The 144,179-nt window shown below is 37.5% G+C and overlaps 2 protein-coding genes and 1 pseudogene across 2 annotated transcripts; 2 read left to right on the forward strand and 1 right to left on the reverse strand.

The window, feature by feature from the left end:
* Window positions 1–12,142: 12,142 nt before the first annotated feature.
* On the reverse strand, window positions 12,143–117,329 carry SEPTIN7 (septin 7). The gene is made up of 13 exons (XM_045389008.2): window positions 117,278–117,329; window positions 85,760–85,862; window positions 54,365–54,471; window positions 45,213–45,313; window positions 44,215–44,349; window positions 37,958–38,075; window positions 35,383–35,475; window positions 33,970–34,066; window positions 31,735–31,786; window positions 26,830–26,955; window positions 19,075–19,210; window positions 14,221–14,360; window positions 12,143–13,200 (listed from the first exon to the last, which is right to left on the reverse strand). Exons 2-13 carry the CDS (start codon window positions 85,767–85,769, stop codon window positions 13,161–13,163), a joined length of 1,155 nt encoding a protein of 384 aa, XP_045244943.1. The 5' UTR covers window positions 85,770–85,862; window positions 117,278–117,329; the 3' UTR covers window positions 12,143–13,160.
* Window positions 40,002–42,374, forward strand: LOC141409973 (putative uncharacterized protein PRO1854). Its single transcript, XM_074036506.1, has 3 exons — window positions 40,002–40,083; window positions 42,113–42,185; window positions 42,233–42,374. The coding sequence occupies exons 1-3, from the start codon at window positions 40,002–40,004 to the stop codon at window positions 42,372–42,374; spliced, it is 297 nt and encodes a 98-aa protein (XP_073892607.1).
* On the forward strand, window positions 70,844–71,369 carry LOC107129132 (gem-associated protein 7-like; annotated as a pseudogene).
* Window positions 117,330–144,179: the final 26,850 nt, after the last annotated feature.

A 144,179-nucleotide genomic window follows, 5' to 3' on the forward strand; every position in this document is an offset into this window, starting at 1 on the left:
GGGCATGTGACACCTCTTCTGGCTTTTTTTTTTTTTTTTTTTTTTTTTTTTTGCTTATGATTCCTTTAGCTCCCATACCCATCTCCTCACCAGTATGTTTGAGATGTATCCCTAGATGTGGGTGTCCTCACAGCTGCCTGGTGTCACTGTGTGTATATTTGCATTTTACTCGGCTTTAGTCCTGGCTCATTCTACTTCTTACTTGTTGCTGCTGCTTCTGCTTCTGCTGCTGCTGCTGGTGTGTGTGTGTGTGTGTGTGTGTGTGTGTGTGTGTGTGTGTGTAGTTTGTGACTCCTCAGGCCTCTGCCCATTTGATATCAAGAACATCAAAACCACAATATGAAAATCACTTGAGCAGTTATGTCTGGTGCTGACTTGCTGAGATCCCAAGACCTAGGCCAGTGTTATCCATGTTCTCCCCAAGGGGCCAGTCATGTCAAATGTGGTGTCCTCTGGTTTATTTTGAACTGATTCCTTCTCCTACCCACTAAGACTGGCATGTATTTAAAATCAGGCACGTGAGGACTCCTCCTATGGATTCCACAAGAACCTTGGGTGGGGGCTGGGGTTACATGGCCCTGAAAAGTTTCTCCAGGGGTCCAGATCTGGGGTCCCAGGTCAGGGCCGCTCCCCACATCTGGCAGGAAAGTTGCACACCACCTGGGCAGTGCTGCAGCCTCACCCACAGCACACACTCCTGGGCCTCCCCTCTGCATCTGGTAGGGCAGTGCCAAGGAGGAGGGCTCCAGGCCACCCCCGCCCTCCCCACTGGGCCTGCGCAGGCCCTACAGTACGCAACAGCCGTCCTCTCTTCAGAGGTCCTGCCGACGGGAAGGCTAGTTCTCTCCAGTCCTCAAGAGACACATGACAGCCTCAGGCCGCCGCCTCTTTTCAAGTCTCCACAACACAACACGTCCATTCTGCCTCTTTTTGCCATGACAGGGTCAGACTTAAAACCCCAAGGCCATCTTCATTCCTACTTTGGGCTATAAGTGGGGCTGGAACAGGGGTCAAGACCTTGAACAGGAAAGTCTGGCTCTTTTCCTGGAAGGAAAATACCTTTCATTTTTCCCTAATAAACCACAAACCCACTCGTCTGCCCCCACCCAACAAGGATGACCAGAAGCACTTAAACAAAAACCCCTGAACTAAACAACCAAAATTTCACAGTCGCTCACCTAGCAACCTGCCACACTAACATTTATTGAGCTTATACTGCATCCTACATGCTCTGCTAGGCACTTGGTAGATATAATCTCATTTTATCTTCACCAAAATGCCATGAGGTAGAGACAATCGTCTGCGTTCTCCAAATAAGAAATTTGACTCTTAAAAACACAAGTTAGGGAACTTTCTCAGGATCGAGTGAGAACTGGCACCTACCTGATGCACATGGTTGAGATTCATATAAATTATCTGGGCAGAAGAGACTTTTAGAATCTGATGCTCTATTAGAAAGTCACGTCTACCTGCAAAGTCTTCCTCTCAGTAAGCGAGCGTGGCCTCACTGGATTATTCCAGCACGCACTGCCTGCCCCTCCCAGGGGATGTGCTCAAAACCTGGTTCTGGGAATTCACCCTGTGGTTGTCTTGTCCTGTGCTGGCCTCACTGCCTTCCTCAGGTTGGGCAGACCCAAGCTCTTTCAGAAAATGTTGTCAGGTTTTAGAAAAAGACAGAAATTCATATCCTTCTTCTCCCTCCTTTCACTTTGAGGGGATAGTTGCTTTTTAGCCATAGAACCTTCTAGTAAAGGGAAGGCCTTAGCAGTGGACATCCAGCAGTGGATAGCCATAGACTGTCTCCCACCCCCGTACCCGAGAGGCTCCCAGGCGCTGCTGAGGCCCCCTGCAGGCCAGGTTTGATGACTTTGACTCTCTGCAGGTTTCACTTCTTTTGAGGCCAAACTAGCTAGTGACTGTTCCGGGCCATCTGTGGCCATGGAAGCCAGAGCATCACGCATCTGCTGCATGTTTCCATCTATGGAAAATTAATTCTAAAAAACAGACTTTTTTTTTTTTTTTTTTTTTTTTTTATTAAGACCAAGTCTCGCTCTATTGCCCAGGCTGGAATGCAGTGGTGCAGTCCTGGGTCACTGCAACCTCTGCCTCCTGGGTTCAAGCGATTCTCGTGCCTCAGCCTCCTAAGTAGCTGGGATTACAGGTGCGTGCCACCACACCAGGCTAATTTTTGTATTTTTAGTAGAGACAGGGTTTCACCATGTTGGCAAGGTTGGTCTCAAACTCCTGACCTCAAGTGATCCTCCCGCCTTGGCCTCCCAAAGTGCTGGGATTACGGGCCTGAGCCACCCCGCCTGGCCTGAAAAAAAAAAAAAAAAACGGACTCTTTATGAATCCATTTGTAAAGGCATAACAGCGGTACATTTCTTTGCCACAGGGATGCCAATGACTGGGCCAGCCACCTTGAACATGGGAAAAGTGTTTCACATCAATGGCACGAGAGATCTTTGAGCAGTAGGTGGGGAAGACACCGTTTCAGTCTGACGAGTAAAGAAACTGTGGCAAAGAGAGGAGGGAGAACTTGCTTCTCATCAGAGCTGGAGAGCAGAACCTGGTCTCATGATTTTTTTCCCCTGATTAGGTTTTTCCACCTGGTACTGCAAAGACCTGCACCAAGTTCATGACGCTCAAAACGTCTTTTACTTCTTAAAATCCAAAAACGTTGATCTAGCCCCAGGAGTTTACTGCCTCTGAAGCTGCTGAAGCCAGGGTTCCCCTGTGGGAAGGGCCTGATGCTGGGGCTGCACTGCCCCCTGGTGCCCACTGGAAGTTATGTCTCCAGCTCTCCCACCGGATAGGGGAGTCAGGGCCCATACTTGCTTCTTCCGCCTCATCTTCCTCACATACACACTCCTCTAAATGGACAGAAGGGGACAGGGCACAGGGAGGGGCCTCACAGGCCTCCACTCACACCCCCATTCCCATAACCAGAAAGTTTTGACATATTTTTATTAATTTATATTTTTGGAGAGATAGGGTCTTGCCCAGGCTGGACTTGAATTGCTGGGCTCGAGCCATCCGCCTGCCCCAGCCTCCGGAATAGCTGGGATCAACAGGCTCTCCACGTGGTCAAAATAAGCATGGTGAACCTAGTGTGTGCAGTCACAACCCATGGAGGTCCTTCCATGAGTGTCTGTCAAACCCAAGGTGACACTGCCTTTCTCCAGCGAGGTCCCACATCCACCAAGGACATGATGAGGTCGCTGGACTCTTAATCCAGCGCTTAATCCAGTGCTGGACTCTTAATCCAGTGCTCCATTTCCACTGGCCAGGCTGATGCTCTGAGGACAGGCCTGTATCTTCCCCCCTCTGCAGCCATCAGGGCGTTGATGCTGTCTGTTGTCCTTGACCACTACCCAAAATGGGAACCTCTAGGGTGACCTGTCATCCCCTGTGCTGACGACAGCCCTAGCTTCTCCCTGGCCCAGGCCCACCCCTCCCCAGCATTCCCATCCGTGCCCTGCACTCTGCCCCACACCCCATCCCACAGTCAGCAAACTCGAGACTGAAGCGCTCTCCCACCTTCTCCTCTCTCTGGCTCTTCTCAGGCCCTGGCCTCCCTGTGATGTTCAGGCCCTGGTAAGAGTAAGTGAGAAGCTGGAGAAGGGACTGACCCCCATGCAGGCTGGCCAGGGCCAGAACAACATGCACAGCAGCTGTCAGCCCTGCAAGAAGAGCGCAGCCACCACCCACCTATCCAATTCAAAAGAAAAATCAGCTTAAACTCTACACAGATGCAATGAAGGTCAACAAATCCTGGTTTCCCATAAGTGATTTGATGTCTTTTTCTAAAACAGTATCAAACTTCAAGCTTTTTGCCTCCCAAAGCTTTGGCAACCTAAGCGGCATTTGATGTGCCTGTTGGGCAATGCACACAGCTGGTGAGCGCAGAGGTGAGGCCAAGCGTGGGGATCCGGGGCCTGGTGCCCTGAGTTGAGGACAGGAGTGGGTGAGGGCCAGTGGTGGGAGAGGAGAGTGAGCTTGTGATTTCAGAGGGAAGGGGCACAGGGAGGGGCTGCAGTGAAGCAGAGGAAGTCCCTGGAGATGAGAGAACCGTGTTGGCCTGACTCCTGCCCCCCACCTGCTAAGGAGGAGAGAGGGGTCTCTGGGAAGCTACCAGAGTTTCCCTCTTGTTGTGCTGACCTGGGCGGGGAACAGGCAGGATGGGGTTCTAGAACAGTCCTTGTCACTCCCTGGCTTTGGGAAGCTTGGGACCAGCACCCCAAGGCCCAGACCAGGCCCAGGCCAAAGAAAGCACAGGGAGAAGAATGAGGAAGTTGATGAGTAACCTGCAGTGTTCCCAGGGATGTGAGGGGGTGTGAGGGTGCAGCCCCTCCAGGCCCAGGTGCCTGCTGGCTGCTCAGAGGGACGCTGTGCCTCACTGGTCCTGGTGGGTTTGCAATGGGCTCAAATCCTGTGCCTTCCATTTGCACGACTCCAGTTAAGTCATTCAACTGCCCCTGGCCTAAGAGAGGTGAATGGGAGGTAGAGGAGTAAACGTAATGGGTTTTCACTATTTTTTAAATTATGGAAAACTATATATCATATAAAATTTGCCATGTAACCAATGTTTAACTTACAATTCAGTAGCAAGCATGACATCTCCCTAAACAGAAACTCTGTACCTATTAAGCAATAACTTTCTATTTTCCTCTCCCTCCAGCCCCGGGTAAGCCGTAACCTATTTTCTGTGCCTGTGAATGTGCCTATTCTAGATATTTCATTGTGAACTCATGCAGTATTTGTCCTTTCGTGTCTGGCTTCTTTCACTTTTAGCGTAAGTTTTTCCCAGTGCACCCACCTGGGAGCACGCATCAGACTCTCACATTTTTTAAGGCTAAAGAGCATTGCATGGCAGGGAATACCCACATTTTGCTTACCGTTCAGCCTGTTAACGGGAGTTTGCTTGCGGCCCCGGGAAACAGTGCGGCACTGCCCCCACTATCCACGGGGTCCCTGCCTTCCTCTCCCGGGACTGCGGGCCACAGGGAGAGATTCTACGTTTAACCCCCGGGGAAGCACACTCTGTGGACGCTTTCTTCATGCTGAGCTGTAACGTTCTGTTTCAGGAGTCTGTTTCTTTTGTAACATTCTTAAAACTCTTCCCTAAATAGAGAAAAAGACTAGACGGCCCTGAAGTATTTCTGAAACAAAATAAAATCTGACTGCTGAATGGCATGAGTCGCAGGGTCGCGCTCCAGAAGCCCCTGAGGGAGCACACACCCCGCGACCCGCGAGGAGGTGCTGCCACCTTCTGTGGCAACAGCCTCGGCCGCCGCTGACCCTCAGAGGGTGACTCCGTGGGTTCCAGCCTCCGGCGACCCTAAGACACCGGAGGTTCTTCGGAGAAGGGACCCACAGGCGCGGGGCGAGGGAGCGGCTACGCACACGGGGAGCCCCGGGCCCTGCAGAGCGCGGCCGCCAGGGGGTGAGAAGGAGCCCGCGCCGATAGCAGCCGGGCCTGGGCGCGCCTCCTCCGCCTCCGGAATCCTGGGGTCCACCCGGAGGTGGCCAGTGCAAGTCTCAGCGGGGACGGGTAACACTTAGAGCCCAGCGCCGCTTTGGACGTGGGGACAGAAGACTGAAGGTTTGGGTCTTTAATGGGCCCTCAGAAGGGAACACTGATTTTGAACACACCGGATTTTCTGCAGATGTGACCCTGTGCCAAGAAGGGTCCCTCTCAGAATGCTTCGTGCCTGTTTCTCTGAGGTCGCGCGGTCCTGGAGGGCAGGAACATCGTGCCCGCGCGTGTCTGGTGCAGGGTGGGCACCTGCACCCATGCCCTCAATGACCTGGAGCTCAGGGAAGGAGGGAGGGATGGAAAAGAATAAGGCTGTCCCACAGAATGGAGGGAGAAGTGAACTGGGAGCCTGAACCCTAAACAAGTGTCAATTCTGCTGCTGATTTCATCCAATCAACCCACAGGATCCACTGGCACCAAAGGGGCCCAGACCCAGGGACACCGAGGTGACCCCCCTTTGAATTCATTTGAAGGAACATGCAAGCACAACAGCCTGAATTGGGGGCTTTGAACTTAATGCAAAATGCAAAGTATATAAATATGAATTACATACTTAAAGATAAGGTAGTTAAGAGCTCTATACATGTTTTTAAGTCTTATTAAAAGTTCACTAAATTTCATCACATTTTGATCATTGTTTACTGTTATTACAGGAGAGTTTCTAGGAAATACACACAAATATTTAGTATAAGGGGCATCAAGGCTGCAAATGACTCAAAAATAGTTCAGACCAAAAAGTGTTTTAGCAACCTTTTTTGTAAATTGTCTGAAAGTATGCCAAAATATGAAGTCAAAAGTCCGGGGAAGGGGCATTGGCAATCTGTTGGGGGTACCAGCAGGAAGCCAGCACTGGGATGACGGGGAGCACGTGCTGGGATGTAGGGTTTGTATGCATGACCCATGGAGTAGGGGCCAGTGTAAACCTACATCTAGGTTGGGCAGCAAGGAGGGGTGGAAAGAGCTGGAGTCTCATGATGGCCTGCCTGCGTGTGGGGAAGAGGAGTATGGGATGACAGCAACATACCCAAAGCCCCAGGATGGCCCACCTGTTATGCCTGGAGCTGGTGCACGAGTTATGGGTGAGTCTGATTCAAAGGTCTAGATGTGCTGCAGAACTGGCACCTCATTTATCTAGTCCCTAGGAGGAAGGCAGATTTGCAGGCTATCAGAGGTGCTGTGTGGCTCACAGTGGTTCTCAGTGACCACATCTGTACCACTCTCCCTACTGGGACTGTCAAAGTTCTTTCCTGAGACTTTCCAAACTCTAAGGCAGAGGGAGAGATCCCATCTCCTTCTCTGGTAAAGTGACTATAAGGGATGTAAGGTGGCTTTTAGAGAGATCTGGTCTGAGTGGGGAAGAGGCAGGGGAATAAAACATCCTGCATGATGCATCCTGGAAATCTATACAGAGGCTTATGAACCTAAAAATGATGTATTTGCTGGCTTTGTTCATGTTGGTACAGAAGCCTACAGAAACACTTGCATATTTAGGCAAGATGTATATAGAAATATTAACGGTAGCATTATTTGTAAAAATGAACAGATGCCTATTACCCAGAAAATGCATAAAATACTGTGGCAGCTGCCTTCTAGTACACCCGCTCTTGTACAGCCCCTTCACGTATTGAACAGGACGAAGCTGCAATAGCAATAGCATATTGGGAAATTATGTGTGTGACTCTCAGAGCTGGGTCATAAAAGCCATGTGGCTTATGCCTTGTTCTCTCTTGGACTACTTGCTCTGGGAGGAAGCCAGCCACCATGTCACAAGGTCACTCAAGCAGCCCCGTGGAGAGGTCCATGTGGCAAGGGGCTTAACATCAACTTGCCAGTGATTTCAGTGAGTCATCGTGGAAGCAGATCCTCCACTCCCACTGAAGCCCACAGTTGACTGTAGCCTCAGCCAACATCTTTACTGCAAGGCACCCTGCCAGACCACCCAGCTAAACCACTTAATTCCTAACCTGCAGAAACTAAGATAACGAATGGTTACTATTACAGATTGTTGTGGTTTAAATTTTGTTGCCAGGATTGAGGGGCATTTATTGTGGAACAATGGATAACAAACACAAATGTTACAGAATCACACAGTGAAATTTTAGCTTGCTTGTTTTTATAAAGAGGTGGAAATGGCCATGTCATAGCATTCTCATGAGTTCTAGTTCAGAGTCTATGTGAACGCTCTGTATTTGCACATAGCAAGGACTCCAAGACACTTGTTGCTGCGCTTTTCCAATTTTGTTTCCTTCCCTTAGACTTCCAAGTGAGTTCTCTCTCCCTTTTCAGGCAGGTATTTTTCCCAGTTTCAATACTGTCTAAAACATTCATATTTGGTGGGATGAATTCATCAGTCCTTACAAGTTGGGAGAAAAAAAATCTATCTCCTTTTCAGGACATGAGCTATAATCAGGCCAATCATACCTGAATGGCGACTACAGAAAGTGAATTTTTATCAGTGGTCTCCATTCCATCTTTCAAGCACCTGACTCTTAGGGATGGGGTCTAATTAGGCACTAATGAGGTGGAGATTTGAGAGAGAAAATGCCAATTTGAGTTCCTGGCACCTCTGTCCAGCAATACAAAGGTCTAAGGAAGATTTCATTTGTGTCTGAGTGAGAGAACTGTGTTCCCGAAATATTGTATACAACATTTAGTTTTGTTTTTTAACTTTATCAGGGTAAGCCAGAGATTTGTATAAACACATTGAGATTTATCCCTATGAAAAAAAAAAATTGGACAGCTCCCAGTATATCCCACCGATACATACCCTAAATTCTGAAACGCGGGAAAAAAGTTCACATTAACACCACGGTCCATACCAGAGTGCTCATTGTTTCACTCACCATTTGCCAAGTTGCTTAAAACTACTGGCTTATCCAAGACACAGGGAATTTTTCTGTGCTACACTAGAGTAGAGCATATATTTAAATATGAAAGAGATCATTAAAAATTCAAAGACAACAGAATTAAATGAGGGCTAAAAATGTTGTATGCCTTTGCCAGAACAAGTTAGTTTGGTATCCCCAAACTTGGGTGAGAGCCAGCCCCTCACCCAGGGGAATCTGTGCTCTACTTACATGCAAATCTCCCAGTGAAATGCTGCTCCCTTGCAACATACTTGTACAAAAGGGCCCACCTCAAAGACAGAACGAAGAGAATAAAAAGGAAGTTTGTTGGTAGTGTCTGATTATCCCCCCTCTGCTAGCCTCATCTATGCCACATCTTCACAAACCTCTTCTCAGAGGTGTCAGCTACTGCCTCTTCCCCCCCCCCCCATAGGGTTTCAGAAAGCCCTGAGTGGCATTAGATTTCGGCAGGTCCACAAACAGCATCTAAAACAGAGGTTCTGTGTGGCCAATAGGGTTTCAGGCTACCCTTTGAGAGCCTGGCACAGAACAAGGTCTCCTTTCACTTGACCCTCCTTTGCCAATACAAGGCTGTTTGGCTGGGTCCAGCACCCCATGGGACAAATGTTCTGGCCAAGAATAGTCTTCATTCTTCCCATGAAGCTTTCAAAGTCTTCTAAAGAACACAGGAAATTGTCAGCCCCTATTTTCTGCTGAAAATGGCTGACACTAAATTTTGAACATTCTATGGATTAATCCCAAATTATGGGAACCAAGTTTGCTTGAAAAGCAGCAAAAGTTTTCATTAAACATGAGACTCTGATAAACCATCTCAGCATTACTTACAAGAATGATGTATTTTATAACTCCAATTACTAACACCTTTCCTCTTTTGACCAAAATTACCTTATTGCCATGGAATTAACTCCAGAAGACTATCTCTGTGCACAAAGCAGCAGATCCAGAGACTTATCATGGCACTATGCACATTTCCTAAAAATAAACCATCACTAAAACTGAGTACTTTTTGGTCTGTCATGACCCCAGCAGATTGTCACATTCTTGAGGTCTGGACACCTTAACGTGTGCAGTCACAATGTAATCCTCACTCCAAACCAGCAAGGAAGGCATGGGGCCCATTTATAGCTGAGGAAACATTCAGAGAAGTTACATGCCCAATTCAGAGTTGGGGTCTAAACTGAGACAATGAGCGTGTTGGTGCTTTCTGCTTCTCCAGGCTGCCTGGTGGCCAGCTGACCCTTTAATCAGGGAGCTTCTGCTCTGTGCTAACAACTCTGTAGAAGATCATGCTTCAGAAATGTGGCAGTGTAGCAGACCAGGTACTTGTAAGGCTTAAGATTTAAGCACAGGTCCTGATGTAACCAAGACCAGTTCAAACTCTGGTTCTGCCAGTTACCACCTATTGAATAAGCTACTAAACATCTTAAACCCTCAGTTTCCTCATCCTTTTGCAGATGAGGAAGCAGGGTTTAAAATGTTTAGCAACTTATTCATTTATTAATGTATTAATAAGTTATCCTAATAGATAACTTATCCAATTGTTATCATTAAGGATTAAATAACACATGTAACTACTTAGGTTACCATCTGGAACAGGACAGCTACGGGAAGTTATTACAAAAGGGGCAGGTAAAATTCTGAATGAAGTACAAGGACTTACATTTGCAAGCTTATCATCAGAAAGGACTGCGATTTACTGATGTGGCAAATTTTCCTTTCAAATCAAGTAGGACATTACAGCGGTCTTCACTAGGACCTTCCCTGGTGATTCAACAATAACTATTAACTATCCACATACTACCTAGATCGATGGCCTCCAAGGTAGAAAGTAATAATTCACTGGGGCTTGGCAAAAGAGTGCAAACCTTTTTATTTCACTCTTTCAAATTTTGTTTCATAATTTTCACATTAGTGTAGCAGTACATTTGTTGACACATATTTTCGTCGATCAATACATATAATTATGGACACATGCTCAACAAATATTTCTGTAAGGAAACAGCATCAGGTTTGGAGACCGTGATCTAGATAATTTTCTGAGTCAACATTTTGCTGCTGATGCATTCGTAGCTATCAAGCCATCTTTCCTTTTTTCCCCTTACCTACCATATTCTGACTTCTACTCCTAGATTAGTTCCTCCAAGAGGATAAAACATATTAAGATGCGGTGGGTCAGAATGTGCAGGTGGTAATGTGACACCCAGCTAATGAGTACAAGAGGCATGGGTATCTCCTCAGCTTTCAAGATTACAGCCTGAGCTACACAGAAACAAGCTGTGTCCACTTAACTTGCTTGTGAACCTGCTATGGAAGCAATGATATCCCATTCCACTAGGTGGCAGCAAAACTCTATCCACAAGGTGCCCAAGTGGTTCACCGGTATTAGTGCTTACTTGTTCAGCCCCACTTAATTGGCGAAAAGACAGTGGCTAACAGGATACTTCAATTACATAATGCCTCTGACAGTGGAGAACAGACATTGCCATTTTGCTTCCTAAGAGCTGGCCTTTCCTTAGGCCTACCTGAATTTTACATGTATTGTGAATGATCCTCTCAGAAATCCACAGGCCAAATAGCAAAAAGAGCCTTCTGACATACTTAAGCCTGGAGTCAAAAATCAAAAGTCCTAGTAAAAGTAAAGTTATATAGATGCTATATCAGATTCAGGTGAAACCCTGGGCATGCCATGGATAAATACTTCTGAAAGTTTTCATTAGCATGGTAGAATGATGAATGTCTTACAAATTTATTATAATAATACATAGAATTTTGAAATAATATTTCCCAGAAGCAGTAGTGCTTAACCAGTTAGGCAGGCAGTCTATATACATTTTTTACCTTTGCATTCTCCAAATTCAGTAGGTTGTTCTTAGCCTCCCTAAAACCAAACATTTTTGGCTAGAGGTGTTAACCCAATCTCTCAACACAAAAACGGAAAAAAATAAACACCCAAACAACAATCTCTCTGCTATTGACTTATAATTATTCCCTCTGCTTAGGTCTTTAATTTAAAAAAGTAAACAGGGTAAAACATTTCAAAATAATAAACTGGGCTACATTACTTACTTAATTTCTTACTTAAATTATGCATTATGTTAAAATCTATGTCACTTGACCTTGAGAAAAGAAATTACACTACCCTCTTTCCAGTTAAAAAAATTTCAGTTTCCAGGAACTTGAGAGTATACCTAATCTGAATGAGTTAGAAATTGTTCTCAGAGGCCGGGCATGATGGCTCATGCCTGTAATCCCAGAACTTTGGGAGGTTGAGGTGGGTGGATCACTTGAGCTTAAGAGTTCGAGATCAGCCTGGGCAACATAATGAAACCCCATCTCTACAAAAAATAGAAAAATTAGCCAGGCGTCGTGGTGCACGCCTCCAATCCAGCTACTCAGGGGGCTGAGGCAGGAGGACTGCTTGAGTCCAGAGGGTTAAGGCTGCAGTGAGTCATGTTTGTGCCACTGCACTCCAGCCTGGGCAATGAAGCAAGACCCTGTCTGGGGAAAAAAAAAAAAAAAAAATTGATCTCAGAAAAATAAGCATACAAATGAGAGATAGAAATGAACAGAGATATGGTATCTCTTAAATTAGAAAACCAGCACATATGCATTCTAAATGAGACAAACATATAAAAGATGTCATCATAGAGGAGGCAAACTCAAGTTGAAAAGTTTCTTCCCAAACATACTCTAGTCTAGTACATAGACTCTAGGATATTTAAGACCCCACACACTATTACATCACAACATCGTTTATTATGTGAATTTTTTACAATACAAACAAAAAATACAGAAATGCAATATATGAATACAGCTAAATGCAGAATGGTGACTTTTTTCTCTTCAAGAGGCCATGATTCCCATTTCTAGTAAAATAAAGAGACTGCATATAGGTAGAAACAGGTTGGTCATTAGCTTCACAATTTTGCCTAGAAATGATCTATAAATGCATTTTCCCCCCTGCTACTTACCATAAAGTGTAAAAAGGGAGTTAAAGGAAAGTTTCCTTGTTGGTTCCTACCATATGAAAGATGCTATATTCTATTTTAGCTGGGCCAATATATGGAAAATATCTAAATTAAATGTTATTACAAAAATGAAGCAGTAATGAGATTCTGGCTAAAGAGGGCACTAAATGAGAATAATATATATTTAAAGAATCCAAAACAAACAAACAAAAAGAGGTTGTTATAAAAAAGCTCTAGGTGCACTGTAAGCATATAGGGTTTTTTTTTCCATGTGTATTTTTAAACAATGGAAGTGTCAAAAATAGGGTCAACTGTGTTAGACTAAATTACATTATTGTATATGCTGCACTGAATGGAACCTTTGTATTATAATTATCATAGAGAAGCATAGTTTGCATCATATTATGGCAATTTATCCTCAATGAAAACCTTCCAGAGTCCTTTTATTTTGGAATATCCTGTAAACAATCAAACCACCAGAACATGATTGTACAACAGTAAAATGTTCTCTTGCATTAAACTGAAGATATCTGTTTAATAAAAAAAGAAAAAGAAAATGTAGGAAAGGTACTTAGAGCTGTTACTTTCTAAGTACACAACACCCTAGACAATTCAAGGCATCTTAATCTCCATCAAGAACAACAACAAAAATAATAATTTTTGTCATGCTGTTAAATCCATCATTATGGATAAAACTGGTGCAAATTGGTCAAACGGATCCAACAAACACTGATGTCCAAGCTGGCATATTGGCAACTAATACGTAACTGGTGGTCAATAGAGAGTTTAAAAGATCTTCCCTTTCTTCTTGTTCTTTTCCAAGGTTCTAAATGATGAAAGGGAAATAATCAAGATGAGTAACCATTTGATAAACATGATAACAACAGCTAACCCAATTACAACAATGTTGGGATTTTCAGATACTTTTTCATTGAAAAAAATTAAAAGACTTAGAAGTAAACAGCTAAGACAATGTTAATCTATAATAGTATTTTCTTAGACAAATATTTGACAAAACTCCAGGATAAATAGTAAAAAATATGGCAAAACCCAATTTTAATATACAAGAACAATTATTTCCAAATGAAACAGCACAAACTAAAAAATATCAACTAGCATTAAACAGGGTGTTCTTTTCCCCCACTGTCATTTGCATTCTGCAGTGCAACTGCTTTTACAAATCTATTTTCCTCTTCTTTGGGGAAAATGTTAACAGTAGTATAGTATAGTAGAACAAATGTCAAATCTGAAAATGTTTAGTAATGAGGATAAACTATATAATCCTTATAGGAATGCCACTTTTCAGTTTTAAATGAAACTATTAAGGAAAAGAAAACCAAAAATTCAAATATCATTGAATTTTGTATAAATTAAGAGAAAGTAATTGATTAGCTGTAATGGAAATTAAATATCTAACATTTTGTCTTAAGAATTTTATCGTAACAACATAATCCAGTACAGTTAAAAAGTATTCCTAAATATGTAACAGATTTTGAAGAATGTTCCCTTTGTGTGCCAAAAATTGACAACAACCCTTATGTCCAACAATTGGGGGGAGGAGGTAAGAAATCCAATTAAGGTAAGTTAACTGGGGAGAATGTTATGAAGCTGCTAAATCATAATTACGAAGATTAAGTCATGAAAGATGTACTGAAAAAATACTGCTAATGGACACAGACTGTATCCATCCATATAAAAATATTTATCCATGAAAACCATTGTGTTTGGAATGCATGATAATGGGTGATGACTTTTTAAGTGTTATTCTAATGTTTTTTAAATAAGTAGGAAAACAATTCTTTAAAACATTAATACACACATTTCTTAGTAATCTGCTATTAGTTACCTCGAAGAGTTCTGTTGTTCTAAAATACGTTGTTGAGCTTCCCAGTTTGCTTTCTCATCCTCAAACTGACGACGTTTTTCCTCTAATTCTTTGTGCTGTGCTTCCAAATTCTTTTTCATTTGTTCATGGCGCCGCTGGAGCTAAATCATAGCACAGTATATAAAACAAAACTAAGAAATCAGAAGCAGAAGTACGTTTCATCCAGACACCCTAAGGATAAGAATATGAGCATTGAATAGCCCTATTGTAAATTCAGAGTACTACCTGGAAAGCACTGTTAAGGACTCCTCCTACTTTAGGACCCAAAAGGCCAGTGACCCAAGACAATAATCTTGGGAAACAGTAAACAAACAAACAAACAAAAAACAACAAACTTAACAGTATGGAGTACTTTATAATGGAAAATTACTATCTTATCTCATTTTTCTTTAATCACAAATATGTTGGAGGCTGGGCAGTGAAGACATCATTGTTCTCATTGTACAGATGAGGAAACAGTTGCAGAATTTAAATGACTTGCCCAAGATTGCTAGCCAGAAAGTGGAAGAACCAGGACTTGAATAAGCCTCCTAATTCCAAGTTTAGAAAGCTAAGACAAGTGAAAAGAAAGCAGGTAGTTTAGGATCCTAAGAGTTCAAAGATGCCAGTAAAGTACTCTGATTCCTGTAAGCAGTGGTTCTCAGACACTGGTCTTCATGAAAATCACCTGGGATGTTTGTTAAACACACAGAATCCTGAACCTCACTCAGATGTACTGAATTAGAATATCTGGGTGTTCAGTTTGGAAATGTGGATTTTCAACAAGTTACAGTGATTCTAATGCAGGTGGTCCTTCCTCCTGTGTGTATTAATGCTGTAAAGAATGCTGACTGAGAGGTAGTAAACACTCATGCAAAGTAACTGCAGAAACAAAGGGCCTTAAAGTCCAAGAGATCATTAGATAAATAATTTCATTTAGATGCAAGTCAATCCATTTCTGAAAAAAAAAAGAAAAGTCAACAAATTTTAAAAAGCAGATTAAATCCTCCTATGCCAAATACCCAAGGACTATTCAAAACCTTCGGTTATCCAGGAATTATGTTCTGTTATAGATTTTTACTACATTGGTGAGTTAACATTAACATAATGTTAATATACAACATTATATGTATTATACATATTATATATTATATATTATACTTTTGCATACAATTTTTCTTTTTTGCAAGCCCGAAGTGACTTCAGATTTATTCCTATTTCAATTATTTCATGCAATTCTTACAAGACAGAATCACCTAAGACACACTTAAGCAAACATGAGTAAATCTGAGGTGAAATCTTCCCAATGACAGCAAACAAGTTACTAACAAATGTCAGAAAGTAGGAACGTAAGAAAATGTCTCTAGTTATTTTTTTTTTTAATGCAAGGGAATCACATATACACAATTCAGAATAGTAGTTACCTCTGGGAATGAGAGAGAGGGATACAATAGGGGACAGGCACACAGGGTCTTCAAATGAGTTGATAACATTCTATTTTTTTAAGCCAGGTGGTAGGCTTACAGTGTTCATCATTCTTTAACTTACATTTATGTTACATGTAAGTAATTATCTTTTGTGTTAACTGCATGTAGATAAAGGTATAGGTCACAATCTCACTCTTAAGAAACCCATGGGGTCAGACGCCTTTCGAAGTTCAACATTTTTCAGTTATTAAAACCACAACACTGTTTAGAAATGAGTTCATACTATATTTATAAAATACCTTCTGGGCTATCTGGGGCAGCAAGTATAATCAAACACATTACTTTTTATTTGTTTCAGTAAAATATATAAATATTCACAATATGTAGGATTAAAACTTAGTTCATGTTAGGTTTTGCAGTTTTCAGAGCTTTTTCCATTCTGAAGTTGTGAAAAACAGGACTGTGAACCTATCTAGCAATTAACAGCAAACTTAAAAATTAACTGGGTTCAAATGCTGGCATATTGTTAATTTATCCTTCTTCTTATCTATAAAGGAGAGATGAGCAATAATATCTACCTTGTAGGGCTGTGGTGTGCACTAGACAACACAATAAATGAAAGATGCTTGGTGCTGTGACTGATGTACTGTGCTGCTAGTTGTGCCCCAAACAAGTATTTCCAGCGTAATGGATTTAAGGAGAAACTGTATTAAACAAGGCTAAAAGGGTTTCTTTACCTATTTATGTATTCACATGTATCATATTTACATAATATATATCATGTATCATATACATGATGATTTGCAAACTCATTACCACAGGGATGTTGGTAAATACACTCTAGATGTGGTTTCATAAAAGACAAAGAATCTAGAATGAGCATGCCTAATTCTCTAATGGCTTAGAGTATCAGGTGGGAACCTTGGCCCAGAGCTCTTCACAGGTCCTTTAAATGTTAACATTCCATCCTTCAAAGAATAGTTCTTCAAAACAATCTTCACCATTCATAGTAATCATGAAAATTCCCAAAGGGTTCCTTGGCTACAGATTCACAATTACTTATTTGTAATATTTACTCTTAGCAACATGTCCTAAAATACATTTGCCTCAAATATAAGTTAAACTACTTTTAGATTCTCAATGGAATCTAAGTGTGGAGATAATGTAGTAGACTCTTGATTATTCCTGTTTTTCAACCCCTCTTTGGATATAGATTTTCCAAATTATATGTGAATTACTGAAGAGGTAGAGATTCAATGCATATATTTAACAGGCTGATAAATTAACCTCCAAAATGTCATGTTAAGAACTTTAATTATTCATTTATAATACAATAAGAATCAGCTAAGACAGTGATTCTTGATTGGGAGTGTGTGTGCATGCACATTTTGGTTTGCCCAATGATAGGAGGGCACTGCTATTAGCATTTAGTGGCAGTGCCAGGGATGCTAGTCCTGTAGTGCTCAGCAGTCTCAAACCAGGAGTAATTATTCCATATCCCGGCTAAATTAAACTCAAAACAAATATAACAACAGTGAAAGATTTTAGTAAGAAATAACAAGAAAAGCCCAATAATGCAAGAGAAATTAATGTGGAATAAAAACATTTCCTTGAAATTATTTAATACTTTCTCATGCCATGCATTCTATTTACTCAATGGATTACAGTACTTTTGTTAAGCCTTTAGTCAAAAAAGGTTTCCATATTTTACGCAGTAATTACAAAAACAATGCGATCAACTCTAAGAATATAACAGAAGAGATCTGAATCTCTTCTTAATATACTTAGATACAAATATCAGTGAAGCCACATAAAACACAGGGATCTTACTAAATTTTATCATTAAAGATTGTTTTAAAAATATTTTATATTACTGTCATCCATATATATATATATAAATCCATCCATAAATTATGTATATATATAATTTTGAAACAAGGTCTAGCTCTGTCACCCCGGCTGGGGTACAGTAGCACAATCATGGTTCACTACAGCCTCGATCTCCCAGGCTCAAGTAATTCTCCTGTCTCAGCCTCCTGAATAGCTGGGACCATAGGCGCATGCCACCATGCCCAGCTATTTTTTAAAATTTTTTGTAGAGATTGGGTCTTGTCATATTGCCTAGGCTGGTCTCAAACTCCTGGACTCAAGCAATCCTTCTTTGGTCTCCCAAACTGCTGGGATTACAGATGTGAGCCACCACACCTGGCCTTCATCTCACATATTTTAAAATAATTTATTATTTTATAGGATTTTTTTCCTTTTTTTTTTTTTTTTTTGAGGCAAAGTCTCGATCTGTCACCCAGGTTGGAGTGCAGTGACGTGATCTCGGCTAAGTACAACCTCTGCCCCCCAGGTTCAAGCCATTTTCCAGCCTCAGCCTCCTAAGTAGCTGGGATTACAGGTACTCACCACCACACCCAGCTAATTTTTGTATTTTTAATAGAGATAGGGTTTCACCATGTTGGTCAGGCTAGTCTCAAACTCCTGAACTCAAGTGATCTGCCTGCCTCAGCCTCTCAAAGCGCAGGCGTTACAGGCATAAGCCACCATGCCCAGCCTATTTTATAATTTTTAATTATATCAAATTTATGTGGAGAAAATTTCATACTGAAATCACTTATTTATTTTGGGATTACCCATAGTTTTTTTCTACTATTCTCAGACATCTATCAAACTAACTGTTCTATGGATTCTTATGTTCAGTTTATCTTTTTCTCCATCCTTTCTTTCTTGCCACCTATTGAAGGAAATGTCTCCAAGGTCTTTTTGATTAATAGAAACTAAATGTATAACTCAACATCTAGAAGGGTTTCAAAATAGTAGATACGTCTTCTGGGATGTTTTGTCATTACCCTGCCCAATGTTGTACATGTACATTATAAATAAGAAAAGCCCAACCTTAACAAAAATTATCACATTCCCTAATTTTCTCTCCTTTAATTGTGTGTAATTTATCCAGGCATATCTTTAGTTCAATAAAGGTTATTTCCCTCTTTTTCATTCATACACAAATAAGTATGGTCAATTATTATTATCCTAACACTAGTTTTTGTGCATACATCCACCCCCAAACTCTCATCTTTAGTGTTCTTATGCCACCTGTATGGAATGGTTTGTAATTTTATTTTTTCACAACTCAAACTTGTTCATCATAACTTTAATAATTCATTGTAAGTATTCTATTACACTGTCCTACCTAATATACTATGTCTAAGCACTTACATATTGAAGCATATATTATTATAAACACAGTGCTTGCTTCTAGAAATTTCTCCATTTTGTTACACTGGGGTATTAATTTTGAAAAAACATGCATAAAAGGTTACTTTATCTATAAATTTTACTGAAGACACTACTTAAAAAGGAACACAATGTCTGCTAAGAGATAGAATATTAGACTGATTACCTCAGCTTCAGAGTCCTTCAGTTTTTGAACTTTTTCTTTGACCTTCATCTCAAACACCTGCTCCATCTCCATCTCCATCTTCTTCATTTTAGCTACATGCTCCCTTCTTTCTTCTTCCATTTGTGCCAGAGGGCTCCTGTCATGAATATTAAGGGTAATCATTAAATGTCTGTGAATAAAAATTATAATACAGAACTATGAAACAGCTGATGAAAACAAATGAGATGCTATATATGTATGTCATTATTAATATATTTATAACCTAGAACTTATTTCCGTGATATTTCATATATAAAACTTATTATGGAAAAAAATCTAAAAATCAAAGATGTTTTCTAAACCTACTGCATATCAAATTTAAGGATGACATACCAAATAAACTGTAGAAGGAAAATGGGAAAAAAATTCCCAAAATACATTCACAGAATAAAACATTAGATGAAAATCATCTAATTTTGTTCTTTAAACAACATTTTAACATGAAAAACAGAAAATAAGTAATGAAGTTAACATATGTAGAATATTTTTACCAAAATTTTTTTACCAAAATTTCAAGTGTTACCATCTCTTCTAAGACAGCTACTAAGAACACAAAAATTATTATTTGTTTTGGTAACTGAACTGATGCTGGAAACAACTACTAGTCAATACTTAGAGCACTATTTAGGCATACAGAATATTTCTAGGTCCCTTATAACTTCAATGCTCTTGAAAATTCATTCCACTTAACTCAAATATTTCAGTCTTAAGTTTTAAAGACTTTCAGTGATTTAAAACACACACACATACTTTAGAGATAATCAGGAGCAAATATTTTGTTAATAATTATTTTTAAATGCCAAAAAATAGACATAAGCATAGTTAAATTAAAAAAAAAAATGTTCACTCTGTTGACGTTAAAGTCCCATGGATTCAAATCTCCTTGAAGAGTTGTGTTCAAAATTTTCACACTGATATATATTTACAGGTGGGCTTTGTTAAGGCTAATATACTTTCTCACAGAGACACAAGAGAATGCCAAAGTACCTAGTGCTTTTAGCAAAGGAGCAGAAAATGGGCTCTTTGCTTTGAGAATCTCTGAAAATTATTCAATACCCTAGGACAAATTAAAGAGATAAGTACTTCTTTGACTTTGTTAATAAAGCATGCTTGTTTTGCCTCCATAAAAACAGGCTTTGACCATTGAGGTTTACATGTTAAATGGGTAAATTTTATTGCAATACACTACTTTTTTTAAAAAAGAATTAACTCACGGCTTAAAAACAAAAACCAGACCTTGGATTTCACTCGTAACTTTAAGGCTAGTCATTTTAACCCTGATTTTACACACTCTTATTATGGTGACTTTTCTCCTTATTAGGCTAAATATTTCTGACCATCACAGCAACTGTCTTTTCTATCAAGGAAGCAGGCAAGAGAGCTAGACAGAAAATGTTAGAAACAAAACAAAAAGGACCGAATATTGGCTACTAGTTTTTCTTAACAAAAACGAAGAACAAAGATGTGATGTAATGCTATGATTAAGATGATCTGTTTTCGCAATTGCATAAATTAGAATAAAATGTTAACTCAAGGATATTTCTTCACCAAAAGAAAACTTACTTCTACATGCAAACCTGCCACATATTTTTCCAATTAAACAATGAATCAAAAGTTCTGAAAATGAAACTAACCAGACATACTAACTTAGAACAAGAACCTGCATTTTAAAAGTGGAGTCAGCTGAAATACATTTCCAAGTGTAAATACCATTTTTTTTTGTAAAAGTTGAGATGCTTAATAATATATTCCTCATATTAATGGCAAGTGTTTTTAATATAGTTGCCTCTGATCTCTTGAGCACACCCAGTGTCAGTGACCGCCCTGAAACAGCATACCAAATGTGTGTTTGTGTTTGCCAGCATTCTTCCGGTGAAAGGGTCCAAAGCTTCTGTTAGATTTTCAGAGTCTCTAATTCCCACTGTCCCCTAACACCCCAAAAATATTTTTTAGTTTCTAGAAAATAAAATTCCCACTGTCCCCTAACACCCCAAAAATATTTTTTAGTTTCTAGAAAACAATCTAAAAACAATTCTTTAATTGCTAACCTTAAGTAAATGAATATGTATATTTAAGTAATTTAAGATTATCCAATAATATAATTATGATTGTAAATATATTAAATTAGAAATCAGACAGAAATATCTATTCCTACCTACACAACTCATCTATAAAATGTTTATCTTTATCCTTGGGAAGGAGCAGGTAATTTTGCCACCTAAATTATTATTTAAATAATTCTAAGGGGAAAATGAGAGACTGCCAAGAAAACATGCAATGATATTTCAAATCTTCTTTTAGGCCAGGCACAGTGACTCACACCTGCAATCCTAGCAGTTTGGGAGGCCAAGGCGGGCAGATCACAAAGTCAGGAGTTCCAGAACAGCCTGGCCAACATGGTGAAACCCCATCTCTACTAAAAATACAAAAATTAGCTGGGCGTGGTGGCACATGCCTGTAATTCCAGCTACTTGGGAGGCTGAGGCAGGAGAATTGCTTGAACCCAGGAGGCAGAGGTTGCAGTGAGCCAAGATCGTGCCACTGTACTCCAGCCTGGGTGACAGAGCAGGACTCCATCTCGAAGAAAAAAAAAAAATCTTCTTTTAAATTCAAAATTTAAGTATTAAAAATCCCTGTATAGTAAAATCCCCTGCCATACATGCCTTCAACTATATCATATCCACAGGAACAAAAATTAGTGATTTAGCACATTTAAAATAAAGCATGCTAAAAGCTGCAATTAAAGTCAAATGCATAGCTTTCACAATTAAATTATTAAGGTATGTGCCCTAAATAAAAAATTTACAGTAAAATTCACTAAAGCTGATTTATTTCCCAAATTATGTTCATAATCATTACATTAAATCACTACAAAAATATGCTGTGCACTTATCTTCTGAAAGTCTGTTCAAAGTTGTAAATATGCTAAATGTGTTTCTAAAAGAAATTTGCAATTATTTGACAGTTAAGATACTGTAAGTTTTTAGCCTTGTAAAAATAATCTGACCAAATATACTCAAATACTGTGAAAAAATGTTCATGCATATTTAAAATGAATTTTTTGAAGTCTCTCACCAATAAAAATGATCTTTCAAATTTTTAATTTTTAAATTAACACCTCACTTCTAGTCGTCTTTATTAATTTTTAGAAAATCGAAACAAAAAATTGTGCTTACAATGTAGAAAATGTAGGGAGATCACTTTTTATCTTCACATTTACTATTTTTTTTCCAAGTAAAACCTTTTATTAAATGACTGGAAAAACCATTTAATTTATATCATTGCCCGCCTGCTTTTTAACAGGAAACTCTTATCCACCCACATATAGTAGTAAAGCTTATAAACCTATCAGTGAAATTAAAAACCCAAAGAAATGAAAAAAACTTAGTAAAACAAGAAAAAGAAAATGGTTCCAACATAACCCGAATATGAAACTAAATCCCCAAAGACTTAGCTCCTTCTAGAGTTGTCTTTATAAGGTTAAAATTCCTGCAAGCCACACCCCTTCATGTGACCAATAAGAGAATTACAGCCACCACATAAGGATGACTTAGTCAAGTTCTACTTTGCTGCATTACACATGACCCACACTGGGAGTGTAACAAAAGACAACCATGTTTCATTTAAATTATGTGTGTGGTCTTTCCTAAAGAACAATTAAGCAAGTAGATTTACATACTTTTGCTCCAGTGGTCAGTAGGTCACTATGCAAAATTTTCCAAAGGAATTTCACTTCAGTAATTTCAAAGATCAATATAAAAATTTCCAAAAATTTTGAGTAATAAGGGTTGCTAACATTTTGTTTTGCCACGTGAGAGTATTAAAACCAAACATAAACAAAACTTCCAACTACTATCATTATAATTTCATGAAAGGACACTTGAATAAAGAGTAAAAGATATAACTAAGTTTAATTTTTTGGAAACCTGAAATTTTCAGCAAATTGTCTTTATTTCTATTTAGATCAATGAAAACTCTGTCATGTATCAAGAATTCTGAGAATCTGCCTTTGAAACCTGTATTTTCAGTCATTTACTTATAAAGTTTTCCCAAAATGACTGATGGAGAAGGCTATAGAGAACAGAAAAATAAACATAAGGCAGAGAGAGACTAGGGTGTGCCCCAACTTGGAGCAAGGTATCTATTGTCACAATTGGTACCAATGATAGACATCAGTTCTGAAAAAGAGTTACCAATAAAATGTGATTTTAAGTAAAGGGGTACAAAGAAGATCAAGGAAAAAGGAGGCAGATAAAACTTCAAGAAGGAAGTTTAGCAAAAAAAAAAAAAAAAAAAGATGGCCCTCCTCTTACTGGGGATCACCTCCTTTAAGAGATCAGCAATCTGGATATGACCAATTCTTCTTCCCTTTCCTTTATAAACCCTTGCTGAATTTTCTTTGATTTGAGAGGTTACCCTTTCTGTGGCTTTCAACCACCCATCACCCTCCATATAGGGATGCAAGATGCATTCTCTAAGGATATAAGTACTTGGATGGCTCCATACTTTCTTTGTCAGAAACAGTTGTAATTACTGGATAGCTGCTAAGAACGGCATCCACTTCTCCAGATCTAAACTTGAGACAAATTACAGCTGACTGGACAAGTTCAGCTATTCTTCAGATTGAAACCACACAATCTAATTCTTGTTTTAAGTCCCTCTAAAACAGAATTGTTCTAGGGCTACTGACATAACAGAAAGGCACATTTTCAGACAGCTACACATATATTTTTAATTTTTATTTCATGTTTCAACAGACTCTACAGTTTGTCCAAAACTATCTCAGAAAATTAAATATAAGATAAACTGATCTACAGTTACACACTGCTTAATAATGGGGATACATTCTGAGAAATTCATTTGTCATTGTGTCAACAACACAGAGTGTACTTACACAACCCTAGACAGTATAACCTACTACACACTTAGGCTCTATGATACAGACACAGTATTATGGGATCTTGTCATACATGCAGTCAGTCATTGACTGAAACATCATTATGTGGCACATGAATGTATTTTACTATTCACTGTCTAACATCTTTAAAAAGTTTAGCTTATATTCTAAAACCAAAGTGTGATTAGCACTTTGTGAAACATACATTGCCAAAGATCAGTTTAACTATAAATTTTCAATAGGTTCACCTTCCATTCCAAAATTCTTGTAACTCTCAACCCCTCCCCACAACCACTGTCAAAGAATATACTGCTATGGAGAGTCGCATGAGAGCAATACAAAAGAACATTAAAATAAGCCTAAACTCACACCTGCTTACTTCACTTATTTAAACATTAGTCTTTCTTTTCAGTTATTCATGGATATGTACTGACCTATGAGGAAAAGCAGCTTACATCAGCTAAAGCACCATAAGTTGTTAATGATTTTTAAAGAAAAATTTAACAAAAATACTTTTTGAAATTGCTAACATTTTCAAGACAATGCAAGATACAACCAATAGATAAAACTTCTAAGTGATTTCTTTCAGGTTCAGTATGTGTTATTCAATGAAGTAGTAACAATCTAATTTATCAAATCATATCAAATATCTATTCCAATTACAGCCATTCCCCATTTGGCTTGATCTTGTAAAATGTTTATTTTCCTATTTATTATTAGCATAAAATATTATGCTAGCTCCTGGGGCAATTTGCTTTTTAGCAATGCAAACATTTCTTTTTTTTATATGCACAGGTAAAGTATGGTCATGATTCCTCTCTTTAAGAGATATTATTTCCAGTAGAATTCCACTATTTATGCTTTCACCTGGGATATAGTTTAACTCACGTATTCACACAGTAGAATTTTGTATATGCAGAAAAATACTTAATGATATTGTAATGATCTTAATGATACTGCACTACTTTAAAAAGCCTTATATTTGAGACATGGGAACAAATAAATAATTCCTTATATCTACAACATAACAAATGTTTAAAAAACATATTGAATAAGTACATATATTTAACAAAAAATATGTACTAGTAGTATATTTTAACATACAAAATTATCAGTAGCTTTATGTATATGTTTCTTTTAATGAGTTAAAAAGTTCATCGTTAATGATAATGAGTTTAAAGTGAATTAGGATTTTATGAATATTCACTATGATGGATCCTTACATTTTTATGCCAAAGTTCATAAACATTTTGCTAAAAAGAGATAAAAAGCCTTCCTTTTGTTCACATATTGAGGCTTACCTCAAACAGAATCTTTTATTTTAAATATTTAAGGGACATTTTTCTATTCTACTATAAGGCATATTAACCACTACGGAAAACACTATAGCTACTTTGAGAACTTGTCTTTCTTATTTATATAGTTGATCCTTCAGGATTATCTTCTAATGGTAGATAACACCTAGCTAAAAATGCACATTATTTAAAACGGTTTTGCAATACAGCTATGCACTGCATAATGACATTTCAGTAAACAAGGGATGGCATATATGATGGTGGCCCATAGGAACTAAAAAATTCCTACTGCCCAGTGGCATCTTGATGATCTTGACCCTGAGTAGGCCTAGGCTAATGTGTAAGTTTATGTCTTTGTTTTTAACAACAACAACAAAAAGTTTTAAGTGAAAAAAGAAAGAACTTCTAAAATAGAAAAAAGCTTATAGAATAAAGATTACAAAGATAATACTTTTATACATCTGTTCAATGTGTTTGTGTTTTAAGCTAAGTGTTACTATAAAAGAATCAAAAAGTTTTCTAAAATTTAAGTTATTATAAAATAAAAAGTTACAGCAAAAAATATTATTGAAGACAAATTTAAGAAATAAATGTAGTATAGCCTAAGTGTACAGTGTTCATAAAGTCCACTGTAGTGTACAGTAATGTCCTAGGCCTGCACATTCACTCACCACTCACTCACTGACTCATCCAGAGCAACTTCCAGTCCTGCAAACTCCATTCAAACCAAGTGCCCTATACAGATATACCATTTTTAATCTTTTATATTGTATTTTTACTGCACCTTTTCTATGTTTACATACACGAATACTTAACATTATGTTACAACTGTCTATAACATTCAGTACAGTAACATGCTATATGAGTTTACAGCCTACAAGCAATAGCTGTACCACATAACCTAGGTGTGTAGAAGGCTCTACCATCTAGGTTTGTGCAGGTACTCTATGTTGTTTACAGAATGACAAAATAGCCCAATGACACATTTCTCAGAAAGGTATCCCCATTGTTAAGTGACATATGACGTAATTATGATCTTCAATAATGACAGATTTTTAAAAAGCAGGACACAGACATGGTTACCAGCTTCCTCACACATCTCTTTTTTCGACCCCAACATGAAACCACCACAGCTTGAGATATAAGCTCAACAGGGCAAAGCTACACACTTTGTAGTCACTTATACCACTCTAACAACCAAAAGAAGAAAACGCAACTCCAGCTAATTCACTCCCTGGAATAGGAACAGAGAAGGTAACCAAGAATAAATTCATCTAAATATTCCTTTTGTTAAAGCCTGTCCTTTTTTTCCACATAATCTGTAAGTGAAAACGCTATCAAAATGGTTCATTCAAAAAAAGCTTCTACTATTAAAGCAAAACAATATAAATTTATGCTGCTGTGCATAGAGAACACTATCCTCATTTTCAACTGAGTAGCCAGGAGAAATTTAATGAAAATGAAACAATATGATTATTGACTACAGAAATAATACCTTTTTTGGCGAAAAAAATACATACTTACTTAGTCAGCTGCCCTTTATTCTTGTTGTTATCAACTCCATTATAAGTCACAGCTGCAAGTTTTCTGCTTCTGTAGTTCTCATAGTGGACATTATTAGTAACATCTTTCAAGTCCTGCATGTGTGTTCTGTCATAAATAAACAGCAAGAGTTTGCTTCTATTAATAGCTAGGGGGAAAAAAGCTTAAAAAGCTTTAATATAAATTCAAAATTTTACCAAAACAAACATTTCAGATTTAAAATGAAAAAGACTATTGTTAAGGAAGGTGGCATTCATCTGTTTTCATTTACACTCAAAGTAGACCAACAAAAAATAAGCTAACTTGACACCAAATTTAGATTCCAATGAGATTTTAAGACCCATAAATCCCCCAAAGCAGTTACTGAAGGATGACCTTTCTATGAAAAGAGTATTCATCTTTGTATTACCTATTTAAAAACTAGACAAGATTAGCTACTACTGAAGCTTATAAAATCTAAAAGAAACTGCCTTTTAGCAATATTACTAAGGTAATATATGAGTTTTTATTAATACATAATAATAAATTTCAGATCACATATCAAGTTGCTTTCAAACAAGGAAATTTTAGAGTAATTTTCTGTTTCTTCAAACTGTCTAGTAAACGTATTTTGGTTAAACAAATTTTTGCTTACAACATTTCTATCATATATAAAATCAATACATGTAAGTCTACAATACATATGAGATGATGTAATCATTATTTAATAATTCAAGACACTGAAGATACCCTTAGCTGCTCTATGGATATCCTTTACCAATGCAGTGTTCTTGGATATACATGATGTGGCAATACTCTATTGTCAGTCCTCCCTCTTGTCATCATCCATTTTATCTCAAACTACCTATATCTGCCATCATTCATTTTCACCACTTTACTAAAACTCCTTTCTGGGAGACAAACAAAAAAGTGTATTGTTGGCTGAGCACACTGGCTCACGCCTGTAATCCCAACACTTTGAGAGGCTGGGGCAGGCGGATTGCCTGAGCTCAGGGGTTCGAGACCAGCCTGGCCAACATGGTGGAACCCCATCTCTACTAAAAATACAAAAATCAGCCAGGTGTGGTGGCGGGTGCCTGTAATCCCAGCTACTTGGGAGGCTGAGGCAGGAGAATAGCTTGAACCCAGGTGGTGGAGGTTGCAGTGAGCCAAGATCACGCATTGCACTCCATCCTGAGTACACGAGCGAGACACCGTCTTAAAAGAAAAAAAAAAAGAAAAAAGTATATCGTTGTACTGTTTTTATCATTCCTTACATCCAGAAAACCTTTACTGTTACTTCACAATCCAGCTTCTTGAATCTCCCCCTTTGTGAATAAAATGTGATATCCAATCACTCTGATTCATTTCGTACTGACATTTCCATGCAGCTCTCTGATAGTTCACTCTCCTTAGTCCTAAGTCTGGTTTTTCCAAAAATCTCATCTCCCAGACTCTGTCCCTTAATAAATTCACGTTCTCTTATAGCCACAACAGTTACTTCTAAAGCTCTACCACTCCACTTCAGGAAAGTCAGGCAGCTCCCTACTCCTGGCATATCTGGTGGTTGACACTGAACAGTTCATGCTAATTTGTCAATCTCTCGTCAAAGACTTCAACTACTTTGGAAACCTTTTTCCCAGCCTTGACATCAAAGCATTCCAACGATGACCATTTTCTCCTTGGTTGTCATTCATTTTTGGTACAAGTATATGTCATAGGTGACATCATACCTCTTCAACTGTAAGCTCCCCTTTACAAGGAACATGCCATTACCTTTTATGCCCCAATGCAGATAGCAGATAGGAATTTTAACAAAATTCGTAACTCAAGATTGAAGCTGAGATATGATAAACACTTTTTGGAATAAATTTTTGTTACCAGTTTCTCTAAGTTGAGAATAATAACAAACACCTATGCCAATATAAAACAATGTTTATTTAATTTTTCTTTTCTTTTGATACAGGGTCTCGCTCTGTCGCCCAGGCTGGATGGAATGCAGTGGTACGATCTCGGCTCACTACAATCTCTGCCTTTCAGGATCAAACCATCCTCCCACCTCAGCCTCATGAGTAGCTGGGACTATAGGTGTGTACCACCATGCCCAACTATTTTTTGTATTTTTAGTAGAGACGAGGTTTCACCATGTTGCCCAGGCCAGTCTTGAACTCCTGAGCTCAAGCAATTCTCTTACCTTGGCCTCCCAAAGTGCTGGGATTACAGGTGTGAACCACTGCACATGGCCTGATTTTAGTTATTATGTATCACATATCATCACTGCATCACTGAAAAATCATTAAAGGTCCTAAGGAAGAATACTTATATGAAATGTTTGTGTGAATGTGTAAAATAAAAGTAAGGTGAATTTACTAATTGTTAAGTTATTTTTGTTAGCGTCATCTAACATTTTAGATAATAATTTTCCCTTTCACTAAAATCACTATAGTCTTCTGTACGACTACATAATTCTGATTTTTTCAGGTTATACAAGTCTTTATTTCCATTTAATTAAATATGCTTTTTCATTTTACGATTCAACCCACTCCTCCATTCTCAAAATAATTTGGTAATTTGCAATACAGTTTTCCCCAGTTTCAGGAATTTGTCTCTTCCATTTCCCATTGCTGATACCATAACTCTTTCTGTTCTCCTTTTGTTTTCTTTCCCCATTTGATTTCTGAAACACCCATCTCTACACCCTGAAAATATCTGTATAATTTTCTTCCTTTCCATCGTCTTCCTTGGTTTGCCTGGAGTAAGTCAGTTCTCTCAATTAGCAAGAGAACTTCTTTGAACTTGCCTCTTTCTTAGAAGCAATCACTATTCCTTTGACCTGCAAGATTTCAATTATTTGGGATTTATAGACATCTGCAATATTGGTATTGGTACTATATTTCCTTCCTTCAAGTAATTATTAAATATCCACTAGATGGCTTTGTCGTAAAGACATGAGCTAAATTAAATATACATCTTTTTAATAACTTAAGAATTTTTAGGCATAAAAGTCTTGCTGCTCTGCTCTATTAAATCTTCCTGCAGGCATGGTCAATTTGCTCTGTAATGCTTATACTAGGGAGGCCCCTTACTAGCTGCCAGGCTGTGAACCTTCGAGTATTCCAAGTAGCCTCTGAGCCGCGCAGGTGTGGTGGCTCACGTCTGTAATCCCAGCACTGTGGGAGGCCGAGGCAGGAGGCTCACTTGAGGTCAGGAATTTGAGACCAGCCTGGCCAACATGGTGAAACCCTGTCTCTACCAAAAATACAAAAATTAGCCAGGTGTGGTGGCGCATGCCTGTAATCCCAGCTACTCGGGAGGTTGAGGCAGGAGAATTGCTTGAACCTGGGTGGAGGTTGCAGTGAGCAAAGATCGCGCCACTGCATTCCTACTTGGGCAACACACTGAGAGTCCATCTCAACAAAGTAGTCTCTGACTCAGTACCTAGCTTTCCTCTCTACAGTGTTTTAGCTTTGTAGGCAATTATTGATTGTATACTTTTAAAATACGTAAGAAAAAGTTATAGAATGCCACCATGTCAAGCACTGGGCAAGTACCATAGAGGATTTAAACAAGAGGAATGCAATGGTAATTTGTATTTATTAAACATTCTCTACTTATATACTGTCAGAGCAGATTATATTATTAATATATATTCTTTTGAAGTAACACTATAAGAATGGGAGAGGAAGGGAATATTCATAATAGAGCCTGAAGTTTTGTATTCTCAAAACCCAGAGGATGACCTTCTCGTGCATTTGGTCTTCTTCACTAAGTGAGGCCTGGCAACCCCAACTGCTGAATCAACTCTATCATGTACTTCCTACCAAGAACACTGGCTCCTTTGAAAATAAAGATCAATTACATGCCAATTTATTCAATTTCAAAATTCACTCTCATTTCTACTGTATTTCTTGAGGTAGCAGTTTGACTCTCTTAAATTTTCCCCCTCACTTCTCACTTTGAGAATGACCTTCTTGTTATTCCATGATTTCCAACTATTATCCATATTTATGTTACTACCTTTCTTTACACAGCTAAAGAGATTCTTCTGTTTTGGGAAAGTAGGGGTATGAAAATGAATGGATATCAACTTCAGACAGACATCTAAAACCGAAGGTTAAAGAGAGTACGTTGTAAAGGCGTAGAGAAGCAAGAGACAGAAGTGGGAAATGCGGAGTGAGGTAGGGAGAGGAAGGAGTGTGTCTCAACATGAAAACACTGAGGATCATTTTGATGCCCCTTCTGTTCCTTGTCTACTAACATCTCTAGTCCTATTACACTTTTTCTTCACGATTTCCTCTCTGCTGCTGCTTTTCTAATTCATTAGTAAGAGATCCTCTTTACTAGTCCTGGTCCTCTCTAATCAGGATGGCCTCAATGTCTTGCTCCCATAGGCTTTCCTTCTCTTTCAGCAGGTGTGCAAGACACAATTTAGGGATTTCTTTTTCTCACCTGGTGGGAAGATGGGTTTTGTTCACTGTGTTCCAGTACATAAAATGTGGCCTACTCACCAGCTATCAGGATGTGCACCTTTTAAACATTCAAATTCTAGCTTTTGACTCAAAAACTAGCCTTCCCTTATATAGTTTTCACAAGTTCTTCACATTAAGAAAAAAGAGCCTCTTCTATTTCACTTTCCATAGTTATTTCAGTAATAAACCTCAACACAAAGTATAATGATAAAGTAAAGAGACTAATTTTCCTATGTATCCCTAAACAAATTATTTCGTAACTTGCTCATGACTTCAAAACCTTGGAGAAAGAATCATCTACATGTAGTGCTTACTTCATTGCTAGACTGAATATAGAAATTTAAATTAGCTATATTTATAGAAGGCAAAAAGCAAATCTGTCCAATTCTTACTTACGGAAAGAAAATATTAAGCTATTTCCATCATTGCTTGCACTTACCTTATCAACATATTTCTTAGGATTGTAAAATCACAATGTTCACCATTTTCAACTGTAAGAAAAAAATAGACCACATTTATTATATTTCCACTAAACCTAGTCTCTTCAAAAAATATTTCACAGGAACTTGGGGAGTAAAACAAGGAGAGGAAATGCAAAACAGACCAATTTTTTTGAGATTTAACACTAACACAGTACTAATGTAAGGGCATGACAGAGAAGTGTACTTTATTATTGTCTTATCGTAGTTTAATCCTCAGAAATAGATATGTAAATCTAACAAATGAGCTCTCCAGAAACAACTTTGAAATTTTGAAAGGGGAAATCATGTATTTTCTTATTATTGGTAAAAAATATATTTATTCTATAATACATTTAAAAAATTCAGTGGGGTGAGTGAAGGGAGAATCACTTTAGAAAAAATCTTAAGGTAAGCAAAATGAAAAAGGGAGCCAAGAACTTTAAGGTTCTTTACTTTTATTTTTAAAGAATGTATCAGAAATAGGAATATTACTTGGGAGTAGACGGGTAAACTACAAGAGAGACGCAAATCAGTTTCTCCAGTGCGTATGTTTAAGGGATATGTAAGTTCTAAAGCCTCAGCTCAGCAATTGAAAGTTGCCTGGGCATGATGGAGCCAGCTGGGAACAAGGTACAGGGGTCACTAATAGGAAAATTGCCAATAAGGACAGTAACTTGAAACAATATCCTAAAAATTAAAGAACTGTTCAAAATAAACCAGGGGCAGTGGTGTGTGCTTATGGTGACGTGATGTGGGAGGAGCATAACGTGGGAGGATCACTTTGAGCTCAGGAGTTTGAGGCCAGTTGGGCAACATAGCAAGCCCTCGTCTCTTAAAAAAAAAAAAAAAAAAAACAAAGTTCAAAAATAATAGCAACAAACAGATAAAACAATCATGTCTCAAATTTTGGTTTCAGCTTACTGTAATACAGAAGATTAAATATCAGATTAAACCAATACAATAAACCTATTGCCAAGAGGAAGGACTTCTGAGGTTTGGTGTTAAAGATTTTATTGGTATTTAAAACTCCTTACTTAACAACCTCAATAATTTAAGATAGCAAGTTAAAAAACAAAACAAAAAACTCCTTACAAAACTAGTAAAGAGGATCTCTTATTAATGAAAACTTTTTTACTCTAAATATGCAGTATCAAAAAGGGCAACTTTTATACTGAGGAAAGACTGTGAAAGTTTTAACTGGGCTTACAAATTTCTTCAATCATTCTTGAGGGTCCATGACCATCTGACATTCTGATAAAAGTGACTGGCCTTCTCTCCAAAATGTTGGATTCCAGGAGGTTCATTAGATTCCCTGGGAGCAAACTTTGGGCCCCAGGTAAAGAACCCCTGAATTTTAGGTATGTTTTCAAATAAGAAAACAGAAATAATCTTAATGATGAGACAGGAAAGCCAGTCAGGGACAGCCAAGGAGGGGCAAGTTGAGTACCTCTTATTTTAAATGCTTGGGACCAGAAGTGTTTTGCATTTTTTTGGAATTTTGGAATATCTGTGTCATACTTACTGGTCGAGCATCCTTAATCCAAAAATCCAAAATTCAGAATGCTCCAGTGAGTGCTTCCTTTGAGCAGCATGTCAGTGCTCAAAACGTTTTAGATTTCTTTCTTTCTTTTTTTTTTTCCTTTGAGACGGAGTTTCACTCTTGTTGCCCAGGCTGGAGTACAATGGCATGCCTCTCAGTTTACTGCAACCTCCGTCTCCTGGGTTCAAGTGATTCTCCTGCCTCAGCCTCCTGAGTAGCTGGGATTACAGGCACACGCCACCATGTCCGGCTAATTTTTGTATTTTTAGTAGAGACGGGGTATCTCTGTGTTGGTCAGGCTGGCCTCGAACTCCCGACCTCAGGTGATCCACCCGCCTCAGCATCCCAAAGTGCTGGGATTATAGGCGTGAGCCACCACACCTGGCCAACGTTTTAGATTTCCAAGCAATTCACATTTTGAATATTCTAGAATGTTCAACCTATACTACAACTTTAGGACTGAACACATACTTGCCTGACTCAGTAGGATACAGGTTTGAAAAATATCAGCGTATTTAAGGGAAAATGAGACTGCAAGAACCTGAAATCAGCACTATCCTTGAAAATCTAGACTATATCAATACAATATGCATATTGTACTACTTACTATAAATACAAATTTTTAATCAGTTTTGAGATCTTACAGAAAGTCATTCACTGAAGAAAATCTTACCTTCAGCAACACCCCAAGGATACTGCCTTCCTCTGACCCTTTTGCCATTAACTTCAATGATAGTATTACTACCTACCACAGCAAGAGGTAAACGGTCCTAGAAAACAAAGTATTCTTGTTCAAATACATCTCTGTAGTCCTCACAAATTCAAGAATAAAGAAAGTTACATTACTCAACAGATTAGCCAAAAAAAAAAAAAAATTACTTTTGATAGTTTCTGTATTAGTTTTTAAGGCCATTTAACAAATATTTGGTAAACTGCCATCACATGGTATTACCACCAAGGTAAACAATAAATAAAATTAAATTTTCTCTTTAATGTTAAGAATATTCAAGCATATACTTGGTCAAATTATTTACTAAAAATCACTAAAGAAAGTTGTCTCATACTTGGGGGGGATAAAAGGTAAAAAATACATTGGCATTTGGGGAAAAAAAAGTGGGCTAATGACTAGCCTGCATACTTGATCACAAACCAACTACAACAGTACCTAAAGCAGGTAATAGTCTATTTGCTAAGCTCTAACTTCTGAACTTCAAATCCTGGCGACTGGATTTGTATTCATCTATGTATAGCCCTTCACAATTTTGTGGCTCCCGGAAATATCTAAGCAGCTATTTTATACAACTGCAGAAATTCTTCACTGGCGATGTATAACAATTTCATTATTCCAAGATATTTGCCTACATAATGCCATTATTCAGTACACCATTTTTAGGGCCAAACTATGTAGAAAATCATGAGATAAAATACAGAAAATATGTTGTTACTTTTTGGTTGGTTTTTATTATTTTTAATTGAAACATAATTGTACATATTTGTGGGGTACAGTATGGTATTCTGATACCTGTATACAAATATGTAATGATCGAATCAGGGTAATTAGCATATTTGTCAACACAAACTTATTTTTCTGTATTGGGAACACTCATAATCCTCTCTTCTAGCTATCTGAAAATATAGACTAAATTACTGTTAACTACAGTCACCCTACAATGCTACAGAACGCTAGAACTTATTCCTCCTATCTAGCTGTAATTTTGGTTGGCTTTTATACAGACAAAATAAATACATTTTTGTCTGGCAATTAAAACATAACAGAATGAATTCTCTCCTTTCTCATCACTTGTTTTTTAAGAGGGAAAAAAATTACATAATATGAAAGCCACTTAATTAAAAACAATTTGAAATAAGAATTGTGTTATTCGCCTTGGTAGTTTATACAATTCCTTATTAGATACACTAGCTAATCTTCAAAGTTAACTATAAAGTTGAATTCAACATTAAATCTCCCTAGGCATTTTGTAAGCCAACTACTTAAAACACTAATACTTTTGATCTTTCCTGCAGATGCTGTAGTATGTTTTTAAGGCCTCAGATTACTTTAGTGTATGTACAGGGATGAACCTACCTTTATCTTTTTAACAAGTTTATTTTCTTCTTCATCATCTGTTTCTGGAAATTCATATATTTTAATTTTATGTTCTTGGATTTCTTTCATTATCTAAAATGGAAGAAGTAGTCAGCAAAAGAGCACCATACATAATTAGTATGTTAGTCTTATGTTTATTACATGCTTCTTAGATTCCTATAAGGGTCCTTGGTTTCAGATCCTTTACTGTTTTTAATGATGCAAAGTTGTAATCTAAAAGTACTATGCTAGTCTTTTTTTTTTTAACTGTAAAGTTGATATATAAATACCAAATCCAATTACTTCAGAAGTGTTAAAGTCATATAGCTATCATATCAAAAGAATTCCAAAAAAGATGTAAAACTCCAGAAAGGGATTTCTCTGATTGATTTCCACAGTAATGACCTTAGGTCATTTACTTACAATGACTGAGATTCTTCCTTTAGACACAAACTCCCAAGTATCTTATTTAGTTGAATAAACAGGGCTAAACTCACCTAAAATTTTTAGTAGAATCTGGCAAAAGTAAGGTAAAACTAAGTACAGCACTGCTCCCTGCACATTCATCAGAAAAATTCTTGCATGTACATGTATATACACACAAACTGAGGAGCAACAGGTATAAGATTAGGGAAGGACACAAGGAGAAAACACACCTTAGAAATTAAGAAGCTCAAGAATTAATAAGGAAAATGAAGAAAACTAAAGAAGACAACTTATTAATAACATCAGTCAAATTAAATTATCATGTCCAAAATCACGCCAAATTCTAAACAGAATACAGACATCCAAATAATTTTCAACTACCTATCCTTATTTGAACCCATAACAAACCAATGGCTAATATACTAAACCTATCTTCCCTACCTATACTTATATTTTGGTGCAATTTTCATGGCAAAGGTTCCCAGCAGTTATAAAAGGACCCTGAACAAACTATGTTACATGGTTACTCTACTAGACAGAAGTAAACAGAAGTAAAATTGTCACTGAAAGAAAATAAGACCACGTATCTTTTACAATTAGGGTATGTACCTAAATTAAAAAAAAAAGAATAAACGAGGAATTGCAAATACATGATGAAGAGAAAAACGAATAATAGTAGCTAGCACTAAAAGCAATGGTTTTAGTCAGAGGTTGTATATTAAAATGACCTCAGTACAACCACCAGAATGTGACCAATTTGAAAGAAGAGGTCACTTCATATTCATCTTTTTTATCAGTAAAAATCCAAATAGAAATACATAATAAACGAAGAGAAATGCATTATATACTAGTATTTGAAACTTAGAAACAGCACATTACAAAATAAAAATGGGAATGGGTAAGTGTAAAACAGAAAAATACTAGATACAGTAAAAACAATGTACTAAAACTTTCTGAAAATTAGTATGAATTTAGCACAACTTCAAAGTAAATTTTAACAGGCTTTTTATAACAGGTTTCAAGGTATTCTGAAATTCATATTGAAAAAGGTGAAAAACAAAATATTCTGTTACAGTAGGACTATATGGACAACAGAGATAATTACAATCTATTTTTAAATGTTATACAAAGTGCTGTGGTTTAAACAATATACTACTGGCCAAAAATAAAGACTACTGCAATAGAGAAAGGTTCCAGAATTGACCCTATATTTCATAAAATGTAATATATAATGAACAAGACACAAATTAGAAATATGTGTGACTGTGTAACTCAGTATTATTGAGACAACTAGACATGAGTCTAGAAAAACAGTTTAGTGGTCTTCCAGCTAGCTTATACAGCATGAGACTCTTAATCTTAGGGTCATAGGTTTGAACAATAACAAACTATAAATATCCCATAAAGTGCACTGAAAACAAAATTAGGATATAAGCAGCAAAAGAGAAAACAGAAAAAATATTGTGAAAATGAGAGAGAACTAAATACTCAGAATAAAAAGAACCCATATCAATAAATACGGGTAATACCAGGTACTACTGGTCAAAAAGACAAAGGATTTGAACAGATGTTTACAAAAAGGGGGAAAAAACAGCTTTGTTTTTAAAATGTTCAGCCTTTCTGGAAAGTAAAAGGAAAAGACAAAGAAATGATTAGGTACCACTTCATTCCAAAAAAGTTTTCAAAGTAAAAATAACAATGCTGGCAAAGTCACAGTGAACCAGATGTAGACTTTAGAAAACAAATTTGTTTTATTGGGAAAGCACCATGACAAAATGGGGAGTGGGGAGATAAAGACCCATAAAAAACAATCATAGCCTTTGAAAGAATAATCCTCTTCCTGGGAATTCATTCTAAAAAAATAATTCGAGGGGAGGGGAGGAGAGGGGAGGGGAAGGGAGAGGAAAGAATAATTCTAAAGAGTATGGGGAGAAATTGTCTGTGTGGGGGTATTATTAAAGAACACTTAAAACAGTCATATTTAAAAACTGACAAAGGCAGAAGATTCAAGAGTTATTTTTAATACAGTATAAATGACAATACAGTAAAGCAGTAAGAGGAATGGATTGCAATACATTATACTAAAAATAGTAAAAACTGCAAATTATGAGAATGGTATAAGAAACCTGGGTTAACCCATCCTGCTCACCTGTTTTTTAAACTGTTGGCATTCCTCTGGTGTGAGTGTGTCTGCTTTGGCAATAAGTGGGATGATATTCACTTTTTCATGCAAACGCTTCATAAACTCAATATCCAATGGTTTAAGTCTGAAATACACAGTATTTAATATGACTGAATTCATCAGTTTGGGAGAACAAGATTCTTCACATCCCCAGTGCTAGTTAAATACAATGTAACTACTTTACTTACTTATCAGAAACACTCTGAAGATGTATTAGGCCAGCAAAAGTTAGGTAGAACAGGACTTCAAGAAGCATTGGAGTGGCTAAGGCTTTGACTCCTGCCCTTGAACCCTGGTCACAGGGTTTTGGCCCTAAAGAGGAATTGGAAAAACCAGAAAGGCTCCTAATAGAATGTCCTAGAATTATCTCTATATTTATTACTCAAAATTTACAAGGTTTTAAAATTTTATTTTTTTATTTAATTTTTTAAGACGGGGTCTCACGCTGTTGCTCTGGGTGGAGTGCAGTGTGGTATAATCTCAGCTCACTGTAACCCACCTCCCAGGCTCAGGAGATCCTCCCACCTCAGCCTCCTGAGTAGCTGGGACTACAGGTGCACACCACCATGCCTGACTAATTTTTGTATTTTTTGTAGACGCAAGGTCTCACCAGGTTGCCCAAGCTGGAGGATTTTTTAAAAATGAAAAATGGTAGCCCTCTTTCAACTCCACATTCAGTTCTTGCTACCAGCTATCTTTCTCTGACAAGATGCTCACAAGATAATCTTCAACATCCCTTTTATTCATTACAATCTGGCTGCTACCTCCAGTTTGCCTCCATACTTTCAAGAAGATGACTAAATACTTCTATCATGGTGCTTACCATTACTTATTCTCTCACAAGCTCCTCTTCTTCCTTACGATACTTTTCAGGATCCTCTTAGTAAGCTAGTCCCTTAAGAGGTACATTCTTTAGAATTTCATACCAGGCTTTCTCTTCTTACTCTACATTCAGTACAATTATTATGACTACAATAGATTTCAATTATCTTCAATTGGTCAACTGACTTCCAAATCTTCATATACAGCTCATATCTCACTGTTAAGTTCCAGATTTGTGTTTACCCAGTGGATATGATACCTGGGTGTTCCATGGGCTCCTTAAAATCAAAAGCTCATCTGAAACCCCATTTTCCCTCTTCTATGCTTCCTATCTCAGTGAATGGCACTACAATCTTCCCAATTACTCAAGTGTGAAACCTAGGATTCCTCCCCTCCTCTAATCCTATTCCCATATATATAGTATGTGTATAGACATGTGTATGTGTGTGCGTGTATATGTATGTATATATGTATGTACGTATGTATATCTCCATTTCCATTACTTTAGGCCACCAAGACCTTTGGAATGAATAACTATACTACAAACCATCCATACTGAAGTCAGAGTGGTCTTTCTAAATCCAAATCTTATTGAGTTATGACCTGACCAAAAATCTTATTAAAGGCCAGATTCCTTAACTAGAACGGCCTACAAAGCTTATGAAGACATAGACTCTCAAGCTAACCTCAACTCTTAGCATGCCTGGCCTTTCTTTTGCCTCCTACTTCCAATGAGCCAGCCTTTTTGAATTTCTTACAATTCCTTGAAAGCACCATACTTTGACATCTGGCCGCAGGCTACTACCTTGGCTGGAACACCCTCCATTCTCATCCTTCTTCTCCTTGGCCTCGCTAATTCCTATTCATCCTTTAGGACACTGGCTTACAATCCAATTTCCACTGGGAATCCTTCTCTAACCTAAGACTAGGCATATTTCTATGTGGTCACAACACTTAATATGCTGTACAGTAACTGCCTGCCTACATACAGATGGTTCCTCACTACGGTTCCACTTAACAATTTTTCAACTTTCTGATCGTGTGCAAGCAATACACATAGAATAGAAACCATACAACCATTGTTTTTTTCACTGTCAGTACAGTATTCAATAAATTACATGAGATATTCAACACATTATTACAAAATAGGTTTTATGTTAGATTTTGCCCAAATGTAGGCTACTCTATAATGTTTAGTAGGCAAGGTGTATTAAACGTATCTTCAACTTATGATGGGTTTATGTTACCCTGTCCCAAGTCGAGGAGCATCGGTATTTGTTTCTCCTGTCTTCTCACTGAAATACCCTCTACAGTAAGGGCCTTACCTCAATTCATCTGTATCCTCAGCACCCAGCAGGGTATCTAACACTCGAGAAGGTGCCCAAATATTTGTTGACAAAAAAAGTAAGCTGCTGTGATTTTCCTTATGTCCTTTAGTAATTCTAAATGCAAACCAAAGTCCTCAAATCTAGAATATACCGTGGACTAAAATTCAATGTTTCACAAGAATAAATGAAGATACTAGAAATATTTTGCAAAGGACTACCATTCTAAAGTACTATTCCTTAACTTTTATAAAAACATGAGAAAAAAATGAAATAAAGGTCTCATTCTGTTAATAATTTTATAAACTAATATTGACTAATAATTGAATTGACTGACATTTTAAAATGAAGAAAGAGAAACATATATATTAAAATTGGGGGGATTAGGGCCCTAAGACTAATAAGATAGTCCAGTCCTTTTACTAACAAAGATTACTGTATATACTTTCCTGTGGTAGTAAGGGCTGAGAGGCAGAAAAACAGAGACAGTGAGGGGGAGAAAGCAAACATGGAGAATTAAGATAGCTGCCTCCTATTCTAATTCTCCTTGTCTTAAATCCCCTGAAAATTGACACTGGCATTCAGAGAATAGGGAGCACAATGAAAAAAGTGTGTAGATGGAATAACACTGTTTATATGATCTGTAAACTGTGTTCTTGCCTCACTAGTGTTAACTAAAAGAACCTATCCATTTTTATTTATGTTTTTGACAGGGTCTTGCTCTGTCACCCAGGCTGGAGTGCAGTGGTGCAGTCATAGCTCACCAGAGCCTCACTTCCACTTTGACTCCTGAGTAGCTAGGACTAAAGGAGTGCACCCCCATGCCCAACTAATTTTTTGTTTGTTTGTTTGCTTTTTAGTTTCATTCTTATTGCCCAGTCTGGAGTACAGTGGCACAATCTTGGCTCACTGCAACCTCTGCGTCCCAGGTTCAAGCAATTCTCCTGCCTCAGCCTCCTAAGTAGCTGGGATTACAGGCATCCACCACCAAGCCCGGCTAATTTTTGCATTTTTAGTAGAGACGAGGTTTCGCCATGTTGGCCAGGCTGGTCTTGAACTCCTGACCTCAGGTGATCCACCTGCCTCAGCCTCTCAAAGTGCTAGGATTACAGGCGTGAGTCACTGTGCCCAGCCCCAACAGATTTTTTAATTTTTTGTAGAGATGGGATCTCACCATGTTGCCTAGTCTGTGGCCTCAAGCAATCCTACTGCCTTGGTCCCCAAAGTGCTGGGATTACAGGCATAAGCCACTGTATCTGGCCTGAACCTATCCATTTTTTTAAAAAATTTAAGTTTTGCTTATTTTCATTAATCATTACATAAAACACTAAATATAAATGCCATGAAATATTCAATCTCAGATTTCTAAATTGTTATGGTTTTTCAATTTATACTCATGACAAATTTAAATTGCCACAACCTTACTAAGCTATTATGTCAGATACAAGCCTGCTTATTAATCCAGTGACAAAAAAGCAGAGTTCAGTTAATCTAAAATTGTAATAAATCTTAAGGGCATTTAATATAAAGTATTAAAATCCACATAAAAAGATTTTGTATTTAAACACAAAACAATGCTTGCTGAATATTTATTATAATATCCCAACTTTCAGAGAGAAAGATATTTAAAAATAAACATGACGAGGAAATTAGGGAAGTCAACTTCTTAAATATAACCAAAGGGTCAAAGAACATTTAAGTCAGTTTAAAAATTAAACTTTAGGAAAAAAGGTAAACCTTGTAAAAGTCCCATTAAATTTCAGAAGCCTACAAAATGTCAGCAACAGAAAACATTTAGTTCACATGTATATTACATTCTGGTTGAATTTTTTCCTCTGTCCATTTAGTTTTATATTGGCTGGTGTCTTCACCAACAAATTTAGTTTTCAAATCTTGTTTTTAAGCAATAGAAAATCCTTTATCATTTCTAGAATATAAGCCCATACTAAAGAGAAAAGACTATTTAATCTCAAAGTCTACAGCATAATAAACAAGTACAGGGCAAATGACAAATTTTTTTGTATGTATGTATGTATGTATGTATGTATGTATTTATGTATGTATGTATGTATGTATTTATGTATGTATGTGTAAGAGAAAAAATCCTTCTGTATAAAACTCACTGGATGACACCAATTTTTCTAAAAGTGGTAATCAAAGCTAGAAGGATAAAACACCATTTTAAAATTCATGTTCCAAGTCAGTTTTTTATTTTAATAACAATTACAAAATACTGAACAATGCACATGAGGCAATAATAGCTGAAATCACAAATTAGCCATGCATGCAGTTCATACTTGGTAGAGGGAGGTAGGAGGCACTGAAAGTACACTGTTGGACCCATTTATAATTACTGTAAAAACAAATCCCTCTAAAAAGGGAACCTAGGGACTACCCAGACAAGATGGAAAGGCTCTGATTCATCTATTAGAGTGCATGGAATTTCAGTCTGTAGTGAGCAGGATATCTGGAACTCTATACATAAAATTCCGTGCCATATTCCTTCACTTAATCCACAATATCATGTACCAATGGGCAAAACTTTGCTCCATTTCTAAAAATAAACTGAGAAATTGTTCAAAGGTATATTTTTATATATAGGAAACAGCAATTTTAAACATCTTACTCCTTGTGACAAGAAACGGCACAAAGCTACTACATATCACTTGAATATAAAAATGTATTCTTTTTAAAAAACTCTCATTTCCCATGCAATTTTAAGAAATAAAATTTTCCCCAAGGGGATGGGAGGAATGTAATTTCATGAGAATTACTCAACTTGGACAGAGTCCAGAAGATCTAAAATAATAAAATTGGTTATAAGCTGACAAATTTTATTGACTTAACTGCAAGTTAAGATTTCACTCTGCTGGCTTACATGAAGAGGCCCTGACAAGTTAAACGAGAATGATTTAAAAATATAAATTCAAGTAGCTACACAAATACTCATAAAAGGTTATACAGTGTATTGTACTTTTGAGATTACTTTTTTTGAGCCTAAGTCAAAGAGTCAGTTTAGTGATTTAAATATGTAAACTGAGAACACTGTAAAAGAATATTAGACATAAAAGAAGAAACATTTTTACCCCACTGCAATCTGACAGTGCAAAAATATAAGTATGTAATTAAGGCTCCCTTATCCATTGAGAGTGATAATGGGCACTGACCTATCTTTAAAAAAATAAAAGAGAACAAGAAGTCAAAAATAGAAGAGAAAGGTATACTTGAAGGAATTGGTTTACACTACTGTAACGTGACTGTTAGACAACTTAATGCTATTTAGCCTGATGCTACTACAGTTCTTTTGGTGGAGAGATGGTGGAGTTACAATCATCAGATGGCCAAATTATACATGCTGAGTTACTTATCCAAAGGAAAAGACTGAGGAAGAATAACTGGAAAAATGTGCAGTTGTCAACGACACATATATGTACTGAAAACGACAGGGGAATTACAAAGAACAAAAAAAGGGAGTACAGGCTAACTATAACAAACAGAACAATCAGATCAGGTTAAAGTCTAGATTCTTAGGTCTTAAATCCTAATAAAAGCTTAGTAATAACAATATGATACCTAAACAACATGTCTATGACAGTTAAAGTGAAACAGAAGCCAAATAGATTTATTGTAGAAAGAAATGGCACAAGGAAACACTGGCATGCAAGTGTTTTTGATAACCATCTCTTATGAGACATATAATAAATAGCATCTTTGGATTTATTCTGAATATATCTAACCGGTATGGCTGCTTCTCTTTATTGGTAGTTCAATGAGTAGCAGAGTGGTTAACATGAAAGCTAAATTTGCCACATTGAGACCTCAAACCATGATGGCAATACTTTATTTCCATGAAGAAGGGAAAATCCTTATGAATGAAAAACTAAGGAGTAAAATCACTGTTAGCTTATATAGGATTTAAAAAGGCTTTCAACTAAGACATTTCTACATGAAATTTAGTACTTCATAATGGGTATAGTTGTATGTACTTCACAAACTTAAAGATTACTAAAATATGCACATAAAGGTAACAGTAAGCAACAACAACAAAAAAGGAATTAGAAGTATCAAGGTACTGACCCATGTCCTGAAGGAGCGATGAAGTATAAACAACATTGCACCCTGTTATCAGGCATCTGACGTCTGTTCACTCGTGATTCTGCATTTAAGTAGTCCTCAAATTTACTATCAATGTAGTCGATAACAGGCTGCCAGCTATAGAATGCAAATAAACAAACAAGTTGCAATTCTACATATGAATTAACGGATGACTGTTAAAGGACAATAATCAGTATTTTCAAATGGGCAAAATGAATTTACCAGTAGAAGGTATGTCAAGTTATTCCATATAAAGATTCAAAAATATAAATTATGTTGAATAAATCTTTATTATTTTAAAACTTTCCAAGTGAAAGAAAATAAACTATTTATTGTCAAAACACAGCTAAATTATTAGCATATTTTTGCACTAATAAGTGTATTAATAACACACTTCATAATATGAAAACAATTATATTCAGTTTTAAATTTCAAATGAGATTACTTTAAATAATAAAAAAACTTCATGATGAACTTATGAGTTTTAAGAGTTGACAGAAAATTACCTCAAAAACAATGTGAATTCAAACAAAAATAAAAGTATTATTTATAAAATACTAAGATAAGCACTTCAGACTAAAATTTCATAGTTGTTTTCTTCACTTAGGACTTACAGAAAAACTGAAGGTCTAAATATCAGGTTTAAATTAGGATTGAGATAGAATTTATACAAATGGATAAAATTAAAGCAAACAGTTTTAAATTTCTTACAATAATGAGAATTCTTCTATTTAGCTATGTTATTTTATAATATGTCTTAAAAACAATTTTATGATAGGTATTATTTCCATTTTATAGAAAAGTAAATGGGTTCAAAGAAGTTCAACAACTTTGTCAGATAAGTGGCAAAGTTGGTATACAAACCCAAGTCATGTCACTTGAAGTTTGGTGACCTTTGCTAAGATGAGAAGTTTTAAAATGTTAAGAAGAAAAAGTTTAACCAAATGTACTGCAAAGTTGTGAGGACAAACCCTTCTTACCAATTACTATTATCCACTGCATCTCCAAATCCTGGGGTATCAACTATTGTGAGCAGCAACTGAACACCACCTTCTTTGATTAAAACTTTAGATTGTTCCACCTATAAGAGTAATTGGTGAAGATGTTAATATCATACATTACACCAGTGATTTCCTACAAGGGGTGACGGTAGGGACGTTCAAGTTTATCAAAACCAACTGGGAAACTGTTAGAAAGACCGAATCTACGTACTCCCACATTTTATTCAGAATCAATGATGGTGGGCATTGGAAATCCACATTATTCGAAAGAAAAGCATATATACAAATAGTATGCCAATCTCTTGGCAAATTCACACTGGGTTTACGACTCATACTTGGTAGAAAGAAAGACAGAGGAACTGATAAAATAGTGATCACCACTAAAGATATGTAATGCTTATATAAACTTAAATGTGCATCTAATAATACAAATAAGCAGTTTGAGTGATTTAGTAATTCACAGAGTTCAAACATAATTAATCAGAGAACATCATCTAATCTACCATTTACAGTAAATGTGTTCCTGGACTATTCTCTATCATGTTTGGCCCCAACCACTCACTCAAATGAACTTACTATCATTCCTTAATCTTTCTCAGCATGAATGTAGTTACCCTTGTATCTATGTTATGGCTAGGAGCCAATCCTCTTCTCAAATGTGATACTCCACATTCTGGACAATGTAATCAGCAAAAGTCCAGACAGTTTAAAAAAAAAAAAAGTGTATTCTGGTAGGGTGAAACCTTACTATTGGACTTAAATGATAACAACAGTTCCTGGAACAATTTAAGATACTCTGTAACCTCAAGCTCTGTATCAGAAGATGTATTATCATTCATCCTGAGCATATGCTGCTGTTAAATGCAAAGTATCAGTTTTCAGGAGCCCAAGATAAAGCAAACACGGATTCAAATGAAAAAGGAGTAATTCCTCCAGAAAAAGATAGGCTTTCTCCTGATACACATTTATATCAAGTCCTTATTAAGGCTAGAGGCTCCAAGTATGCTGATAAGCTAATTTACAAGACAAAAAGTTTGGGACACTTTTAGAGATAGCCTATTTCCTTTTGGCATGTTTTATAGATGCTACCTGATGCATGAAGAGACTAACATGTGGAGACTAAGATTGCTGAGCAAGAAAAGTCTGCGGCCTCACAATCCAGTAACACTTTCTGAGATGATGGAATTGTGTATCCACACTGCATCTCCAAATTCTGGGGTATCAACTATTGTGAACAGCAACTGAACACCACCTTCCACTTGTCCATGTGGCTACTTAGTCCTTGAAATCTGACTAGTGCAAATGAGGATCTGATATTTAATTTTATTTACTTTGAATTAAATAGCCACATGTGGCTAGTGACTACCGAATACACAGCAGAGGTCTACAGCAATCAAGAGTTTTCTGTTATTATCAGGGATAAAACTTACTAAAACTGAAAAAAATTGCCTGAAATGTGGACATGCATGACTTATCTTTTAGAGAAATGAGATGCCAAAGTCTGATCTTTTAGATTAATGTTCTTTAAACTGCTTTGATCCTGATATAAACTATCAGTGAAAATTTTGCAGATCCAAAAGATATTTACCCACCAAATATATACTATTGGCAATCTGAATATTAAGTATTAATATGTATTATCATTTTTCTGTAGATTACAAAAGTAAACATCAATAAGAGTTGTAGTATTTTCTGATCATCCTCAGTATCAATGACTGATGCACATCATTTAGGAGATCACTGTTACATACCACATAACTAAGATAACATGTCTATTATCAGGTTACCCTAATAACATGAGGGAGGCAAACTAACTCAGAGAAAACAATCAGATTCATCAGTGTGAGATCATGGGAACCAAAGGAAAAAAATTTTTCTTTTTTAGTCAGGGTCTCATTCTGTTGCTCAGGCTGGAGGGCATGGCAGATCACAGCTTACTGCAGCCTCACTCCTGGGTTCAAGCGATCTTCCCATTTCAGCCTCCCAAAGTGCTGGGCCAAAAAACATTTTTAATGGTATCATCTCATCTGGTTTAAGAGGTTTACATTTTATCTGGTGATCTTCTAGTCAAAGGACAACCCAGTCAAATATAACATCTCAATATCTTGAATTCACCTCCATCTCCTTTATAAAGACAGATCATTTATTCATGATAACTGTGGCTGAAGCAGAAATATCCAAAGTAATCATACCAGTCCTTTACCTACTTACTCCTTTAAATAACATAGTACTATATACTAGAAAGTGATACAGCAATATAGTTAATCTACATGAATCATCTCCAATTTTACTTCAAACTATTTCTGGTTCCTTTATTACCAAACGAAGCCCATTCTACCTTCAGTAATATGCTGTATACCAACTACACATTTTAACTTAACAGCTTAAATTTTAAGATATTTCCCTGTTTAAAAAAAAATCAGTTCAACAACTTACTGACTTGCTAAGACAAATGAAGATTTGTATTTTATACACTTTAAGGAATGTTTATAAAGCTTCTTTTCTTCTCTGGCCTACGAAATTCTGTGTATCCATACATGGTCAAATACAAAGAAGTCAGTGACATATGGAAAAGATCCAGAAAACATCACTGTAAACTAGTGCCATTCACAGGATCCAACTGTATCCTATCATCTGGTATTACAAGTATTCTCATGGGATCCATGGAAAACGAATTAGTTCAAGTCCAAGAATTTCAAACTTTTCTTAACAAATCTACTCCAAATGGTCACTTTCCCATGCACTTTCCTTAAGCAGGTCACATCAACATATTTTATGGCATCACTCAGGGTTCTCTAAGATTAGCTGCATAATTTAGTACCAAAAGAATGAATCGAGGGCATTTTCAACTGTTTTTCCCTGAAAAATAAATAAAACTAAAGCTATCGTCTACGTATCATCTATGTACAATTAATCTACTGAGACCTCTTTTGGCATTCGAGATTCCAGAAATCCAAGGTACTCATTTTCTAATACTGAGTGTATACAGTATACAAGAGTTCCAGTATACTGAGTTTTCAGTTTTACAATCTGAGGAAAAAAAGTCAAACAATGTTTACTATACAGCTTCATATAAACTAATCTTTTCTAACTTAATGTTTACATGCCACTTATTAAGGTAAATAAAAAATGTTACTTAATTAAGAACATAACATTTTGAAGAGAGAGTTAAAATTCTCTGTCAAGAGCTTACCTCTACCTACACTTGCTCAAGAGGTAGCATTATAGCCAAAACTCTGAAGAGATTTGAATGGCCTGAGATACTCCACTTAGCTCAAACACAAAAGCTATTTTGCTTATTTATTGACTCAAAAGACAAATATCATCTTAATCGTGTTCCACAAGAAAGTGAAAGAGGAAGTGACCAATAGTAGAACAGTTATCCCTAAAGAATACTTCCATCTCATCAAGACCCAGAACTACTTTATTGAGAAGAAAGTTGATCCCAAAATTCTAATTTGGCCTTCTATTCTGAACCTCTTCATCTCTTATATCCCTGTCTCCTTACAGTGAGACCTCAAATCCCTTGACCCTCTCATTTTCTATTATCAACCTCCTTCCCAAAACCTTTCTTTCTTTCCCTTTCCAACTCAAATCCCATTCTGGATTAACCCATCTTTCTATTCCTACACCATAAAATTCATGACCTTCAACCTCAACAAGAATTTCCCTGCTAATATTCCTCTTATATGCTCCTTAGTCTTATGCCTCTCCCATTTCCCAGTAAAGCTCTTCCCAAGCCCACGTCTGTCACAATGCTCAGTGCAGTACCTCACATCTCCACTTAAAAATGAGACCATTCCCAGTCTGTATGAATCAGCAGTGTACCTTATGGTACAGTGTGTGTGAAATATATCTTTTTCCTAAAGCGATTTCTCAATCTATTATAGGGAACTGATTAATTTCCATTTCAGATTCATCTTGACAACTGTTTACACTATTTCCCCTCTATCTTCAATCTCTCATTTCTTAGAGAACGACTTGCCACAGGATATAAGCATTCTCAGGTCTCTTTTGGAAATCATCAAACCACTGAGTCCTCTATACTCACACTCCTAGGCACTCCTTTTCATCCCTTCCTTAATAGCCATCACCCATCCTCACTGACTCACTTACTACTCACTTCTCAACCCACTGCCATCTTGCTACCACTTCATTTAAATTTACCTTGCCAAGGTCACCTCTACAGCACCTTACAAAAGCATCTTTCTCACTAAGTCATAATTGTTTGTCCATATTTTTCCCACAATTGTGAGATCTTTGAGAACTTTTTGTTTTATCATCATTGTAGCCCCAAAACTTAGTATAAGACAAGCATTCAAATATGTTATGTGAATGGCTCAAAATCTATCAAAACTGGACCAAATGTCAACAGGAAAGTTTCCTGATTGGGCTCTGTGAAAATTTTTCAAGGAGTCTATCAAGTATGTTATCCTAGAGATGTACGTACTGCTTTCATCTTTTCTCACTTTCAAAACTTTTGCAACCACTTCATCTAAAATAGTGATTTACAAAACTTCAGGGGCCAGCTGGGCGCGGTGGCTCACACGTGTAATCCCAGTGCTTTGGGAGGCTGAGGTGGAAGGATCAGTTGAGGTCCAGAGTTCGAGACCAGCCTGGCCAACATGGTGAAACCCCATCTCTACTAAAAATACAAAAATTAGCTGGGTGTAGCGCGCGCCTGTAAATCCAGACACCCAGGAGGCTAAGACAGGAAAACTGCTTGAGCTCAGAAGTGGAGGTTGCAGTAAGCTGAGATCACACCACAGCACTCCAGCCTGGGCGACAGGGCAAGACTCCATCTCGAAAGAAAAATAAAAACAACAACACTTCATGGACCAATAAAAAGTTTCAAAGGGGAACAGCATAAAGTTTCCAACTAAGAACTTCAAAAAATCTAAACAGTGTCATTGCACAAAAGAATTATCTTAATAGAATGCATTAAGAAAAAATTAAAATGGACTTTCATCTCAGAAAAAAGGATAATTTCTTCCCAAGAAAGGACAGATGATACCCTTTCACTGACATAAAGTATGATTTTAAAATTTTCAAATGCAGGCCAGGCATAGTGGCTCACGTCTATAATCCCAGCACTTTGGAAAGTCGAGGCGGGCAGATCACTTGAGGTCAGGAGTTCGAGACCAGCCTGGTCAACATGGTAAAACCCCATCTCTACTAAAAATACAAAAATTAGCCAGGCATGGTGGCACACGCCTGTAATCCCAGGTACTCAGGAGGCTGAGACAGGAGAAACACTTGAACTTCAGAGGTGGAGGTTGTAGTGAACCAAGACTGCACCACTGCACTCCAGCTGGACGAAAGAGCAGGACTCCATCTCAAAAATAAATAAATATAAAAATTTTCAAATGCAACAAAATTATAAAATAAAGCTTAATTGTTAGTATACATACAACATTGTAAGCAATATATTTCCAAAAAATTTTGTTAATCTGGGTATCTATATTTGAGACTGAAACATGAAGTAGAACTTATCACATGTTCAATTTTTTTATTTTACTTCATTTTCATTAATCTTTCAGAAAAATATATATGTAAGTAAAAAATGGAGGTAATATGGTACCATTCCATTCCATTTGAAACATTCTGAAAGAACTAAGGCAAAGCACTTCCCTTTCCTCCTTTCACCCTGACAGGCACAGGATAAAACCAGTTTGCAGTAGAGCAGTGGTTCTCAAAATGCAGTACCTAGACTGGCAGTAATACATTCTGAGAACTAAACAAATACAAATTACTTGTGCCCTGCCTCAAACCTGCTATACAGCAAACCATGAAGAAAGGGACTCAGCAATCTGTGTTTGAACAAGCCTTCCACGTGACTGTGATGTGCGCTCAAGTTTGAGAAGCACTGGTATAAAGAATTCCAGGACTGGTGTCAGCTTGCATCTGGAAATGCACAGATATAACTCAGGGTTCTGACGTCCAAGATAAGAGGTTAAGAATTAATCTTAATGAGCTTCTATTAATACTGAAAACTTCACTTGAATCAGAACCACTATTTTACACACAGGAGGCTAAAAATCAGCTCTCTGCTCAGTGTACACAGCTTCCCATTCCTTCCAAGACTGTGAATGTGAATAAATATCTCCTTTAAGATACAAGTCTCTTATAAACAGATAACGCCCAGGGATGAGAATATGAGATCGTGGTCTTTATTAAAATCTTGCTCCTTATTCAGCTACATAACAGGAGAGTGTTTTTCTCCCCATTTTTATAAACATTTGTATTTTGAAAATCAGGACTGTATGTTTACCAGACTAATATGTCTGGACTGAGATAAAATACTGGTGATCACTCCCCTCTACTGTGAGTGTTTACGAGCTTCCAACGGCAGATCATCTGCTAGACTACTCGGCTTGGTAAGGAGCCAGCCAACTATTAAAAAGATTACATTCTAATTTTCTAACTACATTCAGGCTTCTTGAACGACTCTGACCCTGTAATAATGGCATGTTCTTTCCTGAGTAATGGGCAAAAGAGCTTAGATGATCTTCAACTGGTTCCCAGTACACAAAGGAATACACCTCCATGGTTCAGTCAGGAAAGAGGACTTCTACAGGATTCTAGTAAGGATCAATCTGGTTCTCAAATGTTACAGGTCTTCTTTTTGGTAAAGAAAAGATATTTAACAGTGGTACACATGCCTCTGTCTTAAAAATCCTCCTAGAGATATTCTCACCTCCATTACCCCTTTGTTTTCAAGATAAAGAGAGTTTGTGGGAAGATATTCACAACAGAAGAGGATATTTTTGAAGTGTTATTTTAAAGGAAGGTAAAATAAGTTTAGACAATTTATTCTGAAGCTAGGCCAATGTAAGAATTCTAATAAATTGAGGGCATGTCACATCTTTAACAGATGCTTGCCTGGCGAGAAAATGTCTGCAATATCTAAAATGTAGGGGATTATTAGATTTTTAAAACTCCTATAAATCAGTAAGAAAATGACAGAAAATATTAAGATTATCAAAACACTTTAATGAAATGTGAACAGTTAATGAGTACAAAAGACATGTTCAACCTCACTAGAAATCAAAGAAAATAAACTCAAATACCTTTATATCTTTATGCACACACAACAGCAATGAGCGCCTAAGTCTACCAAAACATACACAAGAATGTTCCTATTAGTAAAAAACTGAAAACCCAAAGGCTTATCTAAAATAAACAATAAAGGATATACTGATAAATTCACACAATGGAGTATCATACTATGATGAAAAAGAACTACACCCAACATGAGTAAATAATACAGACATAATCTTCACTGAAAGAAAACAGATACAAAAAAGTATATGTATATAACGTTCAAGAACAGGCAAATTTATCTACGGAGAAAGCAGTCAGTTAAGGTGTTTATCTTTGTGGGGTGTAATACTGAATGAGAGTGAGCACACGGAAGAAACTAGGGTTCTGGAAATGAACTGCATATTAATTTGGGTAGTGGTTAGTTTTACCTTGCATCTCTAAATTCATAAATACCTAAATTAAGGTATTCATAATAGATACCCAAATTAAGAAAGTTCAAAGTTCGTTTTCTTGCTTAGGATTAAAATTTCCAATATTTATGACAAACAAGCATGCAGGATCAAGTTTTTAGAGCATAATTTTGCAGGTAATTTTAAATCTCAAGCCCTATGAAGGTTACCAAAACAAAACAAAACACAACAAAATCCTAAAATAGAAACATCGAAAAGGAGAAATAAGAAATTCACTTCACAAAATTATTCCTTTGGGATCTAGTTACTAAACTGCATCTTGTAGTTTGATACATATGAGTTACTGCCCAGAATATATAGACTGTCCTTCCATCCTGTGCACTGGGATCATCACTACCACTTCTTTGAATTCAGCTAAAAGCATCACTGCCTCAATGAAGCTGACTCCAGCCAGAAATGTTCACTTGCCTCCTCTCTGCTCGTGTCCTATATATCACATAAGCAGAGCTCAACAACAATATTTTTAATCAACAGTTTAGAGCAGTACTGCCAAACAAAAACACCATGTCAATCACATAATTTATAATTTTCTTAAGTAGCCACTTTTAAAATAGGAAAAAGGTTAAATAAAAAAAAAAAATACCATGTCAATCATAATTTATAATTTTCTTAGTAGCCACTTTTAAAATATGAAAAAGGTTAAATAAAATTGATTATTTTATTTATACATCCAAAATATTATCACTGTAGTATACAATCAATATAAAAAATTATTGAGATTTTTTTTCCATGCTCAGTGTTAGACATCTGTGGTATATTTTATATTTGCAGAACATCACAATTTAGACTACCCACATTTCAAAGATTAATAGCCACACATGGCTACAGGTTGCTGTAATATTTAATAAAAAGTGCATATCTAGAATCCAGCCCCTTGCTCTATAAAGTGTGATCTACCATCCAGCAGGATCAGCATCACCTGTGATCTTGTTAGAAATGCAGAAATTGCAGCCCATCTCAGACCTACTAGAAGAACTAAATTTAACAGGATATCCAGGATTGGAATGCATAGCAAATACTGAGAAGCAGTAAATTAGATCACATATACCTTGGGAGTCTTACAGAATTGCTATTGCCATTCAACTATGATATGGTATTATGCCATTGACTAATATAGAACACTGTATTTAAATAACAAAAGCTTTTCTATAAATCATGTTTTCTCTACACTATCCAATGCAATTTTCTGCAATGATGAAAATCTTCATATATGTGCCGCAAAAAAATGGCAGCCACTTGCCACATGAGCTGTTAAGCACCTGAAATGTATCTGGAGCAAATGAAAAACTGCATTTTTAATTTAACTAATTTTAATTGATTTAAACATGTGGCAAATGACTACCATACTAGATAGCACAACTCCAGGGGAATTGGTTACTATGTCACAATGTCATCTCTAGGAGAGTCCTCGGGACAAATTTGGAAAGTTCTAGTCAAGATAATTCTTCTGATTAACTGTACTTTTTAAAAAATTTTATGAAGTCATATATACTATCTTACACTGAATAAGGGCAAATTTGTATCTTACTTCTAAGGAAGCATCATAAAAGTTACGATATGTGCTTTGTATTAATATTATTCCAGCTTATCATCAATTAACAATACTAATATCCATACCTGTACAGTCTTTTTAATTCTATGAGAAGGACCTGGATACTCTGGAGAATACAAATCTGTGAGGAATAATGAGTTGATTAACGTCGACTTTCCCAATCCAGATTCACCTAAAAGAAATAAGGGAAAATATCTGTTAAATTCACCCACTTTACCCAACCTTAAATATTCAACAGATGCTATAATTGAACTTGCTTTATGCAAGTACTTCTTGGTGAAACAATGAAATGACATTAGAAAATATGCTACAAAGAATAAGTATCTTGTCCTCAGTTTCTTAACTATCAAATTAGACTCATGCTTCCAGGGATTCTTTTCAGTCTTCTAATTATACAACTTATATTCATTAAAAGTAATGTATCTAATAATCTACATTTTTAACAGTAATGTATTCCCAAAGAAAAAAGTCATTATTAAAAAATCCAAGTTGGATTATACATTGCTGCTTGAGTGAAATAAAGTTTTTCTTTACTAATAGACAATAATGAATGACCAAAACAAGAAATCATGCAGCCATAAAAAGCAAAAATCTGCTAATACAAAGAATAATTAATCACAATGAGCATCTCCACATAAAATTCTAAATCACAAAAAATACTTTCTAATTTAGCCACCCATCAGTCTAAATATAAGGGTACTACTTCTCCCAAACCAGAATCCAAAAAAATCCTAGGTAATTATTTTTTATACTGCTTCTACTCAAGGTAGGAGGTAGACATGAAGGAAGCTAGGGCATGATTTGTACTCTGATCACGTACTCTTTTTTGACTCTCCATCTCTAGTCTAATATACATAGTCTAGTGTATAGTAACTATTACAAGTATACCAAAATATAAATGGCTTCAAGGTATATATAACCTAAGGTTAAAATAAATTATAAACCATATTGCGATAATTAACATGGCATAGAGTTAAAGTATGTATTGTTAATAATTCACTTAGAATAATAGGCATGTTTAGCCTAAGTAACTGATGTCACAATATATGTCTAGGAGGAATTCTTTTTATATCAGCTCTCAAAAGAGATAAGATCCTTTCCACATGGTCTGGGCTTACCCTTTGACTGAAAGCATGCCACTTTTTACTAGATGTAAAAATGCCAAAAATGTCTAAGTCACAGGAAAGTAACATGGGTTGGCCACACCCAATTCTTTCTTAACTCTTATACTTGAAAGCAGAAAGACTAGAATAAAACCCAAGCATTTGGATGGTATCAGAAATATCTACAATATTTCCTTTTGGAAATACAAATGAAAATTTTAGTATATACAATAATGTTTTGGGAAATTAAAAAGTATGCTCATTAAAAGATTAACACTGTACTCAATAAATTATGTTTAGAGATTTTTTTAGTTTTTTTACCCTTTTTATTTGTGGTGAGGAGTCGGGGAACAAGACGACACAGGACAAAGGGAAAAGAGAGAGGAAGAAAAATAAGTCTGAAGGTAACGCACCAAAATGTAAATAGTGGCTACTCTGGGGATAGTACAATGTAGATGATTTTTCTTAGTTTGTTATACTTCGGGGTGCTGTAAACTTCCTTCAATATGATTCTATTATATTCATAATTTAAAAAGCATTACTGAGTGGCATCAGCAAAACGGCAAATTAAAAAGCTCAAAGCCTCATTTCCTCACAGAAACACCAAAAACAACCAAAACCTCGTAGAATTAACCTTACAGGACCTGTGAAAAACAGTCAAAAGTCTATAGCGACGAAGCAAATGCCCAATTAAGGAAAAAAAATATGCAAAACTTTTGTGACATTTTTCTGTGATCTTGTCCCACCCCTTCTGCAGTTTATCTGGGTCTCAAGAAGGCAGCAAACCAATTCCCAATTCATTCCCTTCAAATGGGCGGGAAGAGTGCAGACCTAACTTGTAACATTTTAACCTCTCTGGTCTGCCAGAAGAACTGATTCCTGTTTTGCCTAACCGGAACCTCATTTGGAGAGAGAAGCAATGCACACCACTCATGAAAGCTGCAAGAGGACACAACAGATATTTGGGGCATAAGATTACAGTGGGTAGATATAATAGACCATCTGAGCATGCAGGTGAGACTCTTCAGGAAATTAAGACATTCAAAAGCAGCCATGTATACAGGAGGAAATGAGAAAGCGACCCACAGGCCTAGGCAATACAAATGCTCAGAAAAGAAGATCTTAAGCTTTCATCTTGGGGTGATCACTAGGTTAAGGGCATGCTCAACTCATCAGCAGAGAAATGCCCCAGTAGTACATAGCCAGTGTGCAACTGAGAGAGGTGACTCTTTCAAATACTCAGTTTTCAAAAAACATCACAAGGCATGCAACAAGGTATAGGAAAATATGGCCCAAAGGAACAAAAATTTCCAGAAACTATTCCTGAAGAAATACAGATATTAGACTTATTATACAGACTTGAAAGTAGCTGTCTTAACTATGCCCAAAGAGCTAAAGAAAAAAATGAACCAAAATGAATGGAAATCAGGAAAATAATAAGCAAAATGAGAATATCAATAAAGAGGAATTATAAAAACAAATTGTGGAGCTGAAAAATACAATAATTGAATTGAAAATGTCACTATATGGGTTCAATAGCAGAACTGAGTAGGCAAAAGAAAAAACTCAGTAAACCTGAAGACAATTGAAATTATCAAATCTGAGCAGAAAGAAAAAAGATGAAAAGTAAACAGAGCCCAAGAAATTATGAAACAAAACAACTGGACCAATATATACCCAATGGATGTTTCAGAGGAAGAGAAATGAACACAGAGATTACATGAAGGAAAAAACTCCCCAAAGGTGATGAAACCGATGAATCTACAAATCCAAGGATCTCAACAAACTCCAAATAAGAAAAACTCACAACCAATATCAACACAATTACAATCAAACTGTCAAAAGCCAAGACAGAATCTTGAAAGTGGCAAAAGAGAAGCGACTCACTGCATAGTTAGAATCCTCAAATAAGACTATAAGCCAACCTTCTGGCAGAAACCTTGGAGGCCTGAAGGGAGTGCAACGATACATTTAAAGTGCTACAAGAAAATAACTGTCAAATGCAAATTCTGTATCTGGCAAAAGTGACCATTATAAATGAGGGAGAAATAAAGACATTCCCCAATAAACAAAACCTGAGGGAGGTTCATTATCACTACACATATATTACAAGAAATACTGAAGGTAGTCCTTCAGGTTGAAATAAAAAGACTCTAGACAGTAACTCAAAGCAATATAAAGATATAAAGATCCCGTAAAGGTAAATGCAAGAGCAAATATAAAGACCAGTATTATTAGAATTTTGGTTTGCAAGTTCACCTTATATTTTCTATGAGTTTTTAAAGGCAAATGCATTAAAAAATCATGAATCTGTGTTAATAGGTACATCAAGTATAATACTGTAACTTCCAACATCAATAACATGAGAGGGACAGAGCAATGGAAGTGTAGTTGTTCAACGTGATTTAAGTTAAACTGGTACAAAAAATTAGATTGTAAAAACTTTAGGATATTATATATTATCCCTATAATAACCAAAGAAAATTTCTATAAAATATACCAAAAAGAAAAAAAAGAGAGAAGGGAATCAAATTGTGTCACTACAAAAAATCAAGTAAACACAAACAAAGGCAGTAATGGAAGAAATGAAGGACAAAACAGCTAAAAGACATACAGAAAACAAAATGGCAAAAGTTAGTTCTTCCTTATTAGTATTTATAGGTAAATTGATTAAACTCCCCCAATTAAAGGCACAGAGTGTCATAATAAATAAAATGACATGACTCAACTGCGTATCTATAAAAGACACATTGTAGATCTAAGAAAACACATAGGTTCAAAGAAAAGGTTAGAAAAAGATAATTCATGCAAATAGTAACCAGAAAGGTAGAGAAGCCATACTAATATTAGACAAAATAGTCTCAAGTCAAAAACTATTATCAAAGACAAAGAAGGACTTTAAATGTTGATAAATGGGTCACTTTGCCAAGATGATGTAACAATTAAAAACATATATATACAGCAAACATCCGAACTTTAAATTATGTGAAGCAAACACTGGCAGAATTAAAGGGAGAAACAGACAGTTCTATAATAATAGTTGGAGACTTCAATACTCCAGTTTCAATAATGGACAGGACAACTAGACAGAAAATAAACAAGGAAATAGAGGATACAAACAAAACTGTAAAGCAATTGAAGCTAACACAGACAAAACACTGCATCCAACAACAGTGGTCTACACATTTCTCTCAAGGGCATGTAAAACATTTTTCAGCAATGACTAAAAGAAACAAGTCTTAACAAATTTTAAAGAATTGAAATCAAGCAAAGTATTTTTTTCCCATCATAATCAAATGAAACTAAAAATCAGTAATGGAAGGAAACTAGGAAAACTAACAAATATTTGGAAATCAAACAACACATTCTTATCAATCAATGGATCAAAGAAGATTTCACGAGGGAAATTAAAATATACCCTGAGACAAAATAAAAATAAAAACCCAACATGCCAAAACTTATGGAATGCAGAAAAAGCAGTGCTAAGAAGGAAATTTATAGTTGTAAACATTTACATAAAAATGAAGATTTTAAACAACAACCTATGTTTACACCATAACGAATTAGAAAAAGAAGAGCAAACTAAACTAAAAGCAAGCAAAAACAAGAAAAAAATAAAAATGAGAGCAGAGATAAATAAAACAGATTTTAAGAATAGAAATTGGGCCGGGCATGGTGGCTCACGCCTGTAATCCCAGCATTTTGGGAGGCCGAGGCGGGTGGATCACCTGAGGTCAAGAGTTCAAGACCAGCCTGACCAACATGGTGAAACCCCATCTCTACTAAAAATACAAAACTGGGCCGGATTTAGTGGCGCATGCCTGTAGTCCCAGCTACTCGGGAGGCTGAGACAGAAGAATCGCTTGAACCCAGGAGGCAGAGGGTGCAGTGAGCCGAGATAGTGCCATGGCACTCCAGCCTGGGCAAGAAGAGCGAAACTCTGTTTCAAATAAATAAATAAACAAAAGAATAGAAATCGGCCAGGCGTGGTGGCTCATGCCTGTAATCCCAGTACTTTGGGAGGCTGAGGCGGGCAGATCATGAGGTCAGGAGACTGAGACCATCCTGGCCAACATGGTGAAACCACGTCTCTACTAAAAATACAAAAATTAGCTGGGCGTGGCAGGGCGTACCTGTAATCCCAGCTACTCAGGAGGCTTGGGTAGGACAACTGCTTGAACTCGGGAGGCGGAGGTTGCAGTGAGCCGAGATCGCGCTACTGCACTCCAGCCTGGCAACAGAGCTAGACTCCGTCCCAAAAAAAGAATAGAAATCAGCAAAACCAATTGTTAGTTCTTCAAAAGAATAAACACAATTGACAACCCATAAACTAGATTGAGAATAAAAGAGAGAGACTCAAATTACTAAAATCAGAAATAAAAGTGGGGGCTGGGTGTGGTGTCTAAGGCCTATAACCTCAGAATTTTGAGAGGCCGAGGCGGAGGGATCACTTTGGCTTAGGAGTTCAAGACAGGCCTGGGCAACATGGCAAAACCCTGTCTCTACTAAAAATACAAAAAAATTACCCTGTCGTGGTGGCACATGCCTGTAATCCCAGCTATTCAGGAGGCTGAAGCAAGAGAATTGCGTAAACCAGGAGGCGGAGGCTGCAGTGAGCCGAGATGGCACCACTGCACTCCAGCCTGGGTGACAGAGCAAGACTCTGTCTCAAAAAAAAGAAATAAAAGTGGCTCATGGCTTTCCTAATTAAGGACTGGACTATTTGCCACCCCCCCCCACCTTTTTTGAGTAACTTTGCTTTTTGGAAACAGTGATGAAGGTTTCTCCCTTTATTCTCAACAGTATGTACACCTCATACTACTCTCTACTGTCAAATTTCTAAATACTTTCTGCTTTTTTAATACTCTTTAAAAATTAGCAAATACCTAGTTATACTTTCAGTTAAGATAATACTTTTTCCCATTGGATTTTTTTCTTTATCTTTTAAATTCTTAACATTGACTATGTGAAGTAATACACTGTATACCCTGAACTCAGCTATGAGATATTTAACATATCAGGGGAGATATAAATAAATTAACTTCCATCAATTCCTAGACTACTTACACTGAAATTATGGACCAAAGCTTTCTAATTCAATTCCCAAGTGGCATTAAAACCAAGATGTTTTGTATTTCAAGAAACTTTATCCACGGTTATGAAAGTTTAAAAACTTATCAAATGTGTGGGAAAACTGCAATTTAAAGATAAATGATTAGGTTTCCTGTTATAATGTGAACCATAACTACACTAACTGGGTGATCTCTATCAAAGTAAACACTGTAAACAATAAAGGGTATCATTTGGCCAAGAGAAAGATAATTTCTGATTCCAATTCAACATTGCTCCTGTGTAACGTGTTTCTCTAGTTCTCAACTACACATTTATTCTTGAGTTATTTCTATGTTAGTTGTAGTTTTCTTTTTAAGTTGGCTCTGGGCAAAGTAAACCTTTCATAACAGATTGAGAACTGTTCAATTTCCTCAATTCTAAGATACAATTTTGCCCCCCCAATATTTCTAAAAACAAATGTCTCATAAACAAAATGTAATTGACTGTACTATTTACCTCCCTCAAATCAAATTTGATTATGTTTCAGAGTAGATCTTATCTTAGAATCAAGGAAGCAGGAAAATCAAAACACTTCTTCCCCTAGAATCGAATTCAATTAGAAAAGCCAAATCAAAGAGGCCTTAATTATTTTTTCCTATAACTGAGAACTTTATATTTAATTTTTAGAACAATTTATTCTGAACTCAAGTGATTTCTATTTCCTTATAAATTGGAAGATTCCAAAGAAACAGAGGTTTTAACACAAACCTGGATGAGAAATAAGTAACCAAGACCATCTCCCACCTTGAGGCTCATAAGGTGAAACAAAAGCTCCTCCTTGAGTTATATGCAATAGGGGTAAATTATCCTCAAAGAGCCAAGTTTCATTCAGGGTAAGGAGGCAGAAAAAATGGGTACCAAAAAGTAGTTGAGAACTCAGTCTGCTTTTTCTGGTTCTGTACATAAGGAGCTTGGAAGTTGCCACTCCATTCTAAGAAGTAAAAAGCTGAAAAGATCTGGTATTTAAGAACAGAATCCGATCTTTAAGAGCAGTAAGGACACAAGGCAGTGATCCAATTGTCCTTCTTGATGTTTACCCAGCTAAGTTAAAAACTTAGATCCACACAAAGTCTTGCACACAGGTATTTGCAGCAGCTTTATTTATAATTGCCAAGACGTGGAAGCAACCACAATGTCCTTCGGTAGTTGAATAGATAAATACACTATGGTACATCCAGAAAATGGAGTATCACTCAGCACCAAAAAGAAATTAGCTACCAAGCCATGAAAAGACACAGACCAATGTACACTGGTGAGCAAAAGAAGCTAATCTAAAAAGAATACATACTGTGTAATTCCATTATTATAATTCCATTAATTCCACAATTATATAATGGAATTATGTAATTGTGAGCAAGATACTTGCATTTTCTGTTTTCTTACATATCAAATAGTATAAGAGTATGAACTATGAGGAATAAATTAGGTAATATATGTGACATCTAAGCACAGTGCCTGGTATACATTAAGTGCTCAATAAGTAGTTGTACTATTTCTGTGATTCATTTAAGGAAATTAGAAACACATGAAAGTCTGGTATGACAGAGGTAAGAATATAAATAACAACAAAATGTTAAAAAATGCTTCAGGCAAAAACTTGGAAACAATAGGAAGTTAGCAAATTCCACATTAAAAGACTATAGGTCTTTTGGATATGGATAAATCAAGTGCTTAAAAAATAAAAATGATTTAAATAATATGCTTAATTTTCAAATATACATACAGAAATTTCTTTTTTTTGAAACCTATGGAATACTTATTTTTGAAACCTATGGAATACTAAATAAGCTGATTCTATGTAAGGCTACACAGAAAAATAAATACTGGAACCTACAGATCATATTCTCTGAATGTAGTGAAATTAAAAATTAACAAAAAATAACACAATCCATCCATCTACTTAGGTATCTCTCCTTAACTCTTCCTATGTGAAAATTACTCAAATACAAACAAAATGAGTATTACACATAAACATCTAGGAGATTTGACTAAAGTATTTGGAAGAAAAACTCATGCTTAAAATAAGCCTTAAGAAAATAAGTCAACCATCAGGATGGTTCTTGGTGAAACTGTAAACTGGTACAGATTTTCTGAAGAATAATTTGGTAATCTACCAAAATTTAAATCTACATGCCTTTTGACCCAGGATTTCACTTTCAGAAATGTACATTACAGAGGCATTTATATGTGTGCCTAGAAATCCAAGGAACCTAAGCAGTGTAACTATGAACATCTATCTTCATTAATGGCTGACTGTATAAATCATGATAAAGGTATTATAGAATACCACATAATTGCTAAGAATATACTGACAGGAATATTCATTATATATATACATATATACACACAGTATATTCACTGATAGGGAAAAAACATTCACAGAACAGTACTTACAGCATGGTACTGTTTACACACAAAAAAAAATTGACATAGGAATGCCTGGTGTATATAAAAGTATAAAAAAATGCCAAAACACTTGCACCAATTTAATGCTTATCTCTAGAGACAGGACTGGAAATGAAGGTGGGAGAAAAAAGGAAACTTGCTTTTTACTAAATATCTTTAGAATTTAGTTTTTTAAAAATAAAATGTATATTTTATAAACTTTTCTTTCTTTGGGAAGCTGAGGGGAAGGTAATAACAACAGGGAATATACCAACTTTCTAATAGTGTTTATTTCTAGATGGGAAAGGTTATGAAACATTTAAATTTTTCTTCTTTGTGTATCAGTTTTTCTACAAGAACCATAAATTATATTAATATTTAATTTTAACTTTTAATTCTTTAAAGGGGTTGATATGTTATCTACATGTTATGCTACAAAGAATTCAAGAAGAATGCCTGAGAACAGCCTACCTGCAAATATAATGATTGGGAGTACTGGGATAAAAGTTAAGAGAAAAATGAGTATTAAGTCCAGTAAAGAGACTACAGAGTAAATGAGAGGGAGGCATCAGGCACAGGTTACTGCAGATGCTGGCAACTACAGCTCCAGACAGCTGTACTACAGGAATTCTCAATCTTGACACTACCGACATTTTGGATTGGATAATTCTTTATTGTGAGAAGTGTCTTGTTAATTCAAGGATGCTTGGCAGCATCCCTGGCCTTTACCCATTAGAAGTCAGTTAGCATCCCTCCTCCCCAGCTGTGGCAACCAAAAATGCTTCCAGACATTGACAAATGTCCCCTGGGGGGGCATTTTTCAAATTTTGAATCCCCAAATCCTCTAGCACTGATACTACTATGCATAAAAAATAATGACAGTGACAGCCAGTAAGTTATAAATTCTTCTGTGTGCCAGTATTTTACAAGCATTGACTTAGTTAACCTTTATAACGCCATTAGATAGATGCTACAGGTTGTGTATCACTTATCCAAAATGCTTGGGACCAGAAGCGTGTTGGATTTGGGGCTTTTTCAAATTTTAGAATATTTGCATTGCTCATCAGTTCAGCATCCCTATTCTGAAAAGCCAAAATCCAAAAACTGGTTCAGTGAGCATTTCCTTTGAGCATCATGTCAGCACTCAAAGTTTCAAACTTTGGAGTATTTGAGATTTCAGATTTTTGGATTAGGGATACCCAATCTGTATCATTATCATTACCATTTTAAGGTGAAAAAAACAGAAACAAAAGTGAAATAACTTGCTAGTGCCAAACAGTTAATAAGTGGTAATGTCAGTATTTGACACTAGGCAGTATGTTCTACTGCCTTTCTAAATACCCACTCTCATTTATCCATTAAAGACTCTGTCCCAGAATTCCCAAGTACCTTCCTAATCTGGTTAACCAGGTTATTTGACATGTGATATTTTACCAGTATCTTCATTAACAATAATACTTAATATTTTTATTCAGTAACTATAAGAAAGACACTGAGCTAGGCACTTTACATGCATTCAATGACTTCAATAATTACAAAACTCTACATAAGATTCTTTACACAATTTTACAGCTAAGTAAACAAAATCTCTGAAAGTAACTTGCCAATGACAAATATCTCTACCAAGTAGCAGAGCTACAGCTCAATCTGAATGGCAAATCTCATGTCCTTTATCATACTGCACTTCCCAGACTCTGAGCAGGCGAAAGGAATATGCTTCTTGACCTCTATGTCCTGGTCCACTTAGTGTTTTTTTTTTTTTCCCCAAGAAGAGTCTCACTCTGTCGCGCAGGTTGAAGTGAGAGGCACAATCATGGCTTACTGCAACTTCTGCCTGCTGGGCTCAAGTGATTCTCCCACCTCAGCCTCCCGACTAGCTGAGACTACATGTGCATGCCACCATGTCCAGCTAATATTTTTTTAAGAGATGAGGTCTCACTATGTTGCCCAGGCTGGTTTCAAACACCGGGATTCAAGCAATCCTCCCGCCTCGGCCTCTCAAAGGGCCGGGATTACATGCTTGAGCACCAGGGCCACTGCTTTTATTGCACTAACCACAATGAGTTTCACATGGAAAAGTAAAGGATAAAGCAATTCAAAATTTAGAAGAGAAAGAAGAGAGAAACTAAGTTCAATAGCCTTTAATCTTGTCAGACTGAGTACTTCTACCTACCCCTAGTATCAAATCCCACATCTGCCTCAGTATCAAATCGCACATCTGTCCTGAAACTAAATTATAACCTCTTTAGTAGGTTATAGAAGAGGGAAAAAAGACCCTTTTACAAGATACAATAATAGATCTATGTCCTTTCAAGAATAACACTGATTCAGTGAATATTCTTCTAAAGTACTCAGTCAAGTACCTCATACAAATGAGGTATTTGTAGGTTATTGTATTGACTCAAGTACCTCATACAAATGAGGTATTTGTAGATTATCGTATTGTCTTAATGATTCTATTATCGTAACACAGAGGTTACCAAAATGTCATTCAAATAAGCCTGATAAAATACAGTTTATTTCCCATAAGCAAAGTCACCTTACTCAAATCATTGTGGCTGTATGACATTGCTATGGGAGCTCTAAAAACAAGCTATTTTGTAACGAGTAAGCAGTCCTTTTACTTGGTAGCAGAGTAAAATATAGCATCTGACAAATACGAAAATAGTTTGGTAATACTATTATTCTTCCCTGGAAATTTTTCCTAAGAAGTACCCTGAAGGTGTAAATTAAATGTATTCCAAATTTTTCTGTGCTTCCTTAAGTATCACATACCCTTAATCCAAGTTATCTCATTTTTTTTTTTCAGAAGTTCCAATAATTGTAAGAAAGTAGTTGTGTAACTTTGGAAAAGTCTAGGGGCAAAGGTTATAGTAGTCCATTAGAGCTTAAAATTTCCTTGAAATCTCTTATCTCGGTTCCATCAATAAATTCGCCTTGTGACCTTGGGCAAACCTATACTTTGTGTGTCAGTACCCTCCTCTCTGAAATGCAGATAAAAGCAGTACCTACAACACAGAGTTGGTGTGAGAAATAAGTGATCTCATTAGAATCATACCTTGGCACAGTGGACACGTGAATATCAATAATTGGTAGTTGCAAAGAAATGTATTTTATTACTATTCATGTTTTCTCACAGAAAAAGAAAGGACCCTAGTGCAACTACTAAGAATAAGGGTCAAAGGTGAAGTAGACAGCCTTAAGAAGGGAATAAACATTTGAAACAGGGATGCAGGAGAGTAAAGTAGAAGAGTAAGGTTGGCAATTTATTGACACTAAAGGGTACTGGCCTCAAAATAAATAAAAAGGAATGTTGAAAGCAGTGAGGCTATGCCTGAGTTTGGACATTAATTTCTACTCACATTTAGTAGAGTAATATTTACTTCCACACCAAAATGTCAAATGGCCTATAATTATAAGACAAAATATAGCAGCCTTGTCTAATAATCTCAAAGTGACTTATAACTACAATTGATCCTTGTTCATTGGCTTTACTGAAGGGAAGGAAATAGTGTCATTAATGCAAAACAGTAGAGAACTATAATCAGTCCTACCAAATCAAACTCTACTTAAACACAAAATCTGTGGAAACAACCCAAATCAAGTGTACTTCTGCATTATTTAGAAAACATTTAATAATAGAGTTCAGAATATATATACTGGCTTAAGAAAAAAATTACTCAAGAGAAAAAGACTATCCGTAATATTTCATATTTCTTCAAACTAGTATTTTAATAAATCCAAACAAACTTTTTTGAATGTTCCAAATTAATGTCTATTTTACATTTATTTTGACTTTGAAATGCATTATACATGTTTTGCAACAATGTCATTATCATTCCCTCATTTTATTGCAGTTTAAGGGGAAATAACTGGATTTTAAATTTTTTGTCCTTGTTAAAACAAAATATAATATTTACAGTTTAAGATGTTACTCTATGAAAATTATGAAACAAGAGTAACTACAGTTAGTAATACAATACCTGTACTTTAACCTAATAAGCAGGTTAAAATAACCCATATCCTTCTTATCTTTGAGGTCTTGCCCATGAAAGCCATATATTCTATCACTATTCAAGAATGTTAAATTTCAAGCCTAAAAATAAAACATTCATCAAATATTTGTTTATAAGGTTTTGAAGAAAGTCACAATAATATTTGTTTATAATAGCTAACATCAGGTTTCTTCAGGTCTTTGGGATTGGGATCCCCCAGTATTCATAATAAAGGAATCTGAGCAGTCCTGCTTTAAAGATACTTGCTTATCTTTGTCTTACTCAGCACCTCAACTTTGTATCCATTTCTTATTAATCTCTAGATTTTCTGAGACTAAAGTAGTACCTGACACTTTATAAGTGATTATTAAATTTTTATCAAATAAATGAATGAGGAATGCAAAGATAAGATGTAGTCCTTGATCTTAAAAATATCAGTATGGTAGAAGAGGTAAGATATGCAAACAATGAACAAATAAGGCAGAATTTTATCAAAACCATGAATGAGATACCCCAAAGCAACAGAATTTCAGGAAACTGAGAATCACACCAGTATGGAAAGGAGGTCACATTTTAATGAGGCTTTGAAAGATGGAGTATCATTTCAAAAAGCATTTCAACTTTCTGGGATATCTGTGATACCAGGAGCCACTTCTACCATTTTGTAGCAATTGTATGGAAAAGAAAGCAAAGGATTTTTAGAAACAGAATCTTTAAGTCCTTTCAGAATGTTTTACCATGTTAGAGTTGAGGCAAGAGAAAAGTCTGAGAGGAGCTGGTGATCACACTGTGGAGCTTTTCTACCTTGTTCTTCTAACTCCTTCCTTTCTTTTTCTACTGGGTTTTGAAATCAATTTTGTACAAATTCAAATCCTAGTTCATTAACATACAAGTATATGACCTTGATCAAGATACTTACTTTATTAATTAAATGCACAGGGCTTGACATTTTAAAAAGCACCTCAAATGAAAACTAGAGGTGAGACAGCGACAAACTATAGTTCTTAACCAAAATACATATTAGTGTCATCTCAGGAGCTATTTCGAAATGGATGATCATATTCCATCCTAGACCCAAAGCCCAGAATATCTAGGCAAGTGTTTCCAGGAATACTTTGAAGAAGTTTCCCAAAATGATTTGAAAGGTAGATGAAATTAAGAAATTCTTATGTTCGTGTCGTCCTGTCCATAAAAAGAAAATTAAGAAATTCTAGTAAATAAAGGATGACATACAGCAATATGCCAGATTAAATCAACATTTAAAGATGGCCCATAGGAAAGGATCCTAATAAAGCAGGCTTCAACACAACCAGGTAAACCAGGAGGCAATATCACAAAAAGTGAGGAAGAAAGTTTCAAGGAAAAAATGGTCAATAATGCCAAATAAGTTAAAGAAAAAGACAACCAGAAGGCCTTTTACTGACCTTTAATAAAAGTAGTTTTGTGTTAAGGAGAGAAGCCAAATGGTGAGAAATTAAGTACTGGATGGGAAATTTAATTTTTTCTTTACACCTGGCTGTAAAATGAAGAAAAGATACCACACCAAGATGTTTTGCCAAGGGAGGGTGCTATTCTTTGTTTTACTTTTTAATAAACTTAATCTGGTGAAGATTTAATCAGTGAAGAACAATCTAGACCAGGTATCCCCAACCCCCAGTCCGTGGCCTGTTAGGAACCAGGCCACACAGTAGGAGGTGAGTGGTGGTGAGCATTACTGCCAGAGCTCTGCCTCCTGTCAGCGGCAGGAGATCAGCGGCAACATCAGATTCTCAAAGGAATGCAAGCCCTATTGTACACTGCTCATGTGAGGGATCTAGGTTGTGTCCTCCTTATAAGAATATAATGCCTGATGATCAGTTTCATCCTGAAACCATCCTGCCCCCCTCCCACACACACACACACCCTGGCAGAAAAATTGTCTTCCACAAAACCAGTCCCTGATGCCAAAAAAACTGGGAGCCACTGGTCTAGACGACATTAGATACATTCCATACATATGTTGATCTGGAATTTGCTATAAGACAATTTCATCTCCGCAAAATCTATTAGGATATCTTTTAACATACACACTGATGTCCATGCTAATACTAAAAGGCAAGTTAAACAGGCTCTATATAACGTGGCCCTGCAATTATCTTAAAAGAAGTTTACTTATTCTAATTACTATAATTGCACCAGTACTAAGAACTAACAATTCTGCTGTGTAGTTAGTAGCAAACATTCCAACCAGCTACTCAATAATTACCTCATTTGCCAATTCAAACAGCTTTCACTTGCTACATGTCTGAGGCTGGGAGGTGCAACGAGGTATGTTATGATCTTTCTTGCTATACTTAGAAACAGAAGCATTCTTTATACAACCCAGTTCAAGTGGACAACTACATTTTTAAATCATCATATTACCAGAGAAATCCTTACTGCCTACTCAGAACATTTTCTTCATGATTATTTAGAAAATGATTATCCCATTTTTGTAGTAAAAGATATTGCCTGACCTTTCATAAGATATATACCAAGTTTCTGTAAGTTCTTTTGCTAAACTGAAAAGAGTTGAAATTGACAGTTTAAATACTGTCTATGAGCTGTCCCTCAATGTTCCTCTAAATTCTTCCCATTACCTGAAATTCTAATTGATCATTCAATACACATTCCTCCTTAAAAATGGGTGGAACGGGCGGGCGCAGTGGCTCAAGCCTGTAATCCCAGCACTTTGGGAGGCCCAGACGGGCAGATCACGAGGTCAGGAGATCGAGACCATCCTGGCTAACACGGTGAAACCCCGTCTCTACTAAAAAATACAAAAATCTAGCTGGGCGAGGTGGCAGGCGCCTGTAGTCCCAGCTACTTGGGAGGCTGAGGCAGGAGAATGAAGTAAACCCGGGAGGCGGAGCTTGCAGTAAGCTGAGATCCGGCCACTGCACTCCAACCTGGGTGACAGAGCGAGACTCTGTCTCAAAAAAAAAAATGAGATCACGAGGTCAGGAGATTGACACCATCCTGGCTAACACGGTGAAACTCCATCTCTACTGAAAATAAAAAATAAGCCAGGCATGGTGGCAGGTGCCTGTGGTCCCAGCTACTGAGGCAGGAGAACGGCGTGAACCCAGAAGACGGAACTAGCAGTAAGCTGAGATCGCGCCACTGCACTCCAGCCTGGGCAACAGAGCGAGACTCTGTCTCAAAAAAAAAAAAAAAAAAAAAAAAAAAAAAATTCAAGTATTCTTGTGAATACTATTAGTCTTTCACATCCTGGAATCAGACTTTCCCTCTAATTTCTATTTTGGGCCAGCCTTAATTAAGAAAGAGTTTTAATTTGGAAGAAAATAGAGCTAGTTTTGAATTACATGAATCAGAAAAAGTAGATTCTGCAGAAACATAGCAAAGGGCTCTACAAAAGTAGAGGGCAACTTATAGCTGGCCACGGGGCACGCTAGAGTGTAAGTAAAGGAGAAATATCAGGAAAAGAGATTTTATGTTACCTGGCTATCTAATGGATAGAAGACGGGAAGCAAGGTGTTGATTTATTCTTGATCAGGTAGCATGTTCTACACAGTGGTTCTAAGAAGTGGCTTTCAAAGCAGAAGTGGGTAGTTTTTAACTATTTGAATTAGATAACCTATAGATTCTTTTAAGTTCTTACTTTTTATAAATCTCATATACAAAAACATATCCCCTAAGGACCAGGGATGAAGTATATGAATCATACCGTGATTATGTGAATTATATCTCACTGATATTTCTTAAAAATAAATACTCATTTATTTTCAATTTGCAAAATGTATTTTGCAAGTACAAAATTTCAGAATAAAGAACAGTACTTTTTTTTAAATTTCAAATAAATAATCAAAGGTAAATTAAAATGTAAAACCTTTGTCTAATACCAAATTAGCAAATACCAAATCTGACATTTAAAAGAGATTTCTGAGCAGCTGCAGACCTCACCAAGACAATGCAGACTCCACTGACTATTCCTGTGCCTGTGCTCCAGTTACCCTGGGGCCCTGATGGCTTCAGTCGTGGCACTGCCCCTGATGGACGCTGGGGCCCTTGAAGTGAGAGGTTCCTGAAATCCAACAGTGTCCCATAGTTCAAGAATTGCAGGAATCCCAGGAGCAGTGGGCTCGAGCTGCCCTTCGGGAGTGTTACCTCTGCAACATGCTGGCTACAGTGTGTCGACAGGTGAGCTTCACATTACACAACTGTGTGCACATGGCTGCCCACTTCGGAGCCACCAATCTGGACATGGCCAACTTCTATGTGTCACAGCTGCAGACTCCCATAGGTGTGCAGAGGTGCTGCTCTAATGTACTGACATTATTTCACAAACCTTCAAGCCTGTGCAGCTGGAGCACAGGTACAGGAATAGTCAGTGGAATCTGTATGGTCTTGGCGAGGTCCACAGCTGCTCAGAAATCTCTTTTAAATGTCAAATTTGGTGTTTGCTAATAAAGATCTGTGTTCACCTTTCTGCTTGAGTGTAAGCCACAGTATCCCAGGCCTCCCAATGTTCCCCAGCCAGGAACTCTGGGCCTCATGGAGTTATGGGCCTCCTTGGAATTCTGAGCCAAGCCCCAAGCAACTCTGGACTCCTGAGACCTCCTTTGTCTTATCAGTAAAATTCTGCAACTCTAGGAATTTTAGGTCCCGTTGGAAGGAATGCTGTACCTCACAGAACTCTGAACTCTCTAGATATAGGCCTGATGTCATTTCCTAAAGTCTGGGGCTTGAGGGTGGGGTAATACAGGTGGGCAAATTACAGAGTGGTAAGTTATTTATTGAAGAGGTTGCAAAGTTCAGCCACCCTGAAGATACTCCCAAATGCTTCCCTCCTGCTAAAGAAACAACTACTCCAGGAAAAGAGATTTCCACTCAATATTGGCAAGGATGAAATACATACGAGTATTCACACACCTATCAAAACTGTATTAGTTGGTATGACATTTTCAGTTAACATCCTTTACCATGCCATCTACTTCTGGGAATGAAACACACAGAGAAAAACACTGCAATAATATTTTAACAATAAAAAAAGTGTGTGAGTGTGGTGGCAGAGGGAGACCTTCCAGGTCCAATGATGGGAGGTAGGCTAAGCGTATTATGATACACCTATACAAATATTATTCAGCCATTAAAAATTAGCTTTTAAAAATCTGACATAGAGAAATGCTTGCCATAGCATGAGATGAAGAAAGTATACAAAGTAAATATGGTATTACAGCTATGCCTAAGATGCAGAAAATATAACAAAATTTAACAGTGGTGATGTCCTCTCTCTTAAAATGCCATATACTTCTTCATATTATTTTCTAATAAAAAAAAATTTGTAATAAGTCTTAGTTTTTATAGGAAAAATATTTCAAGCCATATATCTGAATATCTGTTACATCAAAAAACAGTAGTTACCTAAATATCCAACCACATTTCAAACAAATATATAATTCATGTTGATTCAACAACAAAGGCAAACATCCACATATATAAAATCAGGCTCAAAATCTCAAAGTAAAACTGTTTTTAAAGTTTATTAACTTTTAATAAAATCAATTCCTAAGATTCTATCGCTGACATTAAATATCTGACACAGTCAAGGGAAAACAAGATACTCAAAAGGTTTGCAAGGAGTAGCATTAATATTCAGCAACTATAAAACAAGTGCACCCTTCAGACTAAATAGTCATGTCACATAAAAAACTTGAGCACGACATTAACCTACACAGAATAACAGGTAAAAAGTCATATTGTGTTTTTAAGAATCCAAGCTACTCAGCTAAACCATGTTTAAAGAAGGAAAAGAATAAATTCTCAACCATCTTTTAAATCTGACTCTTACCAGAAAAGAGCTTTGCCCAGCAATCTATACTGAATTACAAAGAGCACACATCTGCCCCAAATGCTTATAATCAAAAATGTTCAACCAAAACAGAAGTCCAAACTAAGGATTAATCAAATATTTAGCTTATTAATTGCATATCATTGTCTACCATCCCTGCTTTCCCTTTTCTTCATTCCTTGTTTTGGATCTTAAAACTCACTCATAAAAATGCACGAATAAAAATATGTTTAAAATTAACATTTAAACAATTTACTGATTTGCTAGGCATTTTACATATATAATATATAGACTAAGTACATTCATATACACAATTATCTGAAGCCCTCTGTGAGGTGGGGTAATCACTCACAGTACACAGCGTTCCTGTGTAAGTATCTCCACTCTACCACCATCCCACACCCACAGGTTCTTAAGGAACCCTACCACAGCTCTTTTATTTTTATTTTTCATATTTCTTTTTAGAAATGGGTCTCACTCTATTGCCCAGGCTTGTCTCGAACTCCTAGGCTCAAGCAATCCTCCTGCCTGGGCCTTGCAAAGTGCTGGGATTACACACATGAATGAGCCTGGCCTTCCTTTACTTTTTGTAATCACAACACAATGCTTGGATTATAAAAGACTAGGTAAGGTTTGGAGCAATGGCTCATACCTGTAACCCCAGCTAAGGTGAGTGGATCACTTGTAGTCAGGAGTTGGAAATCAGCCTGGCCAACATGGTGAAACCCTGTCTCTACCAAAAATACAAAAATTAGCCTGGTGTGGTGGTGTACGCCTGTAGTCCCAGCTACTTGGGAGGCTTAGGCAGGAGAAGACTGCTTGAACCCAGGGGAGCGGAGGTTGCAGTGAGCCGAGATCACTCCATTGCACTCTAGCCTGGGCAACAGAGTGAGACTCCGTCTCCAAAAAATAAAAATAAAAAGACTAGTAAATATTTGTTGTGAAAAGGAAAGTGAGATTCAAAGTGATCTGTCCACAGTCATACAGCTTGTCTGTGACAGAAATTGAAGTTTTCAACTAGACTAAGTATGATATTCTTTTCAGTGTAACAGTTGCTGCACTATTATACTGTAGATATAAAGTTAGTTTAAATACAGAGGCTTATTTTCATGGTGTGACAAAAACGTTAAATCAAAAACATGAATAAAATTTTACAAAATTGCCAAAATAAATTGTAAATTCCAAATTTAAACACAACAGTGAGTTACTAGTCTCAAGATTCTAATCGATCCTATCAGACTGATAAAGTTACCACATAAATCCAAATAAAAACTGACTACATGGCACTTTAAATGTACATTACTATACCATTTATTTAATTAAATGTAATTAGTAGTGTGGATTTCCCTGGAAATTCCTTTGAGGGTAGAAGTAATCATTTTCATTTTCATGTCATCCGCTTGATCAGTAATTCTTAGCACTCACACTGCTGATGTACATAAACTTAATTACTAATCATTCAATTAAAATTTACCCTCTGAACCAGGACAAGCATGCTATGGAAGAGCTCATCCTTTATGTTATTGTTGTAATTATTTCCATCTGTAACATAATAAACAATTTATAGCCTTCTATCATTAAACACTTGAGTTAGTTAAGAATGAACTGCAAATCTTCACATTTGATTCTTTGATATGCATAATTACCTTGTATTTATCATCTGCTTACTTAAGAGTTCTGGACAGTACAAGAAACAGAAGCCCCAAAGTCTAAAACTTTCTTGCTTCTAAATAGGAACCTATTTATTTGAACTGTTAGTAAATTTGGGGGACATCCTATTTAGTTTATCAAAATACATGTAAATATTATAACTCTGCAACACTTGTATGCATTTGCAGATAATTTTAATTTCCAAGCTAAATTTTACCAGAACTTTTTATCTCCATTACTATGGCAGTCCAAAATTACAATTTTGCTAATTTTTCTTTTTTTTTTTTTTTTTTTTTTTTTTTTTTTTTTTTTTTGAGACGGAGTCTCACGCTGTTGCCCAGGCTGGAGTGCAGTGGCGCGATCTCGGCTCACTGCAAGCTCCGCCTCCTGGGTTCACGCCATTCTCCTGCCTCAGCCTCCTGAGTAGCTGGGACTACAGGCGCCCGCCACCGCGCCCGGCTAATTTTTTGTATTTTTAGTAGAGACGGGGTTTCACTGTGGTCTCGATCTCCTGACCTTGTGATCCGCCCGCCTCGGCCTCCCAAAGTGCTGGGATTACAGGCTTGAGCCACCGCGCCCGGCCAATTTTGCTAATTTTTCTATATTTTTAGGCATCAAAAAAATGATTCTATTCACATACCAATTCTGTAACACAGTTAAATATTGGCCTTAAACACTACAAAATTACTTCAGCTCTTTCTTTTCCACATTTCCTCCTAAAAATTCAGTCCAAAAGTCATTACATGAGACTGAAAGAGGTAGATGTCCATGCTGGAGAGAAAACCACAGTGGCCCAGAACAGGGTATTAGGGTATTAGAGCCTACAGAATGAGGAAAAGTTTCTAACAGAGCATGAGAAGAATGGACTAGCATGAGATGTCTGAGTTAAATAGGCTGAGGGGCATCCACATGAGAAGAATGGCCTGGCATAAGACATCACAGCACAAGAGAGGTAAGCAGGGCCACTGCCTCCCCCTTAATTACACTAATTCCTCCTGCAATTAACTAATCCATTACCTCCCTCGGGTTCTTCCCTAGTATTTTTCAGAGAAGAAAGGGAAGAACCTGAAGGAGGTGATGGATTAATTCCAGGGGGATTGATCAAATAAGTACATATATGGAGGATAATGGTATTTCACCATCAGAAAGAAAATACAAATATGGGAGAGATGAAAATTAGGACCCTTACAGTGATGGAATGAAATTGGAGATGTAAGTGTGCACTTACAATTTTCAATACATACACACACATAAATATATATAAACGTATGTGTCTGTGTATAACATACACTTGTTACTTTCTGATTTTGATGGTATATTATGGCTATATAGGAGAATATCCTTGAGGAAGAGAAATATACTAAAGTAGGGGGACAAAAGAGGAGCATCCATCTCAAATATCCTAGGAAAAAACTTATGTACTGTACTTGTAACTTTGGTTTAGAATTGTTTCAAAATTTAAAATCAACACATTATTTTCAGCACAGTAATCATGTGCAGTAAATAATGACGTACACTTCTAATTATATAAAATACTTTGTACCTATAATTTTCAATATTTTAGGTAGATAACCTCTTTGAGATTCTAAATATGCAATGTCTCCAGAATATAAAGACATGATAAAAATCTCAATTATATTTCAGAAAGTTTGGCAAGTCAGTGAACCCATTCAGCATCCCCCTTCCCTAATAAAATTTGATCCACAGACTTCAGCACCTTAGCCACTGCTTTAAATGGCTATATACTCCAATATAGTAAAACAGACCAAAAAAACCTCAAGACCTAGATATAAATACATGAAAATTATTACTTAAAATGCGGGTTTTTTTTTTTTTTTTTTTTTTTTTTTTTCCCCAAAAACAAAGTTTGAGTAAAATTAACAAGGATGGCAAATTTACCAGTACAAAGGTCTTTCATGGCAGACAGGTCATACCTTCCCAATCTTTAAAATAATTCTAAGGTTCTGTAGTTCAATAGTGAAACAAGTACAATATCCTGGCATAAAACTATCTTTCAGACAAAATCCACCTGCTGCGTATTAAGAAATGTAACACTTGAAAACTCCCCACCTTGGGAGAGAATAAACCTGATTCATAATATAAAAACCACTCAATCTACAAATGCTTTCAACAGAAAGATGAACTAAATATAAAGGGGGAAATTCTGACCTCCTTTGGTGCTAGACTGCAGTCATAGCTAGGCAGGAGGTGTTATTATTATCTCATATTTAAAATTATATTTCAGACATATGTGATACAGTCACCTAAGAAAAGGATGGACCCCCTTGACCCACAATAGTATTTGGCCTCCATGACCTAGTCTAGGAAAGATTTAGAAACTACCCATTATGGAGAAAGAAAGAGCAGTCTTCCTTGCCAAGATGAAAACTACATACTAAAGGAGTCTCCTATGTGAGAATTACATTTCCATCTGTAAAGAAGTTGCATTAACATGTGCTCCCTTCATGCCCTTGCCTTCCATTCAGTACTGAGTTCTTTTAAAATACTGACAGACTATGCAGCCTTCACATTTCTGTCCCAACATCTGGCTAATTAAAATTAACAAATGTGATAACATTTTTACTTCAGTCCATCTATCCAATCAATCTTGAGTGTATTCATAACCAAGAGAACAGTTTCTCTAGGTCTCTGACAAACACGACTATCCTTACCTCTCTTTACTAATTTAGCCTATATAGCCTATATACTATGAAGTTCGTCTTAGGCTTCTCGGTCTGTCAAAAGAAAAGATAGCTGTGTTTTTCAACACTGGAGTTTCTTATATCATTTTCAAAGACCATATTAGGATAGTATATGTATGAGAAGCAAAAACAGATTAAGAATTATAATTCAGTGACTTGCTAATATATATTTTTAAAATCACACGGATGACCTTTTTAAAGACTGCCAAATAAAACTGGGATATTATCAAGATTACATTTCTTACACATATCAATCCAGATACTGCTCTTGTTACAGAACTAATTTTTTTTTTTTTTTTTTTTTTTTACGTTTGAAAAAGAATCTCAGTCATTCTGTTGCCCAGGCTGAAGTGTAGTGGTGTGATCTCAGCTCACTGCAACCCCTGCCTCCCGGGTTCAAGCAATTCTCCTGCCTCAGCCTCCTGAGTAGTTAGGATTACAGGTGCACACTACACCCAGCTAATAGACTACAATCTGTAAGACTGATTTTACAAGTATTTTTTCCTAATTACACTGTTCCATGATTAAGACACTGGATTTAAGCCATTAATTCAAATTAAGAATTAAGCGAACAAAACATGAATATACAAATTACTGAAAAAAAAGTACCATTTTTTCTCATGAATTAGTAAATGATTAAGATAATGGCATGCTTTTTAGCCGTAAAGTCCCCTTTCTCTAAATTTCCATAGCATTTGGTTTACACATTTCTTATGCCACTTAACACATTATGATTCATGGTATAGTTATGTGTATATTATTTTCCTCCTCTACTATTATAGTGTATTCATGTACCTTTAAAATCTCTCTCAAGCATCTAAAACAGTCATAACATCCATGGAATGAATAGCCTAGCCTTCAAATATACCATAAATCTCTTCAAATTCAGGAAAAAAAAAATTTCCTTTTTTCTTAATATATAATCTTTAGTAGAACAAACTTTTAAAAAACAATTTTGCTGGCCAGGCATGATGGCTCACACCTGTAATCCCAGCACTTTAGGAAGCCAAGGAGAGAGGACTGCTTTAGGCCAGGAGTTCAAGGTTAGCCTGGGCAACACAGTGAGACCCCATCTCTACAAAACAATTTTTTTTTTTTTTTAATTAGTTGGGCATAGCGGTGTGTGCCTGTGGTCCCAGGTACTAGGGAGGCTGAGGTGGGACGATCACTTGAGCCCAGGGGCTCAAGGCTGCAGTGAGCTCTGCACCACTGGGCTCCAGCTTAGGCACCAGAACAAGACCTTGTTTCAGAAACAAAAGAAGAAAATGGAAGGGGAAGGGGAAGGGGAAGGGGAAGGCGGGAGGAGGAAGGAGGAGGAGGGAGGAAGGAGAGAGGGGTAAGTAGGAAGATGGAAGTGGGGAGGGAGAGGGGGAAGGGGAGAAAAGGAAAAGGAAAAGGGAAAAGGGAAAGAAAGGAAAAGAACAATTTGCCAGTATGTGCCAAGAGCCACAAAATGTTCAAATACTTTGATCTAATAATCCTACTTCAGGAATTATTAACAAATAAATAATAATGATACTGCCAACATACATATAACAAAACTCTGTTTAAAGATCTTCATTGTCATGCTATTTGTAACAAGGGTAGGGGTAAAAACAAACCTAGTGTTGTTCATCAGTAAAAAAAATAAATTACAGGTCAGGCACAGTGGCTCACGCCTGTAATCCCAGCACTTTGGGAGGCTGAGGCGAGTGGATCACAAGGTCAGGAGTTCATGACCAGACTGGCCAAGATGGTGAAACCCCATCTCTACTAAAAATACAAAAATTAGCTGAGCGTGGTAGCAGGCACCTGTAATCCCAGCTACTGGGGAGGCTGCGGCAGAGAACTGCTTGAACCCGGGAGGCGGAGGTTGCAGTGAGCCGAGACAGCACCCTGCACTCCAGTCTGGTCGACAGAGCAAGACTTCGTCTCAAAAATAACATAACATAACATAACATAAAATACAAAATTTATAGTATATTCAGTCTCAGATTAGACTACACATATAGTCATTAAGCATTATCATTAAAATGCTGACCAAAATTCCCATTCTGTAAAATTTTTATTGAAGCGTTATGAGATCAAACAAAACAAATCATTCAAATGTCAAATGATAAAGTAATGGCAAAATATCAGATAGCCACAGCTGGAAACATTATGCAGTTGTCAAAAGTAAAATATGGAGGATAAACACAGCATATATTAATGATTATCATCTCTTGCTGCTAAGTCTTTATTTTCCTTTAGTTTTTTTTTTCTTTTTAGTATTCCCTAACTGTCATGTAATTCAGGAATTAGCATGAAAAAATATCCTTTTCAAAAAGGCAGGTCCTCCTTGATGACTCCAAATAAGTCTCACCATATTTATTTCTTTCCAGAAAATAGCACAATTTGTAATCATTTGACTTACTGTTTGCTTATCTCCCTAAATTAACATAAACTCTGGTAATCTTCCTACGTAAATAAACACTACATAATTGCTGTAAATTTATAACTCCAAGAATGTAGTATTTATATGGGAAGATCAATGAACTAAACCAAAGGGTAAGAAAGAGAACATACCAAGCATATACACTTTAAAAAATTAAGCTTGTAACAAACGGTTTTGGTAGGGCTACTTAACCATTTGAAAAATAAACATCAGATTCCTGCCTCACAACTCAGATCAAAAAAAACATATGGACTTAAGATTTCAAAATAAAAAATTAATTAAAGTTAGTCTTTAATTAGTCACTTAGTCTGTATACTCAATATACTTAATATGTAGTAGAACTTCTAATAACCTTGAATCAAGCAAGAAGACATTAAGAAAACCATAAAGAAAAAGACTGAGGTCAGACATAATGGCTCACACCTGTAATCCTAGCACTCTGGGAGGCCAAGGCAGATGGATCGCTTGAGCCCAGGAGTTCGAGACCAGCCACGGGCAACATGGCGAAACATCATCTCTACAAAAAAAAATACAAAAACAAAAAATTAGCTGGGCACGGTGGCACACAACTGTAGTCTCAGCTACTTGGGAGGCTGAGGGGGGAGGAGGACTTGAACCCAGGAGGCAGAGACTGCAGTGAGCCAAGATTGTGCCACTGCACTCCTCCAGCCTGGGTGACAAAGTGAGATCCTGTAGGTAGGTAGATTGGTAGGTGGGTAGGTGGGAGGGAGGGAGGGAGGGAAGGGAGGGAGGGAGGGAAGGAGGGAGGAAAGGAAGGAAGGAAGGAAGGAAGGAAGGAGGGAAGGAAGGAAGGAGGGAGGGAGGGAGGGAGGGAGGGAGGGAGGGAGGGAGGGAAGGAAGGAAGGAAGGAAGGAAGGAAGGAAGGAAGGAAGGAAGGAAGGAAGGAAGTTTGGATAATATAAAAATCAAGCTAATAGAAAACACAACACACAAAAAATTCTGGAAAAAAATGTCAATGCCTACCAACAACAACATAATAATAATGCCCTCAGAGTACCTACCTACCTAAACTTAAGAAAAAAAAAGTTTTTAAAAATAAACTGGAACACACCATTTATAAAAGAATATCAAAGGTAAATAAACATAAAAAATAACTGGCAATGGCCAGCCACGGTGGCTCACACCTGTAATCCCATCACTTTGGGAGGCCAAGGCGAGTGGATCACCTGAGGTCAGGAGTTCGACACCAGCCTGGCCAAGACGGTGAAACCCTATCTCTATTAAAAATATAAAATTAGCTGAGGGTGGTGGTGCACACCTGTAGTCCCAGGGAGGCTGAAGCAGGAAAACTGCCTGAACCTGGGAGGTGGAGGTTGCAGTAAGCTGAGATTGCACCACCACACTCCAGCCTGGACAACAGAGCAAGACTCCATCTCGAAAAATAAATAAATCAAATAACTAGCAACAATAAAATACAGATGAAAATAAGATACCACGTTTCAGGAATCAGATTAATATCCAGTGTTGGCAGTATTCAGGGAAAACGGTGCTGTCAACACTTGATGAGCGTGCAAAATGGTACACAACCTGTTTTAGAGCAATTTGGTATTATGTATCAAAACCCTTAAAACAATGTATCAATCTTAACACAGCAATTCAAACTTCCAAAGCTTTATTATTCTAAGAAAATAACTAAAAATTCAAGCAAAAGTATAACTATAACCATGTTATTATAGTATTAATACTAGCTAACAATTTTAACTATCCTGACAATACAACCAAGAATGATATAGCCAACCTGTACAGGCCATTAAAGTCTACAATTTGACCAATAGATAGGTTATGAAAGAACGTTAAGATATCACAAGATAATCACAATTTAACTGCACATTTAAAAGGCAATCATAGAACATTACAGATACACATAAGAATACTAAATGTTCCTATACTTAAGAGTTATGATCAATAGATGACAGATGACAATATTTATTTTCATTTTGCTCTTCTGCATTTTCCAATTTCTGCAATGAAATATATTAACTTCATTTTTAAGTGCTTTAAAAATATTCAGATTTACCAGCTAGAAGGAATGTACAAAATTAAAATAGTGGACATGTGGAATTACGTGATTTTTTTTCTTCTAAACTTTCTCTTTGAATTACTTTTTCTAAGATAAAATTCACCATTTTAAAGTGTATAAATCAATGGATTTTAGGATATTCTCAATGTTGTGAAGTCATTATCGGTTAAGTTACTTCTATTAATAAAAGCAAAATAAAAATACGGAGCTCAAGGAAAAACCTTAAAATCATAACTCAAAGCATTTCAAGGAGCTAACATATCTTAAAAATACCACAAAATACTCAACAGCCTAGATACAAAATTTTGAGTCAATATTATCTTTCCATTTTTTCAAATAACTGATAAACTGATATAAATGTTATTCTGTCAACTCAAACATCAACAGGTAGTGGAGGAAAATGACAACTAGGATAGTCATTGTATATCCTATCGCTAACTAAATAACTCGTAAACTTTCTCTGATAAGGCATATACAAAGAAAAAAATTATGATAAACTCTGAATCCCAAAAAATGGCTAAGCCAACATGTTCTAAGCTCTCTCCCGCTGGAAAAAAAAAAATGGAAATGCCAACCTGCCACTAAAAGACATATAGCATAGGTCAAACACATTATTGACATATCATTAAATTTTTAAAATTCTGTAATCACAAAAATTTTGCAAAGTTCAAGATTACAGAAATGACTGAATTTTGGATTCTATCTTCCTAGGATTCAGAATAATAGGTTTAATACCACCTGTTTTAAAAACTATTTCAAGTTAAATAAAGCAAACTACAGTCTTCTGAGTTCTGCCTCCTTGAAGAATTCTAGCAAAAACAGGATATTACAATTAAAAATTTATTCTCTATCACAGTTAAGTCTAATTAGGGAGCACACTAATGACAGTCAAGTTCTAAGCCAAACAGGTTAGACAACTTCAATGAATAGAGATCTACATGTCTTCATTATTTGATATGCCTAAATTTTTCAAGATTCAAAATCAAGAATTCTAATCTCCCCATCAAATTGCCAATCAGGGTTTCCAAAATCCTGGCTAGTCTACCTTTCCAGCTTTATTTCTAATTATAAAGTTACATCTTAGGGGTCAGATCCTAAAGTCAGTGTGCTGTGAAAAAAATCTTGAAAAATTCCTTATATCATCCATAAAGCACAATTACATATAAGCTAACAACCTATCTTCCTCCTCCACTAAAATAGGTAACTTTCTTTGAGCACATAAAAAGTGACCGATTTGTATTTAGGTGCCCTGTTGTCACTAGACTATAACATTCAGCAAACTGAGAAGTTCACACTATCAAACTATGTGGAAGCTGATAATGACTAGGAAAATAGCAAATGCACCTCCCCCATTTCACACCCACTCTAGGCCAGACGCTCATTCTAGTGGAATAACAGGAAAAATTACTTGTACTATTTAAGTTCTCTAGTTCTCATTCTCATTCATCCTCTCTTTCACTGAATTCATCTCAGTTCAAGGCATATTGGATGTACTCTTATAAACACTGCACTATACCCAGTATCCCCAGATAAGCCACTGCATGGTGGTTAAGAACACACCAGACTAACTGAGCAGCAGAATGGGTTTGGTTCTGCCATCTGCTAGCAATGTAACCATGGGCAAGTAACCTAATCTCTCTATGCCTCAGTTTCTTCATCTCCAAAATGGGATAACAGTATCTACTTCATAGGGCTGTTCTAAGAATTGTGAGTTAGTAGATAATGTCCATAAAGTACTTAAAACATTGCCTCACACGTAAAAAAGTTATGTAAATGATGGCTATTATTTCCCCCAACAGGACTGCTTCCTCAATCTTGGCCCCAATTCTATCCTTCAAAAATTTGTCCTAATGCCTCCCTTTTCAAAAGAAGGCAATAATAATCTCCAACCAAGGCAAACTCTCCTATACCCTTAAATTTCTATGGCTCTATACCCTTAAACTTTTGTATGATTCTACTGACCCCATTTTTATGTGGTTTATCTTGTCATATAAATCAGAAGCTCCTTTAAGAGAGAAAATATGGGAATACACAGCATGCTTCTTTGATACAAATAAGTCACTCAAGCAAGAACTCAATAAACATTGCTTATGAAGCAAGATTATTAAAGGTTTTCCGACAAAGTACAAAGAGTTCAATAAAAAAATCTGTTACAGATTCTCAGTTGATATCAATGTGTAAGTTGTAAACGAAGAGTTGTAATGTGGGAGCCAAATTTATTCTGAGTTTAGATCCCAAAAATGAGGATTTAGCTCATAAGGAATAGCTGAAAGTTTTTAAGTCAAGAATATTAAAGCAAGGTTGGTTTTAGCTTTCTATGATTTGCAAATGATGCTGTTAGAGTCAGCCTAAAATGTGAAAAATAAATCAACATATTAGATACTAAGTGATTAGATACTTAGTAAGTGACTACGTATTAGGCACTACACCTATATAGATGAAAATATTTAATACCTGCACTCAACATATCTATTCAAATGTAGTTAATTAAACAATGTTCAAGGCTCAGTGGGAAAACAGAGTAAAGATATTAACACTTGAAAATAAGGATATTAACACCTATTTTTTTTTTGGCCTCAGTTGACGTCTTATCATTAGGAAGAGAAAAAAGAAAAGCTGCAATCACAAAGGGATTAATTAGAAAAGCTAATAAGTAATATACATCTAGAGACTGAATATCTCCTCTAAAAATCAACATCAGATGACTATTTGATTTTTTTCATTTGGAAAAATGCCACAGAGATTTTAAATCAACTCTCTGGCCTTGATCACCAGACATTATCCTACTAAGTATGATTAGAAAAGTTATTCTTTAAACTAAAATTCTAATGTCAAAGGAAAAATTTTTAAATTGTTACAGTTCTCCTAATGGACCTAGGAGGTTTTCTCATAAGTGAAAAAATTCTATTTGTCTACAGTTTGTCACTTAAGATTATTAATATTACACATGTAGAGGTAAGAGACAGTGTTTCTCATATAATGATGATGTTACCAACCTGCTGAAGAAAAGGTATGCGCTGCATTATTTTATCCCTCTATCTAGACCGACCTCTATTCCACAGCAGCAGTTTGCAAGCTAGATATATTACACTTCTACTCAACAAGAGATACATAGACAAGGTAACCAATGCTATAAAGTATCAAATTTGCAAATTTTGTACCATGTTTTAACTGTGAACTCTTACAATGTATACAACTTCCAAAGAGCCAAAAACTGACCAACAGGTAAAATATTGCGGTCAGTACATAAAATATTCTACCTCCCAATAAAGGAGTATTTCACAGCTAGTTCAATTAACCTAATTCAGCATCAAAATATTAGAGTTGAAATATAATTAACAAAAGTGTATACTACCTAAAAAGTCTAGCATCAACTCAATTTTCTTTGTTAAGGATAGCTAATCCACTAACCTGCAATTCACCTTCTTAAAACAAATAAGAGAAATACAACAAAGTTACACTATACAATATTCATAACTTGGGTTCTAAAGTCAGCCTATATGAGGTGAAAATACTGTGTAGTCATTTAAAAAAAAAAAAAAAAGAATAAGATTGTCATTGAAGATGACTAATCTTACAGATGGGAAAGGCACAGTATGTTTCTTCATATATAATAATGATGTTACCAACCTACAGTCAAAATTATCCTGAACAGTATTTTCAAATGGACTATACAGGCAGGGTAAGGTGGTTCGTGGAATGAAACACAAAAGAAAACTGAAACTGAATTAGAGGATGAGGAGAGTCATATTTTACTCATTCCAGTGCTTACATTCAATTAACGAATTCCAAGGGTAATCAACTACATTATTATGATCCTCTATCCTACCTTACTTTTCAAAATTCAGAGCACATTAAGTTAAATGCTTACATGATACTCCACTATAGCACATAAACCAGAAAACAAAACTATCCGGGAGTAATAACCACCAGATGCTATTTTCTTTTGTAGCACTACCAATTGAAGATAACTTCTCTAGAGTTTCACTCCAACACTATCACCCACCATTTCTCAACTTTTAGTTTCTACCTTTAAAAAAGAGGCAAGACGACATAAATCCCATTATGCCACCGAGTTAAATTTTAAAATGTATGCACCTAAGAGAAAATATAACAAAGATATGATCACTATAGATATCTGTGCTAGTATTTTCTTAAATTCATTCAGAGTTGACTAACGGTTTAAAACTTAAACCAAAGTTCCATTTTAATAAGGAATCATATCTTACCCACTACCATAAGCGTGAATTCAAAACCTCTCTTCACTGATTTTCTGTATACTTGATTTGGGAGATTGGCAAATCCCACATAGCCTTCAAGGTTCTTCTGTTGCTGACAAAAGCAAAAAGGGCCAAGTTATTCATGTATCAACAATACTATTCTGTCACACATTTCAAATTCCCTTCATGAACCTATTTTAGAAAATTATACTATTATTCACAGCAAATCAAACTAATTCCATGGCATTATCAATAAAACTATCAATTCTTAAATGGACAAAATTATTTGAGCATGAGTTGATTGACAATATAATGGTTAATTACAAAAATCCAAGGGAATGAAATAAAAATTTAGAAAACCTGCCTCAGAGCAAAGATTTTAATTGACAGCAGTTAGTAACAAGATGACTGACCAACCAACTAAAAAAGCAAAATAACACAGGATTTTTCACAACCAAAAAATTCAAATCCCCTTCATACAATATTAAGAATCCTTTTTAATTATCTCCTTTGATCACACTAATTACCACAGGTATGAGATTCTTGAAATTTGTCTTCTTATTCATGAAATGAAATCAAAGTGTTGAATTTAAAGCAATTTTTAAAAATAAATTCTTGAAGGCTCTTGTGATCAGTGCCAACCAGCTACAGTATCATTCACGCTGTTATGCCAGGTCCAATTTTGTCACTTCAAGGTTTCACATGATCCTGCTGCCTTTATCTTCAGGTTTATCCAAGTTTTAAAGTAAATTATAACTTCATTTTTTCTATTGGTTTTTTATTCCTAGATGACCTCAACAATAGTTTCATGAGTAATTCAAAGAAATCTATTTCCAAATTGGTGTAGTAAATAACTCTGACTTCTAACTTACCCACATGTGAGAAATACTGTCCATAGTTAAGACTATCTGAATAAGCAGAGTCTTATTGGTTGATTTTACTTTGGAGGTAGTCTTATCTCAACATAAAAAACAATAGCAAAAAGAGGCACACATTCTCTTAAAAGTTTCTGCCACGTTTAATTCTCATTTAAAAAGCACTCATGAGATCAAAACATCAATGCAATACATTTGGATTTAACAAAGAACAGAAGTCTACAATGTTTACTAGTCATGTAGATAAACATTCCATCCATAATATTTGGCTTTTATTTAATAAAACTAATTCTTGAGCCAAATTTTAAAAACTAAGCCCATTAAAATGAAGAGCTAACTGTAAACATAATAATTAAGAGACTAATCAGAATCTAATATCTTTAAGTCAAATATCTGAAAGTCTGCTATGAGTGGAGTTAGAAATATGTATTAAACCTAAGGTTTCCTTGGCTCATATTTCATCCAACTGTAAGTTAAATTTAACTGAGACTGAAAAAAATCTCTGTATAAATTATGTAGTATACTCACAGCTACTTTGTAAAGAACACATTTCCATCATTCCAGTGTTCCAGATTCCAACAGAAGAAATCCACAGAGGCACAGTAAACAAAGAATTCCAAGAATTGTAATGACATATTCGGTCCAAACAGGAGAGGCAAATCCATTGAAACACAGCAAAAGACAGGGGGGAAAAAAAAAGTTACTTACATGTAACTCAACAAATTAGAGGTAAATTACAAAGAAATTAAAGGCAGACTTTTTTCTAAACATGTCAAAAAGTAGTACTTTTTGTGTGGGATATAATGCCAGTGAGTTTAAACCCACTTTCAGCAGCTGTCCTGCTGAAATATAGAAAATAAGGTCCATTATTGCACCCTGCAGTTGAGGTTTTACAGAAATGGTAGAAAAGATATAAAAGTATAAAGTTCCAGGAAGGTATACAGGAACCAAGTTTTAAATTACAAGAAGGAAAAAAATGTTAATTTCACGCAACTTTGCTTTGTCAGTCACCGGATTAAGACAGCTCAGATAAGACAAATGCAAATGTTTTGGTTAAAATCTTTTTATACAATGCTGTATTTCAAGTTCTATTAATTAAACTGAAGTCCAGAATTTAAAGAAATGTAGACAGTTAGATATAGGAAAAGGAAGGACGCTAAAGATGATAAGCAGAAACAGATGGAAAGAGGAGACAAATGTGAACTGTGCAAACTGAAAGGCAACTAAGAGTATAGAAAATAAAATAGATAATCCTTGGCCAAACTGTGAAAAGTGTATCTTTTTATACTGAGACAAATCTGAGTTATATCACAAACCACTTCAAACAATTGGAGTCAGTTTTATAGTTAAATAAAAGCATAAACAAAACCCCAGTTTTAAAGTTAATTACAAAATTATTCCATGACAAAACCATCCAATGACTTCCAAACCTCCTCAAAAGTAAAAGCCGAAGTCCCAATAATGGTCTACAGTGTTTTTCCACCTTAACAGCATCTTAGAATCACGTGGGGGAGCTTTTATAAAATCCGAATGTCCCAGCTGCACCTCCAGATCAATTAAATTAATCTCTGCAAGTGAGACCCATCCATGAGTATTTTTTAAAGCTCCTCATGTAGTTCCAACGTGCACGAATGCTGAAAGCCGCTAGCCAACAAAGTCTAGCAAGATCTGGCTCTACTCTTACTTCTGGTCTCATCTCCTGCAACTCTTCCTCCCCTTGCTCACGTCGCTTTCCCCAGCACTGAATCCCTAACTATTCCCCAAACATACACTGCATACTTTCATTTCATGGCTTTTGTACTTGTTGCTTTTTTTATTTGGAATAGTTTTGGTTTTTTTTTTTTGAGACGGAATTTCACTGTCACCCAGGCTGGCAGGCAGTGGCGTGATCTCAGCTCACTGCAACCTCTGCCTTCCAGGTTCAAGCAATTCCCTGCCTCAGCCTCCCAACTAGCTGGGATTACAGGCATGTGCCACCACACCTGGCTAATTTTTGTATTTTTGTATTTTTAGTAGAGATGGAGTTTCACCATCTTGGCCAGACTGGTCTTGAACTCCTGACCTCATGATCCACCCGCCTTGGCCTCCCAAAGTGCTGGGATGACAGGCGTAAGTCACCGAGCCCCAGCCACAGATTATTTTTATTACTCAAATGTCACCTTCAAAGAGGCCTGCCCTAATCACCTTATTTAAAATTACGACCCCACTCCTCAGCACATTGCTGCTTGCTGTATGCTTCTCCTTAGTTCTTGCCACCATCCAACACACATTTTACCCATCTTGTTTACTGTGACCTCCATCCTGCCCGCAATGTAAGCTCCATCAAGGCAGAGATTGAATGAATTACATAAATTGTACATCAAAAAAGGAAGCTACTGAGAGCAAGCTGAAGTAGTTTCAAAGAATACAGAATTTTAGACTGCACCTTCAAGGAACCCATCAGATAAGAGGTATAACAAAAATGCCTCAGGGTCTGCCCTTGTCTCTTATTCACTGCTTTATCCTCAGCAACGAGAACAGTCTTTGGCACACAGTACTATTTTAAAATTGTGAAAAGCGGGAAACCATTCCAGGCAAAGGGGTAGGCCCTAAAGTGGGGATGAACTTGGTATTTCCAAGAGTAAAAAGAAAGCCAAGGTAGGCGGATTGCCTGAGCTCAGGAGTTTGAGATCAGCCTGGGCAACACAGTGAAACTCCACCTCTACTAAAAACTACAAAAAATTAGCAGGGCATGGCAGCGTATGCCTGTAGTCCCAGCTACTCTGGAGGCTGAGGCAGGAGAATGGCCTGAACCTGCGGGGTGGAAGTTGCAGTGAGCCGAGATTGTGCCACTGCACTCGAGCCTGGGCGACAGAGCGAGACTTTGTCTCCAAAAAAAAAAGAAGTTCCGTTAACTATAACGAAGTGAAGTAGTGGACAAGGGGATGAGTGACAGGAAATGAGGTCAGGGAGGGAAGTAGGGGCCAGATCATTTGGGACTTAGCCAAAGTAGGAAGTATATGGATGTTATTTTAGGCATGATAAGAAGCCACTGGAGGATTTTTCACAGGCAAGTGACCTGATTATTGTTTTAAAGATAGTTCTCGGCCATCCAGAGTGGTTCATGCTTGTAATTCCAAACTTTGGGAGGCCAAGGCGAGAGGACTGCTTTAGCCCAGGAGGTTAAGGCCTCAGTGAGCTGTGATCATGGCACTACACTCCAGCCTGGGCAACAGAGTGAGAAATCTCATGGTTGGTTGGTGCTGAAAATATAGATTTAGGAATCATCGCCATACAGATACTATTGAAAAAGGATTGGATTCCCAAAGACAGATGAAAGAAGATAAAAAGAAGGGGGTCGGCCGGGCACAGTGGCTTATGCCTGTAATCCCAGCACTTTGGGAGACCGAGGCGGGTAGATCACAAGGTCAGGAGATCGAGAACATCTTGGCCAACATGGTGAAACCCCTTCTCTACTAAAAATACAAAAATGGGCTGGACTTGGTGGTGCATGCCTGTAGTCCCAGCTACTCGGGAGGCTGAGGCACAAGAATCGCTTGAACCTGGGAGGCAGAGGTTGCAGTGAGCCAAGATCGTGCCACTGCACTCCAGCGTGGGCAACAAGAGAGAAACTCCAGTCTTTAAAGAAAAAAAAAAAAAAAAAAGGAAGGGGGGTCGAGACAAAGCCCTGAGCGCTCTAACATTGAGAGGTTAGGTAGAGAAAGATCAGCCAGTGGAGACAGGAAGAAAATCAAGATCATCTCAGGGATGAAGGATTCATTCAACTATGCTGAATGCTACAGAGAAAGATACCAGAATAGAAACAAACATACAGATAAAATTTGGAAATAAGGTCACTGGTAACTTAAAAAATAAAAGTTGTCTCCGTAACATGGTGACAAAGAGGAGTAACTAGGATGATTTACAGTAGACAATTATTTGCATGTAATTATCATAATAAATAACTTTAACTTTTTAAATAAAATTATTTTAAACACTTTGTCAGCTCCCCCATATGACTGATTTCCCAGAGGGAGAGAACCATGTCATATTCATCTCTATGTTCTTAGCAAGGTGATGACACACAGTACATATTTTAAAAATCTGAATGACTACTCTTTCAGGAAAACATCTTCTGAGGAAGAAATGCTGTACAAAGATAAAACATTGGTTTGGCACTGCTAAAAACAAATCATCCCAAAATTCGTATAAAAGTATCCTATCAGATACAAAAATACGGCTCTGAAGCTACCTAGCACAAATACTATTCAGAAAATATACTAATAATTTGGCCAGGCATGGTGGCTCTCGCCTGTAATCCCAGCATTTTGGGAGGCCGAGGCGGGTAGGTCTCTTGAAGTCAGGAGTTCGAGACCTGCCTGGCCAACATAGTGAAACCCTGTCTCTACTAAAAATACAAAAATTAGCCAGGCATGGAGGCGCACACCTGTTGTCCCAGCTACTCTGGAGGCTGAGGCAGGAGAATCGCTTGAACCTGGGAGGCAAAGGTTGCAGTGAGCCAAGATAGCACCACTGCACTCCAACTTGGACGACAGAGCAAGACTGTCTCTAAATAAATAAATAAATAAATAAATACTGGTTGATTAAAACATATAGACTTTTCCTATCTTATAAGAATTTTTCCATACCCTACATTCTAAAATCAACCATAGTCTGTAATTCAAAAGACTTAATCACCCACTGATTCTTTTCCTGCACAAATGTTCACAGTGCCAGTGTGAAATATCTCTGGATAAGGAAATATTAATTATAGATGTGAGCGATACAATTGTGGCATTTTTAAGTACATATAAATAAAAGTATATTCATCCAAGCTTCTACAAAAATACCCCTGGGTCTTTAAAGTATTCCTTGATCTCAAACATTAGTCATGTAAGAAGCAACATTTATCAAATAATCTTTTCTAAAAGCATATCTGCTAGATATGCTTTACAAAATCTTTTAGATGTTAAATCTGTATGTTAAAAGCATAGTTAAGAAAAATCAAACTACAGTAACTCCACTGTTTGATGAAAAAAATCAACTTAAATACAATATCCAGTAACTTCCTTCTAAGGTTAAATAAGTTCAGCACAAATGTATTCAAATAACACTACGTTTCAAACAAGTTCTAATAGATAGATTATTGAAACTCTTAGAATTCTTTACGTTCTCTTGCCATTTGTTCCTGTTCCAAAGTTACCCAAATCTTGCTATCTAAAATCCCATTACCATTTTTAAAGCTCTGAATGCTAATTTTCAACAAACCAATAGATAAAAATTTTCCAATAGAAAAAAGCAGCAACTTATTTTGAAAACTATTAAATACGCTTTTTAGTAACAACAAAAAATTGATCAAGGGGAGCTGTAACAGAATGGAAGCCTAATAAAAATCAGAATTCAAGAAAAACACAATCCTAGAAGGAACTATAAACCTTCAACTTCCCACTACCATTACAAAATGAGATGTTTAATAAAAAACTAAAATGATTAGGGATTATAATGTACACCTCAAATTATCTTAATACACCTCAAATTATCTTAATACACCCAAATTCTATTTCTCCTTTTAGTATGTGCAGTTTAAACATCAGGCTACAAATACCCAAGGTTTACATTAGGAACTTTACATTTCAAAAATTACCATTTATCTTTTCTAAATAACTTCAAGTTCAATCCGCCTCCCTTTGGATTTTAAAATATATAAAATATATATACACAAATATATATATTTATATATATAATATATATACAAATATACATATATATAGCATATTGTTTTATGAAGTATGTTTCTCCTAAAGTGTATGTAATTCTAAATATGAAAAACAACTACAGACTACAAAAGGAAAAGATATTAATGCAGAAGTTTACTTCTCAACTCCTTAGTATTCCTAACAAAAGCCTTCTATCATACACAGATTAAGTGTCTGGTACTTGCTTAGTCAAATTCCTACCATCTCTCATACAGCCTAAGGGAAAAGTTAAAGAACTTCATTTGCCATTTAAATGTTTTAAATATTTTAAGTATAACTGGTCTAAAAATGCCTAGATTCTAGATTTAATATAAAATGAAAACTGAAATATTACAAGATTACATAGGCATGTCCTAAATATCAGTTTTTATGTTCCTCATCCCTCAACTATTTTAAAGGTTCATTACCTATTTAGCATGCCCCCAGCTCTCTTCTTTTTACTGATATGAACAAATGGGTACTGACAGAACCAACTTTTATTTTCTTAATCCTATTCTGGATTCTCAGTTAATCTGCTAAAAAGATTCTAATATTTAACTCTATGAATACATACAAGAATGAGATAACTTAAAATTTAAATCAAGTTTTCTTTGCTCTGATCTTAACTTCCTAGACTTACTGACCTTATTCCTTCACTCATTCATTCAACATACTTAAAATAAGTCAGACATGTATGTGTGTTCTAGTAATTAGGAATATAAAAGCTAATAAAAACAAGGTCCCTGCTCAAGAAGCTAAGAATCTAATAGGGAGGTGAGGTAAGCTAGAGGACAATTAAAATAATTCAGTGACAAATGCTCTCATATAGGAAAGCACAGAAGGATACATGAGAGCAAACAAGGAAGGATGTTTCATCCTATCTTGGGATCAGATCCTTTAGATACTGAAGGGCTGACTAGTAGACCTTAATTTGATGAGAGATGAGGGTGGGAGCTGCAGAATATGGGTCTCAGTCAGTTGAGTTATTAACTGCAAAGGCCCAAAAGCAAGAAGAGAGTATGGTTCCTTATAGGAACTACAAATAGTTCAATACAACTCATTTTTAGGATCAAGGAGCTACAGCTTAGGGAAGTTAAGCAAAAGCCAGATGAGGAAGGACTTTGTTGGCCATACTTAGGAACTTAGACTTCATCTTGAAAGCTTAGGAAGAGCATTAAAGATACAAAGAGGAATGCACAATCACATCAATTCACATGCAGAGTCACATTCATACTTTAGAAAATTACTACTGACAAGAATATTCACGATGAACTAGAGGAGAAAATGGTAGTAATCCCAAGAGCTGCTCCAGCTGCCCAGGGGAAAAATAAAGACTTGAACCAAGAAAGAGGCAGTAAGGATAAAGAGAAATACAGGTTAGAACTCTATTAGCCATTAAGGTAGCCACTAGCTACATGTGGCTACTGAGTACTTGAAATGTAGCTAGTCTGAATTAAGACGTGCTATAAGTACAAAATATCATATTTTAAAGACAGTATGAGAATAAGAATCAAAAACATCTTATTAATAATTTTATACTGATTGCACGTTGAAATAAAATTTTAGATACACCAATTACATAAACTATAAAACTAAAGTTAGTTTCACCTGTTTATTTTTACTTTTTAAATGTGGCTATTATGAAAGCTTAATTACATATATGGCTTGCAACAAATTGCTATTGGACAATGCTAGGTTAGATATTAAAGAGATGAAATGACAGATCTCTGTAACTAACTTGTAGAAGGGTGATAAAATTTGGATTTCTTAATTTAGGCTTGAGCAATTAAGATGAACGGTGAGTACCAATTGTTAAAAGTAGAAATCACCTGAGTTAAGGTGCTAACTGGACTTTGGGAAGATAAGGTCTAGTAGGTAGTTGTATATATAAAGGTTAGAAATGCTAGAAACATCAAGGTTAGACAGATAATTAATATCTTAAGTAATCAACATTTAAATGGTATCAAGGCCATGGATATGAATCCAAATACAGCATACAGAGTAGGAAGCAGGCCAAGAAGCAACACCAACATCCCATCATAATCACCTAAACAAATCTAGGAAAAGCTGAGAGAAAAGAATCAAAGAGCTCACAGAAGCATTTCAAAGGAGGTCAACTGCAGCAGCCCCCTCAAGAAGTGGTTAACTACACGAAATGCTCTGGAGTGGTCAATCAAAGGATATAGAAAAATCTACTTATGGTTACTGGAAACCACTGTCAAAGCTGTATCAATGGAAAGATAGGGGAAGAAGGCAGACTGGAAATAAATAAGCAGAAAAAAAAACTACAGGAAGTGAGTATAAGCAATTATTTTTTAATGCTTATCTTTGAAGAGAAGAACAATAGGATAGAAGCCAGAAAATACAAGGTCAAGAGTTTTAAGCACTTTAAAAAAAAAAAAAGGCAGATAGTTCTACTTGTGTGAATGGTAATATAAAACACCAAGTAGTAGACAAAGTTAAGTAGGACACAGATAACATTTATGGAATGATGGACAGGATTTTCCCTAAGTACCAGAGATAAAACAACTTGAAAATTCCAAAAAAAGAAAAGAAAGTAGGGGATTTTAAGAGGTAAAGATGTGAAACAGCAACCTAAGAATAGAGAGAGAGACTAGGAATACATAGCAGCCATCCAAGCAATTTTGTCCACCTAGTTAAGGCTGAAGACCACAAATCTTTGACTGTATCCCTGAAGCCATGTGATCTTTTCCTCCAGCAGCAATCCATAACTTGCGTAAAATAAAATTAGCTGTAGGAGTCATTTGAAACTTGCTTTGCAGGAACGGTACACAAAAGTACAAGATCAAGAGAGCTGACAAATACAGTTGAAGCAATTCAGTGAATGAAAATGGAGAGGAACAAGGATGGAAGGCAGGAAGTGCAGAAGATAGTAAAAAAAAATAAGTTGCTAGGCGCGGTGGCTCGTGCCTGTAATCCCAGCACTTTGGGAGGCCGAGGTGGGCAGATCACCTGAGGTCAGGAGTTCGAGATCAGCCTGACCAACATGGAGAAACCCTACCTCTACTAAAAACACAAAATTAGCCAGTCGTGGTGGGGCATGCCTGAAATCCCAGCTACTTGGGAGGCTGAAGCAGGAGAATCCCTCGAACCTGGGAGGCAGAGATTGCAGTGAGCCAAGACCACGCCATTGCCCTCCAGCCTGGGCAACAAGAGCAAAACTCCATCTCAAAAAAATAAATAAATATATGTAAGTTGTGGTTACAATGGGCTATACAATTAAGATTTTAGAAGTGGAATGTAAGTTGCAGATGATAGCCCCACAGGATTATTACTTCTTTTTTTTTTAAATTTTTTCTTTACTTTTAAATTTTTTTCTTCTCACTCATTCCCCCACAGGGCTATTAAAAGGATGGCTCTCAGATGAGACAGAGAGAGAAAAAAAAGGATGTCTCAAGAATAGTCAAGAAACTGAAGCTAACTTATTGAATGTGTCTTACACATGGGCCTAAAAATGTCCCAGAATGATGATGGAGCTTAGAACAGAAAAGAAAAATTGAGTGTTAGATGTCATCTTTAATATTAGAACAAAACAGGGGTGTGGTAGCTGAAAATTTTAAGAAGGGGTAGAAAACACGGCTGCTAAACAGTAAAATTGTAAGGAAGCAGGGTTCTTTTTAAAGGAGAATGGCCTACAGTCTAGACCAGTGCTGTATTATGGAAATATTAGGTAACCACACATGTAATTATAAATATCGTACTACAGGGGTCCCCAACTGCTACCCCAACTGGTAGCAGTCCGTGGCCTGTTAGGAACTGGGCTGCACAAGAAGAGGTAAGTGGCGGGCAAGTCAAGTGAAGCTTTATCTATATCTCCAGCCTCTTGTATTACCGCCTGAGCTCTGGCACCTGTCAGATCAGCGGCGGCATTAAATTCTCATTGGAGAGTGAACCCTATTGTGAACTGTTCATTGAAGGGATCTAGGTTGCACAATCCTTATGAGAATCTAATGCCTGATGATCTGTCACTGTCTCCCATCACCTCTAGATAGAATCCCATCTCTTAAAAAAATAAAATAAAATAAAATGAATATTAGGCTGAGTGTGCTGGCTCACTCCTGTAATCCTAGCACTTTGGGAGGCTGATGCGGGAGGACTGCCTGAGCTCAGGAGTTCAAGACTACCCTGAGTAACATGGTGAAATCCTGTCTCTACTAAAGTACAAAAAATTAGCCGGGTAGTCCCAGCTCCTCAGGAAGCTGAGGCACAAGAATTGGTTGAACCTGGGAGGCAGAGGTTGCAGTGAGCCAGGACAGTGCTACAGCACTCCAGCCTGGGCAACAGCGCGAGATGCTGTCTCCAAAAATTAAAAAAATAAAATGAGGCCAGGCATGGTAGCTCATACCTGTAATCCCAGCACTTTGGGAGGCCAAGAGGCAGGTGGATCATCTGAGGTCAGTCAGGAGTTCGAGACCATCCTGGCCAACATGGTGAAACCCCGTCTCTACTAAAAATACAAAAATTAGCTGGGCATGGTGGCACGCAACTGTAATCCCAGCTACTCAGGAGGCTGAGGCAGGAGAATCATCTAAACCCCGGAGGTGGAGGCTGCAGTGAGCTGAGATCGTGCCACTGCACTCCAGCCTGGGTGATAGAGTGAGACTCCATTTCAAAATAAAAATAAAATTAATAACGTGAGTATTAGTGCCCAGTACTGGGTGACAATGTGGAAAAAGAAACACTCTCCTACAAGACTTAGAATATAAACTTAAACCACTTACCTAAAGAGCAATTTAACCATGTGGACCAAACACTGAAGTTTTTATTCTCTTAAATTCAACAAATTCCACTTCCAGAAATGGATAGTCTTGAGAATCATACATGATTAAGATAAAATAATATTCAACAAAGCACTGCTCATAATAGTAAAAAATTGTAACAATTTTTGATGAGTTCTAAAGACAAGTGAAACTAAAATTATATTACAGTACCTCCATGTATTAAAATACCAGGCAGCCATTAAAAGTAAGATTTTAGAAAAATATGCATGGACAGATAATGATATATTGACTAGAAAAACATTCTTAAACACTTGTCACAGGAGAACATCAATAAACTTGGTGGAGTAAATACTCGAGAAAATTCTGCTGCATTAAAAGCAAGGAGAAAACTGACACAAACTGTTCAACTCAACTTACTTAAAATTCTGGAAATTAAATAAAAGCTTGCAGGTCTCCATGTAATGCTTATTCAAGAAAAGGGACTGAGCCTTGGTAAAAACAGCAGCTCTTGCATTTTAACTTGCCCATTCTCATCTCTCTACCTCTACACTAGCCTTGAAAACCAACAGCACACCATCACAGTAAAAACCAGCAGACTAGTGGCAACTGGAAAAAAAACAGAACAATCATGGAATGCCTTCATAGCCTCGCTTTCAAAGCGCTATCATTATTTGATGTATCTGGTAGTTCCTAAAGGCCTACTCACAAGTGACTACTAAGATAACCAAGCAGAGACTTCAGTGACAACATATGGCAAAAATTAACTTCACAGAATTAGTTCAAAAAGCAACTAAGCAAATAACAAAGAGTAACAAAGAGCAACAACAACAAACCCTGCAGGGAAGGGAGAATCTGATTTCCAGAGCTGCCACACTGTATTATTTGAAATATTTAAAATGTCTAGTATTCAAGAGAAAATTATGAGCCTTGCAAAAAAAACTCAAAAGTGCATGGCCCACATACAGGAGAAAAAAGCAACAGTCCTTGAGAAAGCCCAGACATTAAACAAATACTTTAAACCTGCTATTTTAGATATATTCAAAGAACTAAAGAAAAGTCTAATAAACTATCAAGTATGAAAACAATGTTCATCAAATAGAGAATATCAAAAAAATTTTTTTAATCCTGGAGTTGAAAAATACAATAAATGAAAGTATTCACTAGAGAAGCTCAACAAAAGATTGGAGCTTGCAGAAAAAAGAATCACCAAACCTGAAAACAGGTTAAATAACATTAACCAATTTAAGTAAAGAAAGAAAAATGAACAGAGCCAGAGACCTACAGAACAAAATCAAACATGAAGTAGGGGAGGGAAGGAAAAAAGGGGTGGGTGTAGGAAGGAAGGGGCAGAATGTATATCTGAAGAAACAGAACTGAAAACTTCCCAAATCTGAAGAAAAACATTAGTCTCAACATCAAAAGCTCAACAAACTGAATAAGACAAAATCAAAGAGACCCGCACATCATAATCAAACTGTCAAAAACCAAAAACATAGAATACTGAAAGCAGCTTATGAGAAGCAACTATATGTATAAGAGACTGTAAATAAGAATAATAGCTGACATCCTATCAGAAACCATGGAGGCCAGAAAGCAAAAGGATAACATATTCCAAATGTTGAGAGAAAAAGACTGTCAACCAAGTGAGCTATGATGGTGCCACTGCACTCCAGCCTGATTGACAGAGTGAGACCCTGTCTTAAAAGAGATGTAGAAAACAGCAAAATCACAGGTGTAAATCATATCACTACTTAGATTAAATGTAACTAGATTAATGCATTTTGCTGTTTCAGGTATAACAGGACTCCAATCAAAAGGTAAAGAATGGCTACGTGGATTTTTAAAAGTAAGACCCAACTATATGGTACCTACCTAAGACATGTTTTAGAATCACAAACACAAACAGGTTGAAAAAAAAGGACAGAAAACAACAAGAGAGAGCTGAAGTAGCTACACTAATATCAGAAAACACAGACTTAAAAGACAAATCTTGTTACCACAAAGAAGGATATTTTATACTGATTGAAGGACCAATCCATTGAGAAGATAGAACAATATTAAGCATATATGTATCTAAAAAAGGAGTCCCCAAATTGCACAAAGCTAAGAAAATGAAAGGTAGAAATAAAACAATTGAATAGTAATAGCTGACCTTCAACACCCTACTTTCAATAATGGGTAAAACAACTAGACAGATGATAAAGAAGCAGAAGACTCAACAACACTACAAAACTACTAGACCTAACACATAGCTATACAACATTCCACCCAAAAACAGCAAAACACATTCTTCTCAAGTGCACATGGAATATTCTCCAGAATAGATCACAAAACAAGTCTCAATTTAAATGGGTTGAAAATCATACAAAGTATATTCTTCATCCACTACAGAATGAAGTCAGAAATCAACTGCAGAGAGAAATTTGGAAAATTCACACGTTTGTTAAAATTAAACACTATACTCTTTAATAATCAATAGGTCAAAAACTAAACCACAAGGGATACTGGAAAATACTTTGAGACGAAGGAAACCAAAAAACACGACATACCAAAATGTATTGAATGCCGCTAAATCAGTGCTTAGAAGGAAATTTACAGCTGTAAATGCCTATATTAAAAAGAAAGATTTCATATCATAACCTTCCATCTCAAGAAACTAGAAAAAGAACAAATTAAACCCAGAACAGGGAAAACAAAATAAGGAAATGATTATTTGAGCAGAAATAAATGAAATACACAATAGAAACATTAATGAAATCACAGTTGGTTCACTGAAAAGATCAACAAAATTGACAAAACCTTAGCTAAACTGACCAAGAAAAAAAAAAAAAAAACAGAACACTCAAATTACTGAAATCAGAAATGAAAGAAGGGAAATCACTACCAATCTTTCAGAAATAAAAAGGAACCTATGAACAATTAATTCCATGCTGACAACAAATCAGATTATAACCTAGAGGAAATGCAAAAATCTCTACAAAGACATAAACTACCAAAACTGACTTAAGAAGAAACAGAAAATCTGAATAGTCCTATAACAGATTAGTAATAAAAAATAACTAATACACACACCCCCCAAAAAAGCAAAAACACAACTTTCCACAAAGCCCATGCCCAGATGTCTTCACTGGTAAATTCTACCAAATGTTTAAAGGTTGTACAATCCTTCAAAAACTAGTCGAAGAAATAGAAGAGGATGAAATACTTCCCAACTCATTTTATGAGGCCAGTTTTACTCTGATACCAAAACCAAACACATCAAGTAAAAACAACCAACCAACATCTTACATGGATGCAAAAAAAATCAACAAAGTACTAGCAAACCAAATCCAGCAATAAAAAGGGATTATACACCATAACCAATGGGATATATCCCAGAATGAATATGTTGGTTTTACATATGAAAATTAATCAATGTAATACACTAAATTAAAACCCACACACAACAAACACATAATCATCTCAGTAGACACAGAAAACACAATTGATAAAAATTCAACAATCTTTCAACGATAAACACACTTAACACACTAGACATACAAGGGAACCTCAACCTCATAAAGCACATCTCAGAAAACCCATAATGATGAAAGACTGAATGCTTTCACTCTAAAATCAAGAACAAGACAAAAGATGTCTATCATTGCCACTTCTAATCAACACAGTTCTGGAATTTCCAGAAAAGGCATTTGGTAAAATAAAGAAATAGAGTGTATCTAGATTGTAAAGTAATGTAAGTAGTATTTGCAGGTGATATGATCTTATAAATAAAAAATCCAAAAGAATCCACACACACACAAAAAAACCTACAGGAACTAATAAAGTTGCATGATATAAGATCAATATACAAAAATCAATTGCATTTCTATAAAAAAATTAAGAAAAAATTCCATTTGCGATAGCATCAAGAATAAAATACCTATAAATAAATTTAACAAAAGGAAATGTAAGTCTTACACATGAGAACTATAAAAATGTTGTTCACAAAAACTGAAGACCTAAATAAACAGAAGATATTTTGCATTAATGGAGTGGAAGACTTAATATTGTTAAGACGGCAATACTCTTCAAACTGATATACAAGTTCAACACCATGGCTATCAATATCCTTGCTGGCCTACTTGTAGAAATTAGCAAACTAACCATATAGTTCAGATGGACATTCAAGGGAACCAGGATAACCAAAACAATTTTGAAACAGAACAAAGTTGAAAGACTCACACTCCCTAATTTCAAAACTTACTGCAAAGTTAGTCATCAAAACGGTGTGGTACTGCCATTAAGAGTATACAGATTAATAAGAAACAAATGAGAATCCACAAAAACACCCTTACATCTATAGCCAATTGTTTTCACAGAAAGTTGTCAAGACGACACAACGGAAAAAGGCTAGTTTTTTCAACAATAAGTAGTGAAACTACTGGATAGCCACATACAAAAGAATGATTCCTATCTCACACCATACACAAAAGTTAACTCAAAATGGATCAACAAGCGAAACATAAAGGTCTAAAACTATAAAGCTCTTAGAAAACATAGGGGTAAATTTTCATGACCTTGGATTACAAATGCTTTCTTGACTATGACATGAAAAGCACATGCAGTAAGTAGATAAATTGGACTTCATCAAAATTAAAAATGCCTATACTTCACAGAACACTATCAGGAAAGTGAAAAAAAACACATGTGGAATTGTAGGAACTACCTGCAAGTCTTCTATATGATAAAGGACTTATATCCAGAATCTACAAAGAATTCTTACAACTGAACAGTAATAAGACAACTTCATTAAAAACTCAGCAAAGTATTTTAACAGACATTCCTGCAAAGAAGGTGTACAAATTGCCAATAAGCACATGAAAAGATGTTCAACATCATTAGGGAAATGCAAATTAAAACCACAATGATACCAGCTCACACCCAGTAGGATCGTCTTAAAAGACAAACAATAACAAGTGTGGACAAGAATGTGGAAAAATTGGAACTCTCATACACTGCTGGTAGAAATGCAAAATAGGGCAGCTGCTTCAGCAGTTTGGCAGTTCTTCATAGAGTTAAACTAGAGTTACACTATGATCCAGCAATTCTATCCTTAGGTATATATCCAAGAGAATTGAAAACTATAGGTCCACACAAAAGCTTGTACTCAAAACATTCACAGCAGCATTATCCATAATAGTAAAAAAGTAGAAACAACCCAAATATCAACTAATGAATGGATAAATGAAATATGGTAGTATATATACAACAGAATAATATCCAGCAATAAAATGGAATGAAGTACTACTGAGACATGCTACAACACAGACAAAACTTGAAAACACTGCTAAGTGAAATATGCCAGTCACAAAAGTCACATTATGTGATTCCAGTTATATAAAATGTACAAGACAGACAAATCCATAGAAATGGAAAGTAAATTAGTGGTTGCCAGGACAAGAGAAGAGGAGGGATGGGACTGATCATTAATGGCTCCAAGGTTTCATTTGGGCCTGATGAAAATGTCCTAAAAGTAGACAGTGACAATGGTTGCACAACCCTGAATACATGAAAACCCACAAAATTACACACTTTCAAGGGGTATATTTTACGGCATGCAAATTATCTCAATAAATCTGTGATAAAAACAAGCACGTACTGTACACTACCTTTCACATATAAATTGTTACATCTCCTTTCTCACACATATCTTCTCATATGTGCAAAAAAATATTCACAAAAAATCAATCAGAAACTCATGAGATCCATCACCTCTATCAATGTGTAGGGAAGTGGTAGAAAAAAAGTAGAATGAGAACAGGGTAAAAGAAAGGTGGGAGGAATACTAAGTCTATTAACATCATGGTAATTTTCCATGTATCCCCATTAAAAAAACAAAATCAGTCAGGATGTGAAAAGAAATAGTAACAAATAAAACTAACAATTTCAGAAGAATAACATGAAGACACTGAAGGGAATGGAGCAGAAAAGAACATAACTAACTTTGGAAAAAAGTATTTTGATTAGTGTAAGATATTAGTATAGTATATTAACTAACAGTATTGGTATTGCATAAAGCTAGACAAAAAAGCACACACAAATATTATACTCTAGCAAGTAAGCATATTACATAGTTCTGAAGTTACAGCTATGTGTACAATAGATTTTTCCAAGTATGTAAATAAATTGCAGATGAAAGCCAGGTTTCTCAATGTTGAAGAAAGGAGTTACAAGGAAAAGAGAAAAGCTAGAATGAACTCCACATTAATAGACTGGAATCAATGTACCAGTATAAATTCATGGCTTTTAGTATACATATGCATATATTTTTACACACATACACAGAAATACAGATGTATATATATAAATTCATACACTGCCTACCTCTGTCTGCTCAAAACATCTACTAGAAGCAGGGACACTCCAATAGCAATGAGCACCTCTGGCACACAGATCTTGTTTTCTAATTATTATTCTCAAAAAAAGGTTGCTGGACTCCTTGGACAGTGATTGCTTCCAAGGCTTAGGCAGAAAAAATACAAGATAAACTAGAAAGTAAAGAAGTACCCCTAAAAATGATGGGGACATACTGAAAGGGTAAACGAGAGCCACCTGAAAGGACTCTCAATGGACAATTGAACAATAAAACAATGAAAAAATTAATATATAACTGAACTGATGAATAAATAAAACAGCTCTTCCTTACCACAATAGAATCCCAGCTTTAAAATGTAGCATGATGTAAAAAGAAAATCACCAGTAACACAAACAGCATAGTAAAACTGCCATAGGCAAGAATCATTGACAAGATACTAAAGTTAGTGGGTAAAAGTATAATGAGAAATTGTACAGTCCAACAAAAAACTAGTACCTAAATATAAAAAGAACCCTTACAATTCATTAAGACAAATAACCCAATTTAAAAATGGACCAAAGATTTCAATGGACCACCAAAGGTGACAAACAGATGGCAAATAAGCACAGGAGATCCTCAACATCATTGGTCATTAGGAAAATACAAATTAAAATTACAGTAAGTTATCACTACAAATCTATAAGAATGAGTAAAATTAAAAGCAGTGACCATTCCAAGTGTTGGTGAGCATGTGGAACAACTTGAATTCTTATTCACCGGGGGTGAAAATGTAAAATGTTAATAATATATTGTAAAACAATTTTGCAATGTAAAAATTAAACATACACCTACTATATTACTTACCCCAAGTATTTACCAAAGAGAAATGAAACGTTGTGCCACTATCATTACAGCTTTTTTTTTAAAGTTTACAGAAAAGGCATGAAAGAAAATACTCTCCAACTTTTAACAGTTTCCCCAGTGACCAGCACACAGCAGGTACAAAACACATACTTGTTAAATGAAAGAACTTGATTGCTGAAGTTCTAAACTAATGACTTAACAGCAATACTACCAATAGTTAACATCAATGTTACAGTAATATAATTATCAATATATTACTGATGTAATGAACTTAATGTCAATACTACAACTTTAACTGGTAGTGTCTTATTTCAAAGAGTTCAAAAGCACCGATACACTACCAAATGTGAAATGATCAATATCCCAAGTTACTCATCATGTCACGATTGGTAAAAGCTTCTCAGAATAGGTAGTTTTGATATGGGCCTTCCTTAACATATGATAGGACTTCAAGGCAGGTACAAACATCATAAGCAGAAGCAAGAATACTAATACTGACCGAGTGCAGTGGCTCACTCCCGTAATCTCAGAACTTTGGGAGGCTGAGGCAGGCAGATCACCTGAGCTCAGGAGTCTGAGACCAGCTTGGTCAACATGACAAAACCCCATCCCTACAAAAATACAAAAAAATTAGCTAGGTGTGGTGGCACACGCCTGTAATCCCAGTTACTGGGGAGGCCAGTAGCTGAACCCAGGAGAGAATGAGAATTGTTTGAACGCAGGAGGTGGTGGTTGCAACAGCGAGCCGAGATCATGCCACTGCACTCCAGCATGGGTGACAGAGCGAGACTCTTTCCAAAAAAAAAAAAGGAATACTGAACATTACTCATTATAAGCAGGAAAAGGTCAAACCAAGGAGGTGCTAAAATGATAGCCTAAAAGTAAAAAAGATTCATAAGGCAGTATACGCACAGCTAGCTAGAAATCTAAATTCCAGTATCCGCTGTAACTTATTTGTGTTCTGGTGGGTAAATTACACAACCTTTCTGAGAATTGTGTTCTGGTGGGTAAATTACATAACCTTTGAGCCTTAGATTGGGATAATGTTGTAAGGTATATATAAAACAATATAAAGGGTTTGGCACGTCACATACAGTAAGTACAATAAATTGCAGTTGTTACAGTGATTGTGCTACAGATGATAGTTATTATTAAGGCCTCTGGACTTATATCTGGCAGAAAAGTCATTCCCAAACCTGGCTATAATCAGAAGAATATGGGGAGCTTTTGATTAAAAATAGAAATCTAGGCCGGGCGCAGTGGCTCAAGCCTGTAATCCCAGCACTTTGGGAGGCCGAGACGGACAGATCACGAGGTCAGGAGATCGAGACCATCCTGGCTAACACGGTGAAACCCCGTCTCTACTAAAAAATACAAAAAATAACTAGCCAGGCAAGGTGGCAGGCGCCTATAGTCCCAGCTCTTCGGGAGGCTGAGGCAGGAGAATGGCATAAACCCGGGAGGCGGAGCTTGCAGTGAGCTGAGATCCGGCCACTGCACTCTAGCCTGGCTGACAGAGCAAGACTCCGTCTCAAAAAAAAAAAAAGTAAAAATCTGCGCCTCAGTCTAGAAGTAGTGAATTAGAATCTTGCTAATAGAGCCCAAGAAATAATACTTTTAACAAGAGCTCTAGAAGCCAATACTATAAATAATAGACAGATATTTATTTTACTATAATAGGTAAGTTATTTTGTAAAAGTAGTATTTTAGGTATAGTAATTTTAAAATATTTATTTATTAAATGAAGTGGGAAGAGACTGGAAGCCATAAGAACAATGAGGAAACTACCCTATGGGGGAAAAAAGGTCCTTTGTTCACCTTAGCTAGATTCTAATTGTTAAATGAAATCCACTACCAACCAACCAGAACTATAATACACATCCTTCAATTAAAAAGCAATGGAGCCTCCCAAAACTTTCAACACAGATTCAAATAAAAGATGTTTCCATTAAGCATAAAACCCCCATACCTTTGACATTTCCTTTAACCCTGGCGAGTACTAATGTTGATGGTGCGTTTATATCATATATCTTGCTATATTTGCATGTCTGTAGTATTATCTCTGCATTTCCTCTGTGTTGACCAAATGTTTAGCTTTCAAAAAGAAAGGGATTTCAACTTTTCAGCAAATCCAAAACTATTCCAAAATTTCAAAAAAAATGGGGAGAAAGGGACGTGGGGCCTATGTCTATGTAATTACCTCTCTAACAGCACAGCACCATGCACTAACACAAACTTAAGTATTTTTGGTGGGTCTACTTGCCAGCTAAGTCATTCTAGTTATCTTTTTCACCCATAGTTGAAGTTGAGTTAGCCATCTCCCTAAACATTTTTTTTTTTTTTTTTTTGGAGACAGAGTCTCATTCTGTCACCCAGGCTGGAGTGCAGTGGCTTTACCCTGGCTCACGGTAACCTCTGCCTCCTAGGTTCAAGCAATTCTCCTGCCTCAGCCTCCTGAGTAACTGGGATTACAGACACCAACCACCATGTCTGGCTAATTTTTTTGTTTGTTTTTTGTTTATTTTTGAGATATTCAAGCGATTCTCCTGCCTTAGCCTCCCGAGTAGCTGGGATTATAGGCACCCGCCACCACGCCAGGCTAATTTTTGTATTTTTAGTAGAGACAGGGTTTCACAATCTTGGCCAGGCTGGTCTTGAACTCCTGACCTCATGATCCACCCACCTCGGCCTCCTGAAGTGCTGGGATTACAGGCATGAGCCACCGTGCACGGCCTTAATTTCTGTATTTTTAGTAGAAACAGGGTTTCACCATGTTGGCCAGGCTGCTCTCAAACTCCTGACCTCAAGTGATCTGCCCGCCTCAACCTCCCAGAGTGCTGGGACTACAGATGTGAACCATTGCCACCATGCCCGCCTCTTAATAAGCAAGCTTCTAAGCCCCACCTCCCACCTAGCGAGTTACAGAGTCTCCAAAAGCGTTAAGCATTAGAAACGTTTCCAATAATGGTTCAGGGTTTAGGAGCACTAACACACCCCTAATTATAACCTTAAAATATATATGTATATATATTTAGAAAGAATACAAATGACTGAAATAATTTATTTTTCCCCTCGTGGTTAATTTGTTTAAATTAATCATAAAAGAAACCAAGTTTATATAATAAACTTTTATTATTAGAAATATTTTTAAATGTTAATATTTGAGAGTACATTAGTTCCTGGAAAATTTTTCCTTGTATAGATCACTTCATACCCCAAAATGCTACATGTACTAAATAAGGTGGTACTCTCTTTATTTTAAAAAATATATATATAAATGAAAAGAACTAAGATAAAATTACTATGAGAATTTTGCTTCCTCTTACATAAATAATGATCTCACTCAAAATATTACTGTAGTCTCTAAAATTGAAGGACAATACATACTAAAAATCTTCCTCAAAAGAAAGAACTCGGCTGGGCAAGTGGCTCTCGCCTGTAATCCCAGCACTTTGGGAGGCCAAGGTGGGCAGATTGCCTCAGGTCAGAAGTTTGAGACCAGTCTGGCCAACATGGAGAAACCTCGTCTCTACTAAAAATACAAAAAAATTATCCAGGCGTGGTGGCGTGCGCCTGTAATCCCAGCTACTCAGGAGGCTGAGGCAGAAGAATTGCTTGAACCAGGGAGGTGGAGGTTGCAGTGAGCCGAGGTCTCACCACTGTACTCCAGCCTGGGTGACAGAGCAAGCCTCTGTCTCAAAAAAAAAAAAAAAGAACTCATTAACTCATTACAATTTGAATGGACAATAAGAATATACAAGGATACAAAATGTCACTCCTGCAAAAAAACACTAGCATAATCCTGAGTCTGAAACAACTGCTGCTGTGAAATGTACCAGAAGAAATTTTAAATAAGTAAACATTTGGCCAGGTGCCTTGGCTCACGCCTGCAATCCCAGCACTTTCGGAGGCTGAGGCAGGTGGATCATAAGGTCAGGAGATCAAGATCATCCCTGTCTCTACTAAAAATACAAAAAATTAGCTGGGCGTGGTGGCAGGCGCCTGTAGGCCTAGCTACTCAGGAGACTGAGGCAGGAGAATGGCGTGAAGCCGCGAGGCGGAGCTGGCAATAATAAGCTGAGATCTCGCCACTGCACTCTAGCCTGGATGACAGAGCAAGACTCCGTCTCAAAAAAAAAAAAAAGGAAACATTTTAGTACTACCTAAGAAACTGGAGACCTCAGTCTGTCTAACTTTAAAGGACAAGGAAATTTCACACAAATCACTTTATTCTAGTTTCCTTCAACTCTGTTCACAAATTCACTTACTAAACATAAAAATTCAAAGCACAAATGAATACATTTACAATTATCGGAAAATGCTTATTTTCTATCCTAGATGTCTTCCTAGTACTGAGACCCTACAAGACAAGTCCACTTGGATGTACCCCAGGCCTCTCAATTTCATGTTTCAAATTACCTATTTCAAGAAATAGCATCTACTCATCTACCCATTCACTCAAGTCAGAAAGCTCAAATATTCTGGACTCATTTCTCACCACCCACATCTTCCCTAATACCTCACAACCATCCCCCCTCATGTCTTTTCCCACTGCTCTGCTTCTGACCGATTTTTAGTCCTAAACTGCTAGATTAAACTCCCGCAATTTAATGGCTCCAACCTGGTGCCCTGTCAACTCTCAACAGAGATAATTATCATTGCAATTCTTATGATTACCACTTTTCTTTTAAAGTCTTCAATAAAGATTTTTAAATTCTCAGCACAGCAATACCAGTTGCCTACTTACCTTTTCTAACTTCATAACCTGATACTAACAGGATTTCTCACTCTTAAGTGAGAATTATCTTCACTCCTTCACCACCTTTACCTAATCACTCCTACCAACTTTTAAAAATTCACCTTCTCCAGCATGGAAAAGGTATCCTGCTTTGAACTTTCACTGTATGTTCTACATACCTTTATATCATATCACAAATTTTTTACTAAATGCAAGCCAGTTATAGGGATACAAAGGTGAACAAAACACAGTCCTAGACTTTAAGCACAGTGGAGGCAGAAAAATAAAGTCAACTGCAATATAGTCTGATAACTTTCTTTAAACTAACACCTCAGTGTTTATTATATGCCAGGCATCATGCTAAGATTTTTTTCAAATACTATATCATTTACTTCTCCGATACCCTTATGATTCCCACTTTACAGAGAAGGAAAAACAAAAGTTCTGTTATTTACCAAAGGTTCAGTTAAGCTTTAGAATTGAGATATGAATCCAAGTCTGACTCTAGACCCGAAACTCTTAATCACCATGCCTCTATTTCTACTGCCACAGCATTTAATTCAGTTTCCCCAGTGGCCAACACAGAGCAAGTACAAAACGTGTATTTGTTAAATGAATGAACTTGATTATTGACGTTCTAAACCAATGACTTAACAGCAATATTACCAATATTTAACATCAATGTTATGGTAATATAATATCAATACATTATGTATATAATGACAATGTCAATACTACAACCTTTAAGTGGTAGTCTCCTGCTTCAAAGAGTTCAAAAACTAACACTGTTAGTGTATTTGTTAGATACACTAACAAATGTGAAAAGATCAATATCCCAAGTGACTCATCATGTCATAGTTGGTAATACCAAAACACTGGAAATTAATGTCTATCAGAGTCAGACATGTTAAACAAATCATAATATATCCCATATCACGGTCTATCTATATGCTATGGTCTTGGTGTGTTGTCCCAAAATTTGTATGTTGATACTTAATCACTAGTAACCGTATTAATAGGATGAATGACCTTATAAAAGAGATGCAAGGGAGCTGCTTGACCTTTTTGCTCCTTCTGCTATGTTAGGGCACAGCATTTGTTCCCTCCAAAGGAAGTAGCATTTAAGGTGCCATCTTGGAAGCAGAAACACCAAACCTGAGGGCACTGTGATCTTGGACTTCCTAGCTTCCTGAATGGTAAGAAATAGATTTCTGTTCCTTATAAATTACCCAGTCACAGGTATTTTGTTGGAGCAGCACAAACAGAATATCATATAACAGTTATATAGCTGTATAAAAGAATAAGAATGCTCTTTATGTACTGCATGGAATAACTCAAATTACACTAATTGGAAAGAAACGTGGGAAATAATGTGTCTTATGCTACCAAGGGTGGGGGCAGGAAGGATATATGTTTTTAACTTCCATATGCAAAAAACACCTTTGGAAGAACATACAAGAAACTGTTAACACAGAATGCCTGAGGAGTAGGAAACTGGGTGACCTGGGGGTAAAAGAAAGAAGGAGAGACTTCACTGTATCTCTCTGTTTAACCTTTTAAATTTTGAACCAAGTGATTATGCTATCTATTGGGAAAAAAAAAAAAAAAACCCAGGCCAGGTGCGGTGGCTCACGCCTGTAATCCCAGCACTTTGGAAGCCAAGGCAGGCAGATCACGAGGTCAGGAGAGACCAGCTTGACCAACATGGTGAAACCCCATCTCTGCTAAAAATACAAAAATTACCCAGGCGTGGTGGCACGCGCCTGTAATCCCAGCTACTCAAGAGGCTGAAGAAGGAGAATCGCTTGAACCCAGGAGGCAGAGGTTGCAGTGAGCCGGGATGATGCTACTAGCCTGGGTGACAGAGCAAGACTCCGTCTCAAAAAAACAAAACAACAAAAAACTCCCAATAAAATTTTTAAAAAGCAACCAGGCATAGTGGCTCACGCCTGTAATTCCAGCACTTTGGGAGGCCAAGGCGGGCGGACCATTAGGTCAGGAGATCCAGACCATCCTGGCTAACACGGTGAAACCCTGTCTCTACTAAAAATACAAAAAATTAGCCGGGCGTGGTGGCAGATGCCTGTAGTCGCAGCTACCTGGGAGGTTGAGCGGGAGAATGGTGTGAACCCGGGAGGCAGAGCTTAGAGCGAGCCGAGATCGCACCACTGCACTCCTGCCTGGGGGACAGAGACTCCATCTCAAAAAAAAAAAAAATTAGCTGGGCATGGTGGCGCATGCCTGTAACCCCAGCTACTCGGGAGGCTGAGGCAGGAGAATCACTTGAACCGGGGAGGCGGAGGCTGCGGTGGCTGAGATCGTGCCATTGCACTCCAGCCTGTGCAACAAAAGCAAAACTCCATTTCAAGAAAAAAAATTTTTTTTTAAAAAAAGCAATTTCAGAAATGAAAACAGAAACATCATAACATCCATGACCATAGCTTTCTTGATTGCCATGGTGTCAAAGTGTCCGATACTTTTTTGGAGTCAAATATTTGTTAAATCAATGGACAGTTTACAAAAGTTTCAAATTACCACTGCAGGAATATTTCAAATATATTTTATAAAGAATAGCAAAACTAGTGGAAAATGGTTTTGATTTTCCTGAAAATAGTCATCAGAGCCAAAGATTTTCAGGGCCCCATCCCAGGCCTATTGTTTATCACAGTGTGAAACACCACGAGAATCTGTATTCTTTGAAAAACACCACGATGATCATTTTATTTGAAATCTTATATAATAAAGAAGTTATGGGGATGGGGAGACTTTAGAAAGTTACCCAGAAAAAAACACTTTAAATGAATCAACTGTATACATATATCACTAAAGCTGTTAAAAAAAAAAAAAAAAAAAAAAAAACCAACAAATTCATGGCTATTAGAAATCCTATCAGTGGTTACCTGGGGCAATAGAAGAAGAACTCCAACAAGGAACAAGAAACTCTGGGATGGTGGAAATATTCTATATCTTGATTAGAATAAAGGCTACAAGATGTGTGTATGCACATCAGCAATTCATTCAACTAAATACTTAAAATCCATGTATTTTATTCTATGAAAGCATACAATAATAAAGTTACTTGATAAGTTGGAAAGCATTTGGAAATGTAGATTCCTGGGTCCCTCTCCCAGAGATTGCTAATCAGTGGGTCTTTTAGTGGGAACCAGTTAATCTGCATTTTTAACTCCAGGCCATGGTTGGCCCTTCAATCATACTTTGGAAAACAGTGACCTAGCATAATGTTCTATGTCCAGTAATTACTGATCATGCTTTGCAAAAATATATAAATTAATGATAAACTTTTAATACAAAAAAACTCTAGGTAATTTTGATTCCCAAGTTTAGGAAATACTAAGAATGCTAAGTGGTAGGAGTTCCAGGAAGAAGACGTAAAAAGTGAGACAGTTAAGGAAGCTTGTTCCTTCCAGTACGGTGGTTCTCAACCAAGTATGATTCTGCTCCCCCACGTGTCATTTGGCAATGTTTGTAGACATTTTTTTCATTTCACAACCGGAGAGAGCATGTGCTGCTGGCATCTTAGCATGATGACAGGAGGGATGCTGCTAAATACTGTACATGCACAAGACAGCCCTTCCCTCCCCCAAATAATGATAAAACCTCAAATGAGAAACTCTGACCTGGAGCCTCACCTCCAATAAAGCTACCAGAAGTAGTCAGTTGTGACCCAGAGTTAAACAAAACAACAGAATTAACATGTTATAACTTTAGGAAAGTCCATTTTTTACCTCCAGGTCAGTGGGGAAGGAGGAAGAATATCATCTTTATATTTTACATAAGGCAAATAAACATTGAATAAAATGCAAATGACACATGAATACCTAAGACTTAGAAAACTTCAAAATAATGTAAGCAGGAGCAGCTTTAGGCAATTCCCCCAATCACAGGGGATACTTATGAATTATCAGCTTTCAAAGTATAGCATCTTTTAAAGTTAACACTGGCCTAAAATATAATACTGCACATGAACTTTAATATGACAGTCTGTTGCTGCAGCATAGTTTAACCTAGTGCTATGTAAAGTGTGGTCTGTGGACCAGTGAGCAGTCTGTGAATTATCAGTTTATGTCAGAGAAACACAGAAATTTAGAGCATAAAAATGGAAATTTTAATAGCAGAATAATTTTACGTCTGTTGAAACTAGTAATAAAAAATTGGGGCTTATAGTTTATCTTTCTTATTCCATTTCCACTTTTCTTATCTGCAGTATAGTCATGCACTGCATTAAAAATGTTTTGGTCAACAGTGGACAACATGTATGACAGTGGTCCCATAAGATTACAACGGAGCTTAAAAAAATCGTATCACCTGTGATGACATAGCAGTCATAAGTTCATAGTACAGCATATCTTTTTTTCTAGGCTCAGAAGCACAAACATTTGGCCGGGCGTGATGGCTCGCCTATAATCCCAGCACTTTGGGAGGCCGAGGCAGGAGGATCACTTGAGGTCAAGAGTTCCAGATCAGCCTGGCCAACATGGTAAAACCCCATCTCTACTAAAAATACAAAAATTAGCTGAGCCTGGTGGCAAGTGCCTGTAACCCCTGCTACTTGGGAGGCTGAGGCAGGTAAGCACCTGTAATCCCAGCTACTCAGGAGGCTGAGATAGGAGAACTGCTTGAACCCAGGTTGCGGTGAGCCAAGATTGTGCCATTGTACTCCAGCCTGGGCAGCAAGAGCGAAATTCCGTCTCAAAGAAAAAAAAAAACAACACTTACCATGTGTCATAATTGTCTACAGTAGTCAGTACAATAACAAGCTGTACAAGCTCATAGCCTAGAAGCAACAGGATACAGCCCAGGTGTATAGTAGGCTCTACCATCTAGGTTTGTGTAGGTATACTCTATGATTTCTCAATGTACCCTATTGTTAACAATGCCTAACTGTAGTTTTTAAAATTATAATCTAACCTACTCTGACTGATGTATCTAGTGAGTAGCAAAGCCAAGATTTGCATCCATATCTAACATCAAAGCCTATGTTCTAAATCATTATTAAGATTTTGAACTCAAACCCCAGTGTGTAATCCCTACATCTGGATAGCTGGACTGCACCAAGAGTAAGTCACAAGGATTTAGTGTGTGTCTGGCCTACGGCCTTCAACACTCAATGCCAGCCAAGTTGTCTCTTTGGCCCCTCTTCCCCAAGCCCATGCTTAAAGTTTAGTCTCCTGATCTCCGATGATGCAAAAGGACACATGAAGACAAAAACAAAGAAAAGATTCATCCTCAAGGCCTAAAGCAGAGTCACTAAATGCTACTCTTTTCTTTTGGAAGCCACCATAGTTTCTGGCTATGGGGGATAACATCCTCTCAAACAGAAGTAGGCCTCAGATCTCTCTAACCATGCTAGCTACATGGAGTACAGGATAAATGAATCCAAAATAAGAAAAAGCCACACGGACTAACAGTCTCTAATTTTAAAGTCCTCACACCAAGACCTCCAACCTCTAACATAAGGTTCGAAGACCTTACATTTGACTCATCCATACTGTACATTTTGACCACGATGCCCACCCAGTACACAATACCTGAAAAAAATGTAACCTCCCTCTAAATATTAAGTGCAATGTCCACTAATGGGTCACAACCTGCAGTCTTCAAAACACTGCTGTAGAGTTCAATGGTCTACATTTAACAGCATGCTCTCATCCAGCGAACTAAACCCATAATCAAACTACCTTAAAATTCTACTCCTTAAAACATAATTTTTATTGTTTCTATTATACAATAAAGTTTGTCTTTACAATGCAAACTTAGTACAGAAAAAGAAATACACAAAAAGTTTTTTCTCAAAACTTAGTAAAAGACATAAATCATTAATTTAAAATGCTCAACTTCTAATCAAAAATTGAAGATAGCCTATGAAGTCAAAATGTGAAACACATTTCTCAGCAGGCAATTTAGTCAGGTAGGAATTCACTATCGGCAATTTCCAGAATACAGTCTACAATGAATATGTATATCATCAAATTTTAAAAGTCTGCAACTAATCTGCTCTACCACTATCCTTATTCTGACTGGTCCCCTCATCTGATCACTCTCCATTACTGAGACCTTAGAAGACAGAGATGTAACTCTTCTTCCTTCCTCTTCTCCCCAAAGCTTTGTTATTATTGTTGTTGTTGTTGCTCTAGCATATTCCTCTAAATTCTCCTAGGGTCTGTAAGGATTCCTAACTTGCCTTAGACTTGTTCAGAACTTCTGGCATGGATTTACTTAAAATTACTTCTATGGGAAAATGTGCAAATCTGAACAACCAATTTTACCACAAACTTTTGAAATATAATCTTTTAACACTATCTTTCATGTATTATGTATGCATCAAGTATCTCCAAATCACAGCCTGCAACAAAAATTGTTAAGCTACATTAGAAAAAGACAATATCCTTTCTTTCTAAAGGATAAGAACTAATTAAAACCAACTTAACATAACTTGCTGTTATTTGTTGTGAACTTGAATTCTGTAAGCCTAAGATGTAGTATAATATGTGGTATTTTTAATAATTGTATTATGAAGACCTGGTTCCATCATGTTGTCCCATCACAAAATAAGACAATGCTACCATGCAAATCACCTATGTAGCTTCCACATTTATTTCATAGCTTCACTCAACTCTATCTCCTTTAGTCCCACCCACTGAACAGCTGAATGGGATGAAAGATTGTTTACTGCTCTCCTGCCGCTGTAATCCCCCTCTCCCCAACCACCACCCAAACACCCCTCACTCATTCCCTTGCAGTCTGAAGAAATAAAGAATCCAAGCAGCAATAACTGACTTGGTCATTGTTTATATCCTCCCTTCAGTCTATCAGGATTCCAGAAATTTCATCCCTACCTGTACACCTGAAGTCTAAAATACTCTCCTCCCCAAGTTTGCACATAAACTTTAGGGGGAAAAACTGACTATACTCATCACCTGCATGTGCATAAATATGTAAAACAGGTTAAATGCTTAGGGATTTAGATTACCTGTTCATTTAGATTCTCAGGGACACTAAGAAAGATATTCTCTTTCATCAAAATAAAGCCAGAAGAAAGAATTCTTAAAGCTGAACTATTTAGCAATAAACTCTCAAGAATTGTAGTAAGTTATTATTTCAGTAACTAAGAAAACACCTGGACGTCACGAATTCTTTCCTAGGACTGTAAAAACCCAAATCTGAAACAGTGTACTCTTCAAAAGTAACTTAGCAAATGGAAATGTCCTAGAAAAATCTCGGTTGCTTATTTCTTACTATACAGACAGCTGAAATGGAACTCAGGAGTGGAAAATGTGAATGAAATGGCCTGTTCTTTTTCCAATATGTGGGGGAGGAAAGGAAATGAAAGGGCTCCTTAAAAGAATAACTGAGAATACTGAAATATTTTCAAAAATTAATTTCCCTCAACTTCGCCACTCCACATCTCCGCTCCCTCCCTTTTCCAGGGACCCTTCCCACCCTTTCTATCTCCTCCGGGGGGCGCCCTTCCCAGGCGTTCTTTCCCCTACTGCTAAAAATTAAGCCCAAGTACCAAACCAAACTACCGATTCTCCGTTCTCAAGACTCGCCCGCCATCCACCGGCCTTCCGGGCTGCGCCTGGAGAGAGGCAACCCCGAGAGGCGGGAGGAGGAGCGGGGAGGCGACGCGGTCACTGGAGTTGCTGCTGTAGCCGCCGCCGCCGCCGCCTCCACCGCAGCCTCAGCCTGGTGCATCCTTCTTCCTCCCCGCCGCCGCCCTCACGGGCTGGCCCACACAACACCCTTGCCCGAGCGCTCACATTCGTCCCCACCCTCCTCGCCAGGCCCACTGCCCCACGAGGGGACTTCTGCCGAGGGGGATGCGGCCGGGGACCGGAGGAGCGGGGCCGCGGGCGCCGGCGGGCACGGGAGGAGGCTGAGGGAAGGCGAAGGGACGGAGAGAAGCAAGGGCAGAGCTGAGACCACCGCGCTCAGGCTGCTCCGGCCGCGGAGGCCGCGGCTCTCCACCCCGGCCAGGGGGCCGGCCCGCCGCGGCACAGGAAATGCCGCCGCCTCGGCTCTCCTCACGTTCAATTCAAACTGTCACCGCCGCCGCCTCCCCTCCCCCCGATCCCGCCGCTGCCGCGCCCCGGGCCCGCCGTCGCCCCCACCACGGCTCCCCTCGCCGCTGCCTCCTCCTCGCCTCAGGGCGTTCCCCAGCTCGGTCCAGCGGCCGCAAGGCTTCCCGGCATTCCGAGCCGATGACCCCGAGTCGCGGCAGCCCGAAGCTGAGACTCACCCATGGTGCTGCTGTTGACGCTCCTCTCCTCAGCAGCAGCGGATCTCGCACTGACCGACATCCCCTCCCCCCTCCGCGACCAGCCCCGGCGCAGCGCAGCCCGCCGATTCTCCAAAGGCGCCTACGCCGATTTCGCGGCGTAGCTGCCCGGCGTCGCTGCCCTGCTTACGCACGCTACAGGAGGCGGACTCCTCCACTGGCTCTCGCCCGACTCCCGCTCCCTCCTCCGTCCCCCGCCCCCTCAGACGAGGCTTCCGGGCCGAGCGGAGGCTGGCTTCCATCTCGCGAGATTACCCGCTCCCCAGCTCCGCCGCTTCGCTCCATTTCGAGCATGACTTCATTGGCGTCAGCAACGTTTAGCTGTTCGGGTTTAGCCGCCATGTTTAAATTGGCCGGATTTCGCACGACTGAGGTCATGGATACTCAGGCCTCTTTGCGTGTTTCTTCAACACTGCTTCTAAGGTTAACCGCGTTACATTTGTTGCCGAAAATCCTGGTAACGCTGAAAAGGACTAGTCGGTGGGGTGAGAGGGTGGGGTCTTGCCCGAATTAAAGATGGCCGCAGTCAGTTCTGCCCCGCGCTGTTTCACGTCAAGTTTTGGAGCTGCGGGAGCCGCCCGGTTGGCCTCAGCCCCTCCTTACGGAATTGGCGTAAGGCAAAGAGGCGCGGCTGGAAGAACCAGACTGAGAAAGTGCCACAGGGCGGGGGCCGCATCCGCCCCTCGGCTTGTAGCTACTGACCCGACGGCTTTGTGAGTGAAAGTGAGGAGACATTTCGAGGCAGGTGTCTGTGCCCCCATTCATCCCTGTTTCCTCGGCTACCTTGACTTTTCGGTGTGAAAAGTGAGGTTAGGCCCTGTTTCCCCGACCCTTCCCTCTCGCTGTCACTCTGGTGGCCTGGCACAGCCTCCGAGGTCGGCCGCTGTAGCCCCCATTGCGGACTCTGCTGCCACCTTCGTATTGGCTCACCTTGTTGGGGCCCGATTCAGTCCTCTTGGAGCTCACGCTCCAGTTGAGAAAATGAACGGACGCAGGAAACTACTGGATAAGAAAAGAGTAATAAAGGGCTACGATTGTGTGAGTTTCTACTGTAGCGATGAATGTCGCTGTCATTGGAACCTTCCCCAAGTGCCTTCTAGTGAAAGCCTTTCTTCACTCGGAATAACCTGTGGTCTTTTGTACGTTTCTTGAACTTAATGGCTCTCGGTTGTATTCTTCATGCACATGTGTTACTTCTCCTGTTTAAGTACATGTTAAAGAAATGTGTATGTTCCTGTTTAACTGCATGGTTAAAAAAAAAAAAGTATGTGTATTTCTAAGTTGTGAGCACGTGCAAGAAAGTTCAGAGCAGAATAGCTTATATTAGTGGAACAATAAATGTCTACTAATAGAATGGATGAATAAGTGTCATTGTTGAACGAATTGAACATAAACTAAACAAAAAATCAGTAAACTAAAGCTACCGTTTTTCATATGGATAGAGTCATTAACCCAATATTGAGGAAGAAAGGAAAAGGCAAGTTGCAGGAAGATGTATATATGACATACCATAAATAAAAGTTTAATAATTACAAAAAGGTAAGATCAAACTAAAAATCGTATAAGGAAATGATAGATAACAAATTCAGAATACTAGTTACTTCCAGAGAGGAACAGAAGGGAATGTAACAAGAAGGGTTCATTTGTATCTGTAACGTTTATTTTCTACCAGAAGTATCTTGAAAATGTGGCAAAACATTAAGCTAAGTAGAGGGCACATGGGTGTTCACTTGTAATTATTTCCTTTACTGTTCTATATACTTGAAATATTTCCGAGTAGTTTTTTTTAAGAAAAGAAACTTACAGAAGCAACTTATTTGTATCTTGTTATTTATGCCATTTCGTAAGTCTACATTTTTACTGAACTGGTTATGAAGTCTGTTGCAACTTATCTGTTCAATCATTGCTTTAAGTTTCTGAAACTTCAAATGAACTTTTACTTTGGGAAATGTTGTTAAATTTCTATTTTTGAAAGAAAGCAGTGTAGCAAGGAGGGTAACCCGGAGTCAGACTGCCTGAGTTCAAATCCCAGCTCTCTATTTATTAGGCTTGCAACCAAGAACAAGTTACTTAAACTTTTCTGTGATCCAGTTTCCTTGTCTGTAAAGGGAGATAATACTTATCTAACAGGATTTTGATAAGAGTTAAATAGACTAATACATGAACACGGTGCTCAGTCAATGCTTAGTAAATATTGCCTAAATATAGATTATTTTAAAATATAAAATTAAAGCAAATACTTTTATTAATATAACCTAATAGTTTAAAGGAAGTAAATCTTTGCCTCCCATCTCTATTGATAATATTTCTTTGAGGAATATCTCTTAATGGGTATGAAAGAGGTGAATTGTGTTATTTTGTGCTATGAAAATGGATAAATTCTTAATATAAATAATATTAAATTCCTTGCCTGAGGTTTGTTCATGGTCTCCTACAAACTCCAACCCACACTATGATAGCTTCACTGTTTTTCACCGAAAATTACATGGAGTGGCCAGGCGCGGTGGCTCACGCCTGTAATCCCAGCACTTTGGGAGGACGAGGTGGGCGGATCACGTGAGGTCAGGAGTTTGAGACCAGCCTGGCTAACATGGTGAAACCCCGCATCTACTAAAAATACAAAAAATTAGCCAGGTGTGGTGGCACATACTTGTAATCCCAGCTACTCGGGAGGCTGAGGCAGGAGGATCACTTGAACCGAGGAGGCGAAGGTTGCAGTGAGCCCAGATAGCACCACTGCACTCCAGCCTGGGCTACAAGAGCAACTCTTAAAAAAAAAAAAAAGAAAAGAAAAAAAAAATTATACAGAGTGTTACAGGCAATGAAATAATGATATTCTGAGGAACTTTCTTTGTAGGGAGGTTTAATAGCCAGTGTTCTATAATGTATATACGCGTGTGTGTTATGGAAATTATACGTGGTGCATGAGGAAAGATAATTGTATTGATTTTATGATCTCTTTATTGCACTGTTTACTATATTTGTTAATAAAATACAGCCTAGACTTTAACCTACTGATTCAGAAACTGGTTTTAAAAAACTGATCTGAATTCTGGACAGACCATATAGATGGTTTCCACCACATGTTTACGGTGTCCAAACTCAGGTAGGCCTTCAACTTTACCAAGCAATGCTTGTTCCCCTAGTTGTGTCTCTCTTGTTTTCCACAACAGCCACTTCTGATTTTCTCCTTATTTTTCAAACCATTCCCCTCACTTATTCTCAAATAAGAGAATAGAAGAAAATAGAAACCATCAAAGAGGAACTCAGGCTGAGCATGATGGCTCATGCCTGTAAGCCCAGAACTTTGGAAGGGCCAAGGTGGGCACATCACCTGAAGTCAGGAGTTCGACACCAGTCTGGCCAACATGATGAAACCCCATCTCTACTAAAAATACAAAAATTAGTCAGATGTGGTGGGTGCCTGTAATCCCAGCTACTAAGGAGGCTGAGGCAAGAGAATTGCTTGAACCAGGGAGGCGGAGGTTGCAGTGAGCCAAGATCGCGCCACTGCGCTCCAGCCTAGGTGACAGAACCAGGCTCCATCTCAGAAAAAAAAAAAAAAAGAGGAACTCCAACAACTTTATGCCTCCATACTCATTCTTTCAAGTGTCACAATAGATTAGGTACCCCCCTGTCTGAGGCACATATCTCTGCCAGTTCCCTGTATTCCATCTCTTTGTGCTCATTCTCTAGATTCTCACTCCTCCTGCCTTTCCAGGAATTGCAGTCAATGGGTTCTTTATTCAACAAGCTTCTGGATTCTGCAACTACCACTCCACTGAAATTCTCAACAAGGTCACCAAGAACCTCTGTGTTCAATCTAGTAGACCCTTTGTCTTATTTTCCTTGACCTTTCTGCAGCATTTGATACTAGAACCCTTGGCCTTCTGCATTCATATGCCTTGATTTGTGAAACCACACTTTCCTAGTTTTTCTCCTAGATCTCTGTGTCTTTATTTTACCTTTCAGGACCCCCTTCTGGCTGTCAGATATCCATGAACCCCAAAGTTGTGTGCAGTTTGTTTCTGTCTCACTTTTTACATTCTCCTTTATGTGGTTTCATTCACCTCCCTGGCTTCAGCCACCATATATATACTAGTAACTCCTAATGCAAATTTCTAGTCCAGTTCTCTCTTCTGACTGCAAATCTACATGTCTTACTGCCTTCAAAATATGTCCTGATGTTCCAAGGTATCTCAAATATCCCAAACTAAACTCTTTATTTTACCAGCTTTTATGTTTCTAATCTCTAAGTGGTATCATCAACCCAATTTTGTAAACCAGAAATATGGGTATAATACTCAGCCCCTTTCTCTCTCTTACCTCCTACAGCCATTAGAAAGTCCTATCAGTTTTTCCTTCTCAACTCTAATTTTCCATTTCTCTCCGCTTCATTACTATTCTATTTAAGCCAATATTATCTCCTGCCTCAACTCCTTGCAGTAGCTTTTCTGGCCTGTTATACTGCAACTCATCCTTCACATTGTACCCAGAGTGACCTTTCTAAACTTTAACTATGTCAGTCCCCTGCTTAAAGTCTTAAAATTTTCCCTGAGGAAACTTGCATGACACATTCCCTCATTTCTGGCTAATCTGCTATACCTTGCTCACTCTAAATCCTAGTAAGCCCTACTGCTCCCACTTCACGCTCCTTTTTACACTTTCATTCCTTACCTGGCTTTTCCTTTAAGTCTCAGCTTAACCACCATTTTCTCTAAAAGTCTTCCTTGATCACTAAAAACTAGGCTAGGCACCCTCTCACCTCCCATAGTATCTTGTGTTTACTCCTATGGTGGTTCTAGTAGCAGAGTTTGTAAATACTTGTCTCTCTTCCATTTAAGAGAGACAAGTCTAAGTCTAAACTCCTTAAAGTCAGGATCTCTTGTCTTGTCCATTTCTGTAACCTCAGCACCTGGCCCAGGATATAGTATTCATTACTTTATTCAACAATTGCTTCTTGAGTAATAATTGGATACTAGGCACTAGCACAGTGGTTAAAGTGTGGAATGGGGAAACCTCAAGAGGGATTCTCTTGAGACATGCCAAGGGGTCAATGTCTTAATTACAAAAATAAGACGTATTTTTTACCTTTTTCGTTCCCATTCTTTTGTGAGCACACTGTCATTTTCCAGAGACTGCGAAGTGTGATACTGCAACAGCTTGAATGCAAAAACAAAATAATCCAGCTACCTTCTATTAAGCTAGACATTAAAGGGGTTTGCAAAAATGTAAAGCAATGACACTCCAAACGGTTTCTTTGTTGTTGTTTTGGAAGATACAGTTATTTTTCATCAAAATATATTTTTTACATTATCATGTAATGGTTTATTGCTATTTGATGAATTTTAATGAATTGGTTTTTTAATGAAGTAATATTTTAAAACAGTTTTAATTTTTAATACAGTAAATATCAATAGATATATTTCACATGAAGAAACACTCTTTGGGGTTCTCGATAATGTTTGAGAATGTAAAGGAGTACTGAGACCAAAAGTTTGAGAACTGCTGCACTAGCACATATGTGAGCTCAATGTAGACGTGTTAAATAATTAGTGAATGTCAGTTTGCCAAAACTCCGGCACACAGCTGCTTAATGTTTCTTAATAAAAGTACCTCCCAAATGCCCAGACTTCATATCTGAACAGGTAAAAATATTGCCCAGATTTAATATTTGAATATGCAAAGTGAAAGTATTCTTGAGGTCAATGTGCTTTGTCAACTATGGAGTGTTATGCAAATATTCTTGTTTTAGTAATTGTCTATGATAAATATGGACCAACATTCTAGCTGGTAGTAGAACCAGGATTGCCTATAATAACCTGAAGCTGAGAATTTTTATAGCCAGCCATTTCAAACATTAATTTCATTTCATCCATATAACAATTTTATGAAATAGGTATTAAACCCACTTTTTAATTGAGTAAAGCAAAGTTCAAAGAAATGAAATGATTTCCTTTTAGGTCTTAACATTTTATAAGGCTCTGAGACAAGGTTCAGAGAACTCATACTTTTCCAATACATGAGATCTCAGGTGAAGAGATTTATTTCCCTATTGTCCTGAATCCTATCCTTTATTTGCTGGACATTAGTCTGGTGAGAGGGTAAGATAGTTGTTACAATTTTCAGGTACTTTTTTACCTTTGATGCAAGAAGAAGGACCAGGGAATGATATTAGGTCTATATGAAGGTTCAATTTGAGGGCCTACTCAGAACATAACAGTAAAAATGAGATGGCACCTCTCAGAGAACAGATCTGTCCTGTTTTCTACATTACCAAAAATTAGCACACATGGTCAGGTTGAGTGGTGGAGGTGAAGCTTGAGACTTCAGGTGTGTGTTTTATGAACCAGGTTAGGCAATCTACAATATTTTGCTATTAACAGTAATATCCAAGTATCCAAAAAGCCCTTGAGTGCTTTATATTCCTCCTTTGAAAGATATTGGAAGACGATTGAGAAATTATGTGGAAAAGAAAGAGCCATTAACTAAAACTTTTTTCTCGTGAAAATTAAAGATATGTAACTTGTTCATAAAAGCTGCAACTAGGGCTGGGCACAGTGGCTCACGCCTGTGATCCCAGCACTTTTGGAGGCTGAGGCGGGTGGATCACGAGCTCAGGAGTTTGAGACCAGCCTGGCCAACATGGTGAAACCCCATCTCTACTGAAATGCAAAAATTAGCTGGGCGTGGTGGTGCATGCCTATAATCCCGCTACTGGAGAGGCTGAGGCAGGAAAATGGCTTGAACCCAGGAGGCGGAGGTTGCAGTGAGCCGATTGTGCCACTGCACTCCAGTCTGGGTGACAGAGAAAGACTCCGTCTCAAAAAAAAAAAAAAAAAAAAGTTGAAACTAATTTAGTTCCATATGAATTAATTTCTTAAAATCAGATTTAAAATATGAAAACTCTTCATTCAAGATATAGCCAGCCCTCCGTATCTGTGGGTTCCACACCCATGGATTCAACCAACCACAGAAAAAAATTTTTTTAATTGTGTCTGTACCGAACGTGTACAGACGTATTCTTCTCATTGTTCCTTAAACAATATAGTATAACAGCCATTTACATAGCACTTACATTTTATTAGGTATTGTAAGTAATCTAGAGATGATTTAAAGTGTAAGAGAGGTTGTGTATAAGTTATATGCAAGTACTACACCATTTCATAGAGTTGGGCATCCAAGGATTTTGTCATTCATGGGAGGTCCTGGAACCAATCTCCCTCTGATACTGAGAGACAACTATTACACAAGAGAAATATTCTGCCATTCACAAAATCTTGTTTAAGTGTCATGAAATACACCAGGAATCAAGGTAGGTATGGTTTAAATATTTTTATATTTAACTTTGGAATATTTGAAAATTGTACATTCTAATGTTAAGTTCATGATTAAATAGCATAGTTATTAGAGGAAAGTTCTCTTGAGATCAAAGAATCTAAAATAATTGACAATGTTAATGTTCTGTAAATTCAAGGGAATATTGACATGCCCTTTTATAGATTAAGAATCTGTAAGGTACAGGAAGTCAAGTGACACTTGCAAGGCTATAGAACTAATGAACAAAGTTTTTTTTTTTTTTTTAAATAAAGCCTCATAGCTTTCTTTTTCTTTTTAAAAATCAAACTTCACCCCACAAAGGAAGAAAAGCCAAAAGACATAGTAATAATAACAAAACAAAAGAAAATAAAATGAGAGAATCATGCAGCTTGAAGCCCGAGAGATTTAAACAAACAGCAAAAAAGCAGAGCAAATAACTCCCATTCTTAAATTAGTCACCTCAGGAAGAGTTTTTCTTTTTCCCACCAGCCAAGGAGGGAAGGAGGAGGAAGCAGTGCAGAAATAGGATGTTTGAATCCAGACTGCCCCAGGGGGCCAGATTTATCTCAACTTATCACTGGAGGCTCAAGGAATTTTCAAATTCCAGGGCTCTTCTGGAACCTTAGTTCTAATGCAGATAAGAGCCTCACTTCCCTCTGAAGACTCCGTATCACTGGTAATAGACTGGCAGCACGGTTGCCTCAGGGACCAAAGGAAGAGACGAAACCATTTACCTCGGTATTCTCTTGCCAATCAGTGCCTTGTTGTAGAGCTATCCAATCTGATTACACAGTAGAAATACCGCTAAACACAATACTGGAGAAAAATCCAAAATACATCAAAGAAAATCTATTATAAGTGGAAAAGGCCATTGTTGCCAACTCCCTTTGGCATTTTCCTACCATTGACTCAGAAACTAACTGAAATAGGAAACAGGGACACATGGTTCTACGGGAAACCAGCTGCCTTCAACAACCAGACTTAGTATATTGACTTTGGCAATAATTGAATGCCTCCTGCACTAGAAGAGACTCCTGAAAGTGAACTGAATTGAACTTTAGTAATTTTATGTAGATGAAACGTGAAGTTAGAACCAGGCTATGATTTCAGCAAGCAATAAGAACCTGCTCTCTCCAAGTTGTCCTTTCTAGCGTACCTCTGATGAGTGACTGTTTCCTGAAGATGCACTTCAGAGACCTCATATCCAGGAAAACAGGAAATTTGGAGAGGAAGCAAATTAGCCTGTGCCTTGCTTTAAGCAAAGCAGTTGCATTGGATTGCCGTGGAGACTGACTGGTAGAGGACAAATGCTTAGCAATAATTAAAATATTATAATGTGTCATTACTCCCCTCCTTCGTGAGGCTCCCAACAACTCAGAGATTCTTTCCTGTACTGTATCTCTAATCATTTGATATTGATTGGATCCTATTTTAGGGAGGTACTGAAGCATCCATTTTTTAAAAAAAGAGCAAATGATGGTGTTTGTGGTTGTTATCCATGATGTGTTCCTTTTCATGCGCGGAATCATGATTATGATGTATTTATGGTTTTTGGTTGATACTCCTTTTTCTTTTATTTTCTTTTAGAAATTTGGCAGTAAGTGATAGCATCTTGCCAGCCAAACACTATAAACAGATAAACAGATTTTATAAAACCAAAATAATTGTCATTTTTATTATCCAAAATGGTAGCAATGCAGCATTAAACACTGATGTTGAACTCTGGATATTTCCCCTTCAGGTTCTTATTCCCAAGACTACATTTGTGTCCTAATAGATTCTAATGTCTTAGAGTTGGAAGAGACCTTATAATTCTAAATCAGCTACCAAATTCAAGAACTTCCTCAAATATGATTTTTTAATGTCATGTATACAGCCCACAATAACAACTATTGAAACTATAAATGTTAGAGTTTGAATTTAAATGAAGCAGCTGTACTGCAGATGATATAATATTACTGCCTAACTGTGGTTCACATATGGTGTGGACATAATTCCCTTTCCCTTTCACGATTTATGACACACAAGTGAGCAAACTCTTCTGAAATTTTTGTTTCTGATAAAAGTGTTCATTTAATTGTTCATTATTTCAAAATACATTTTTGCTTTGAGCTAAATGTCCATGACATGCAGATGCTATCAATGAATGCTGACAACTAAAATGTTTTCTCTTGTAAAATCTAGCTGTTTTTGCAAATCTATGAGCAAGCATGACCATGGGTTACTTTTGCTATGAGACTGCAGACCATGGAGTAGACTAAATCTTAGCTCTCTGAAGCAGAACCTAGCATAATATCTTGCACATAGTAGGCACTCAAATATTTATTGGAAATAATTGCATATATTTTGGAGGCTTATATGTGGTTTAGAAAATAGAGTAGAAAAAACAGCACCAAAAAGGGACCAAAAAAAAGTGGAACTTAAGATTTGCAAATAGGAAGAAATTGTTATATTATCTTCATAGTTGCTCCTTAATTTATCTCCAGCTTCCATTGCATGCACACACAAACACATTGAGAAAAAAGGAAAAACAACAGTTCCTACACAATTTCCCCCCAGATTTCAAATCTGGCAGAGACTTCTCTGTTTTTAGCATCTGCATGACAGACAAATGAAAGGCTTGGCTAACTCTGCCATTGGCCAGGTTGGGTCAAGAGAACAAATCCCTCTTTACTTTTTACTTTTCTTGCTTCCGTTCAGCTGCTTCTAGCCCCTCTCCCTTCTGATCAGTTCTAGACAAAAGGCAGGCCTGACTCTTAGCTTCCCAAGATATGTACTAACCTATTAGTGAAAAGTATGCACAAGCCTTCCCAGACATATGGTGCGCTTTTTTTTTTTTTTTTTTTCCAATTTCTTTTTTTGAGACAGTCTTCCTCTGTCACCCAGGCTGAAGTGCAGTGACGTGATCCTGGCTCACTGCAACCTCCACCTCCCAGGTTCAAGCAATTCTCCATTCTCAGCCTCCCGAGTAACTGGGATTATAGGCGCCCACCACCACACCTGGCTAATTTTAGTATTTTTAGTGGAGACGGAGTTTCACCATGTTGCCCAGGATGGTCTTGAACTCCTGATCTCAGGCAATCCGCCCACCTTGGCCTCCCAAAGTGCTGGGATTACAGGTGTGAGCTACCACACCCGGCCCCCTATGGTGCTTAATCAATCAAGGTGAACTCTGAAAAGAAAAAAAGAGAAGGAAAAGATGATGAAAGTAAAACCTTCTCTTCAGTCACTGGCAGATACTCTCTCTCTTCCTCTCTCCTTTTGTCACCAATACACAACAATCTCCAGCAAAGCAATCTTTCACTTTACATGTAAAATGATTTGATGAAGGAATCAATAAACGTAATCCATCACATAAACAGCACACATGATTATGTCAATAGATGCAAAAAAGGCCTTCGACAAAATTCAACAGTGCTTCATGCTAAGAACTCTCAATAAACTAGATATTGATGGAATGTATCTCAAAATAATAAGAGCTATTTATGACAAACCCACAGCCAATATCATAATGAATGGGCAGACACTGGAAGCATTCCCTTTGAAAACCAGCACAAGACAAGGATGCCCTCTCTCACCACTCCTATTCAATATAGTATTGGAAGTTCTGGCCAGGGCAGTCAGGCAAGAGAAAGAAATAAAGGGTATTCAATTAGGAAATGAGGAAGTCAAATTGTCTCTGTTTGCATATGACATGATTGTATCTTTAGAAAACCCCACCATCTCAGCCCAAAATCTCCTTAAGCTGATAAGCAACTTCAGCAAAGTCTCAGGATACAAAATCAATGTGCAAAAATCACAAGCATTCCTATACACCATCAACAGACTAACAGCCAAATCACGAGTGAACTCCCATTCACAATTGCTACAAAGAGAATAAAATACCTAGGAATCCAGCTTACAAGGGATGTGAAGGACCTCTTCAAGGAGAACTACAAACCACTGCTCAACAAAAAAAAAAAGAGGACACAAACAAATGGAAGAATATTCCACGCTCATGGATACAAATAATCAATATTGTGAAAATGGCCATACTGCCCAAAGTAATTTATAGATTCAGTGGCATCCCCATCAAGCTACCAATGACTTTCTTCACAGAATGGGAAAAAACTACTTTAAAGTTCATATGGAACCAAAAAAGAGCCCACGTTGCCAAGACAATCCTAGGCAAAAAGAACAAAGCTGGAGATGTCATGCTACCTGACTTCAAACTGTACTGCAAAGCTACAGTAATCAAAACAGCATGGTACTGGCACTAAAACAGATATATAGACCAATGGAACAGAACAGAGGCCTCAGGAGTAACACCACACATCTACAACCATCTGATCTTTGACAAACCTGACAAAAACAAGAAATGGGGAAAGGAAAGGATTCCCTGTTTCATAAATGGTGCTGGGAAAACTGGCTAGCCATATGTAGAAAGCTGAAACTGGATCCCTTCCTTACACCTTATACAAAAATTAATTCAAGATGGATTGAAGACTTAAATGTTAGACCTAAAACGATAAAACCCTAGAAAAAACCTAGGCAATACCATTCAGGACATAGGCATGGGCAAGGGCTTCATGACTAAAACACTAAAAGCAATGGCAATAAAAGCCAAAATAGACAAATGGGATCTAATTAAACTAAAGAGCTTCTGCATGGCAAAAGAAACTACCATGAGAGTAAACAGGCAACCTACAGAATGGGAGAAAATTTTTGCAATCTACCCATCTGACAAAGGCCTAATATCCAGAATCTACAAGGAACTTTAACAAATATACAAGAAAAAAACAACCCCACCAAAAAGTGGACAAAGGATATGAACAGACACTTCTCAAAAGAAGACATCTATGCAGCCAGCAGACACATGAAAAAATGCTCATCATCACTGGTCATCAGAGAAATGCAAATCAAGACCACGATGAGATACCATCTCACGCCAGTTAAAATGGCAATCATTAAAAAGTCAGGAAACAACAGATGCTGGAGAGGATGTGGAGAAATAGGAATGCTTTTACACTGTTGGTGAGAGTGTAAATTGGCACAACCATTGTGGAAGACAGTGTGGTGATTCCTCAAGGATCTAGAATCAGAATTACCATTTGACCCAGCAATCCCATTACTGGGTATATACCCAAAGGATTATAAATCATTCTACTATAAGAACACATGTACACGTATGTTTATTGTGGCACTATTCACAATAGAAAAGACTTGGAACCAACCCAAATGTCCATCAGTGATAGACTGGATTAAGAAAATGTGGCACATATACACCATGGAATACTATGCAGCCATAAAAAAGGATGAGTTCATGTCCTTTGTAGGGACATGGATGAAGCTGGAAACCATCATTCTGAGCAAACTATCACAAGGACAGAAAACCAAACACCACATGTTCTCACTTATAGGTGGGAAGTGAACAATGAGAACACTTGGACACAGGGTGGGGAACATCACACACTGGAGCCTGTGGTGGGGAAGGGGTGGGGGGAGGGATAGCATTAGGAGAAATACCTCATGTAAATGAGTTAATGGATGCAGTACACCCACATGGCACATGTATACCTATGTATCAAGCCTGCACGTTGTGCACATGTACCTTAGAACTTAAAGTATAATAATAAAAAAAATGATTTGCTGAAGGAAGAAAACAATATTATACCTTGACACCAATCATTCCAGCTACTGTAGCTCTGCCATTTTAGGTATATAATTTCTTTGGTAAATCGAAAGGATGTCAAGTATGTGAAGGTAATTGAGGATGGCTGCAGAATGGAATGTATGTAGATCCTCAAGTCATTTCAAGTTTCCTGCCTACCTTTTTCTCAAAAAAAGCACATGCATCAGATATGGTGAAAGTTGAGGGAGGAGGCATGGTCAGGAAGAGGGAATATGTTAAGGCTCAGTTGCAAAGGTTGTGTTAACTTACCCTAGCCACTAGGTTGATCTAGGGTGATTTAATTGTCTTAATCTAAAGACTAATATACTTAAAATGACCTACTAAAGGTGAGCTATTTACTCCCATCAATCAAAGAAAGAAATAAGGGAAAGATATTCTTGATTTTCTTCTCATTGTTTTATAGTTTATATCACGACAAGTGGGGATAAGTGAATGGGAAAATACCTTAATAACTTCTTCCTGTAATCTTAATGCCTTGCCATGCGAGAATAAGATACATCAAAAAACAAATCGTTCACAAACCTCCAAAGATCCTTGAAATTCCTCAAGGTTTATAATAAACACTGTGTTAAAGAAATTGCAACAAACAAGGAGGGTAAGGGCGATGAGGGAAGTGAAGGAAGGGACAAAGGACACGAGTGGAGAGAGCAAGTGTCTAGAACAGCTCACTCACACCACAGGGGCCCCACATCAACTCTCTAAATCCCAGATATTGTTAGACATTCACATATGTTATGCCCTATCCTCACAAAAACTTCTCAGGGCAAGTATTACTCTTTTGTTTTCTCATGGTAGAAAACAAAGCTCAGAGAAGTTAAGTAATTTGCAAAAGTTGCACAGCTAATAAGCAACAAAGCCCGATACTTGGTCTGCCTTATCATGCTACCTTTCTCCTATTGTGTATACGATATAGAAATAAATTACTTTATCCTGTTGTGTATACAGGATATAGAAAAATTTTCATCCAGGCCGAGTCCAGTGGCTCGCGCCTGTAATCCCAGCACTTTGAGAGGCTGAGGCGGGCGGATCACCTGGGGGTCCACCCAGGTCTTTATAGTGATTCCTCTATTAGTCTTCTCAGGCTGTCATAACAAAATACCACAAACTGGGTGGCTTAAATGCCAGAAATTAATTTTCTCACAGTTCTGGAGGCTAAAAGTCCAGGATCGAGGTGTTAGCAAATTAAGTTTCTCCTGAGGCCCCTCTCCTTGGCTTGCAGATGGTCACCTTGTCACTGTGTCCTCACGTGGTCTTCCCACTGTGTGTGTACCTCTGTGTGTCCAAATTCCTTCTTATTAAGACACCAGTCAGATTGGACTAGGGCACACCGTAACAGCTTCATTTTGATTTACCTTTCAAAGGCCTTATCTCTACAAATACAGTTCCATTTTGAGGACTAGGGGTTAGGACTTCAACATACAAATTTTTGAGGGATGTAGTTCATCCCATACCATTCTCCATGCAAGCTACCAAAGTCTAGTTAATATGTATACCTTTTGATTCAGCAATTCCTGTTTTAGGTGTTTGTCCTAGAAAAATAACTAGTACATATATCAAAAGATTTTTTTGTTATGTTTTGGTTTTTTGAGATGGAGCCTTGCTCTGTTGCCCAGGCTGGAGTACAATGGCACGATCTTGGCTCATGCAACCTCCGCTCCTGGATTCAAGCAATTCTCCTGCCTCAGCCTCCCAAGTAGATGGGATTACAGGCCCCCGCCACTGCGCCCAGCTAATTCTTGTATTTTTTTTTTTTTTCAGTAGAGATAGAGTTGTCACCATGTTGTCCAGGCTGGTCTCAAACTCCTGACCTCAAGTGATCCGCCCACCTCTGTCTCCCAAAGTGCTGGGATTACTGGTGTGAACCACCGCGCCAGGCGTCAAAAGATATTTATGTAAGGATGCTGACTATAGCACTGATTGAAACAGCAAAAATAGTAAATAACCTAATTGTCTGTTAATAGGACAGTTGTATCATAAATTGCAGTCCAATCATATAAATAACACCAGGCCTGAAAAGATGTCCATGGTAAGTCAAAAACCTCAAGTTGTAGAAAGCTGTATATAGTCTGAACTCATGTTTAAAAATTATATCGTGGCCAGGTGCCATGGCTCACACCTGTAATCCCAGCACTTTGGGAGACCAAGGCAGGCAGAATCTTGAGGTCAGAAGTTCAACACCAGCCTGGGCAAGATAGTGAAACCCTGTCTCTACTAAAAATACAAAAATTAGCCCCGCGCAGTGGTGGGTGCCTGTAATCCCAACTACTTGGGAGGCAGGAGAATCACTTGAACCTGGGAGGCAGATGTTGCAGTGAGCTGAGATCACGCTACTGCACTCCAGGGTGATAGAGCAAGACTCCATTTCAAAAAAGAAAGAAAAATTGTCATCCAGTTTGACGTTATCTTATTATATCATTCAAAGTTCATTACTGTATTCCCTCAGCAAATAAACTACCACTGGTAACTTTTAAAATATATATTAATGTGTCTGGTAGCCATTAGTCAGAAGTATTTGCTAGGACAATTTTGAACTCACAAGTGATACACTGGTAAGCAGAAGAAAATTCCATGGTCTTGAGCTCTCATTGTTGGTGAGGTGAAGAGTACCAGGATAGCCACTCTTGTTGACTCTGTTTATTGTAGGGTGGGGTGGTGCTGGTATTTGGAATACTAATAAAGCAGTGACTGGGTCTATCACTTCAGTTATCAAAAGAAAGAGGCTTTGATGGGTTGTGAGCACTCATGACTGTCTTTGTGAAAAGTGTACACATACTTATTGTTCCCTGTGAAAAATGAGGACTTTGTATACACAGGCCTGTACAGTGGTATGAAAAGTACTTCTAGAGAATCTCTGAAGCAGCAGAACTCTTGATCAGCTCATCTCCCAAAATCTTATCATTTCTCTTCAGATAGCAATAGGAGCAGTTTGAATGTGCTATAGCCTGTTTATAAGTGTGATGTCTGGGAATTAAGTTTATCTTCCAAATCTTTCCTATCTCCAGCTCTTGATATCACTTTTTTTCTTGTAAGTACCTCATCTTTGTTCAAACTCAATAGGTCCCAAAAGCACAATGTTTTCATCTGTCATCAGACATGTATTCCTGAATGAGAATGGAGGTGAAGAGCATGAGGATAGTAGGCCCCTCCTAAGGGACTGGAGAAGAAACAGGTATAATCAGGAAGGCTGTGGGCACAAAGAGAAACCTGCCAATTTTCTTATGTTGCCTGAGACATAATGCTGGAAATCAAGAGAACCCTATCAGTCACTGGGAGTTTATTTCACCCACTAGTGAGGGGAGTGTGGAAATAGCCAGAGGCCTGAAGGCTTACATGAGCAGAGCCCCTTATACTCGAATGGTCTCCCTTGCTATTGTCCTGGGTGAGCCTGACGACCCTTTGCCCCAGTCCTTGTAGGCACCATGAAGGGGCAAAAAGAGAGGGGCTTTGCAGTTAGAATAGAGTTAAGCTCAAATCACAACTCAGCCTCTTACTGGCTGTTTGACTTTGGGCAAATCAACCTGTCTCACAGGGCTAATTTTAAGGATTCAATGAGATGACGTGAGTAAGAGCTTTGCACAGTGCCTGCTACACAACTGGGACAAAATATACAGCAGATCTTTTCAGGATCCTTGCTTAGTACTGCACCAGAACCAAAGCATTGCCTTAAACCCTGGCAGCTCTGAGTCCTGACCCCTTGCCTAAATCCTGCTGAGTTCTTTCTCTAGGTTTGGACCCTGTTTTCAGATTCCTTCCGGCACCAGGATGCAGCTTCAGACAAATATCCTGCCTGCTTACACCTGCCAACTACACTCCAAGTTGAAGGCCAGCTTAAGTCAGACTAGAGTCTCTTGGGCACCTTAGACTTAGTGACTTAGACCAGTGGTTCTCAGCCTTTTCCGGGACTACCTCAAATTTAAATCTCTGTTGGCAGGACCTGGGAATCTGCATTTGTAAAAAAATTTTATTTCCATACGTTTTTGGGGGAACAGATGGTATTGAGTTACATGGTAAGTTCTTTAGTGGTGATTTGTGAGATTTTGGTGCACCCATCACCCAAGCAGTATACACTGAACCCAATTTGTAGTATTTTATCCCTCACACAATGAAAACAATTTTTTTTTATTATACTTTAAGTTCTAGGGTACATGGGCACACCGTGCAGGCTTGATACATATGTACACATGTGCCATGTGGGTGTGCTGCACCCATTAACTCGTCATTTACATGAGGTATTTCTCCTAATGCTATCCCTCCCCCCTCCCCCTACCCCACCACAGGCTCCAGTGTGTGATGTTCCCCACCCTGTGTCCAAGTGTTCTCATTGTTCACTTCCCACCTATAAGTGAGAACATGCGTTTGGTTTTCTGTCCTTGCAATAGTTTGCTCAGAATGATGGTTTCCAGCTTCATCCATGTCCCTACAAAGGACATGAACTCATCCTTTTTTATGGCTGCATAGTATTCCATGGTGTATATGTGCCACATTTTCTTAATCCAGTCTATCATTGATGGACATTTGGGTTGGTTCCAAGTCTTTTCTATTGTGAATAGTGCCACAATAAATACACATGTGCACGTGTCTTTATAGTAGCATGACTTATAATCCTTTGGGTATATACCCAGTAATGGGATCACTGGGTCAAATGGTATTTCTAGTTCTAGATCCTTGAGGAATCACCACACTGTATTCCACAATGGTTGAACTAGTTTACACTCCCACTAACTGTAAAAGTGTTCCTATTTCTCCACATCCTCTCCAGCACCTGTTGTTTCTTGACTTTTTATGATCACCTTTCTAATCTCAAAATAATAACAGCTATTTATGACAAACCCACAGCCAATATCATACTGAATGGGCAAAAACTGGAAGCATTCCATTTGAAAACTGGCACAAGACAGGGATGCCGTCTCTCACTACTCCTATTCAACATAGTGTTGGAAGTTCTGGCCAGGGCAATCAGGCAGGAGAAAGAAATAAAGGGTTTTCGATTAGGAAATGAGGAAGTCAAATTTTCTCTGTTTGCAGACGACACGACTGTATATTTAGAAAATGCCATCATCTCAGCCCAAAATCTCCTTAAGCTGATAAGCAACTTTAGCAAAGTCTCGGGATACAAAATCAATGTGCAAAAATCACAAGCATTCCTATGCACCAATAACAGACAAACAGAGAGCCAAATCACGAGTGAACTCCCATTCACAATTGCTTCAAAGAGAATAAAATACCTAGGAATCCAGCTTACAAGGGATGTGAAGGACCTCTTCAAGGAGAACTACAAACCACTGCTCAACGAAATAAAAGAGAACACAAACAAATGGAAGAATATTCCATGCTCCTGGATAGGAAGAATCAATATTGTGAAAATGGCCATACTGCCCAAGGTAATTTATAGATTCAGTGGCATCCCCATCAAGCTACCAATGACTTTCTTCACAGAATGGGAAAAAACTACTTTAAAGTTCATATGGAACCAAAAAAGAGCCCACATTGCCAAGACAATAAAGAACAAAGCTGGAGGCATCACGCTACCTGACTTCAAACTATACTACAAGACCACAGTAAGCAAAACAGCATGGGGATGTGCATTTTTAAATACTCCCATTTATTCACTAGAAGGGCCACCTCATTAATCTTTTTTTTTTTTTTTTTTTTTTGAGACAGAATCTCTGTCACTCAGGCTGGAGTGCAGTGGCAGACTCTGCAACCTCCGCCTCCTGGGTTCAAGTGATTCTCCTCCCTCAGCCTCCTGAATAGCTGGGACTACAGGTGCATGCCACCACGCCTGGCTAATTTTTTATATTTTTAGTAGAGACGGGGGTTTCACCGTGTTAACCAGGATGGTCTTAATCTCCTGACTCATGATCCACCCACCTTGGCCTCCCAAAGTGCTGGGATTACAGGCATGAGTCACTGTACCAGGCCCTCACCTCACTAATCTTCAACCATTTTTGCTTCCTTGCAGAAGTTTCCAGTAAGCTTTATAACCAAGGCCTTGATTTCTACTTTGCAGATAGTAGGTGCTTAATAGATGTTTATTGAGGAAATAAATGCTTTCTGTTAGATGATATTTTTGTCATACAAAAATAATTAGCCATGGAATTTATAAAATAATGTTAAAATACTGGCACTTACTAGGCGTTCAATAAAGATTGGTTCATGAATGATTAAAACCTGTTGCATTCAGGATGGATGTTGGACAACTATTTGGGAGAAGCCTGTGAATACAGAAGTTCCTTGGGAGCAAATGAAATGACAGCACGTGGAAGAATTTTATGAAGCATGAAGGAATATGAGGAAAAATAATGATGTTATACCATCCATATCTTAGGGTCAGTGCATTCTAATTTGTTCTGTTTGAAATGGAACTTGAGTAAGCAGCTTCTCACAGGTTACAGTGTGTCAACAGGAAGAAGAAAAGAAGGGTCTCATTTACCACCAGCTATATAAGCCCCATAAGGTGACGGTCTCCTCTCTCATTTTATATATATTTTTTACCTTTTATTATGAAACATTTCAAACATAGACAAAAGAGAGAAGAGTATAATAAACCCTCATATCCACCACACAGCTTCAACACTTATCAATGTTTTATCTGTATTGGACTAACCAAAGTAATGTAAAATAGGGCTTCTCAGTTTACTTTAAGGATTGTTTGAAAAGCATATGTAAATAAATGTTCTAGAACTAGGTCAACATTCTTTGGGAAAATTTAGAGATAACATGTACTCCCAGAGCCCATTTACATGTATTTTTCGACATCTGGCTAACAATTCCTCTTTGAGTTAAGTGATTACAACATCCCAAACTCTGCACAATCTCCTGATGAGTGTATATAATAGAGTCACTGTACTTGTCTCTAAAAAAACAATTTATTTATTTTCAGAACTTTAGAAAATTGTGTCTGTGTTCCCATCTGTGGTACAAAGAACCAGTGAGTCCCATTTGTTGTGGTTCCTGCATTTGATGGCTCCAGATGTGCCACCACCAAGCTAGTCTTATGACAATCTAGAAGGCAAGTTGGTGAGAAAGCTTGCATTTCTGGGTTCATTGACTGTTTGTAAAAAGAATCTTTGAGTGTGAAAATGTATAGTCTTAGGGCAAAACATTAGGGAATAATTAGCAGTTTCATGATGAATACAAGTAATTTCTTGAACATTATTATTATTTACTTGGTCCAACCATTTATTTAAATATATGGTGATGTTTCTTAATTACTGGATTTAGCTTCTCTACCTTTTCTTTCCTTCTTCATAGTAACTGATTTGTATTTTCTACTTTTAGTGCAAAGTCATCCATGAGGTGCTAAGTTGTACTCTGACAGTGGGAACTAAACTCTAAACATTAATTAAACCATTGTTTAAAAACATATGCATCATATCATGCTTGTTGAATGTAGTTTCATGTTAAGCCCATTGTATTACCTGATATATATTTGTTGAAGGAGCAAGGCTGAGTGACCCCCTTCCAGATACTTTTCTAGTGACTCATGTTTTAATATCATATTAATGTGTGGCTTTCATCACATTAAAGAAATCTCAGCTACCAACTACAGTATTTTGGGGGATTCAAAATCCATGTTGATAATCTTTCTAACTTTCTGAACTATTGGCTCCTTAACTTGATCTTTGTGACTTTCATTCTGCCTCAGATCCTCTTTGGTGTAGCCAGCCATACCTTAGTTTTCACCATCACCCTCAACTTCTCCACATCTGAGACTGTCAAACATGAAAAGTTTCCTCTGACCACTCCCTATCTTTCTATCTCTCCTATAACTTCATACCTTCTGACCCATTCTTCACATCCTTAGATACAGTCCCTTTGCTCTTCCCCATCCGCTAGTCTTCCTGATTTCACAGGACATCATAAGGCACCTCATGAGTCCCTAGGACAACTTTTCTCACTTTGCCCTCGCCAGCATTCTAATGACTCATCTCACTGTTGTTCTGTCATACCTGTTCTGCCAATTTCCAGCCCTAGTTAAGGAAACCATCTGTATCTTCTTTACCCTTTTCTTGGCAGCTGAACATTTCTGGAGAACATACCATAACCAGACTGACTGACTGCTCTAAAAGTTGTACTATCCAGTTTGTCTTGGAACTCAACAACACTGGACATTCCTTTTCTCACCTCTCATTCATTCACTCTTAAAATAGTTCTATCTGTTGTTTCACTCCTCTGCAGTCTCATCAGATTTCTACATCTACTTCTAACCTCTTTTGCCACCTAATTTATCAGAATCTGGAGGTCATCTGATAAGAATAACTTATAAATATCATTTTGTCCAAATTATTACCTGCTGACTTTATCTTCCCCCAGTTTCTGAAGAATTTCTGTGATTTTCTTCTAAAGCCAGTGTTTTCATCTACCCTTTTACTCTCTTCCCTTCCCATGTACTCTTTGACTTTGCTCTATCAATCATCTCTTCCCCTTACATTTTCTAGGCCTTGCTCTCTTCCAGTCCTCCCCTTAATACCTGCAAACTGTTTCTCTCCTGCCCTAAGGAGACTCTCCCTGGACTCTAATTTCCATTCTTTGCATTTCTGTCTCTCTCCTTCTTCTTTATCCACAAACTTCATCCATCTTGGTTTCTTCTCCCACTTAATCCTAAGCACCTTCAGCCCCTGAAAAGTTCAAGAGCGAAAAACCTCTTAGACCTTCTGCTCAAATTCTGTTTTCAGCAGAATTTGACAACATGGACCACCCTTTTCTCACTAGAACCCTCATCTTCACTGGAATTCATGTTGCATTCTCTTCTCCTACTGCTTCGTGAACTGCTTCTGTGTAGTTTCCTTTCAGGATTCCTCTTCTCCCCCTTTAGAATAGGCCCGTTAAATATAAGCTTTCTGAAGATTCAGTGTTCAGTCCTCTCTTTTAACTCTCAATAGTCCCTTGGTAACCTCATCCTATCTTATGACTCAATTGTTCAATTGCTCTACCTCTTACCTTTGTGAGAATGACTCCTACTTCTGTCCCTTTAGCCCTCATCTGTCTTCCTCTAATCAGACCCTTATTTCTAACTGGATGCTGAGCATTCCATGTTGATGCATTGCAGACACTTTAAACTGATCTAAATTCAACTCATCACTTTTTACTGGTGTGTTTTTGATCTTGGCTAATAAATCCAATGGCATCTCCTTCCACGATTATTTTTCAAATCCATCTTCTCTGTTCACTCCCTTCTTCAGAAACTCATTAACTCTTCTGTGGACTATTGCAATAGCATGTTAAAAAAGTCTCTCTGGTTTCAGTTTGTCTTCCTCGAGTTAGCAAAAAATAGCAAAATAACTGTACCATTCACAGTGATTTCTTCATATTATAGAAAGCTCTTTCTTGGCCGGGCACGGTGCACCACACCTGTAATCCCAGCACTTTGGGAGGCTGAGGTGGGCAGATCACCTAAGGTCAGGAGTTCGAGACCAGCCTCACAATATGGTGAAACCCCCATCTCTACTAAAAATACAAAAATTAACCAGGTGTGGTGGCATGCACCTGTAGTCCCAGCTACTCGGGAGGCTGAGACAGGAGAATCGCTTGAACCCGGGAGGCGGGTTGCAGTGAGCTGAGATCACACCACAGTACTCCAGCCTGGGTGACAGAGCAAGACTCTGTCAAAGAGAGAGAGAGAGACAGAGACAGAGAGAGAGAAAGGGAACTGTCTTTCTTTGGCTTACGTAGTTATCTTTCTCTGTCACCTCGAATGTCACATTTTTGAACACTGCTGCTAGTGTCATCTTCCTAAGGTTCAGATATGACCAAGTCACACTTCCAATTCAAAGACTTTTATATCCTACCCCTTTCCTCTGTAGTCAAAGATCTCCATGATTTGGTCTGAATCCATCTCTCTCGTCTTATCTCCACTCCATTCTTGCAGCCTGGTCTGTGGCAAGTCTCTCAAACAGACCAGGGTCTCAGTTGCCTTTTCTTAGACTATTACCTCTGTCTGGTGGCCTTCCTCCTAGATCAGCTTTTGTAGACCCCCAGAAGGCCAGAGTGGGACCCTGAAAAATTCAGGGCCCATGGTCAGGGACGTCATTCAAATCATTCTCTTTCAAAATGCTCTGTCTCCATCACCAAAGTCAGAACAAGAGTCACCCTGCATTATCAAATGCTTGGTTAATATCTGGAACACAGAACTGAGTACAATCTGTTTTGGCACCCACATGTGTGTTTCTCTTCTCCATTAAAGCATACATCTTGGAAGAGAGGGACACAGCCTAATTCATTTTTGTATCCAACCCAATGAATGTGAAGCACTCCCACAGTAGGTGTCTCATTGTTTATTGAATTGTTGAATTCTATATCAAGCTTTGACTTGATTTAATTTATAGAATTAAGAATCAATTTAGCTTATTTTGGAGAGCAAGATTTTTATTTTGTTTTCCTTAATAATTTAGTCTTTATTATAATATACATTTTCTCCTTATAATGGAACTTCCATAATAGGAATTATTTAGTGGACAAAAAGTCATGATATTCATCATATCAAAACAAGCCATTGGCAATCTAGCAAATAATAACATGCTAAAAGGAAGATACAGTGCATGTGAAAGAATATATGCAAATATCAGGGAAGCTTCTGATTATAATTGAAAGAGATCATGTATGTAAAGTGTTTCCTAATTATCTGGTACAAAGTCGATGCTCAGTAAATGTTACCTCTTATTTTGATACAGCAAGTAAAGTAGCTGGAAAAAAATAATTTGCTTATTCCCATGTAGTTTACATATTTTTGTGTTTCAGCTGATATTGACTTTGAACTGCATTCACCTTTTTAGTCAGAATCAGATATGTCTTTTCATAATTTCAAGAGCAAGTAACAAAGAGTAAGGCATGTGAGAAGTTATCATGATGCAATTAACCATGTGCACTATTGATGAGGACTTGGCTTCCCTCTGTACTACTTGATATTCAGTGAAATAAACAATGGTGGTAATTGTCACATTCCTAACAAAGACATCTGCTAAACCAGGCAACTCGAGCAAAGCTGTTTGCTACTGACAGCTTGCTTCAAATGTGAATGTTGCCATTAAGAAAAAATAGCATTTCTGTATTTATCACATTACCTAGTATGTTGAGTTGGCAGTGTTTCATCTGGAGACCAAAAGACCTATGCCTAATCATTAAATTCAGCATTCAAACTTCTATATTTGCATAAGGGACTATTAAAAGATCTTTAATTTTTTGTCATGTTAATGTAAGTGTGATATATCCAAATGATAAAGAAAATCCCACAGTTCAGAATGGTATCAACTGAAGGGTAAAAGTCTGCTTTTCCATTGTCTCTACTCCTATTACTCCTCCCTAGAGATTATCTTTTGGATTGCACATTATGTAAAAACCACACAAAATAATCATAAGAATCAACCAACTCCACTTCACTTTGTATATGACCTTGAATTTCAGAAAATTCTAATGCTGCATGATGCCAAAAGACAAATCACGCTTGATCTCAGCCAGAAGGCTGAGAGGCGATCCAAAAGACAAATCATTACAGCTTTTGATTTGTCAACTAATGTCATAATAAAAATCTACATTTAAAAGTAATATTCCAAAAGATCCAGAAGAATGAAAGCTTTACTCTCTATTCCCTCATCTAATGATTCATCACCAAGAAGTATCTGAAGCAGTATAATCCTTAGGCCAGAGTGAGAATGTCCCCTGAGCCTGAACCCCAAACATTTGAGGTTTCCACTCGGTCCTTTCTTGGGCCCTGCCCCTCTTCATGGGGTAAGGTGTCTGTGTTGCTAAAGGGATGTACTCACTCAGAGAGTCTGTATGCCCTCATCAGACCACATTTGGGGTAGCCAGGATGGAGGAATTCCCAGCTCACACGGCCCAAGCAACTTCCATGACTTCTTCTGTACCTCCACCCTCCCAAGGGTAGATAGCCATGGACTGGGGAATAAGAGGGTATGGAACTTTGAAGAGTTTGAGAAATCTAAATTAAAACCTAATCTTTCAGGGTTTTATAAAGGTGTCCAGGCAGGAGGATTTAAGTATTTATGTAACAGTTTATTTTGCTTTGTTTGTAACTTTAAAATACTTAGAGTTTTAAAGTCAACATGAGATGTTGACTTCAATATGTGCTTTTGACTCAGATCCCTCAAAAGTTAGCAGGTAGGCCTGATTTGAAGATCATGTTATTGTGAAGCTCATGTAATTAAATGTCCTTCCATGAGAGTTGTGTTTCTAACAGCTCTTTGGAATCAAGGCAAAATGAATTTTACTCTTTAAATCACTAGTTTTTTTTTAAATGAGTAACTTCTGATTTCAAATTATTCTGTCCCTGTTATATATCTGTTGTTAAAATATTCAGGGGAGGAATACTGCAGTAGAGGTAGGACAGAGATTGACTTTGTTAATCTTTTTCAAATACAAATTTTCATAGCTTTCTTTTCATTTGGAACAATTTCTTATAGATCTGCCATTCTGTACTTACTCTCCTGTTTTTTCTATCCATAAATTATCTCTCTTTCTTTGATAATAAGAGCTTTTCAGAACAGAAAATTGTATTTATGCCCACCCTCACTTTACATAAAAGGAAACAGGATACTGTGGAAGGGTAGCATGATCTTTTAGGCAGTTAGGAGTTTTGGTTGTAGGAGATTAGTTCATACAGGTTTGCCAGGCTCAAATCATTTTACACTTAAAAAAAAAAAAAAAGCCGGGCGCGGTGGCTCACGCTTGTAATCCCAGCACTTTGGGAGGCCGAGGCGGGCGGGTCACAAGGTCAGGAGATCGAGACCACGGTGAAACCCCGTCTCTACTAAAAATACAAAAAATTAGCCGGGCGCGATGGCGGGCGCCTGCGGTCCCAGCGACTCTGGAGTCTCAGGCAGGAGAATGGCGTGAACCCGGGAGGCGGAGCTTGCAGTGAGCCGAGGTCGAGATCGCGCCACTGCATTCCAGCCTGGGCTACAGAGCCAGACTCTGTCTCCAAAAAAAAAAAAAAAAAAAAGAAAGAAAAGAAAAGAATACATAGAGATACAAGAGTGGAAGATGTAGCATTTGAGGAAAAGGCTTGCTTCTCAACTATGATCTCGTTTTACCCAGGGTCCATCTCACTGCTTATTTATACAGTCATATAGACAAGAGTTAACAAAATTAATTAAATAGGTATTGCATTTACACGGTTAGTGTGTGTGTGTGTGTGTGTTTTCTCACCCTGTGTTCCATCCACTTTGCTTCATCACTCTACCTCAACAGATGGCCACTGTTATTAGATGCGTGTGTGTGCATGTAGGGTTGCAGGGTTTCTTTCTTTCTTTTTTTTTTTTTTTTTTTTTTGAGACGGAGTCTTGCTCTGTAGCCCAGGCTAAAGTCTAGTGGCACCATCTCTGCTCACTGCAACCTCCACCTCCCGGGTTCAAATGATTCTCCTGTCTCAGCCTCCCCGAGTAGCTGGGATTGCAGGCTCCCACCACAACGCCCTGCTAATTTTTGTATTTTTAGTAGTGAAGGGGCTCCATCATGTTGGCCAGGGTGGTCTAGAATTCCTAACTTCAAATGATCCGCCCGCCTCGGCCTCCCAAAGTGTTGGGATTACAGCCGTGAGCCACCGCACCCGACCTCAGGGTTTCCTTAGACAAATAAAAGTCCTTACACAACTGTTTTTTTCAGTTAACAACATTGAAGATTTTTTGTTGTTGTTGTTACTTCAGAGCCTCTTTGTTCTTTCTTGAGTATTGTATAGAACTGTTCTATTATATGGCTATCCTGTAATTTATATATTTTTATTAATAACCCTTTTTATTATTTTTTTTTTTTGGCAGAGTCTTACTCTGTCCACCAGGCTGGAGTGCAGTGGCGCGATCTCGGCTCACTCCAACCTCTGCCTCCCGGGTTCAAGCGATTCTCCTGTCTCAGCCTCCA

Source organism: Macaca fascicularis, chromosome 3 (genome assembly GCF_037993035.2).
Source record: "Macaca fascicularis isolate 582-1 chromosome 3, T2T-MFA8v1.1".
Taxonomy (NCBI): domain Eukaryota; kingdom Metazoa; phylum Chordata; class Mammalia; order Primates; family Cercopithecidae; genus Macaca; species Macaca fascicularis.

Excerpts from the sequence above, each read along its gene's own strand:
- LOC141409973 (XM_074036506.1), top strand. The coding sequence starts at position 40,002 with ATGTTTAGTAGGCAAGGTGTATTAAACGTATCTTCAACTTATGATGGG. Across the intron at positions 40,084-42,112 it reads TCCCAAGTCGAGGAGCATCG|TCTACAGCATAATAAACAAG; the intron begins GTATTTGTTTCT and ends TTAATCTCAAAG. Across the intron at positions 42,186-42,232 it reads GTATGTATGTATGTATGTAT|AGAAAAAATCCTTCTGTATA; the intron begins GTATTTATGTAT and ends TGTATGTGTAAG.
- SEPTIN7 (XM_045389008.2), bottom strand. Across the intron at positions 45,314-54,364 it reads GAATTAAAAAGACTGTACAG|GTGGAACAATCTAAAGTTTT; the intron begins GTATGGATATTA and ends TTACTCTTATAG. Across the intron at positions 34,067-35,382 it reads AACTTGTTAAAAAGATAAAG|GACCGTTTACCTCTTGCTGT; the intron begins GTAGGTTCATCC and ends TTTGTTTTCTAG.